The sequence below is a fragment of the Nyctereutes procyonoides genome, unplaced genomic scaffold (assembly GCF_905146905.1).
Source record: "Nyctereutes procyonoides isolate TBG_1078 unplaced genomic scaffold, NYPRO_anot_genome, whole genome shotgun sequence".
NCBI classification, from domain to species: Eukaryota; Metazoa; Chordata; class Mammalia; order Carnivora; family Canidae; genus Nyctereutes; species Nyctereutes procyonoides.
In genome coordinates, this window is record NW_026575043.1 from 46,012,320 (window position 1) to 46,129,388 (window position 117,069).

The following is a 117,069-nucleotide window of genomic DNA, read 5'->3' on the forward strand; positions in this document are numbered from 1 at the left end:
TTATTTAAAGATTTTATTTATTAATGAGGGACACACGGAGAGAAGCCGAAACATCGGTAGAGGGAGAAGCAGTCTCCCTGCGGGGAGCCTGATGCCAGATTGGATCCCAGGACCCCGGGATCACGACCTGAGCGAAGGCAGACACACTCATTGATCCACCCAGGCATCCCAGCACCATTCATATTAAAGGAGGTTCTCGGGGTGATGAAGTTTTGGAATTAGGTGAGGTTTTGGTGGGGTGAGGTCCAGAGCCGACCACCAAGAAAGAATTTTTTTTTTTGAAGATATCATTTATTTATTCATGAGAGACAGAGAGAGGGAGGCAGAGACACAGGCAGAGGGAGAAGCAGGCTCCATGCAGGGACCCGGACGTGGGACTCGATCCCAGCTCCGCGGGATCACACCCTGGGCTGAAGTCAGGTGCTCAACACTGAGCCACCCGGGTGTCCTTTTTTCCTTTCTTTTTTTTTTTTTTTTTAAAAAGACTTTATTTATTCATGAGAGACACAGAGAGAAAGAGGCAGAAACACAGGCAGAGAAAGACCCAAGAAAGAATTCTTGAGACATCTTTGGGTGGAAGATGGTGGTTTTATTAAAGCCCGGGGACAGAACCCCTGGGCAGGAAGAGCCCCTGCCTTTGGCCTGTGATGGTGGCTAATGATCTACCTGGGAGTCAGGAGGGGTTTGAGGATAGCGTACTCTCTTAGGAATTTTGGAAGCAAGGTTTCCAGGACCTTGAAGAGGCTAGCTGTAGTTGGGAAAAGGTCACTTAGTACTGTGTAATAAAACCTTAGTCATGAGACCCTTCAGATGTGTATCCGTGGGCCATGTGCTTGGGCGATGATTGCCAGCACGTATCTTAAGGGTTTGGAGGGTTTAGAGATAAAGGAAATTTCTAAAGGAATTTTTTTTAATTTTTATTTATTTATGCTAGTCACAGAGAGAGAGAGAGAGAGGCAGAGGGAGAAGCAGGCTCCATGCACCGGGAGCCCAACATGGGATTTGATCCACGTCTCCAGGATCGCGCCCTGGGCCAAAGGCAGGCGCCAAACCGCTGCGCCACCCAGGGATCCCCTCTAAAGGAATTTTTTATGTTAAAGTAGACTTACAGGATCCTGGAGGTGGGACTAAGATTGCCTTCTGCCCTTAGCAAAGTATGAACATTGAGGCAGTTGAGTCTGTAGAGGAGTGACTCTTTGCCTGTTTCAAGGACTTGTCACTGTGCTGCCCTGGGCTCGTGCTTTGTCCTCAGCTACTCCTCTGTTCGCCCATCAGCAGCATTTCAGCCTCTTTGGAGCTGCTGCTGCTGCTAGTGCTGCTTCTTGTTTTTAATCGTAGGAATATTTTTGCTTGTCTTGCTGATGGGGACTGGAGGAGCCAGGAATAGTAAATGTCCTGCAATGCACTGGACAGTCTACCCAAAGAATTGTTCCATTCCCACAGATACTTGTGTAGGTGAGAAACCCATTCTTAATTCTCTGTTTTAGATATCAACACAGTCTCTTTCACTGAATTTTCAGAAATGCAACTATGTTTTTTTTTTTTTTTTGCAACTATGTTTAAGTAGAGGGAAAAGTATACTGTGAGAGCTCTGTACCAAGTTGATTACCAATTTGGGAAAAATTTATGGTTGCCAACACCACTCCTAATATTAGCATAGTTGACTCAGCACATTTACATTTGTAGCAGTGATCTTGGCTGAGAGACAGTCATACTTATTTAGTACTTATTTTAAAATAACAAATATAAGACAAATTTGGGGGCAAAATTCAGTTGAATGTTGAATATCTTACTCTCAAATCCAAACATACTCCTTAAAAACAGCTTCCAAAACTTTACCTGTGTCCTCCAGGGAAATTGTGCCCAAGTATTCGCGTACTGAAATGCATGTTTTGTTATGATTTATTTTTATTTGATGTCTACATTACAGTTGGTGCATTATGGATTTGGGGTTTTTAGACCTCCCCCACATGCCTTTATTATGTATAAATTTTGTTCCCAATTAGTAACCATTACAAACTATTTGTAAAAGGGATGTGGGACTTTAGGGTTGAGAGCCTGAGGCCAATGTTTCTCAAATTCAAGTGTTTGAAAATCCCCTGGAGTAAAGAGACTTCTAGGCCCTGCCCTCTTGAGTTTCTGATGCACTGTTTGTTTGTTTTAAGATTTTATTTATTTATTCATGAGAGACACAGAGAGAGTGAGAGGCAGAGACACAAGCAGAGGGAGAAGCAGGCTCCATGCAGGGAGACGGACATGGGATTCGATCCTGGATCTCCAGGATCACTCCCTGGGCTGAAGTCGGTGCCAAACCGCTGAGCCACCTGGGCTGCCCTGATGCACTGTTTTCTAAGTGAGATGGGAAATTTTGCATTTTAACAATCCCCTGAGAATGCTGAAGATCCTGGTTTGGGGACTACAGTTTGAGAACCACTGCCTACAAAAATGCCAAGTCATCCCTCTGCTCTTCGCTGTATTTTCTCCCACTCCAATTTATCAAGAAATCTGTTTCTCGGATGGCACTAAGCCCACCACTTTTCGGGAGATCACCTCTACCCTTTCTCACTTCCTCCTCAAACTGAGAGGTCCTCTTCCCTCCCACAACTAACTGCTGCCAGATACTAATGGGGGAACAGAGGAGTAGCTGAGGACAAAGCACGAGCCCAGGGCAGCACAGTGACAAGTCCTTGAAACAGGCAAAGAGACACTCCTCTACAGACTCAACTGCCTCAATGTTCATACTTTGCTAAGGGCAGAAGGCAATCTTAGTCCCACCTCCAGGATCCTGTAAGTCTACTTTAACATAAAAAATTCCTTTAGAAATTTCCTTTATCTCAAAAAATAAAAAATAAAAATAAAAGAAATTTCCTTTGTCTCTAAACCCCCCAAGCCCCCAAGATACGTGCTGGCAATCATCGCCAAAGCACATGGCCCACGGATACACATCTGAAGGGTCTCATGACTAAGGTTTTATTACACAGTACTAAGTGACCTTTTCCCAACTACAGCTAGCCTCTTCAAGGTCCTGGAAACCTTGCTTCCAAAATTCCTAAGAGAGTACGCTATCCTCAAACCCCTCCTGACTCCCAGGTAGATCATTAGCCACCATCACAGGCCAAAGGCAGGGGCTCTTCCTGCCCAGGGGTTCTGTCCCCGGGCTTTAATAAAACCACCATCTTCCACCCAAAGATGTCTCAAGAATTCTTTCTTAGTGGTCGGCTCTAGACCTTACCCCCCCACCCCACTTCACCTATTCAAAAACTTCATCCATACCACCTCCCAAAAAGCCCCTGGTCTGGGTTCAGGGTCCTTCCCAGGATCCCATAACCCCCATTCCACCTCCAATGACACTGTAAGTGTCACTGGGCATTGTTGTGTCTCTGTCTTGTCACAGGGTCCCTAAAAAAATCTCAGGGGCTGGGCTGGGACCAGAGTGAGGACACAAAATTTAAGGAGGTACCAAAAAAAACCCCACAAAATAAAAACCCCACCTCAGTAACCAGAGGAAAAAAAATTTAATATTTTATTTATTTGTTCATGAGGGACACAGAGAGAGAGAGAGGCAGAGACATAGGCAGAGGGAGAACAAGGTTCCCTGCAGGGAGCCCGATGTGGGACTCCGTCCTGGGTCTCCAGGATCACACCCTGGGCTGAAGGCTGATGTTTAACCGCTGAGCCACTCAGGCATCCCCAGAGAAATATTTTCATGCAACATTTTAGGGAATCAAATTTAGTGCCAAAATCCATGATGAACAAAATATCATTTTTTTTTCAAAATATCAACATTTTAAATAAAGACAGGATCAGTACTGTATTTCTGATCTTTCCTATTACCTCCAGACTCCAATAAGGCACAGGAAGACACTTTTACTGATCTTGTCCTGCTTTCATTCTAGCTTTCAAATTCTGGTCACTCTAACCTCTTGTGCAAACTGGGCTTGACTCAGCCTTGGTGATAAGAAGGGTGAGGTGGTGAAAGAAGTGAAAGCTATTTTCAAGTATTTAAAACAACAGGTTATTGAGTTCTTTGCTGTCTGCTAGGTGTCATGCAAAATGCTTTGGGAGTGTGCTGGAGACACAGTTTATTAACATGTGATGGCCCCACTCAGGATCCAGGCTCACCTCCTTCAGAAAGCCTTCCATGATTGAGGCTGGATTAGGTACCCCTTCTCTGTGCTCAAGATGGGAAACAGAGGGCTAGCTGAGGACAAAGCACAAGCTGACACCTCACAAATGACTGCCCCCCCTATGGGTGGGACATGTATGACATTCCTCAGGAAGTTTCCAATTGTCTTAATGTCTTGCTAGAGGGAAAAACAATCTTTAACTTGACAATGGCAAGGCCTCCAGTATCTTGTAGGTGCTCCTTAGCATATGAAAATCCCTTTCAAATCTCCTTCCCTCCCCCAACTCTGCAGGTATATAATCAGCCACCCCTCACAGGCCCCGAACAGCAGCTCTTCCTGCCCACAGGTCTTGTCCCTGTGCTTTAATAAAATCCCCTAATTCTATCCATTGGAACACAGTTTATTAACATGTGAATGCCCCCACTCTAGCTCCGGGCTCCCCTCCTCTGGGAAGCCTTCCCTGAATGGAAGCTGGATTAGGTCCCTCTTCTCTATGCTCCTATGGCCCCAGTGTTTCTTCTTGGGTTGAGCTACTTCTTGTATTTCTTGTCACCACTGTTGTGATCCTTATTTCACAGATGAGGAAATTGTTGCAGAGTTGTTAAGTCATGCCGGAGGTCACAGAACTAGGGAGTGGTGAAGCTGGTATCCAAGATCTTGTTTTCTGCTTTAGACTTCAAGACCAAGGGACACCCGAGTGGCTCAGCAGTTAAGCGCCAGCCTTCAGCCCAAGGTGTGATTCTGAAGTCCCAGGATCCAGTCCCACATCAGGCTTCCTGCATGGAGCCTGTTTCTCTCTCTGCCTGTGTCTCTCTGGGTCTCTCATGAATAAATAAATAAAATCTTAAAAAAAAAATCAAGACACAGTTCTTCCAGAACTCTACCTTTCTTATTTATTTTTGTATATTTTTTAAAAGATTGTTTAATTATTTATTTATTCATGAGTGAGTGAGTGAGTGACAGAGAGGCAGAGACATAGGCAGAGGGAGAAGCAGGCTTCCTGCAAGGAGCCCAATGCGGGACTTGATCCTAGGACGCCGAACCACGACCCGAGCCAAAGGCATACACTCAACTATTGAGGCCCATAGGTGCCCCTATTTTTATTTTTATTTTTTTAAATATTTTATTTATGTGAAAGAGAGAGCATGACGGGGCGGGGGTGGGGGTGCAGAGGGAGATAGAGAAGCAGACTCCCCGCTGAGCAGGGTGGGTCCCAGGACCCTGAGATCATGACCTGAGCCCAAGATGGACAGATGCTTAACTGAGTCACCCAGGTATCCTGTTAGTTACCTTTTTAGAGCAAACTAATTTGCAATTCCTTTGTAACTATTCAGAATTGAAATTCAGAGGTAATAAAGCTTTGGTAGGCTAAATAATGGCCCTCCAAAGATACCTGTATCCCAATCCCTGGAACTCGTGAATATTACCTGACATGATAAGAGGGATTTTGCAGGCCTGATTAAATTAAGGCTGTTAAAATGGGGAGAGTATCCTGGATTATGCAGGTGGGCCCAATTTAATCCCAAGGGCCTTTATAAGAAGGAGATAGTAGGATCAGAGTGAGCAGAAAGAGATGTAACAACAAAACCAAGAGGTTGGAATGATACAAGCAAGACCCTGACTTAGGGTGTTCTAGAAGCCTCTATAAACAGAAAAAGGCGAGCAAATAAATTCTCCACTCATTGCTCTGAAAGATCTCAGCCCTACTTGATTTTATTTATTTTTTAAAAAAAATTTTTTTTAGGGATCCCTGGGTGGCGCAGCGGTTTAGCGCCTGCCTTTGGCCCAGGGCGCGATCCTGGAGACCCGGGATCGAATCCCACGTCGGGCTCCCGGTGCATGGAGCCTGCTTCTCTCTCTGCCTGTGTCTCTGCCTCTCTCTCTCTCTCTCTCTCTCTGTGTGTGTGACTATCATAAATAAAAAAAAATTTTTATTTATTTATGATAGTCACACAGAGAGAGAGAGGCAGAGACACATGCAGAGGGAGAAGCAGGCTCCATGCACCGGGAGCCCGACGTGGGATTCGATCCCGGGTCTCCAGGATCGCGCCCTGGGCCAAAGGCAGGCGCTAAACCGCTGCGCCACCCAGGGATCCCCCTACTTGATTTTAGACATCTGGCTTCTAGAACTACAAGAGAGAAAAATCCTGTTTTAAGCCACTATGCTTGTGGTAATTTATAGCAGCCATAGCAAATGAATATAAGGGACGCCTGGGTGGCTCAGTGGTTGAGCCTCTGCCTTCAGCTCAGGGCGTGATCCCGGAGTTCCAGGATTGTTTTTCTTTAAAAAAGAATGAGACAAACACATATAAGGATCAAGTAAATGAAATAAGATGTCAAGTAGTAAAAAGGATTTGAGAGAAAAGCAAAGCAGACCAAGGAGAGAAGGGTGATGGGGAGGGCTGTTTAGACAAATGGTCAGGGAAAGCCCTGGACAAGGTGACATTTGGGCAGAAGAAATACACGACAACCCCACCAGGGAGGTATAGAGCCCCTGGGATCCGCCTCATTCAACCTGGGAGCTGTGGAGCTTGAGATCAGACACTTGGTTTTTCTGAGGCTCACCGTTCTCCTCTGTAAAATGGGAATTAGAATGAGAGCACTTATTTATTTCATGGGTTGGTTGTGAGGATTTTTTTTAAGGTTTTATTTATTCATGAGAGACGCAGGGAGAGAGAGACAGAGACATAGGCAGAGAGAGAAGCAGGCTCCTCGCAGGGGCCTGAGCTGAAGGCAGACACTTAATTGACTGAGCCCAATGTAGGGCTCGATCCTGGATCCTGGGATCACACCCTGAGCCAAAGGCAGATCCTCAAGCGCTGAACCACCCAGGCGTCCCTGGTTGTGAGGACTGAGTGAACCATGTGCATCAAAGGAAGAGCCAGCTCTTCTGTTCATTCATGAATGAGCTCTTCTGCTCATTCTTCTGCTCCTGCAATGTCCCCCCAGAAGACATCAAAGTCCTCACTCCCAGGACCTGTGTATGTGACCTGATTTAGAAACAGAGTCTGTGCCGATGGTCAAATTAAGAGGAGGTCCTTAGGGTGGGGCCTCGTCTGATGTGACTGTCCTTACAAGAAGGGGAAATTCGGACACAGAGGGAGACACGCAAGGAAATTGCCATGTTGGAGTTACACTGCCACAAGCCAAGGAACCCCTGAGGTCACCAGCAAACCACTAGAAACTAGAAGAGGAACAAGAAACAGATTCCCATAGCCCTCAGAAGGAGTCAACCCTGGCAACAGCCTAATTTCAGACTTCTGGCATCTAGAACCACGAGGTGACAGATTTCTGCTGCTTAAACCATGTAGTTTATGGTACTTTGTTACAGCAGCTCTAGGAAACGAATATACCTAATTATCATTTCCTTGGGTGCAGAAACTGAAGCACAGAGCAGAGCTAGTATTTGAACCCAGGCCAACCAGCCCCCAGCGTCCATGTGCAGGCTGTCAGGTTCTCTAGCCCAAGAGGCAATGGCCTGGATGTGCCCCCAGTGCAGGGAGTGGTGTTCTGAGAATGAAAGCCTCAGTCACTGGGCATGGAGTCCAGAGATGGATCTGGCAACTGTTGGTACCCAGGACTCCTATCAAGGACATCTCTCTGGGCTTATTAATGGGCACCAGCAGCTGGGCCAACTCAGAGATCCATGTTCCTGTATATTGGCTAAAGGCTCCCTTCCTCTACCCCCTACTTTAACCAGGATTTGTGGGTTTTCCTTGCTAGATGCCTCCAGGCATCCCCTCAGCGCTCCACCTATGGGTTACTACAGGCAACACACTGACTCTCACTAGAATCTTGGGATCTCAGCCTGTGAGATAGAGTGATTGAATGCCCCACCAAGGGGTGCCTGGGTGGCTCAGTCAGTTAAGTGTCTGCCTTTGGCTCAGGTCATGATCCCAGGGTCCTGGGATCCAGCCCCACATCAGGCTCCCTGCACAGCAGAGAATCTGCTTCTCTCTTTGCCTCTCCCCACCTTGTGCTCTCTCTCTCAAATAAATAAAATCTTAAAAAAGCAAATGTTCCATGAGAGGAAATGGTTAAGTAATTGTGGTTATATGCATATGACGGCCTTCCTAGATGAGCCTCCACATCCCCATCTCCTGATACATCTGCCTTTATGGAGCACTCTCCACAATGAATAGGGTTGACCTGTGTAACGACTGTGTAATCACAGATGTGACAGTGTGTGACTTCTGAGGCAAGGTTATACAAGACACTGTGGCTTCCATTTTGCTATCTCGTGGATCACTCCCTCTCAGGGAAGCCAGCTGCTGTGTCATGAAGACACACTCCACTCCAGTGACCCTATGGAGAGGGGTCTTCATGGCAAAGAACTGAGGCTTCCCACCAACAGCCAGCACCAACCTACCAGCCGTGTGACTAAACTACCTTGAAAGTGGTTCCTCTGGTCCCATTCAAGCCCTCCGTGAGACCAGAGCCATGGCCTACATCCTGACTGGTACTTGAGAGAGAGAGAGAAGCAGCCAGAACCATCCAGCTAAGCTGCTCCCAGATTCCAGACCCACAGAAAAGGTATGATAACATGCTTATTATTTTAAGCTGCTAGATTTTTTTTTTAAGATTTTATTTATTTATTCATGAGAGACACAGAGGGAGAGAGAGGCAGAGACACAGGCAGAGGGAGAAGCAGGCTCCATGCAGGGAGCCCAATGTGGGACTTGATCCCGTACTCCAGGATCACGCCCTGAGCTAAAGGCAGATGCTCAACCACTGAGCTATTCAGGCGTCCCAAGCTGCTAGATTTTGAGGTAATTTGTTACATAGTAATAGAAAACAAGTACACTAGTCATATAAAAACTATATTACAAAACAATGCACTACTGCAGAAAGATTTTCATAAAATATTAAGTAGTGGGAGGAAGTAGGTCACCATATAGCATATGACAGGATCCCAGTTTTGGAAGAAAAGTATGAACAGTTAGAAAGCTACCACAGAACAAAAGAGAAGACATAGATGGAGAGATGGAAAAGCTTTTTTTTAAAAAAATAGATTTTTTTTTTTAATTCATGAGAGACAAAATGAGAGGCAGAGACATAGGCAGAAGGAGAAGCAGACTCCTCTTGGGGAACTCGATGTGGGATTCGGTCTCAAGACTCCAGGATCATGCCTGAGCTGAAGGCAGACACTCAACTGCTGAGCCACCCAGGAGTCACCTACAGATTGTATTTTTTAAAAAATATTTTATCTATTTATTTGTGGGAATCAGAGAGAGGCAGAGACACAGGCAGAGGGAAGAGAAGCAGGCTCCATGCAGGGAGCCCGATCTTAGACTCGATTCCAGGACTCCAGGATCACAACCTGAACCAAAGGCAGACACTCAATCGCTGAGCCACCCAGGCATCCCAATATTATACTCTTAAGTCATCTCTACACCCAACATAGGGCTTGAACACACAACCCAGACACCAGGAGTCGCACACTCCACTGAATGAGCCAGCCAGCCATCCTGGAAAAACTTTGTTTTTGTTGGAAAGACTCATTATAGTAGGATCATCAATCTCTATATTAAATTAAATGCAATTCCAGTGAAAATCCCAAGCTGATTTTTTGGGGTTAAGGGGTCCTGGTGAGAGATGACTGAAACAGCTAATGTTTGTGGGACCCATACTTGCATCCTCTGACAATCACTATTTCATTTTAATTCCACAGTAGGGGGACACCTGGATGGCTCAGAGGTTGAGTGTCTGCCTTTGGCTCAGGTCCTGATCCTGGAATCCGGGATCAAGTCCCACGTCGGGCTCCTTGCATGGAGCCTGCTTCTCTCTCTGCCTATGTCTCTGCCTCTGTCTCTGTGTCTCTCATGAATAAATAAATAAAATGTTTAAAAAAAAATTCCACAGTAGGAAAAAGTCTCTAGTTACTTAATTTTTCCAATAGTGAGGAACTGTTATGAGGCCCCTCCCCTGTTCTACATGAGGCATTGGGGGAAACTTGTCTGAGATCTTGAGGACCCCAAGGGATGGAGCTGGGTGTTGACATGTGTGATACTAAAACATATGCACATGGCCTCCCAATTGTGCTCTAGTTTAATTTTTCCTTTCTTTTGAATCATTTTGTAGCTGGCATTTATTATGATGATTTTTTTTTAAGTAAGCTCTAGACCCAACTTGAGGCTTGAACTCATGACCCTGAGATCAAGAGTCACATGCTGTATCTACTGTGCTCTGGTTTCCTTCAATACTAGTGCAAAGCACACAGGTAGAGGGATGCCTGGGTGGCTCAGTAGTTTAGCCCCTGCCTTTATCCTAGGGTGTCCCAGGATGGAGTCCCACATCAGGTTCCGAGCCTGCTTCTCCCTATGCCTATGTCTCGGCCTCTCTCTGTGTGTCTCTCATGAATAAATAAATAAAATATTAAAAAAAAAAAACCCCACACAGGTAGAGAGGGCAAAGCTAGGGTGCCAATCGAGTCCCCTGTCAGACTCCAGAGTTCATGGCCTAATCACTACCCTCACCCCCATCGCCAGAAAGGTAACTGTGGGAAAAGAGGGAGGTATAACTCTGAGAGGGTAAGTAAAGAGGAGGGAGGGGTCTGTTCTATTAGATATTAAAACATATGATGAAGCTGCAGAAAGTGAAACAAAACGGGCACTGGCTTAGAAAGCCACATCCAGATCAATGGAGAGTTCAGGAATAGACCCAAACATTCAGGAAAGTTTAGTGAATGATATAATCAGGTAGGTAACAGTGGAGAAAATCTAAGTCACTTCACCAATGGTTTGGTGCCATCAGCTAGCCAGTAGAGCCAGATCCATATCCTGCTTCTAGTCTCCAAAATTAATTCCAAATGAATCTAATATCAAAATGTAAAAAAAAATCCCCCCAAAACAAAAAAGCCAACAACCCTCAACAGTTCTTTAAAAGTCTGTGCAAGTAGCTCAGTGATTGAGTGTCTGCCTTCGGCTCAGGTCATGATCCTGGGGTCCTTGGATCGAGTCCCACATCAGGCTCCCTGCATGGAGCCTGCTTCTCCCTCTGCCTCTCTGTGTGTGTCTCTCATGAATGAATGAATAAAAATCTTTTTTAAAAAAGTCTGTGCAAGTAATTTATAATAAGGGGCAGGCAGGGCTGGCGGGGCAGGGAGGCAAGGCTTCTAAATATGACATTAATGGCAGAAACCATTAAGGGAAACAAAGAGATGAATAGATTTGATGGCAGAAAAGTTTTGAAATCTGACAAATTGGGGAAAATATTTGCAGCAGGAGAAAACCAATATATATGTGTATATATATATATATATATAAATTATTACAAATCAATAAGAAAAATATCCAGCTCAATTCAAGAGAAAAATGAGCTAAATGCATACATACATGCATGCATACATACATAGGCATTTTGTAAAGAAATCCAGAAGGGCCCATCACAGTCTGAGATTTGCGATGTTATCAGTGGGACCCGGAACCAGGCTGAGGCCAGCGGTGGGTGGGGGCTGGGCAAAAAACAGAAGGAGGTTTTCATTCTTGGGATGCTGCAAGTACAGAGTGGCAACCCCTTAAATTTGTCAACTGATAAAGCCCTTCTGGAGGGCCGTCCGGCGAAATGGATCAACATTTTAAACATGCAAACTCTTTGGCACAATGAGTTCATTTTTGGGAATCGAGTCAAAGGAAATAATCAGACGAGCCTGCCAAGGAACACATCCAGGATATTTCTTAGTAACATAAAAAAAAAAAAAACAACAAAAAACCAACACACAGAATATGGACACCCCTCTTCCCCCCCAGTAGGGACTGGCTTGAAAGATTATTATAGCCAGAGACAGTAGTACCCTGTGTGAGATGGCTGCTGTTGTACAGCGGTATGGAAAGAGATTCAGGACCTACAATACTGATAAGGAGACATAGTACATAGAGCATGATCACATTTTTGTCACCGGGGTGTTCATCCAACATTAACAGGTCCTATTTCCTGGTGGGGGGCTGCAGGTGATGAGTAATTTCTTTGTGACTCCTCCTGTGTTGTACGTATTTACAGAGGTTCTGATGACCTTAATACTTGAAAAAGTTAAAATAAAACTTGAGTTTATATGAGGCAAAGTTTATATGAGGAAAATTACATAAAAAGTAATTTTATACATTAACTTGTTTACTCTGGAACTTCACTTGCCCCACCTAGAATTCCACCTCCTGCGGGGAATGATTCTTTCACCCAAACCAAGAGTATTTCAGAGCTGCTTAACATGGAATAACAGGAAAAGTGTAAAAATTCAAAAGTTAAATAAAAAATTTTAGCAGTTGCCTGTGGGGAAAAAAGGTGGGGGGGGGGAGTCACCTGGGTGGCTCAGTTGGTGAAGTTTCTGCCTTCGGCTCAGGTCATGGTCCTGTGATAGAGCCCCACGTTGGACTCCCTGCTCAGTGGAGAGCTTGCTTCTCCTCCCTCTGCCTCTTCCCCAACTTGAGCTTGCTCTCTCTCTGTCTTTCTCCCCCTTGCTCAGTCTAAATCAAATAAATAAATACAAATCTTTAAAACAAACAAAAAAGAGAGGCAGCAAACCAGCAACACTCTTCTAGGAACTTAACATCTGAACAAGAATAGGTATGTCCAAATTAAATTGCAAAGTTACCCCCATCATAACATCTGCCCCTCCTTTAAAAAAAAACATCTGCCCCTCCTTTAAAAAAAAAAAAATCCTTGGGACGCCTGGGTGGCTCAGTGGTTTGGCACCTGCCTTCTGCCCAGGGCACGATCCTGGAGTCCTGGTATCGAGTCCCCCATTCGGCTCCCTGCAGGGAGCCTGCTTCTTCCGCTGCCTGTGTCTCTGCCTCTCTCTCTCTCTGGGTGTCTCATGAATAAATAAATAAAATCTTTGAAATAAAAAAATAAAACAAACAAACAAAAATCCAGACCAAACCAAAACAAAAAAACAGGGTCATGCTGGGTGTCAACCAGCTACCAGAACAGAAGGATCTTTGACTCCTACAGCTCTACCCAAATACACAGAAATTGCTTCCAGAAGTCCTACTAGGGGCTTTTTGGGGAACTTCTATCATTATGATCAGTGAACTTTGGGGATTCAGATTAGTTTCTGAAGGGCCTTATGATCACCAAGACCACGTGAGCCCTATACTGAATCTGTGGGACTTCCTTCCATCTTTCCTTCTCCCCTCTTTCTCTCTCTCTCTTCCCCACCCTTCTACTTGTGTCAAAGACATCCATCTTGACTTTAAATGTGCAGCTGAAAAAAAATGTGCAGCTGGATGAATTTTTACGTATATATATACATTCCTGTAACCACTGCCCTATTAAGGAGTATGTTTCAAGCCTCTCAGAAGATATCCTTGTGCCTTATCCTTGTCAGTGCCTCTTCCAGAGGGCATCAATCTTCCCACATCCTCTAGCACCATTAGTTTGTTTTGCCTTTTTCTTGAATTTCATATATATGGAACCATGCCATAAGGGTTTCTTCCTGTATGGTTTCATCCACTCAACATAGAGATTGTGTGATTCCTCTGAGTTCTTGTGTGTGGCAGCATTTGACTTTTTCATTGCTGTATAATATTTCATGGTGGGAATTGTCTGAAAACTCCAGCATTGGTTCCATTCATTCTCCAGCTGATAGATACTTGAGTCATTTCTGCTTTGGGACCATGAATGTTCTTGTACAACCTTTTGGTTGATGTGTGTTTTTATTTCTATTGGGTATGTGTATGAGATTTGGGTTCCTGGGTTTGGGGATAAGGGTGTGTTTAGTGTTAGTGGGTATGGGGAACAAGTTTTTGAACTGAAAGGAGGTATGAGGGATCCCTGGGTGGCGCAGCAGTTTGGCGCCTGCCTTTGGCCCAGGGCGCGATCCTGGAGACCCAGGATCGAATCCCACATCAGGCTCCCGGTGCATGGAGCCTGCTTCTCCCTCTGCCTGTGTCTCTGCCTCTCTCTCTCTCTCTCTCTGTGTGTGTGTGACTATCATAAATTAAAATTAAAAAAAAATGAAAGGAGGTATGATCATAATAGCACCTACTGTATAAGGCTGTTGAGAGATTAAAATGAAATAAACCAGATAAGGTATTTAAAAGTAGCACATCGTGGGATGCCTGGCAGGCTCAGTCAGGGGAGCACAGGACTCTTGATCTCAGGGTTGTGAGTTTGAGGCTGTGTTGGATATAGATATTGCTTAAAAAGAAACTCTTTAAAAAATAATAATAAATAGGAGTGCCTGGGTGGCTCAGTGGTTGAGCCTCTGTCTTCGGCTCAGGGTGTGATCCTGGGGTCCTGGGATCGAGTCCCAGATCAGGTTCCCTGAGGGAGCCTGCTTCTCCCTCTGCCTGTCTCTCTGCCTCTCTCTGTGTGTCTCTCGTAAATAAATAAAATCTTTTTTAAAAATTGTAAAAACTTAATAAATAAAACTGGCACACTGAAATTTACAAGACATACATCATTGCTGGGACAGAACTGGGGGCCACGTGAATTTCTGTTAGCTTTAAATATTCCCATAATGAACCAGAGGCACAAGGTCATGTGATATAAAAGTGGATACATGACTATTATTTTAAAATTTAAAAAAATTCAAATGAAGAGGAAGTACATAGAATAAAAGGTGGAGGTCACTCCTTTTAAAAATTATTATTACTTTTTAAAGATTTTATTTATTTATTCATGAGAGACACAGAGAGGCAGGGACATAGGCAGAAGGAGAAGCAGACTCCCTGCGGGGAGCCTGATGCGGACTCTATCCCAGGACCCCGGGATCACGACCTGAGCCAAAGGCAGACGCTCAACCACTAGGCCACCCAGGCATCCCTAAAAATCATTATTAAAAGAATACCATGCACTAAATGTTTTGTATGCATTTTCTTAATTTATCTTCACTTTTTTATTCCACGATGCTGAACTGAAGATAGGGACGCCAAGGCTGGTTCTTTAAAGCTGACCCAAGGGATACCTTACTCAGGGCTGGTTAGTCTCTGTCTTTGGGCCTCAGTCTCCCCATCCACACAGTGAGGCGCCTGATAATCCTTCGGCTCTAATAATCGCAACTCCACGTCTAGCCCTGGCAGAGGAGGGACCTGGAGTCCTGCCGCCCGTGTCTCTGGGATACGGGAGCAAAGAGCCACGCATCCTTATGGCCCAAATAGGCGTCGCCTTGAGTCTCTCCCTGGCCTCATGCACCCAGCATCCAAGAATGGCATTAGGCTGGCCGCTGGCTGCTAGAGGCCCTGTCCTGTATCTCTGGCCTCCGCACAGGGCTGCCCGGCTGGCCAGGCCCACAGTGGCTCAGGGGAACAACTCTCCCCTCCGCCGGGCATGGGGGTGGGCAGCAGGAAGAGGGAGGAAAGAGGATCGTCTCCAGCTGGCCCCGGAGACAGACCTCCTTGTCCCCATCAGCCCTCCGGCCCTCCCTCCCCCCGAGGGCTGTCCACAGGGGCTTGAGATCAGCCAGAAAAGTCAGGCAACTTTTCAGGGACCAGAAGGAGGAGAGGGGAGGTCTCCCAGCCTGAGAGCCGCTCAGCGCCAAGCCCCGCCCCTTGCTGTGCCCTGTCCGTAACTCCAGACTTTGACCCTGAGTTCCAGCCCCGGTTGGCGGGCAGACGGCTGAGGACCGGACACCCCAGAATCAGGAGACTCCTCTGCAGGAGATAAGACCCTGCGTCCACAGCAGCTGCCTCTTCAGAAGTTTGGCAATCCAGGTGAGTGGGGGTGGCGGTGCACCAGGTCTCAAGGTCCTCCCAGTGTTAAGGAGAAGGTTCTACATTAGAGCCTAAAGCAGGTGACAGCCCTGGAGCCAGGCAGGAACACAGGCAGGTGCCTTCACCTCTCCAGACCTCCTTCTCCTCCCTGGGAGACAGGGATCATAATCACCTCTTACTAGGTTATTTTGAGAATCAAAAGAGGTGATGAACAGAAAGAGCTTAGCACAGAACTGGGCACATAGCAAGTACTCAGTAAATGGTGATTATTATTTGGGGGCAGCGAGCTGATAGCCTGGTTGTCAAACATTTGTAGAAGCTGTTCCATTAAAAATTTTTTAAAATATTTTTTTAAATATTTTTTTTATTTATTCATGAGAGACACACAGAGAGGCAGAAACACAGGCAGAGGGAGAAGCAGGCTCCTTGCAGGGAGCACGAAGTGGGACTCGATCCCAGGACTCCAGGATCATGCCCTGAGCTGAAGGCAGATGCTCAACCGCTGAGCCACTCAGGCGTCCCTCATTTAAATTTTTTAAAAACCTGTTATTTATTTATTCATGAGAGACACAGAGAGGTAGAGACATAGCCAGAGGGAGAAGCAGTTTCCTTGTGGGGAACCCTATGTGGGACTTGATCCCAGGACTCTGGGATCATGCCCTGAGCCAAAGGCAGATGCTCAAACAGCCCCCCAGGTGCCCCAGAAGCTATTCCATTGTAAAGGCAAATTGTGAAAATATCAACTGCAGAAGAAGTGGCCATATGGCACAACCTGATTATGTTCGTTCCAATACCTTGCCCCTGATTTGTTGATTTTTTTTTAAACAAGTCTCCTATTTTTTTTTTTTTTGCTACACACAAATAGTAATCAAAGCCACAAGCTGCCCCAAATTCATTTTGAGGGACAAGGGAGGTTATGAGCAAGCAAACACGCGACTGAAAAGCAAGCAGAGAGCAGCAGGTGCCAAGTTACTGCTTGCTGACTAATAGCTCTGCAGCGGGGTACAGAAAGCTCAGATAGAACAGAGTCCAGATCCCAGCACTGTCCCATACTGGCTGCGTGACCCTGGGAGAGTGAGCTCCTGGCCCTGAGCCTCAGACCCACACCTGGAGACCCACCTGTAGTGGTCGCGGAGATGAAGCAAGAGGACATCTGTACTGAATCTATGTGTGTGTGGTGAGGGGCAGATACCCCAAATTCCCTCCCCGCTCCACACTTCTGGAGACTTTATAATCACACACACACACACACACACACACACACACACACACACAGATAAGTGTGAGAACCTCAGCATCTTCTTGGATGCACACTCCAAGCATGCTCCGTTGAAGTGACGGCGTAACACACAGGAGAAGGGCACCTCCACCAGGAATCCAGCAACCACAAAAAAATGACTGACCTAGTAATGGAGCCGTGTGCATGCAAGTCCGCAGGTTCGTTATCCGTGTCATGAGATCCTACGGGCTGGCTCCTGCTTCTCAAAAGAACCTCATGCGTTTATACTGTACTATTTTTTTATTTTTTTTTAAATGATAGTCACACACAGAGAGAGAGAGGCAGAGACATAGGCAGAGGGAGAAGCAGGCCCCATGCACCGGGAGCCCGACGTGGGATTCGATCTCGGGTCTCCAGGATCGTGCCCTGGGCCAAAGGCAGGCGCTAAACCGCTGCACCACCCAGGGATCCCTATACTGTACTTTAATACCACACAGTTGCTACGATCAGTATCAGATAGTCCTGTAGTTTAAGATGATTGGTTTAGGAACCACCTTTTTCCTTCCTAATTCTTTGCCTACCAGCCACACACTAAAAATTCGTACAGATGTTGCATTTCATGGGTCCTTTTTTCAACACAGGACCCTGAAATATTGGCTGTTCATTTTCACCTGCTTAGTCCTCAGATTTTCCAAATAGTGTCATTTGCCAGCCCGGCGTGGTGTTGTTTAGGGCCACGGGCTTCTGTAAGTCAGGTTGAGCTGGGCTCTGCTTCTCGCCAGCTGGGAGTCTGAGACTCACTTGCTTCATCTGTAAAATGGGTGTAATGATAACCCAGAGAGCTGTCAGAAGATGAAAACAGATGAAGCATGTAACATTCTTAGCGCAGCGACTGGCACACGCTGGCAGTGCTATTGTTGTGATCTCTGAGTTGCCGGGTCTTTCCCTGACTCGACCAGTCTTGCCTTTTACGGAGACTTTGTCACCCCAAGACATCACAAACCCTTTCATCGCAGACGCGTTGTTGTGGTTGAGTCTCTCCTCTTTGCTGGGCTCAGTTTCCCCAGCAATCTAGAATTTTACACTCTGGAGAAACTGAGTCCCACACTATTACTTTTCCCCTCTCTATCTCGGCCATTTGATTCCAGATGTTGTTCTGGGCGTCCCTCCTGCTCTTCTTTTGGGCGTGTGCCCCTGCTCCTAACCAGAGGCTCTGACACACCTGACTAGCCTGGTTATCGTAGACATGCTGGGTGCCAGCTCTGCTTCGGTCCAGGCCTCCTTCTTCCTGCCCAGAAGCCTCCAGGGGGTTTTCACACTCTCCTTCTCCTCCCTCGCAGCCTCTATTATAGAAGCAGCTTCTCTTTTTCTCCATCTTATGCTGGTTTTCTAGGTGGCAGGCGAATGGAAAAAAACCTCGGGCCCTGGAAAAGGCAGAGCTGGATTCACATCCATTGCTTCCTCCAACCCTTCTCATGACCTCGGATAACTTAACTTTCTCTGAACCTCGACTCCCTCACCTGTTAACTGGGACGGTTAGCTCCTCAGCATTTAACCAATATTTTCTCTTTTGATCCTCATAAGAACTTCATTCATTCATGAGTCCCTGCTATAAGCAAGGCACTATTCTAGGCCGTGGGGATAGAGCAGGATAAAAGTCCATGTCTGGAGCCCCTGGGTGGCTCAGTTGGTTGTGTCTGGCATTTGGTTTAGGCCCAGGTCATGATCTCATGCATTGTAAGATTGAGCCCTGCATTGGGCCCCATGCTCCACAGGGAGTCTGCTTGAGATTCTCTTCCTCTGCTCCCCCCACCTTGGGCACACACACTCTCTCTCTCTCAAATAAATAAATAGTGGTGCCTGGGTGACTCAGTTGGTTAAGCATCTGCCTTCGGCTCAGGTCGTGATCCCAGGGTCCTGGGATGGAGCCCTGTATCGGGCTCCCTGCTCAGCAAGGGGTCTGTTTCTCCCTCTTCCTCTTCCTCTCCTCCTGCTTGTGCTCTCTCCCTCTCTGTCAAATAAATAAATAAATAAATAAATAAATAAATAAATAAATAAATCTTAAAAAAAAAAAAAAGGAGTCCCTGCCCTCCTGGAGCTGATATTTTGGTGAGGAGGCAAAGGTCAGGGAGCTTTGTTAGCCCTTAAAAGTTCACAGAGAGGGGGATCTCTGGGTGGCTCAGTGGTTGAGCATCTGCCTTTGGCCCCGGGTGTGATCCTAGAGTCCCGGGATCAAGTCCCACTTTGGGCTCCCTGCATGGAGCGTGCTTCTCCCTCTGCCTGTGTCTCTGCCTCTCTGTGTCTCTCATGAATAAATAAATAAAATATTTTTAAAAAAAAGTTCACAGAGAGGAAATGGTGGCTCCTTCAGGATGGCCAACTTAACCCATGTTTGCCCCAGGACTCTCCTGGTTTTAGCCTCTCAAAGTCCGCATCCTGGTAACATCTTCAGTCCTGGGAAGCTGAAGAGGTTGGTCACCCACCCTCCATCAGGTTAAGTGACTTGCTCAGGGTCACACAGCTGGTGTGTGCTGGAGCCAAACTAAACTCTGAACCTAGGTATGTCTGACCCCCAGCCTGGGCTGGTACTGCCACTTCCCCATGCCCTGCTACCTCCTGGATTCATTTCGGGAATTTGGAAAATTCCTCAGTTCTTGCTGTCTTGTTGTTGAGGCACAAAAGTGATCCACTCTCCCGAGTTATAGAGAGAGAGTCAGAAGGCCCAGAGAGAGGAGGTAACTTGGCCAAGGCCACAGAGAATGAGAAGTGAAGCCAGGTCTGACTCTCCCTGCTTCCTCTTCTCCTTCCCCCCGTGTGGTTTCCATTGTTATTTTCAAGGGGCTGGGGGACAGGAGGGGTTACTACGTATTGTTGGGCCTACTCTGTGCTGGGTGCTGTGCCAGAAACATCCACCCAACTAGTGGGTTAATTTTCAGGGTGCCCCTGTGAGGTCAGAGTTGCTCTTATTTTACAGATGAGGATGTGGAATCTCCTGAGGCGAAGTATGGGGGACAAGGGATGGCAGGAGGCTAGGGTCCCTGAGAGGGCCTGCCCCTGCAACCAAGCCTCACAGCGGGAAGGAGAATGGTCCTGAGCAACAATTCCTTTCCGTTTTGTGGCTTTATCTCCAACTTGGCTGCTGAAATCCCGACAGAGTCCAATTCTTGTGGGCTGAACCCATTTTCCCCTTTTAAAAAACTAGGCCCTATTGAGAATGTCCTGCCGTTTGGCCAAGGGTTGCCAGGAGGCTTGGTCTGTGGGAGGAGTTGCTGTGAGTGTAGAGGAGGGAAAGTTGAATTTGGCCCTTCCGCACAAAAAGTCCCCTTGTTCTGCCTCAGCAGGAGCCCACAGAATATTTCCCTGCTGTGTGCGTTGTGGGGGTGGGGGGGCAGGAGGGATCCAAGCAGCTTCGAGGTTAAAAGCTTTTAAACTTCTAAATATCTTTTTTTTTTTTTTAGATTTTATTTACTTATTCATGAGAGACACAGAGAGAGGAAGAGAGACACAGGCAGAGAAGCAGGCTCCCTGCGGGGAGCACGATGTGGGACTCCATCCCAGATCCCGGGATCACGCCCTGAGTCAAAGGCAGATGCTCAGCCACTGAGCCACCCAGGGGTCCCTTAAAGCTTTTAAACTTCTGAGGACCCAGCCAGCCCAGCCCCCAAGGCCCACCCTTGGGGGCTGTGCAGGAAAACCTGAGTTCTGAACTTAGACATTGCATCCACTAGCTCCCAGCTTGGCACGCAGATGTGCCGTCAGTGTATGTTGAGTTTACTTGAATTAAAAGTAAATCCCAGCAGCACCACTTAAGTGACTGTAGGACCTCAGGTAACTTACTTCACTTCTCTGAGCCTCTGTCTCCTCATCTGTACAATGGGACCAACGACACCAGCCCTGGCCTCCTAAGAACGTGGGGTGACTTAGAAGGACTTAGCACTGGGGTTGGCACGTGGTAGTGCTCCGTAAGTGTCAGCAAATGACGTCTTTTGCACTTGACCTTATGTTGAGGTTTGTGCACTGGCCATCTTGCTAAACCTCCCATCTGTTCTCCAAGGTAGGAGTTATTTTTCCCCATTTACCAGCATCTTGCCCAAGGTCAGTGGCCAGTAGGTGGCAGAGTTGAGGCACGAGATCTGAAGCTAGAGCCCATGGTCCTGACTGCTAGACTCCCAGGCTGCAGCTGGCTGGGCCCTGTGCCCTGCTCTGTTTATGTTCCTGGCTTGGGGCAGGGTATTTGGGGGAAGCTCCCCAACCAAAGCTGCATCACTTACTAGCTGTGAGACCTTGGCCAAGTCGCTTTGCCTCCCTCTGTGTCCATTTTTCCTCTTGTGAGGGTCCTTAAGAGGATCAGTTATCTGGACTAGCCAGATAGAAAGGCTTGGCGGTATCGGGCACTTTCTAAGCTTTCAGGAGACAATGGTGATGGTGGTGATGGCACACTTCAACCTTTCCTTCCTGCAGGCTGGCACGATGCGTGTGGTAGTGATCGGAGCGGGCGTCATTGGGCTGTCCACCGCCCTCTGCATCCACGAGCACTACCAGTCAGTCCTGCCATCGCTGGATGTGAGGGTCTACGCAGACCGCTTCACCCCGCTCACCACCACTGACGTGGCTGCTGGCCTCTGTCAAGCCTACCTCTCGGACCCCAGCAACCCACAGGAGGCGTGAGTGAGGGTCCTAGACGGTGGCCCCAGGAACCGGAGGTTCTGAGAGTGAAGAGGGGATGCTCCCTCTCAGGGTTCCCATCACCAAGAGCAAGCCCCTTGTCAAGGCTTAGAAGAAAATCCTAATAAATATGAAGCCCTACTATGTGCCAGACAAATGGAGGCTTCCCTCTATGCCTCCCCTAAACTGGGTGGCTGTGGATGCCCTGTGCATTGATGGATCAGGAATATTTGGGTTTCTTTCCCCTAGTTTATTTATTTAAAGGTCATTTTCATCTGATCCCTACCTAGTGGCTGACAGAAAACAGAGCCCTTCAAATCCCAGCAATAATTACAACGAAGGATAAAATGCACTAAAGTCCTTGATGCTGGGTACTGTAGGGAGGAATTATGTCCCCAAAGACCAATTTTCTTCCATATATAAACTCATAAAAAGATCTTTCGCTTCATTTGAAGTCATTCCAATTGCCGTTTTTAACAGTCTCTCAGGTATATTTAACGGTTTAGAAATCTATTTCCCCTGAATTTGCCCATTGTGACGATTCATCATTTTTATGTAACAATTTCTTTTTTTTAGTGTTTTTATTTTAATTCCAGTTGGTTAGCAGTGTTACATTAGTTTCAGGTGTGCCATATAGTGATGGAACACTTCCATACAGCACCTGGTGCTCGTCACAACAGGTGCACTCCTTCATCGCCATCACCTATTTCCCCCAACCTGCACCCCCATCCTCTCCGGTGACTATCAGCTTGCTCTCTACAGTTAAGAGTCTGGTTTGAGTTTCTTTTTCTCTCTCTCTCTTTTTTCCCCTTTGCTCATCAATTTTCTTTCTTCATTTCCACATATGAGTGAAATCATATGGTATTTGTCGTTTTCTGACTTATTTCACTTAGCATGATACCCTCTAGTTCATCCACGTTGTTGCAAATGGCAAGATTTCATTCCCTTGTATGGCTGAGTAATATTCCATTGTATATATGGAAAACCGCATCTTTATCCATTCATCAATTGATGGACACTTGGACTGCCTCCGTATCTTGGCTATTGTAAATCATGCAGCTATAAACATCGGGATGCACGTATCTGTTTGAATTGGTGTTTTTGTATTCTTTGGGTAAATAACCAGTAGTGTGCTTTCTCTCTAGATCACAGGTTAATTATGTTTTTAACTTTTTGAGGAACCTCCAGATCAAGAATACTTGTAAGTGGGTGGATGGATGATCAGGTTTAGCAAAGAAGTTGCAAAAGTTATTTTGTCTGTTTAGAAACCACAAACTGCCAGCTGCTTCAGCAAAAGAATCCCCAACTGTGTAAGGACTCAAACAGAAGTTACATTCTCCCGTAAACTCTAAAACTAGTGTTCCTGATCAGTGGATGGCAATTCAGGGGCCCGGGCTCCTTGCATCTCATGCCTCTGCTGTCCTCCTCTGTGGCTTCTGACACGGCCACTGTGCCCGTGTCACTGTGCCTTCTGATGTCACTCTTCTGTGCTTTTGGAAGGAGTACAGCATGAGGACCATGTGTGCAGTCTTAGGGTCCATTGGGCAGAAGGCAGTCACATGGCCACACCTGGCTGCTTGGGAGTCTAGGAGATGTAACCAGGTTCTGTGCCAGGAAGAAGAGGAGGAAAGTGTTTGGGAGCAGCAAATCAAGGTCTACTGTTGGCATTTATACGGGGGGTATTTGAGTAAGCCTCAAGTGTGGGGCTTGCAGCTCTCAAAGTGGGCCAGAGCTTTCATTTAAACTCACAGCTACACAATCTTGAGCCCCAGGTGGGCTCCAAATGGTTGCAATGGACCATCCCTTGTTTCCCCTCTTCTCTTTTTCTATTAATGGGGAAATTCTAGAAAATCATGGGATAGGGAAGGCCCACAGGCATTTGGGATGCTGCAGAAGGGAAAGTGGTGGATTTCTGGATTTTGACATATCCCCATCTGCCTGGTCACAACCCCATGCAAGCCAATCCTCAGAGTTTTCTTGTCCAGCTCAAGGTATTAGGTGACCGAGACTCTGCGGGATCCTTCCAGGCATTGGAACCAGCAGACCTTCGACTATCTTCTGAGCCACATCCATTCTCCCAACGCTGCGAGCATGGGCCTGGCCCTAATCTCAGGCTACAACCTCTCGCATGAAACTATTCCGGTGAGTGAGGAGTCAGACCCTCGGGCAGAACCTTGATCACAGACCAGGGCTGGGAGTCTGAGTCTGGGAGTACTTTGAGCCTGGTAGATGATAGCTATTTGCATTCAAATCAAGTTTACTTTAAGTTTTATTTTTGCTTTAAAATTATTTTGGTTTCCAATTTTGTCATTAAATTGGTGGAGACCAAAGAGCTTGCCTTCTTTCTTTCTTTCTTTCTTTCTTTCTTTCTTTCTTTCTTTCTTTCTTTCTTTCTTTCTTTCTTTCTTTTTTTTCCCAAAGAGCTTTCTGATGAACCAGGGGAACTAGCTTTGGTTGAGTCAAACCCAGACACATCCTGTAGTGGATTTCATGCTGAAGCTACAAGGTTTCCTGTGTTTCTGGAGGTGCCAGGGATTTTCATCAAGATATACTAAAATATTCACCATGGCACGAACTTCTAAAGTGCTTACTATATACCAGGCCCTGTCCCAACTACTTTGTCAGCTAGTGACTTGTTTAATTCTTATAACAACCAACAAGTAAGTGCCTCTTTTTATAGATGAAGAAATAGAGGCTCAGAGAAATGGTGTAACTTGCTCAAGTTACAAATCTCTAAATGGTGGAACTGAGATTTGAACCCAGGCTGTCTGTGACCCCATGGTGCCCAATGTGCGAAGAAGGGCACAGCCTTGGGGGATGTTCTTAGGTTGCTTGGAGAGAGGGGTCTGAGTGTCCAGAATCCCAGGCCAACTCTTTCAGGGTTATTCGATGTTTAGCACTGGGCTACGGGCATTGCCCATACTGTCTGTTCTCTTTCATGGGACCAAGAATGAGTATTAACTCCATTATACAGACCAGAAAATGGGAGTCTTGGAGAATTCAACGTGGTCTGTGGGGAGGCCCAAACCTCTACCAGGTTTTCTGACCCTAAGCTCTGCTGCCTCCCACTCTCACCCCTTGGTAATCCTCACTGTCACCAGTTTCTCTCCTATTTCTGACTCCTACCCTATCACTCATCCTCAGCCTCATTCTCACCCTTCCTTCATATAGCATCACAGTTAAGACTATGGACTTTGAAGCCAAACTGTGTTGGTTCAAATCTCGGCTTCATTGTTTATTAGCTGTGTGACTTTAGACTAGTTACTTAACCTCTTTAAACCTCAAGGGGCCCATCTGTGAAAATGGAGCTAAGAATAATATGTATCTCAATAGATGGTTGGGGGTAGTAAATGGAGTGGTATAAGTAAGATACTTGAAATGGAGCCTTACATGCAGTACACACTGTACAACATTTTATTGACTTTCACCCATCCCTGTGCCTCCTCTTCCTCCTTGGCAGGATCCTTCCTGGAAGGACACAGTTCTGGGATTTCGGAGGCTGACCCGTAGAGAGCTGGACATGTTCCCCAATTACAGGTGAGGTTATTGTGATGGACAAAGGGGCTGAGGTCTCACCATTCAGACAGATCTGTCCAGAGGGCAGCAGAAAATAGAGGTCCCAAGTTTCCTGTCCTATCCCAGGCCAAGAGCCACTGGTCCCTTAGACTTCTGCTACTCTGTCCATCTCCCTTGGAGAAGTCACCCACCCAATGCGTCCCTGGGCTAGGGTGGTGGGGGATACAGAGACACAGATCTGAAGCCCAGGAACTCCATGTCACTACCATCTTTTGTAGATGAGGAGACTGAGCTTTAGAGAGGCTAAGTTACTTCTGAAGGTCACATAGCCAAGGGACCAAAATGGGATTTCTTTTTTTTTTTTAAGATTTTATTAATTTATTTGTGAGAGACACACAGAGAGAGGGAGAGACACAGGCAGAGAGAGAAGCAGGCTCCATGCAGAGAGCCCGATATGGAACTCAATCCCGGGATTCCAGGACCATGCCCTGTGCTGATGGCAGGCACTAAACCACTGAGCCATCCAGGGATCCCCCCAAAATGGGATTTCAACCCAATCTGTGTGACTCCAAACACATCTATTCTTTTCCTTGCAGCCTGATGTCTCTTTGGTCCTCCCTTCACCCCACCCTGTGCCTGAATCCTCTCTAAGAATGCACGTCCAATCTCCACGTGTGCACCCCAATGTCAGGGATGGATTTTCTGATAGAAAAAATTTTTCTGCACTGAAAACCAATCCCTACTTGACTCAGCCCACTTCACTCAGTGGTCCTGGTTCTACCCTTGGGGGTCCTCCAAAATGAGACTGCTCCCACCTCCATTTGAAAGCCTTTGAATAGAGCTCTGATTCTGATTCTTTATTCTCACTCTTGCCTGTTGCAACTTTAGCTATGGCTGGTTCAACACAAGCCTGGTTGTGGAGGGGAGGAGGTATCTCGAGTGGCTGACTAAAAGGTGAGAACTTCAACTTTAGTTTTAGGAAAGCACCTCTCAGGGACCATTATCAGTTGTTCATGAGATTTGTTTTTGTATTGACCAACCCAAAATGTTAAAGAAAACTCTTAGGCTTGGTGGGAGTTATCCTCAGTTCTAACCACTTCTGTGCACTGAAACCCAGCTTCCCATACCTGATTGGGCATCAGAACCACCTGGGCAGCTCTTTACATGTGATATTGATTATTGAATTCACCAAAATCTATAATGTTTGTGTAATAGTTTTAAATTAATTCTTTTAAGTTTGCCACATGTATTTACATCATCTCTAAAATACAAGTTGCCTTTTTTCTGTATACTTCATTTTTTCTTCTTGTTTAACTGCTGTGGCCAGTACTTCTAGAACAATGTTAACTAATACAGGGAATGTCTTTTTGCTGAGTTTTTTTTTTAAGTTTAAATATTTTTTTAAATTTTTATTTATTTATGATAGTCACACACACACACAGAGAGAGAGAGAGAGAGAGAGAGAGAGGCAGAGACACAGGCAGAGGGAAAAGCAGGCTCCATGCTCCAGGAGCCCGTGGGATTCAATCCCAGGTCTCCAGGATTGTGCCCTGGGCCAAAGGCAGGGGCCAAACCGCTGCGCCACCCAGGGATCCCCTTTGCTGAGAAGGCAGGCGCCAAACCACTGCGTCACCCAGGGATCCCCTTTGCTGAGGTTAATAGGAATCTTGTAAGTGTGCCTGGGTGGTTCAGTGAGTTAAGCATCTGCCTTCAGCTCAGGTTATGATTCCAGGGTCCTGGGATTGAGCCCCATGTTGGGCTCCCTGCTCAGTAGGGAGTCTGCTTCTCCCTCTCCCTCTGCCCCTCTGCACTGCCCACCCCCACTCATGCTTTCTTTCTCATTCTTTTTATCTAAAATAAATAAATAAAATCTTTTAAAAAAATAGGAATCTTGTAGTGTTCTAAATTAGCAAATTGAGAGGCATATTTATATTTATATTCATATATAAGAAGATTCCATGTATTTCCTATATTTTACTATTTTATTAAGATTTAAAAAAAATCTAGAATGGATCATAGCTTTTATCAAATGACCTGAGGAGCTTTTTAGAAATACAGATTTTAGGACTCCACTTTATATCTACTGAATCAGATCCTCTGGAGTGGGGCTTAGAAATTTGTGTTTTAAGAAGTTTCCTGAGTGATTTTAATTATCAGCCAGGTTTGGAAATCATTGCACTATAGTTATTTCTCCTAACCTTAAGATACTTATGACTCCTGTCTAGCCTCTTCCTAGGCAGAAAACCCCCACTTCTATCTTTTGGAAGCTATGTATATAAAATAGTCCTGAGTTTCACTTTTCATAGGGTTTACTTTTCTGTAAAAAAAGATGTTTGATGTTTCTACTACATCTCTAATAAAACAGATATTTTTATTCTGAGACATGTTGAGAGATGTCCTCAGCCCACCTTCCTCCTTGTACCTTGCTTCTGACAAAGGGGCATTTAACATTGGTCCAACTCTGCCCTCCTCCACCTTGCAACTCATTCCCTTTGATGGTACAAAGCAATGTGGTAGGAAAACTTTTGAACTAAGAAGCCTAGGTCTGAGTCCCAGTCCCATCATTAACTCACTGTATGACCTTCACCAAGGCCCTTCTCTCATCTCCATCTGGCTGACAAGGGGCTTGGGCCATCTCAGGTTTCCCATGGGAGATTTCATGGACCACTAGTCCATCAAGGTACTTAAGAACTGATCTGATCTGACTACACAGCCATTTTCTCAAGGAGCATCCTGTGGGACTAACATCCACAGAAGGTTCTTTGGGGAACATATCTCACGCCATTTTCTTGGAGAGATGGGACAAAGAACTGAATACTGGGCTTTTTGATGTGTTTGATCACCCTAGGTTAACTGAGAGGGGAGTGAAATTCTTCCGGCAGAAGGTGGAGTCTTTCGAGGAGGTGAGTTGCAGGGCTGGAAGCGGCTGGATGTGGGAGAAGGGTGAGGAGGAGAGGCCTTTGGTTCCTTTTGCTGGGTTGGGGGCCCCTTGTCAGCTCCCAGGGTCCCCATGAGGCCTGTCCCAGTCTCCAGGCCTTTCTTCAATCCCAGAGGGACTCAAGCATTCTGTCTTGATGTTGGTGGCTAGAACAAAGGGATAGCAGGATGATGGTGGACATTAGGGGCTAATCTACTTCTGACCCTCTGAATCTTAGGGCCAGAGAGTTGGCTGCCTCTTACCAGTATCAGCTGCACTTCACTCTTGAGACACTTGGTTGCCTCCTATCTAAATCAGGGTTAATGTTTCTGCAAAGTCAAGGCTCTCAGCTGACTCAGCTCCAGAGTAATGCCATCATCAGTAACAATGACAGTTAGCAGCTATCATCACCAGGCACTGGCTAAGTACCATGAACTTTGCTGTATGACCTCACTCAATCCTAGCACCTAGAATTGTGCTTGGCATGTGAAGATACTTGGTAAATGCAGCTACTGGCATTATATACTGAGTATCTGCTCTGAGTTGAGCCCTAATGGGCACTTGGGATGTACGGTTTACTCAGACATAACCTTAGTCCCAAGGAGCTCACACTTCAATGTAGCAAACACTGGCTCTGGAATGATAACAATGCCTTGCAATGTGTGTGCCCCATGACTGACCTGTGAGGGGAGTCCCTGGTGCTGGACTGAGGGTTTAGGTGCCCATCATACTATACTGTTGAGCCGTCAAGTATCCCATACATGCACAGAGCCAGGGGTTCCAACATGCCTTCTGAAAATGCCTTGGCAGAGCAAAAGGCAAGAGAATGAAGTAAGGAGTCAGAAGGAGGAAGAGAACTATCTCTGCATCTGACTTCTTCTGGGAGGTCCCAAGAAGTTTCTCCCCTTCCACAGTACTCCTTCCTGAGCACTCTCCTATCCAGGGTCACATTGGATCTTCACACAGCCCAAGAATAGATATTACCAGCCCTACTTTATAGTGAAAGCGGCTGAGCCTTGAGGAGGTGATGGAACATTTCTGAGGTCATGTAGCAGGTAAATGGCAGAGCAGAAATTTGGAGTCAGTTCTGTGGAAATTTGGAGTCCTCATTGAGGCTCCTCCCTGCTGTTCCACAGGGAGCAGAGAGCTGCAAGGTGGAGGGCAGAGGGGAGGAGCGGGTGGAGGATACCAAGGCCCTTACCTCCTCCCATGCCACCTGCTCTGTTCATTGCTGCCAGATGGCAAGAGGAGGTGCCGACGTGATTATCAACTGCACCGGGGTGTGGGCTGGGGCATTGCAACCAGATCCCTTGCTGAAGCCAGGTCGGGGACAGATCATTAAGGTGAGTGTGAAGGCGAAGGATGGAACCTCCTGCTTTTCTTCTTTTAAAGATTTATTTATTCATGAGAGAGAGAGAGAGAGAGAGAGAGAGAGAGAGAGAGGCAAAGACATAGGCAAAGAGAGAGGCAGAGACATAGGCTTGCAGGGAGCCTGATGTGGGACTGGATCCCAGAATCTGGGATCGTGCCCTGAGCCAAAGGCAGACACTTAACCGCTGAGCCCCCCAGGTATCCCTCTTGCTTTTTTCTTAATAGAGAGATTGTAGCTGCCTCCTTATTTCCTCTCTGAAGATAGAGGATGCACTGGGGACATCTGTTAGAAGAGCTCGCAGATTTCAGGCAACTGACATGTTAAAGAAACAAGAAGGATCAACACGACCCCTCCAAACATTCTCTTTTGGGATTTTTTCTTAATATAGCAAAGCATGCATATATATGTTTGTACATATGTAGGGGTTGTATATCCCTGCATTATAATAAAAAGAGCAAAAATTTGTGGAGTATTTATTTAGTGCCATGTACAGGCCTGAGCATTTTATTGTGTTATTAATTTCATCCTTACCAGAACCCTTTGAGAGGGTCTATCATATTGCCATTGCTATTTTACTAATGGGGAAACCGAGGCACAGAGGAATTTAGGTGATATGCACAAGTTCACATGGTGGTGAGTTGTGGAATTGGGGTTAGAACCCAGGATCCCTGGGTGGCTCAGTGGTTTAGCACCTGCCTTCAGTCCAGGACGTGATCCTGGAGTCCCGGGATCGAGGCCCACATTGGGCTCCCTGCATGGAGCCTGCTTCTCCCCTCTGCCTGTGTCTCTGCCTCTCTCTCTCTCTCTGTCTATCATGAATAAATAAATAAAAAATCTTCAAAAAAAAAAAAAACCCAGGCAACCTGATTTAAGAGGCTGTGTCTTGTAAACATCATCCCACACTGCCTCTCACTGTGTACGTGTGCCTGTGTGAAGGATGTCCATTTGTAGACATGTGTGCGTACTTGGGCCTATGTGAGTGTCAGTGTGTTCCTGATGTGGGCTGATGCGTATGTGTCTTTATACGTGTGTGCTGAGCTTTTCTGTGGTCATGTAGGTGAGAATGTGTGATATTTCAGGGAGCGGGGGTTGACTCTTCCTGCAAGAGCAAGCAGTCAGTGCAGACTTGGAGCAGAGGAGTCAGAGGAGGGCTTAGGAGCTGTCTTTGCCACACTTGTCAGAACATCTGGGTAGAGAGGGGAGCAAGGCAGGGAAGCCTAGTGATCCAACGCTCCTGAAGAGACTTGTCTGCCCTCAATCAACAGGTGGATGCCCCTTGGATGAAGCACTTCATTATCACCCATGACCTAGCGAAAGGCATCTACCAGACCCCATACATCATCCCAGGGTAAGAATCTGACATCTTAGAGCAGAAGAAGGAGCACCTTCATGCCCTCTCTATGCTGGCCACCCCAGCCCCTTTGCTTAGTCCCTGCAGGTTTTTTCTTCTAGTGTTTTCTAAGTAGTAGGGTTGAGCTATTAAATCCCTGGAAAGTCAGGACGCAGCATTAATTGGGCTCCATCTTGAACAAGCTTTTGGAGGATAGTTGTGGTGATCCTAAAGACAAAGGTAGTGGGTGTGAGGGCAGTGACACTGGAAGGTGTGAACAGAAATAACAGGATTGTGGTGAGAATAGGGATTTGGTTGATGGTGATGATGATATTAACGAGAGAGGTGATGATGTTAGTGAAGATGGTGATTGTGTTGATAGGATGACAATGTCACTGAGAGTGGAGTGGTGGTAGTGGAGATATTACTGTAATTGGTGAGGAAGTTCACAGGGGTGGTGATTGGGCCAAGGAGGGTAGAATGTTAACATTAATGGAGATGGTGTGGTGTTGATGATGATGGCAGTGATTGGGAGTAGAGGCAGCATCTGGTGCTGATGGAGATGACGCTATGAATGATGATGTTAATAGTATAGTGGGGATGACAGTCTCAAAGGCAACGTTAATCCATGTTGATTGCAACATTAATGTTAGGTGGGGCTGTGCTATCTTCATGGTGATGTTAGTGGTGTGGCAGAGATGACAATATCAATGGTAACAAGAATTCTGGTAGTGAAAATGATGAATGGAGTTGATGGTGATGACATATTCATGGTAGCAAAAAAGGCAGTTGTGAAGATGATGTTGTTGATGGAGATATTTTTCCAGTTTCATTAAGATATAATTGACAAATGGTGCACATTTATAATGTACCTGACAATTTGATATATGTATATATTGCAATATGATTACCACAAAAAGGCTAGTTAACTCATCCACCATGTCACATAATTACAATTTCTCTGTGTGTAGTGAGAACATTTAAGATTCACTCCCTTAGCAATTTTCAAGTATGTAATATAATACTGCTAACTACAGTCACCGTGCTGTGCATTAGAAGAGATGACAATGTTGGCAGTGACATTAATGGTGATGGTAGAGATGGTGGGGGGTGGTGATGACAGTGGCAATTGCAGTGGCGTTGATGGTGGTGTTAGCAGGGATGACAATCTGGGTGGTCATGGGGATTTAGGTAGAGATGGTTGTAAGGGTGAGCATGGCGATGGCCCCACCCCCCATTCATCTCAAAGGCTTTTTGTTTCCCTTCATCATTGACACTCCTTACTTTTACCTAGGATCCAGACAGTGACTCTGGGAGGCATCTTCCAGCTGGGGAACTGGAGTGAGGTAAACAACATCCAGGACCACAACACCATCTGGGAAAGCTGCTGTAGCCTGGAGCCCACACTGAAGGTAAGGTGGGAGGGGTATCAGTACCCTAGACCAGGGTCTTGGCAGCTTGATCATGAGGCCCCTTGAGGATGGGAAGATGCTACCACTGGGATAATTGGGCAAATTTATTCCAGCAAGGGACTGTGGAATACACCAGAATTTGATAATGCATAGGGAGGTTCTGCTGCAAGCCAGTGATACCTATCTGTCCATGGCTAAGAGTTGCTGTCTTTTGCGGTGACAGCCCTAAAAACACCTTAGTCTGTCTTCAAAAAGAGCAGATACATTTGTTGTAGGAATCTCAGTGCGTTTTTGTTTGTTTTGAAATATCAGTTTTTTCATTTGCCTGTTGGTGACGATGACAGTCATGATATTAATGAGGGTAGGGTAGAAGTAGTGGTGGTGTTGATGATGATGAATATGCTCAGGATGAGGATAATAATGATGGTGAGGAGGCGAGGACTGTTGACATCATGGTGGTGGCTGGTCGTGGTTGATGGAGACCGGGTCATCGATAGAACTGGTAGTGATGTGGTGGTAGTGACAATAATGATGTTGGCAGCTGATGAAGGTGTGATGGTAGAGGGGGTTAATGAAAGTGATGGTGGTGGTGGGTGGTGAAATTGAGACTCCAAAGCTAACTCTATAACCTAAAAATAGGAGCGGCAAAAAAAAATCCAGAGATGAATTATTATTATTTTTTAATATTTTACTTATTTGAGAGAGAGAGAGAGAGAGAGAGAGAGAGAGAGAGAGAGAACAAGCTGGAGGAACAGCAGGCAGAGGGAAAGGGAGAAACCAGCTCCCTGCTGAGAAGGGAGACCAATGACATGGGGCTTAATCCTAGGACCCTGGGATCATGACCTGAGCTGAAGGCAGACACTTAACAACTGAGCCACCCAGGGGCCCCCAGAGATGCACTAGTAACACTTTTTTTCCAGGATGCAAAAATTGTTGCTGAGTTTACTGGTCTCCGGCCAGTTCGCCCCCAGATTCGGCTAGAAAGGGAACGGCTTCGCTTTGGATCTTCAAATACAGAGGTATGCTCTCTTGGCGAGGAAAGCAGGGCTTCCCGTACCTCTAAGAGGCTCTGGCATTTCCAGTCTTACCTGACATTGGCTTCACACAGCCTACTGGCAGGCCAGGACAACACTGGCTAACATCCCCCCCTCTGTAGAGAAACTGAGGCTCAGTGATGGTACAGGACCTGCTCAAGGTTACGTAGAGGGCAGTGCACCTCAGTCTGTCAAAACCTGTGGTTGAGCAGAAGGAAAATGGGTACTTACTTGTGTCCATGACACGAACGACCTTACTGGATCTCCCCTCCAGCTCTTTGGGATAGGGACTGTTTCCCCCATGCTTCAGATGGATACTGGGGGTCTAAGATGTGAAAGCATTTGCCTAAATCAGACAACTGGTGAGTTGAATTTGACTCCAAATCCATTTTGCAGATGTCCATTTTGTGGCTGCTCCATCGCATCTCTGGGGTCGCTCTTTCATGCTCCCTCTTATGGGGTGGGAACTCAATAGAGAAGCTGGAAGCTGTCCTGGCTGAAGGACCTGATCTAACTAGGTGGTAGCTGGAGTTCCCCAAGGAAAAGCAATCCTCCTTATATCGGTCATCCTTCTTCCCTTATGAAGGAGGGCATATAGGAGGTGTGTGTGTGTGTGTGTGTGTCTGTGTGTGTGTGTAACAGCTTTGTGTGTATATGTGTATATGGGGTGTGTGTGTGTGTGCTCGCAGGTACCTGAACACACATACAGAGGAAAGAGTCACACATGGAGTCAAACTCCCTGCTGATGGCTTTGGCTTTAAAAAAGACCCCGGGGATCTTGCCTCTGTCCCTGGGTCAAATTAGCCTGCTAACCAGGGTCCACCCAATACAGTTTCCTGGCTTTTCTTTCCTCCCGAGGTGGGTAGAAGAGTCTACCACAAGAGGTTTGGTGTTCTGGAGCGGGATGGGAATAAGAAAGGTGATTTAAGGAACTTCAGATAATTTGACTGAGGAGGGGGATCCCTGACCTCAAGTTCTAAATATTCTACTTTTCCTGTGCTGAGTGCATAAACCAGGTCCATCTCCTAAGCAAAAGAGAGTCTGGGATGTCGACCTTCAGCTCCCCAAAAGATCACCTTACTGGTGTTGCTGGGATGCCACCATCGTGCCAGGGAACGGAGAGGGCCTCTGGTGCCCGCTGGCTTTGCCCAGAACTCTTCAGGAAGCTCCTGAGTCTTCCAGGGCACACGTGCTACCTTCTCTCTTGCCTCTCCCAGGTCATCCACAACTATGGCCATGGAGGCTACGGGCTCACCATCCACTGGGGCTGTGCTATGGAGGCAGCCAAGCTATTTGGGAAAGTCCTAGAAGAAAGGAAGTTGCTCAGGATGCCGCCGCCCCACCTCTGAAAACACCACCTCCCCAAGAACTCCCCATTCCCCCAGCCAAGCAATCAATATACCCTCTAAGCTATCACTTACCCTTCACATCGGCCCTGGCTCCTTTCTGCAAGAAGCACAAGATGAGAGGGAAATGACAAGATCCATTCCCAGAGGCGAGTCTGGCCCTACCTGGGGCTCACTTTGATCACTGGGGTCTCTCCACCCACTCTGGGCCTGACTGTATGAAGAACAGATGTAGGCTGTTATATTCTAAGTCCTCAGAAAGGAAAGCTCAGAAAATCAAAGGAGCAAGGAGAAAATTGGGGATAACTGAGGTTAGGTAACTTGAGGACAAATTACACTAATATATTAAAGGTTCTGAAAAGGTGATTCCCGGGTGGCTCAGCAGTTTAGCACTTGCCTTCGGCCCAGGGGCATGTTCCTGGAGTCCTGGGATCAAGTCCCACATCAGGCTCCCTGCATGGAGCCTGCTTCTCCCTCTGCCCCTCTCTCATCATGAATAAAGAAATTAAAAAAAAAAATAAAATCTTTAAAAAAAATAAATGTTCTGAAAAGTCCTGCAGCAAAGACATCTATCTGATGTTCTTTCATCCAATCCTAAACTTATTTGGTTTGGAAACCTTTTTGCCCTGAGCACTGATGCCACAGAGTGTACTTGAGGGAAGGCTGTAGTAGATTTTGTTGCAGGAAGTCACATGCAGAGCTGGAGTGTGGCGAGGCAGAAGAGGTAAGGCACTGAACTAACACCATGATACCCATTCCACATCCAGAATTTCCAACAGTGTCAGTGACCTGCTGAGTGGGTAGAGGGGGCATGGGGAAAATCCTGCAACCCACATGGCACTGGAGAAATTAGGCAATGCTTAATTTCTTCACTTTCCCTTCGCCTAACCTTCTTGCTTCCTCCTTCCCTGAAGATGATCTGTAACCATATTTTTCAATGACTTACTGGCAGCTTGATGAGTTTAGAGAGTATTGTATTTCCTTGTTGAATTGTCTCAGCACTTCTGTCAAAAGTCAGTTGAGCCTTAAATATATGGGTGTATTTTTGGAATTTCAATTCCATTCCATTGATCTATAGGTCTATCCATATACTCGTATACTCGTGCTACACTGTCTTGATTACTGAAACTTTGTAAAAAGTTTTACAGTTAGGAAATGTGAGTTTTCCATGTTTGTTCTCTTTTAAGTGGTTTTTTTTTGTTTTGTTTTGTTTTTTTTTTTGCTCTTCTGGGTCCTTTGTAGTTTCCTACAAATTCTACAACCAGCTTGCCAGTTTTTGAAGAAAAAAAAAAAGCCAACCAGGGATTTTGATAGGGATTGGGTTGAGTTTATAGATCAATTTGGGGGTTATTGATCGACACATTGATTTTAAGTCTTGTGATCCATGAATATAGGATGTTTCTCCATTTATTCAGATCTTCAATTTCTTTAAGCAGTGTTTTGCAGTTTGTAAAAGTCTTGTACTCCTTTTGTTAAATTTATTCCTATTCTTTTTTTTATTCCTATTCTTTTTAACGGTATTGAGTGGAATTGGTTTCTTACTGATAAATTTAGAAATTTTCTCTGGCATGAGGGTAGGGGGATTTGAAGTGGTTCATCATCGAGTATTCTTGATTAATCATGAATGATTATATGTGACGCGTCTGTATGTTTAAATGTCAAAGAATCAGAATACAGCAAAGTACCATCAATGACTAAAATCTGATCAAAACTACTGAATCTCGGGGATCCCTGGGTGGCTCAGCGGTTTAGCGCCTGCCTTTGGCCCAGGGTGTGATCCTGGAGTCCTGGGATCGAGTCCCGCGTCAGGCTCCCGGTGCATGGAGCCTGCTTCTCCCTCCTCCTGTGTCTCTGCCTCTCTCTCTGTCTATCATAAATAAATAAATCTTAAAAAAAAAAACACAAAAAAAAAACCCTACTGAATCTCTGAAGCATGAGAAGGGGCCTCTGGATGTTCTCGGGCTTCAGGATCGGCATTCTATGTGCCTCCCACAACACTCTGCATCTGTCTATTAGAGCTCACATCACATTGTATCACAGTGGTCTGTTTATGCCTGTTTCCTCCACTGCACCAAGAATGCATGAAGATGTGGACCATATCTAATTCTTTTTTGTATCCTCAGTATTGAGTATCACGCGTGATAGATACATGGTAGATACTCCATGCACACAGACTGCGTGCCATGACGTGATCCCTAATAGAGTTATAATGAACAGGCTCTAGTGATTCCCTGGTTCTGGTTCCATTTGTGAAGCCGGGCTGCACTTTATTTCTGAGATTTTTCTAATCGCTCAGAGGTGCAAACTGGCAGCCCATCAATGAAACCTGGTCAGCAGGTCAATTGTATGGGCTCACACATCATGTAAAGGTTTTTGTTACAACATACTAAAATTGGGAGATTTCCTGTAACACTCTAGATTCTGATTTTAAAGATCGGAAGCTCCCACTGTGCAACAAAATCAGGTAGAGCTGAGCAATGCTGCTCCCTGGGGTCTATGCTTCTCACTCTGCCACACTTCTTCCCTCTTCCTGTTGTTCCTTATACCTTTGTTCCACTCACTTCTGTTCCCAGGCTGTCCTCTGGAGGAAATTAACAACCCATCCCAGCCTTATAATAAAGCTGTGCTTCTTAATTTGAATTAACCTGAGTCCAATTTCTTTTCCTTGTAATTAAAACAGCCTTGATGAGAGTTCTGTGGCAAGGCCCCTCTCAACCATCCCCCATCACCAGCCTTTTTTCTTCATGCTAACAGAATCCCAACTTAGTGTTCAAGAAGCTGTGGGGTATCGCTTGATCCAATGGGACAGAGCCCCTTCCTTCTCCAGCTCTGGGGGAAGACTTATGCTTTTAGACTCAGACTGTACAGCAAGAAAACTTTAATAGTAACCATCGCTCTGACAATAAAGCTGGGCCTATCTCCATTCCACTTCTGAGTCCCTGAAGTAACACAAGGAATTTCACTCACATCAGGCATAATTCTACTAACATGACAAAAGATTGCACCCATATCCGTTCTCTACCAAATCTCACCATCGATTAACACCGACCTCCTAACATTAATAGCCCTCACGTCAATCCTAGTTGGAGGCTCTTGTGATTGTTCCTTCTGCATTCTACCTCCTTTGAAAAAATCAGATGCCCAGTACTGTAGCAGCCATCTTGTGATCATGAAATTTCATGCATAGGGTCAAATGGCCAACACACAGAGGATAGGAGAGAAGAAAAACAAAAAAGAAGCTGTGTTTTTTTATGTTGAGTTGCTAAAACTTTATTAGAACTGCCTGACTTGGGAGGCCTGCATGGCTCGGTGGTTGAGTGTCTCCCTTCTGCTCAGGGTATGATCCAGGGGTCCTGGGATTGAACCCTGCATGGGCTTCCCACAGGGAGCCTGCTTCTCCCTCTGCCTGTGTCTCTGCCTCTCTCTGTGTGTCTCTCATGAATAAATAAACAAAATCTTAAAAAAAAAAAAAAGAATTGTCTGACTCTGGGCTTGTTGTTAAATGAGGAATTAATATTCAAATAGATAAGATATTCTTGACTGATTTTGCTGTTGCTTGCAGCTCACTGTTATCCCAGACTGGTTTACTAGTAGTAACCAAGGGGGACTCTTGATCTCACCCTTTCAGGCTCTCTGTTAGCTAACATTTGCCCAAAATAGTGAATATCTATATTCAAAGTCTATCACTAAGATGCTCTTATGTTATTGCCAACTCAACTCAATTCTGCATTCTAAGAATACTTGGGAATAGGGACGCTTGGGTGGCTCAGTGGTTGAGCGTCTGCCTTTGGCTTAGGGCGTGATCCTGGGGTCCTGGGATCGAGTCCTGCATTGGGCTCCCTGTGGGGGGCCTGCTTCTCTCTCTGCCTATGTCTCTGCCTCCCTCTCTGTGTCTCTCGTGAATAAATAAATGAAATCTTTTTAAAAAAATACAGAATATTCAGAGTAAGGGAGGGAAAGAAACCACACAACTTTAGCTACCTTGACCATCTTTTACCATTTTCTGAAATCTTTCCTAACACTGAGAGAAACAATGACATTTCCATTAATAGAAATAGGAGCGTTTGGACAGTTCAAATTTAGATACAAATCTCTTCAGCTAAAGGCCTTGAATATTTCAGAGCTTGGACAACTTTGGTGGCATTTCTTGAATCATTCAATAATACTGATTATTTTTTAAGGGTAGGCAATATAGAAGGCAAAGAGTTTTAAACATTCATTTTCTCAAGAAGAGAAAACCCTCAACCGCAAGCCTCTTTATCCCAGGGCCTGGAAAACATTTCTGCCCACCAAGCATTCCTACCCCACCCCAGCCCCCAGCTCTTCCAGGTTATTTGAGGGTGAAGAGAGTGAACATGTTCATCTGGCAGTGTCTGACCAGCTGGAAGGCAAAAAATAAAAATAAAAAAAGACAGGCTAATGTTTCATGTTACCCAGAAGAGCTCAGCAGACCAGAAAGAATTAGAGCCATAGTCACCCATAGCTCAAGGAAATGTGGGTGTCCAAGAGAGATAAATCTACCAAACCACTTCCTCTCTGACTGCGTGGGCTGAGGGGGCTACAGTCTATATTTCAGGAACACGGAATTGTTTGCCATCGATCCAGGACCTGAGGCTACAATAGTCACCCACTGTGGCCTCCACTCCACACCATCAGAAGAACGTGTTGTCTCCAACAGACTCAAAGTCACAACATATGGCGGCCAATGGTACAACTTGTCCGCCTTATTGGAAAGATTATCATATTAAAGCATTGAGATTACCCTGGATGGACAAAGTTGGCAAGATCCTTAAGTTGAACTGTCACTAGGACATCATGACACATGGACAAACTTCAACCCTTACAATGTCCATCACCAACATGTTTTAATAAGAGATGAACGTACACAATTGGCTTCCTCAAAATGTTTACTTCAAGCAGGCATCTCCACGCAGAAGGTCAGTCTTCTCTGGCCTTTGATGGGATCCAGCAGCTTCCTCCTCCTCCTCTAGCTCCCTGCCTTCACGATGGGGAAAGGGCTCATGGAAACCAAATCCTGGAGGTGGATGTTGTCTGCTGGCGTCAGCCCTTCCTCCCGAGGCCAACCAAAACCCAACTGACTGTCCTCTCTTCCTTTGAAAATGTACACATGTCACAAATCTGGGCCCTCCCGTAACTCCCCACCAGTGACAGAGAATATCGCTGGACCCCAGGAGCTGCCTCTATGTAAAGACCAAGCCAGCCCTTCACAGCAGGGGTAAGCAAGAACCAGGGGGGTGGGGGGGAGGACTCCTGGTTCCCTGACCCTGGTGGGAGTGGGTGGTTGGTGTAGCATCTTTTCAATTCCTCTGCCCATGTAGCCAGTTACCCACCCTCAATATCCAAAGCACTGAAACCTGAGTTAACTATTTTCTTTCTCCAAGAGTCACCAACCAGCCTGACCACAAAGGGGTCAGAAAAGAAGCCCCTGGTGTGGCCTTCATTGCTTCTGAAGGGAAGGACCCCCTTTGGCTTTGGGCTTTATCCTCACTTCTCTGGTCTCAGTCCAAATCCTGGGGGAGGCAGAGGATGACAGCTTTCTGAGGTTGCAGTCTGGTAGAAGTCCAGCTGTCCCCACGGACTCATGGATTCCCCTGGAGCCAGGAAGAGCAACTCCAGAGGGGGCCAGAAGGAGACACATGGTTCAAGTTCAAAAACTTGACATCAAAAGTTCAGATGTCAAGAGACATCTGCCAGAGTTTCTCCACTAGTCAGGCCCTGGGGAGGGAGGCAGACCAAGGGGCCCCTTCCAAAAGAGCATCTCTCAGACCCAGGAGAAAGCTGTTCAGGCCATAGCCGGGTCACCTGCAATTTCAAAGAAGAAAACCTGGGGCCGGGTGTGTAGGAGAAACCTACTGAATGGGTCCTGCTGGTGGGCAGCAGGTGTTGACTCCCTGGGTGGCAGGTCTTACCGGGCTCTGGGCCAGGACTGTATCTACAGAGATTTGTGGGTTGTTGTTCACCAAGGCTGTGACTGGCTGACTCTGGATGGCATCTGATTGGCTACTGGGAGCACTGGCCACTCCTAAGGTGACAGTTTTCCCATGCAGGTCCACAGGTAATTAACAAACCTCCCACACACAGACAGAGACCCCCCCAGAACAAATGCCTCCCCATCCCCAGGTGGATCTCAATGAATATGAGCAAACAGAGTCAAGACACAAAACCCTGTTGGTCCAGGTTGTCCTCCTGGGTGAGTTCTTGATGTCGGCAGTGACGGCCGGTGCCCCAGGTGGCTCCACCAGCTCCCTGCATCCCACAGCCTCAAAGACCAGCTCAGCCCCGCATCGGTCACTACTCCTGAGAGCCAGAGTTCGACCTGGTGACGCCTGTGCCATGCGTCCCTCGGCCGACCATCTCTTGGCCCCACTCCCGGTGGCTGGACTCTTGCAGTCCGCGGCCTTTGGTCTCGATGGGCAGGAAGCAGGAGGCCAGGGCAGCCAGGAGGCAGCAGCCACTGTAAACCGCCAGCGTCAGGTACACGGAGGATTCCAGCATGACCTGGGGGAGGGAGACATGCTGGTGAGAGTGGCCCTCCTGAAGCACGGATACCGTCAACCATTCAGGAAGTATTGATGATGGGAGGCCCTCTTGTAAACGCTCTGTGCCATTATCCCATCTTCAGTCCTCACAACGAAGAGCCAGGTAATTGTCCCCATTTTACAGAGGGAAAACCTGAGCCTCAAAGACGGTTAGATAGCATACTCTAGGCCACACAGATACTAAGGATGGGGCTGGGATTTGAGCTCAGGCCCCGTCAGGCCCAAGTGTCTGTATCCCTTGAATCTACACTCTCTCTCACAGCAGTACGTCTGCTGACTTTCTAGCTTAACAGCAGAGCTAAAGCCCTTTGTCTTGTCTGCCAAATCGGTAGGGGCACCATCTACCTCTTAATAACAGGATACCTCGAGAGGACTCAGCACCGTGCAGGCACACGGGCAGCTCTCAACAGCAGGAAGTAGTGACACACAATGGCCAAACACAGAAGCCCAGAACTGAGGTACTTGGCTGAAACGTGGCGAAATTCTGTTTATGTGAAATATCCAGAACAGATAGATTCATGCAGATGGAATGCATGGGGGGTGCTTGGCTGGCTCAGTGGGTTGCATTTGCAATTCTTGATCTCAGGGTTGTGAGTTCTAGCCCCACATTGGGTAGAGAGCTTACTTTTTAAAAAACTCACATTGGTGGTGGGCTGGGGAAGAAAAGAAATGGGGAGTGGCTGCCTAGTGGATATGGAGTTTTATTTGATGAAAATACCTGGTTTGGGAACTAGATAGAGTTGGAGGTGCACAATGCTGTAAATGTGCTAAATGCCACTGAATAGTTCACTTTAAAATGGTTAATTTTATGTTATGTGACTTTTACCTCAGTAGAAAAAGTGATAAAGACAGGGAAAAAAATGAATTGGATATCAAAAAACCAAAACGACTTCAAAATAAGATCCCTTGAAATGTATAAAAATGCTTCAAGACACACTAGGGGGCTGCAAAATTGGGCAAATATGCCCAATCATCCAACTCAGAAACCAGGGTCTGAGACATCTGTTTCCCACTACATCACGCTGTTTTCAACAATTTGTTTTCATCTCACTTGTTTTCATCCAATTAGGATTTGGCCAAATAATATGGCACCCCCAGGCTCTTCTGCATAGGAAAGACTTGGGTTTGGGTCCCAGTTTCTCTCCCTCCCAGCTGTGTGGCCTTGGACAAGTCCCTTTACCTTTCTAAGCCTGTTTTCTCATTTATTAGCAATACTACTCCTTTCATAGGATGGGTTGTTAAGGTAAAATAAGATAATGCACACCTCAAGAGCTCTGCAGAAGGCTCAGCATGGAGTAACTGGTTGCCATGCTTGGGCTTGTGTCATGCCCACCCCCTCTGTATTTGGAGGTGACACTTACCTGAGCAATGAACGGAGTAATGAGAGCACCCACTCTTGCCATGCCACTGCAGGTGCCCAGGCCCAGTGCTCGAGTTGCCGTGGGGTAGACCTGAAACACAGCCATCAATGTGGGCTTGAGAAAATGCAGGATCCTTCCTCCTCTTGAGCTCAGGACTGATGGGACTGACCCCCACGGGCAAGCCTGAAGTTAGCATGAATTACTGGGGTAGTTGGTGACCACATCAAGAGGTGGGAGACCAGGTGGGGATTCTCATCTCAAAGGGGATAGAAGTTCAACTGAGAAAGAAGGCAAGAAGCCAAGCTGTGGGTGGGAACCCAGTAAGGGGGGGTCCTCCCTGCCCCGGGAGGCCCCCAAAGACTCCACCAGGAACTGCAGCCCATTCAGGATTCAGATACTGTTCTTCCTGCCACTTTTCATTCATTTACCTTGAAGCACTGGTCACGGCTCTTCAAAGCATTTCATAAAGACCGTAATGGAAATATTTCCACAGTTTCTCAGTGTGTACCCAGGAGTGGCCCTGTGCCTAGCTCTCTCTTAGGCAAAGTGACTGTGCACCTTCCAGGCCAAGGTAATTTAGAAGTAGGCACGTCTTCTCCACTCCCTTCCCCAGTCTGCTTGCTGGACTCCAAAGCACTGGGGCAAGATTTCTCAACTTTGACACCATGGACATTTGGGGATGGGTCCTTCTTCATGATGAGGGGCTGTCCTGTGCATTGTAGGACGTTTAGCAACATCTCTGGCTTCTACCCACTAGGTGCCAATAGCACCTTCTACACAGCTCTCCCCGAGTTGTGACAGTCTGAAATATCTGCAGGCCTTGTAAATGTCCTCTGGGGGGCAAAATCACCCTTTGTTAATGGTGGTTGAGGAATTTGCAAGATGCAAGGAACTTGAGTCCCTGAATCACTGTGGAAGTGAAAGCATACCCATATTGGACTGTTTCATTTATGAGAAACTTCTGATGTGTCAGTTCTATCCACTTGGGGAGTTGTTATAGCAGCGAGCACACCTCTAATAGCTACAGTGCTCGGTGCAGAAGCTTGGGAAGAATGAAGCATGTAAAGGGAAAAACAAAGCTCGTGCATGATCCCGACACTCAGAGATGACCATTGTCACATTTCCATGTATATCCTTCTAGAATTTTCTATGACTGTATACACACCTGCATTAATTTATTTATTCAATCAACAAATATTTTCTAACTACCTACCATATACATTTACATATGATATTTTAAGCCACCCAATGACACAGGCAATATATACATATATTCTCCTTATCAGAAATCAAAACACATGAACTCCCTTTGATCTACAACTTCTCCCAGAGGTCCTCACTATTATGAAGATTGGAATGGATCCACCCAGATGTGTTAAGTCGTATCATTTCATACTTACCAGTCTGCAATTTGCTTTATCCATTCAGCACTATGTCTTAAAATCCTATGGACATCAGTATATAGATATATACCCCATTCTATTTAACTGCTGTAATTGTATTCTGCAATGGGTATTCCACAGTTTACAATTTCAAACAGATTGATAGACAGTGTATTAATAGAAGGTCACAGACACTGTCCAGCAAAAGGAAGTCAGGGGAGGGGGAGAGCTGGGAGGGCTTCTTGGAGGAGGCAGGACTGGTGCTAAACCTATGATGCAGTGAAGGGAGCAGGCAGGGTTCAGGATGCTGACTCAAATTGAGAGCTCTGGAGTGCTGTGGGAATGAGGGATAACCTAGACACCCTCCTTCCCCTGGCACAGCATCTGGTACATAATATTCTCCTCCTCCCTTTGCTCCTATCTGAAATAAGATGAAATAAAATACAATAGATATAAAATGAAGAAACCATAAACCCTGAGTGTGGGAAATTGGACATGCTCCAATGCTATCGTGTGGGGTGTATTCATGCAACATTTTAGAGGGCAAGTTTTCAATTCCTCTCAATGTTTGTAATGTTTATAGGCTTTAACTTAGCAATTCCACATCTTGACATTTATTCTACAGGAAGCACACACGTGCACAAGAGTATATAAAGCTGTTTACCTTGGCATTATTTGTAATAGTAAAAAGCTGGAAAACAGTCCAAATATCCATTAGTAGAATTGTTATAAAATTATGATTTGTCTCATTACTATACTATATAGTAAAGTATATTAATATTTATGTGTATATATACCACATAGTATAATATAATATCTAATATAAAGTATATATATTATATGGTATAGTATATAATACATATAGTATATATAGTATGTAGTATAACAGAATAGTATATATAATATATAGTAGAGTTAAAGGGATGGTATATAATACATATAGTATATATACACTATATGGTATAGTATAGTATATATTAGGATATTATAGGATACATTATATATAGAACATACTGTATATCATATAGTGCAGTGGAGTAGAGCAGCTATTGAAAAGAACAAAGTAGATCCACATGTCCTGTGCTCATTGTCTTCAACCTTCCCCTCCAGAATTCCCCACCTCATTCTCTGCCCTGGGGTTGGCCTACCTGGACCACAAAGGGCTTGTTCCTTGGCCCTCTGGCTTCTGGTTGGGCTCAGCCAATGGGAAGCCCCAGTGGAAGATGGGAAGGAGGTAGAAGAGAGAGGTCTGGGTCTTTATTCTCCTGCTCTTTCCCTGCCAGGTTGATTCAGGCCACATGTACCTTTCAACTAAAGGCCACAATTTCTCTCTATACAGGTCTCTCAGGGACGCTGGAACTCTCCTCTCTCCTCACCCCACTGGCCTTGGACGGCAGAAGTGTCCCCAGCTACCTCCACCCCAGTGCAAGCTCTGGGGCACTGCTTTACTGCTTTCACACCATTGTAATTAGTTTCTTTATTAAATTTCTTCCCAGGGCAGCCCGGGTGGCTCAGTGGTTTAGCGCCACCTTCGGCCCAGGGCGTGATCCTGGAGACCTGGGATCAAGTCCCACGTTAGGCTCCCTGCATGGAGCCTGCTTCTCCCTCTGCCTGTGTCTTTGCCTCTCTCTCTCTCTCTCTCTCTCTCTCTCTCTCTCTGTCTCCCATGAATAATAATAAAATCTTTTAAAAAAATAAATTTCTTCCCAGTTGCTCACTTTCCCAATTTGGTACATGCACTAACATAAATTAGTATATGCCTAGAAGAAAACTGAACTATCCAAAAAGCTTGTATCTACGAAGGGGGAATGTGGGGCCCTTTAATTTTTGGTTTTATGCAAATCAATACCATTTGGAACTTTTATGTTGAACATCAGCTTTCATAAGCAGAAAAAAATGATTGAAAGATAGCCTGAAATAATGAAGAGCTTCACAGTAACTACTCAGACAGACCCACAGACAAATTTCATGCTGAGAAAAAAAAAAAGAAAAAAAATAAAAAAATAAAAAAAATAAAAAAAAATTTCATGCTGAGGATCCCAGGCTGGGTGTTGCTGGAGGCAGAGCTCCCTCCCTCCCCTTCCCAGCTGCTCCCAGACACTTGTCCTACCTCAGGTGTGTAAACATAGGCTGCCTGGAAGCCTCCAGAAATAAATGCTCTTGCAATGAAGAGTAACAGAGTAAGCATATTTCTAGGGAGAGAGAGAGAGAAAAAAAAAAGGTGAGCAGGTATTTTTTTCTGTTGGCTTGTTTCAGCAAAGTCTTATCTGTCCCAGCAGAATTTATACCCTAGGAATTGGCACAGCCCACCTCCACACTGGCACACCATGTCGGTGCCTTCTCTAAAGGCCTGCCTTTATAAGTCTATCATTCTCCAAAGTTCCAGATCAAGAGCTGCAAACATCTGTGGTGCCCAGGTTGGGGGCAAGGTCAGAGGGGAGTGATATAAATCATTGAAAACCCAGACAGGACTTTCTAGAGTCAGGAACCAGCTGAACCAGTGAAAGTAAACTTCTGTGCAGTATTTTTAGGATAATCCTGGTCCCTGACCCTCTGATCCATTGTTCCCATAAATGTCTAAGAACAGCAACACGTCAGGGTGTAAACTACCTCTCCAGGCTTTCCACAAAGTCCTCATCAGCTTTGGTCTGGTACCTCTCTGAGATCAAGAGAGGCACAAGCCACTTCTATCTTGATAGATGGGAAAATGGAGAAATGCCAAAAAGGGATTATACAACAGGAAGTATTTCCGTTGAACAAAGGAATACTTTTAACCCATATATAAACAGTTGTATGCATAATTTCACCAGGAGACAGTGTCAAAAGTCTAAATGTGAGCATGTTGGAGCAAAACCTGGACCAAAGCGCCCTCCTAGTCCTACCCCCATCGAGTACCCAGGCCCAAATTCGAGTCTGATCTTGTGGTCCAGAGCCCCAGTCCTAGTGAGGGGCTGGGGAGGGGGTGTCTCTCAGATGACCACCATGAGTGTAGTCCACAGCTTATAGTCCCAAAGAGCCAGTGACCATGACCTAAGATGTGAGTCTGCTGGCCGGGGAGAGCTGGTTTCACAACCCACCTTCCAACACAGATGAACAGCAGGAGGCTGCAGAGGGAGAAGATGACGAAGCAAAGGGCCATGGTCTTCTTGCGGCCCAGGCGGTCAATAATCCATAGAGTCACAAGGACACCTGGGAGAGAGCAGAGGCACCATGGCAGGTGGCTTCCAATATGGCTCCCAATGCCCCCCATCTCCTGGTATTCACACCCTTTATAATTCCCTGCCCCTGAGAGTGAGCTGGACCTAGCGAGTCTCTTCTAATGACTAGAATACAAAAAAGCATTGGGATGTCACTTCTGGGTTGAAGTTATAAAAGAATGTGTGGCTTCCATTTTGCTGGCATTCTCTCTCCCTCTGACTCTTCTTAGGTGCTGGCCTAAAAGTGGCCTCTGGCCAACAGTCAGTGGAACTGAGTTTCTCAGTCCAACAACCCTGGAGGCATTGAATCCTGCCAATGACCATGTGAGTGAGCGTGGACCCAGACCCTGCCCAAGTTGAGCTTTCATATGTGACTGCAGACTCTGAGCAAACACCTCTGTTGCAGTCTTATCGGATACACTGAAGCAGAGGACCCAGGTAGGCCACTCCCAGCTTCCTGACCCACAGAAACTGTGAGGAATAAATACGTTGTTTGAAGCCACTAAAATATAGAAGAATTTGTTACACAGCAACAGATAACTAATATAGGCACCAAGGGATGTGGCACTCATTGAATCCAGGTAATGGACACCTAAGATGGGAGTCAGAATCACCTGGGTTCTAAGGCCTACTCTTGCCTCTGACTTGCTATGTGGTCTTGGGTTTGTCCCTTGTCTTCTTTGAGCCTCAGTTACTTCATTTGTAAATGGGACTCAATAAAAATAAGACTCCCTACTTCAGTAGAGGCAGTATAGCATAATGCTTATTATGAATAATTTTAATAATAATTATTAAATCTGGGCTCAGCACTTTTGGATCTATTATCTTGCTTAATCACCAAAACAAACCCCTAAAATAAATGCTATCAATAGCCCCATTCCCCATACATATTCCATCAAAAAATTAAGTGCCTACTGTGTGTCAGGAACTGTTCTAAGAGCCTTGGGATGTGCCAGTGAACAGAAACAACAAATCATAAATGTAATAAATAAGAATCATCTGAGTTTCTGAAAAGTAAAATCATGGAAATCATTGAAAAGTCATGGTGCTTTAAGGCACAGAAATGGTTATTGGCCATGTGGTCTAACTCTAAGCCCCTAGTCTTACCCACAGGGCTATATGGGGGAAGGGTTGTAGATGAAAGACAGGGTAGTATAGGAGTGAAGACTCTGGTCTCTGTGGTGGGACCTCAGTTTTTAGCTCTGCCAGGTGTAGGACACTTAATATTGTAGTTGAGCTCTTCTAGAAGCAGACTCTGGGACAAGGGCCCACGTACAAGTGTTTGCTTGAGAGGTAACCCAAAGAAGCACCAGTGGGAGGATGAGAAAGTAAGATAGAGAAGGGAAGGCAAGAGTGTCCATTAAGCAAGTTACCACTGTGGGCAATTGCTATAGAATTCCACTGGGGGGCTCTGGAAGCCAGTGTGGAACATGCATCTTAGAATTTTTACATATCACCAACTCCTGCAGTTATTATTTGAAAGCAGTTCCCAGGTGTTAACTCCCTGGCACTTCTAGCCACCTTGCTTGCTTTTAGATCTTGAGCCTTTCCATTCCTCCTGAGATAGCACTCAGACACAACGATGCAGACACTGGCAGCTGCAAGTTGCAGGAACAGTTTTTGCTACACCTCTCTGGGCCTTAGTTTCTTCAGTTGTAAAATGGGGATAATTTTGCTACTTCAGAAGACTAAATGGGACATACCTATAAAAAATTTAGTATAGAGCCAAATATACATACAGCAAACACTCAATATATACCAGATACTATTATTGTTGTAATCCTTACTGGTTGGTTGGTTATTTATTTATTTATTTATTTTTCCTTACTGCTTTTTTAAAGGAAAAAACATAGATCACCTTCACTTTATGTGCAGGTTTGGATTTTTTCTTGACATTCCACTGATCCTGGGTGAGTGCTGGTAGAAGACAATTATGCATCTCTTGTGTTTCTTAAGTGCAAAGACACCAGCTTCCCTTTGTCCCAAGCTATCATTTCATTTGGAGAGCCAACAGCCTTGAAAGATGGAGATACTCTTTTCTTCCAGAGCAAGGGGCAGGTCTGTTTATTGTCCAGTACAATAAAGATGATGTGTCTCTCTCTGGAGCAAAAGCTGGGCAGGTTTCCGGCAGCCCATTATAAGAGATTTGAGTTCCCTAAGCCTGGGATTCCTCAGGTAAGCAAAGTGAAAAAGGGACTGAAGAAAAATATTGGGAAGTCAAGGTAAACTGTGGAATATAAGGGTCAAGAATATAGGGAGCAGTAGGTCAATCAGGCCCATGGAAGAGAACACTCAGGGAATTCCTCAAGTAGCAACCATCATCTATTATCAGCTTTTGTATGCATTTTGGTGAGCTGGTTCTGACCAAAGGACCAGAGTTAGAGCACAACAGCTATACCCGCTTACACCTGCACGTGTAGCATCTACCTGGACCCTCTCTCATCATCCTCGTGAGACTTGGGAGCGAGGGGTGCTGACACTTATAGACTAGTCGTTGCTTGCTAGTCTCTGTTTCTGACCCAGGAATCTCTTGTCTTCTGTCAGTGAGTGTGACAATGGGCAGCCTAATTTGTTAGCCTTCAAATAGAGTAGCCTTCACAGTTTTTGTCACCTTGTAGCTAAGGGTTGAAAAAATAATATCCAGCTCCCCTAGAAAGGGAATTTGCTTCCAGGCAGCACCAGATGAACAGCTGCCACGTTCACAGGCTTCCTTGCCCCAGCCCCACCTCACACAGGTTCCTCACCTGGGAACTCAGAGAGAGTAGTCCACAGCAGATCCATGTAGTCCTCCTCACTGAGGTACTCACAGGCCAGGCTGCATTTCGCTTCTACTGCCTTCTTCTGGCTAGAGACTGGGGAGGTGGGAGACAGGAGAAAGAAGAGCCATGCATAGAACCTTGAACCACACCCTCCTGCTCCCCCTCCTCGTTCCCTGGGTATGATTCAGCTGGGATACCGTGGAAAGAGCCCAGGCTCTGGAGCGAGACAGACTCAGATGTGAATCCCAACCAGCGGAGCTATGGCTTTATCTCTCTGAGCCTCAGTTTCTTCGTTAAACTGGAGCTAATAAAACCACTGTGCAAGGTAGTTGGGAGAATGAAATCAGGCTGTGCTTATGAAGGTGCTTAGCCCAGAATTGGCACATACTATGTGTTTTCATGGCAGACAGACTCCAGGGTGGCCTTTATGTTCCCCACCTATATATTTTTTTAAAGATTTTATTTATCTTTAAAAAGAGAGAGAGAGAGAGCATAGAAGGAGAGGGAGAGAATCAGGCTCAGCCGATCGACGTGGGGCTCAATCCCAGGACCCTGAGATCATGACCTGAGCAGAAGACAGACGCTTAACCTTTTGAGCCACCCAGGTGTCCTGGTCCCCACCTATATTATCTGGCCCCCGTTACTTCCTTGATCCTACCTTCAGTCTCTCCCTTGCTCTGCTCACTGTATTCCAACCAACCGATCTCCTTGCTGTTCCTTCAGCACTTCTGCCTCAGAATCTTTGCACTGGCTGCCTCTTCCTGGATTGCTCTTTATATACCCCTGTAACTAATTTCCCCACCCCTTCATGTCTTTCTTTCTTTTTAAAGATTTATTTATTCATGAGAGCCACAGACTAAGAGAGAGAGGGAGAGACACAGGCAGAGAGAGAAGCAGGCCCCATGCAGGGAGCCTGATGCGGGACTCGATCTCAGATCCTGGGATCACAGCCTGAGCCAAAGGCAGGCGCCCAACCGCTGAGCCACCCAGGCATCCCTCATGTCTTTCTTTAAATCTCACCTCATGGAGGCCATCTTGATCATCCCATTCAAAACTTCAACCTACTCACTGCCCCTTACTCTGCCCCTTATTCTTGACCTCCCTTATCCTGCTCAACTATCTTTTTTTCCCATACATTTGTTAAGAAATAGCATGGAATTCTTCAAAATGAGCAAAATGTTTTGTCTAATGCACCCTTACAGGTTGTAGCACCTTTCATTATCTTTGATCTATGCACATTATAAAATACTGATATTAATGCAGGGCACCTGGGTGGCACAGTTAGTTAAGCATTTGCCTTTGGGTCAGGTCATGATCTCAGGGTCTTGGAATCAAGCTCCAAATGGAGGTCCTTGCTCAGCAGGGAGCCTGCTTCTCCCTCTCCTCCCTGCTTGTGCTCTCTCTCTCTCAAATAAATAAAATCTTTTAAAAAGAGAGAATATTGATATTAATGCAATTGATTCTTGTCCATCAAAATGTAAATTGTGTCTAGTGATGCAACTGATTGTCTTATGTGTACTGACAAATCGTACCTCCAACTGAAAAGCCTTTTCAGTATTTCTGATTGCCTCTATACATTTATTTTTTGAATTCTCCTTTGAACCAGTTGTAACCTCTTACTGGCATTAGTAGACAATCCTCCATGGGTTGCTCACATTTCTGCATGTTTCATAAGCAAAGACACCAACTGTCTTTGTTCTGGACTACCTTTTCTTTTTTTTTTTAATAAATTAATTTTTTATTGGTGTTCAATTTACCAACATACAGAATAACACCCAGTGCTCATCCTGTCAAGTGTGGACTACCTTTTCAAGGACCTTTAACCAACAACTTTGACAGGAAGGATCTACCTTTGGAGCAAGGGGCAGGTTTGCTGATAGCCTTTGGAGGCACAGGGTCTCCCCGCAGGGCAAGAGCAGGCTTTACCTGCTTTAACCCTTTACCATCCAGTAGAAGAGAGCTAGATGCCCTAAGCTCAGAGATCTTCACTCTTAACATAACCCATTGCTTTTGCAGCTTTTACCTCCCTCTTCACATTGCCCTGTGGGAATGGGAGCTCCTTACTGGTGTAAGGAAATGCTGATACTTATCTCCTGCTATTATTGTGAGTAATAAAGTCTTTTGTCTCTGATCCAGGAATGTTGTGTCTTTTTGTGAGCAACTGTGGAAGCTGTGGGAGACTAACTTGTTAGCTTACAAATAGGTAAATCCTCAGACTTTTCACAGTTCTTACCTGGTTCTTTCATTACTTGATGGGTTAAATAAAATAAAATCTTTGACATGTTTCATTGTATATTTGTATGAGAGGCATGATTTTACCTTTTCTTTAAACATTTTTCTTTAGCACACCTATCTCCTTCCAACATGCAAGTTTTGTTTACTTATTATGCTATTCTCTCGCTTTTTCTCTTTCTTCACCAAAATATGAGCTCAAAGGGTAGGGATATTTGTCTTTTGTATTCACTGATGTATCCTAACACCTAGATCAGTACCTGGCAGATAGAAAATATTGAATGAATGACTTGTCGAAGGTCACACAACCACTTGGTGCTAGAACTCAGGCTCCCTGATTTCCAGCTATGGGCTTGTTCCACAATATCACTTTTCCACTCAGGTATAAGAAAGAGCTTTAAACAGGAGTTGGTAAACTATCACCTGAAGGTCAAATCTGGTTTCCTGCCTATTTCTGCCCGGCCTGCATACTAAAAATGGTTTTTACATTTTAAAATTATTTTTAAAGATCAAAAAAGAATAACACTTGACATAAAATGATATGCAATCCAAATTTGCAGTCATGAATAAGGTTTTATCAGAACACAAACAATGTTTGTTCGTTAACCTATTGACCACAGCTACTTTCCTGCTCCACAGCAGAGGTGTATGGCCCACAAAGCCTAAAGTATTGACTCTCCGGCACTTTTTTAAAAAGATTTTATTTATTTATTCATGAGAGATGGAGAGACAGAGAGAGAGAGAGAGGCAGAATGGCAGAGACACAGGCAGAGGGAGAAGCAGGCTCCATGCAGGGAGCCTGATGTGGGACTCATCCCTGGTCTCCGGATCACACCCTGGGCTAAAGGCAATGCTAAACCACGGAGTCCCCCGGGGTGCCCTCTCTGGCCCTTTATAGATAAAGTCTACCAACTTGTGCTTTGTAACATTCCTCTGGATCCTCTGCTTTGCTTAAGTGGATCCACTGTTAGGAGCATGTGATTTATACTCAATCTACACTAAACCCCAGATCTGCAACTGAACCACCAACTCATTAAATCCTTGTACCAATAAACCAAACTATTAGCTAATATTCTAGAGGCTTAATATGAAAAAGGTAACTAGGCAAATCCTGCAGACAAGCAAGAACTTGATCCCTTTATCCTCTACCCTGGGTTCAATGTTAGGAACTTAAAAAAAAAAAAAAATAGAATGGTTTGAAAGCCCAGGATTTGCATAGACTTTGCTGTCTTTTTTAAGAGTTTATTTATTTGAGAGAGAGAGAGAAAGAGTGGTGGGGAGGGGCAAAGGGAGAGGGAGGGAGAGAAGCAAGCTCCCCGCTGAGCAGGAAGCTCCACTAAAGGCAGGGCTCCATCCCAGGACCTGGAGATCATGACCTGAGTAAAAGGCTGATATTCAACTGCCTGAGCCACTCAGGTGCCTAGACTATGCTTTCTATTTGTTCCTTTTGTCCAGTGGTTCCACCTCTAGCTGCACAATAGAATCACCTGGGGAGCTTTTAAAAGCCACTAATCTCTGGGTCCAGAGATGCTGATTAAATTGGTCTGGGCTTTGTTTAACCTGGTGCTGGTGTTGTTTAAAAGCTCCCCCCAGGTGATTCTGTTGTGTGGCCAGAGTTGAGATACAACCTGGTTCTCAGATTTCACATGCACGTGAAATTGCTGCATAGGGTCATGGCCACCAGACTCAGGGCTGTACATCACTGAGCTCTTTAAGTGACATGAGATATGACTGCTGTAATGTCACTTCTATCATGACAAGATTGTTCAGCTTTCTACAGAGTATCTTGGAGACCACAGTCCAGGTCTTCTATGCTCAGATTTGGCAGAGACTTTCTCCTAGAAGTCTGCAGGGTAATGCCACTGGCATTTGTGCATGGCCCAGGTCAGGACAGGTGGAACCTGGGGTGAGCATGCACGTACGACTGTGTATGGTGGGAGTATGGTAGTTTGATACTCACTGCTGCAGACATCTCCTGCCTGAAAGAGCTCAGTGGTGAGTAGAACTAATCCATAGTAAGAAAACGCATTGGAAAACCTGTCAGAAAGGAAACAAGAAGAGGTAAAGAAATGATGAGAGATATGCAAGTCCCCTTTCCCCATCCCCTCAGGAAGGACTTGCATCTATAGCAGTGAGGACCAGTCTTTGGATATGGGTGACACAGGGATGTTGGGGGGCTTTCCTGGAGCCCTTGAACAGACAAATGGTGTACAAAGCATAGTGATATGATTAAGGGACGTGATCTTGGGTCATTTAAAAGACCAAGAACAGCATTATATCACAGAGAACACTCAAAGCTGGTTATTCAACTGGCAATAGGGAAAACAAGTATAAGGGACCAAAATTTGGAGGAACACAGTTGTGGCTGACATCTCTCAGGGCTTCTGGGCCAAGCTGGTCAACATGGAGAGAGGAGGAGAAAGCTTTGATAATACAGAACACTGGGCTCCAGCTCTGCCCTTGAACTCCTGAGAGCTGGATCAACTCACCAAGCATTTATTAAACACCTGCTGTGTGCCCTGTACAAGTATGGATTCTACAGACTTACCTAAAATTTCAGATCAGAATGAAACAGTTAATTAATTTCCGATGGTCCCAGGAACTATAACACTCAAGCCTGTAGGATCAGAACATTCTTATCCTGTGATAGTCACGTGGAAACTGCCATAATCAGACCACAGTAATGAATTTCCTTGGGTTACAATATGTGCTAGCAAATTTAGCGATTTCTGTAGCATGCAAAAATTAGTCTTTGTATTAATTGCTTTTGTATTTGGGTAGTGTTGGCCCAACTGAATCTCATGCATGCAAAGATAGATACCCTCAACCTGGTCTCCCACCACCACTCCCTTTTTAAAAATCCTACAGATTCTACACTTGGGCACAGAATAGGTATCTAATAAATGCCTGGTTCAGCTCTCAGGAATGCAGGGGCAGAACTGGAGCCCAGTTCTGTGTATTATCAAAGCTTTCCCCTCCCCTTCCTTGCAACTGAACACTTTTCAGGGCAATCTCCTGCTAATTAGCACCTCTACTCAAAGGTGCATGGGAAAAGTGAGAACTGGTTAAAGTAGAATGCAGAGTGTTAGCAAGGTCCCTTCTGCACACTGTTCATGCTGTATACATGATTTGGTAGAAAGAAAGTTCAAGGAATAGCTGAGATTTAACTAGTTGTGGATTTTCAGGTTATTACTCTGTACAAATCCCTCCCTCCCATCCTGCCCACATCCAGACATCAGAATGGCTGTTGTTTTTTTTTTTTTTTTTAAGGAAAATACATACCACCACTGGTGGTATCCAAGGCCATATGAGCCAAGAACGCAACTTAATGGAGTGGGTATATTAAATATCATTGTGACAAAAATTCCTATTTTACATTTCCTTTCAATTACAGTTGACCCTTGGACAACATGGGTTTGAACTGCTCAGGGCCCCCTTGTAAAGAGATTTTTTTCAATAAACACAGTACACTACTGCAAGTACATTTTCTCTCCACATGATCTTAATAGCATTTTCTTTCCTCTAAGCTTACTTTAACATATAGTATATAATAGATATAACATACAAAACATGTGCTTATTGTTTATGTTATCAGTATGTCTTCTGGTCAATAGGAGGCTATTAGTTAAGTTTTGAGGAGTCAAAAAATTTTTTTGACTGCTCAGGGGTCTGTGCCTTTAACCCCCTTTCTGCATTGTTCTTCAACTGTATTTTGGTGGTTTCCTAGTCTCATTTACTTGCTAATGAGTCCTTAACACCTACCCTCTCTCTGTGTCTCTTTATTAAATACAGCAGTTCACTGTCTTGGCAAATCATCAATCTAGCTACTGTTTACTGTATTTCTCTTGAAAATCTATGGCCTGCAATTAAGATTTGTTTCTTTAAAGCAGACGTAAAATTCCCTCTTAGAAGACATCTATCTGAACCCTTGTGCCCTATTGGTGGGAATGCAAACTGGGGTAGCCACTCTGGAAGAGTTTGGAAATTCCTCAAAGAATTAAAAATAGAACTACCCTATGATCCAGTAACTGTATTACTGGGTATTTACCCAAAGAATAGAAAAACACTAATTTAAAAGGATATATGCACCTGTATGTTTATTGCAGCATTATTAAACATAGCCACGTGGGAGCAGCCCATGTCCATAATTAGATGAATGGATAAAGAAACTGTATGTATATGTATGTATATAACATACATAATATACACACATACAGATACACACAATGGAATATTATTCTGCTATAAAAAAAGAATGAAATCTTGCCATTTGTAATGATAGGGATGGAGCTAGAGAGTGTAAGGCTAAGTGAAATAAGTCAGAGAAAGACAAATACTATATGATTTCACTCATGTGGAATTCAAGAGACAAAATAAATAATGGAAAAGAAAAAGAGACAAACCAAAAAACAAACTCTTAACCATAGAAAACAAACTGATGGTGACCAGAGGGAAGGTAGGAAGGTGTTTTGATGAAATAGATGATGAGGATTAAGAGTACATTTATCATGATGAGCACTGAGTGATGTATAAACTTGCTGAGTCACTACATTGTATACCTGAAACTAAAATAACACTGCATGTTATCTATATTGGAAATAAAATTTAAAACTTAATTTAAAAAAGATATTTATACATTTATCTGAGTAAGAAGTGAGTCCAATTAAAGAAAAAGACTAAGAAAATAATAGTACAGGTGATACCTGGATAAGGCAGAGATCAGGAAAGTGATGCTTAAACCACTGAATTTTGTAACTGTTGCCTCAGATCAAAGAGTTCTTTGTGCATCACATAAAACAGAACCCAAAACAGAGCATAGGCAGAAGGGAATCAAAGTGTCAAGAAACAAGTCTTACCATATAAACCAGAGCAACAAAGTTGTCCATCTAAAATGGGGCGTGAAAAGATCCTTCATTCTGCCTCGGTCTTCCTGTTTCAAGACAAGGACATGCTGTTTGCTCTCCTTTTCTCCAGCTGGCACTAGCCAGAGACTGGTGGACACCCACGACTGGGAGGGAGGTTGCTGGTGGGCTAATGCTCAGGATCCGAGAACCCAGGACTCAATCCCCCAGCACAAAGTCCCCCAGCCCGGTGAGGCCCTCCAGCTAGGATCTAGCAATGTCTGCAGGCTTGATTCCCCAAGGATTGAGACATTCTGCAATCCCCAACCCCAGCCTGAAATCCTGGAGCCAGGAAGCCAACTCCATGGGCTTGGCTCCCAAAGACTCTCTGGTAGTCCCATGGACCCAGGGAGCAGACAGTCAGTCCAAGAGAGTCTAACCATTTCATGCTCTGCCTAAGCCAGCTCTAGGTCAAGATCACAAAAATTAATGTGCTGAAAATCAATTCACCAAAAGCCAATGTGTCAAAAGATTGATTAAAATGACTCACTTGCTAATTTCATATAATTTGCTAATATATCAAATATTTGCCCTACAATGTTCTTTTTTTTCCTAGATTTTATTTATTTATTTGAGAGAGAGAGAAAAAGCATGAGCAGGGGGAGGGGCAGTGGGAGAGGGAGAAGCAACCTCCCCACTGAGCAGGGAGCCTGACTCCGGGCTCCAACCCTCATGATCTGAGCTGAAGGCAGATACTTAACAGACTGAGACACTATACAGAGCTCTTTTTAAGAGTATATTTTATGACTGTGATTATATTTTTCTTAGATATATTTAATCAATATATTTTTCTTAGTTTGAGAAATGCTTATTTAAACATTCTAAATGCTTAAAAAAAAGATTATGGATTATAGGTGGTTTAGTCTACCTATGACTATTATCTTTGTGAATAAAAATGTATTTTTTTTAGTACCTGAAAGTACAATATTCATTAAATATGTTTCTTGAATATATTTGAGAATGTATTTGTTGAATATATTTTGGAATAGATTCATTAATATATTTGTAGAGAGAACATTTTGAGGAATAAATGTATCGATATATACATAGGAAAAATATATTTCCATTTACTACATATATTCAAAAAGAATGATCCTTGAAACATGTTTTTTTGTAAAAAGATACATTCCCAAGTTAATTCAGGAAAATTGGCTTTTGGAGAATTGGTCTGTTTCTGCTCTTTTTGCTGGTCTCAGGATTTACCATGTCCCATGATGCACACATTCCCATGCAGGTGCACAGACACACATAGGATGCAGACAATGGGCCAGGCACTGACCTGTCTGGAGATGATGAGTTTCCCCAGCGGCATGGGCGCTCCATTTTCCGTAGCTATCCTCTTTAAGGTGGCAATGGCCTTTTCCTGATTCCCAGACAGCACATCATACCTTGCGCTCTCTGGCAGCCACTGTGGGGATAGGTGTGGCAGGTTAGGATGGAACAGGACACTGGGTGTCAGCCACATATTCCATCTAGTTGTGGTGTCTTTTAGGATGAGGGCTCTGGAATGGGTTCATGTAGTTATGATTGCTATTATTATTATTAATGGGTGTTGCTGTCATAGTCCCCCCCCCAATATCTTAAAAATAATCCTTACAGGACAGTGTCCTCCTTCACCCCCTCCCCACTGAATATAGTGAGTAGCAGGAGGCCAAGAGACAAAGACTGAGATGTCTTAAAGGATACCTACAAAACACAGGACCGCAAAGAGGAGCAGCGGGACAGCCGAGAGGATGAGTAGCCAGCGCCAGCCCAGGCTGGGCATCACAAACACAGCCAGGATGACCTCGAACACTGTCCCAATGGCCCAGAAGACCTGGCACAGGAAAATAAGATCAATGATGGGAGCAGCATGTTAGCACATGAGCAAAGTCAGCATCATTGTAGACAATGCTACCCATATGGGAAAGGGGTCGTTGGGGTCAGTAAAGTCAGAATGGCCACCACTTTTCCGGTGGTCCATATGGTTGGGCCAGGGCCACCATGTTGTCCATCTCCTGTGGGTGCCATCCACATGGTGTAATATTTGCAAGGTACCCATTGGAGTGTACAATGTGGCAGCTCAAGTTAAGGAGATCAGTGCTCCCTCCTGTGAGGTCAGTATGGTAATTGGCACATTGGTTTTTATCTACTGACATCCATACCTCTTGACCAATAGGGCCCTAGTATCCTTTGTCACAACTGCCTCTTCCCTACAGGGCTGAATATCTTCTGTGTGCCTCTTGGAGTCACTCCCCCTCCTTTCCCATCTTGCCCTTTGTATGTGCTGCACACCAGCTCCCTGTCTTGGCTTCCCACTGAGGGCAGCCAATAAGAAGCCCCACAGGAAATGGGAGGGAAGGGGGAAGGTAAGAGAGATTGGGGCATTTATTCCTCTGGCTCCCTCTCCACCAGGTAGTCATGGGCTGGCTGCATCTCTCAGCAAAAGATCACAGCTCCTGTCCAACAGCTCTTGACATACAACTCTCTCTCTGGACTGCTAATTACTTCCTGCCTTTGCCTGGCAACTGGAACTTCAAGCCGGGGGTTACTTAGAAATAGTCCCTTTATCCAACCCTCTTCAAATTATCCTAATTTGAGTATACTGTCTCCTGCCAGAACCCTGCAACTATTGTCCATTGCCAAACATGGTCCTTTAGCTTCCCCATCAGTTCTGGGAGTCTGCGAGAGGCTTCCTAAATCCCGGTTTGCTTAAACATAGTTTATTTTTGTTGCTGACAACCAGGGGTGATAGTCAAAATGTCTAAGAAACTGGTACAGTACTGACCAATCAGAATGGATACCAGACACCAGTCATATACTCCCAACACACGCACACCATGACTGAGCCAGGAGTTAACTTGGGGTTCTAAGGGGTTCTATGAGAGGATAGGGTGTCAGGTGATGAGGAGAAATCAGAGACCAGGATCTGCTGGCACAGATGCATCTCAATATTTGAACAGTTGGTTGATCCATACCAATGTGGACCAGCTAACTACCATCCTTACTGGTTAGGGGTAGATGTAGCCAGGGTGGTAAACTGGGCTGTGGGGTTAATGTAATTAATACTGTCAATGTGGTCATGTTGATCAAAGAGGTCAGAATGGCATCATCATCATCACTGTAGACATCAGTGTCCAGAAAGGACAAATAAACCCTACTGCCATTGCATGGAGAGGGGACACTGGGCAGCTACATATTTGCCCTGAGAGCTTCCAGATCATGAGTGGAAAATGGTCACAAGATCTTGGCAGAAAGAAGGATTGAGAGGGACTAGCTGGACCAAGAGCATTTTAAGGCCGCCTTTAGGCTGCAGAGGTGGCCACCAACACAAGATACAGGTGAGTCTGGATGCAAACAGGGGTAAAGGGTGATATGGATGAGGGCAGGGAGTTTTGATCTCCTTAGGCTGTCCTCTTCGGCAGCAACTCTCAGATAAAGACCATTTCCAGGGATGCCTGGATGACTCATAGATTGAGCCTTTGCCTTTGGCTCAGGGTGTGAACCCAGAATTTCAGGATCAAGTCCCACACCGGGCTCCCTGCATGGAGCCTGCTTCTCCCTCTGCCTATATCTCTGCCTTCTCTCTGTATCTCTCATGAATAAATAAATAAAATCTTTAAAAAAACCCCACAACATTTCCAGAACAAGAATGACATACCACTTGCCTTCCACCATTTTCTTTTTAAGAAATTGAATTTTTGTTGTCAATCAAAGCACTTATCTGTATAGTAGGGAAAAAAACCAAACCAACCATGTCCTAATTGACATAACTGACAAACTCCCATTTCCTTATCCTGTGGCTCAGGACACCTGAGAATCTCCTGCTCAGGGACTGAGCACTCTTGGGGAACACAGACCCCCCTCCTTACCTCAATCAGCAAAATACACTTAGCTCTGGCCTTCATGGGAAGGAACTCAGCATATAGCGTCACCCTGAAAGCAGAGAGACAGGAAAGGAGTTAAGGTTAGGACTGCCACAGCTTTCTGAATTTCTTTTTTTTTAAGTATTTATTTATTTATTTATTTATGTATGTATGTATTTATTTGTTTGTTTGTTTATTTGAGAGAGAGAGAGAGAGAGAGAGCAAGAGAGCAGGGAGAGGAGCAGAGGGAGAGGGACAAGCAGACTCTGTGCTGAGCAGGGGGCCTGACATGGGACTCGATCTCATGACTCTGAGATCATGACCTGAGCAGAAATCAAGAATCTGACACATTCTGAGGGTGGTCTGTGGACCACTTAACTTCAGAATTTTCTGGGAGGATGGCTAAGTACATTGATCCCCAAGCCCTTCCCTAGACCACTGGGAACAGACTCTCAGGGGTGGGGTTCTGGCATCTGCATACTTAACTAACTCCCCACATGGTTCTCAAATTTAATAACTGCTGCCATGGAGCCCTGCCCACAACCTAGGAAATCTAGGGGAAAATAGGGTGTGAGATAATGGGCACTTCAATCTAGAATTGAAAAAAAGTATTCAGGTTATCCCTAATGCTCATGTCCTGAATAGTCTTAAAGAGTATGGGTCTTTCATTCTGTAGGATGCCCCTCATCCTAAGTCCATCTGAAGTCTCCCTGAGACCAGACTCAGGCCACATTTGCTTGGCAAGAACCCCACAGAAATGATACTAAGCTCTCCCCAATGCCTTACATCAGGGCCACATGATGTCAACTCATCTCATTGCTGCTGACATTAACCTTCGTCATTGGATCAAGTTGGTGTCTGACAGATTTCTCCATCCTAAAGTTATCATTTTTTCATTTGTGATCACTAAATACTTTGTAGGGAAGAATTCAGAGATTATGCCAATGTCCTGTTCCCCGTAGAACCTGCACTCACCAGCTTTAGTATTCCATCCATTGACAATTTCTTTTTTTTTTAAGGTTTTATTTATTTATTCATGAGAGACAGAGAGAGAGGCACAGAGACACAGGCAGAGGGAGAAGCAGGCCCCATGCAGGGAGCCCGATGTGGGACTCGATCCTGGGTCTCCAGGATCACACCCTGGGCTGAAGGCGGTGCTAAACCGCTGAGCCACCGGGGCTGCCCCCTCATTGACAATTTCTGCCTGAATCAATGCTACTATGGTGGTAACAGGTGGTATTTTTTATTCCCATTATTCTTTCTACATTTAGGATTGATATTATACATAAGGAAGAGTTTCCCTTCTCCCCTTTATCTAGCTATCATCTATCATCTATCTATTCATTCATTTAATCACTATGGACCTGTGGATTCCTATTTTATTCAGTGGGTTGTAAGCCACTAACCATTATTCTTTTGATGCTCAGACTGTCCCATCTGGCCATTGGAAGACTTTTCAATCCAATCCCTATATCTTTTTTACATGCCTCCATCATTTCTTGAGCACTTCTTTACTTTCTGGCACAAAAAGATGTCCAGGCTCCTGATATAATTTCCTTGCCTCAACCAAGGTATCAGCCATTTTTCTAAGAAGTCCTGGTTCCTTTTGCTAGAGGACAGTATTTAGAAACCAAGATCTGAGTGTGGAGTGTGCTCATTGCTACTGGTCTGTCATTGCTCCTAGGTCTTCTCAGTGGACAAAGCTAAGAGATCTATCTATCTATCTATCAACTATCTATCATCTCTCTTGGTTTATTTATTTATTTATTTATTTATTTATTTATTTATTTATTTATTTATTTATTTATGAATGATAGTCACACACAGAGAGAGAGAGAGAGAGAGGGGCAGAGACACAGGCAGAGGGAGAAGCAGGCTCCACGCACCGGGAACCCGACGTGGGATTCGATCCCAGGTCTCCAGGATCGTGCCCTGGGCCAAAGGCAGGCGCCAAACCACTGCGCCACCCAGGGATCCCCTCTCTTGGTCTCTTCATTTCTCTTCTCCACATGCACACTATACATCTATGTCTATTTCTATATCTGTGTGTATGTATTTAAAAAAAAAACAACGAGTTCACACTGATACTTTCAATTTCAGTCCAACCAGAAGGTTAGGGTTCTTTCTTTCCTTCTTCTTTTTTTTTTTTTAATTTTTTTAATTTTTATTTATTTATGATAGTCACAGAGAGAGAGGGAGAGAGGCAGAGACATAGGCAGAGGGAGAAGCAGGCTCCATGCACCAGGAGCCTGACGTGGGACTCGATCCTGAATCTCCAGGATCACGCCCTGGGCCAAAGGCAGGCGCTAAACCACTGCGCCACCCAGGGATCCCTTCTTTTTTTTAAGTAATCTCTATACTCAACGTGGGGCTTGAACTCGCATATTCCACTGACTGAGCCAGCCAGGCACCCCAAGGTTACGGTTCTTTCTAGCCCTTCCAGTTTCCATGTTTATAATTCCTTTCTCCAACATTGAGACACCCAGGCCTCATTATCCTCAATATATTTCTTATTTGCTTTATCAATTTATTTGTTTGTTGAATGTAACCAATGCCCTAACTATACTAGCTGCCTCCTTCATCTACTACTTTCATGCCCCCTTCTCCTGTCTTTTACTTCTTCAGCCATTGGCCATGCTGGAAAGAGAAGGAAACCTCTACACTACTTCTCTGCACTGCCTTTCTTTTTGCTAGGAAGAGGCCTTCTCTCTTCCCACATCTCCCACCTAAGTCAAGCATCTGAGCAACTAGATGGCTTCATATTACTGTCCTCGCTCCTCATAAGGGAGATGGGGTAGAGAGAGGCTAATTTCCATGGACTCCATTTTTTAAAAATATATTATTTATTCATTCATAAGAGACACATATAGAGAGGCAGAGACATAGGCAGAGGGAAAAACAAGCCCCCTGCAGTGACCCTGTTGTGGGACTCGATCCCAGGACCCCAGGATCACTACCTCAACCACTGAGCCACCCAAAAGTCCCTCCATGGACCCTTTTGATACAGATGGGGTTTGTAGACCCATCTAGATCTCCTAGGATCCCTTTACTAGTTCAGTTTGCCCAACTCAAAGAAGGAAAAATTCTTAGGGGCCTCAGAGGAAAGGCTAGGACTTTAGTATTTCAGATATACTCTATTTAGAGAAAAGTATGAAGAGAAAGTCAATGCCATTTAGTTTACTTCATAATATAAGTATTTTAGTATATTCTTTCTTCCTGTCTTGATCTTTTGTCTTTATCTCTCTTTTTCTTTCTCGATCTCTCTCTCTAGCTAAGATCATACTCAAGAATTTTGAACCCTACTTTTTATTCGATTTATAAATAGCATCTCCATGCCATTTAAAACCCTCTTACACATATATATTCCATCATATGCATGAACCATACTTTTCTTAATAATAGCTACCTTTTATTGAGCACCTGCTATGTGCCAAACATTCTTCTAGATGTTTTACATGCATTATCTCACTCAATAAACATTTCAAATCAATGGGGTAGATAATTATAATCTTCTGTGTGTGTATATATCTTTAATTCTCATTTTCTCCTCTAGATCTATGTCAGATAAATTGTTACTTGACCAGGATCACATAGGTAGTAAGTTAGTAAGTAGAAGAGCCAAAATCAATCCAGATCTGCTAAATTTTGTAGCCTATCAACCATTTCCCTACTTGGATGGTTTCACAATTACAAACAATACTTTAGTAAACATCTTTAGGCTAAAAACATCTTTGTCTTCATGTGGCTCCCTTAGGATAAGTCCCTGTTAAGAGGAATTTGTGTCAAAGGGCATGTATAGATTTAAGGCTTTTGATATATATGACCAAAGCAGTTCCCAAAAAAACTTGTTCCAAGTTATATGCCCAGTGGTACCTCTCTCAACAAAAACCATTAGGAATTTCACTAACTCAGCTCCCAGAATGGGGACCAAGATTATAGTGGTTACGGAGGGTTATAGTTATTACAATGGATGACCTCTTTGAAATTTTTTTTAATATTTTATTTATTCTGAGAGACACACAGAGAGAGGCAGAGACATAGGCAGAGGGAAAAGCAGGCTCCATGGAGGGAGCCTGACGTGGGACTCGATCCCGGTACCCCAGGACCACGACCCCAGCCAAAGGCAGATACTCAACCACTGAGCCACCCAGATACCCTTCTTTGAAATTTTTGTGCTATTCTCCAAATGATGTGCCTATATTATTTTTAAAAATCCATAATAATAATAAGATGAAAGGCACGTTTACCTTTTCTCCACCAAATTAAACTACTAACCATGCAGCAGCATATTCTAAGGGCAAAGCTATTCCTGTCCTTAGATGGCAAGGATTTCCTTTTATAATGAAGCTATAGCATGGAGTTTTTTCTTTCTTTCTTTCTTTTTTTTTTTTTTTTAGTTACAGAAGTAGTACATGAATGCATTTTCATTGTAAAACAATTTAGTGATACACAAATATACAGAGTATATGATGATTCTTCCTCTTTCCCATTGCCCCTACTTCCATCCTGCTCCCCCAGAGCCATATCAACCAGGAGTTTGCTTTGCAAATTTCCAGCCCCTTCTCTACATAAATAAATAAATTTAAACAATATATCTCTCTTTTTTCCTCCCTTCCCTTTTCTTCTCTCCCTCCTGTCTTCCCTCCCTTTCTTCCTTCCTTGCTTTCTTTTTTCCTTCCTTCCTCCCTCCCTTCCTTCCTTAACAGGTATGCAGCATAGTCTTCATGTTTCACCCATACAAATGCTCCAACTCTTGCCACTTCCATGCACGCCCATCTAGTTTCCATCTGTCAGCACCTGCAACTCTCCCCTGGTGCTTTCTCTGGTTGTTAAAACTTGCTCTGCCAACCTCTGTGGCAGACCAAGAGTGCCAAGGAATTTAAACTTCTCAGGAGGAGCTCTCAACAAATGACAGTTCCCTCATGCCTTGAACAGGACAATCTGGAGATACATGCTGCAGGATCTCCCAGACTAAACTACTTGCTCTAGCATCTCTGTATCAGGATCTGCTTTCAGTAAGACTGTTTGGAAATCTTTCCATATTAACATACATATAGATCTACTGCATTATTTTTAAACAGCTACAACCCTGTTGATGAATACTTAGATGTTTTTCAATTTCTTGTTTTTGCCACCTAAGCCACAAGAAACATTTTTTCCTGCAATTGTTGTGCCCCCTACTTGGCCATTATTTATGGCAGTTCATTATGAAAATGAGCTGTTTGATCTTCATCCAAAGTATGATGATTATTACAATCACACTGAAGAATAAAAGAATGAGCAATGAAAGTAGCAATGCCAAGAAACAGTTGATACTGGTGTGAATAAATTCCCACTGAAAATAATCACGTTTATAGCACTTGGCAATTAGAGATTTGCCATTTGGATCACATACTTGGAAAGAAGTGACCTGTGATCTCCATTTGGCATTTCTGCTTGGTCTTGAGGGGAAAGAGCAGTGCCAAGGACAGGTTTGTGAGCAAGCTCTAGACACCAATCTGAAGGATCTTCTAAGGAGGTTTCAAGGTGGAATAGATGGGCAGCTTCCACGAGCATTAATCTTTAAAAGTGCCTAACACACAAGCAGGGTGCCAGTTAAGGCAGGTTTCCATCTCAGTCTCTTAGCTAAGGGGCATTTCTGCTGGAATACACAGCACCCTCTACTGGAAATAATAAACAATCTGTCCTGGTGCCAACAGGTCTCTTACATATATTTTGTGTATATTTTGCAATTAGAGGCAATGATCATTTTTTTTTTAATTTTTATTTATTTATGATAGGCACACAGTGAGAGAGAGAGAGGGAGAGACACAGGCAGAGGGAGAAGCAGGCTCCATGCACCGGGAGCCTGACGTGGGATTCGATCCCGGGTCTCCAGGATCGCGCCCTGGGCCAAAGGCAGGCGCCAAACCGCTGCGCCACCCAGGGATCCCGGCAATGATCATTTTTGATGCTTATTTGCATTTTCTAAATTTTTCTAAAATGAAAAGGTATTACTTGTAATGATAAAAATAAAGTTACTTCTAATTTCTTCGCTTGAGTTAAAGTCTCTTCCTTCTTGCTGCTCCGCCATAGAGAGAAAAGGTAATTATTTGGCATCCCAAATGTGATCTTCTTTCCTGTCTTAATTAAAGGGAATAGAAACCACTCAGAACCTCCAGTTCTACATGCCCAGATTCATCTCCAAATCAGTACCAGGGACCCAGCAGACATTAATGATCTACCAGGACTTTCTGACTATATAAGCTCAGAATCCTTTCATGACATCTGTTCAAATGTAAGAGCTTTGGCATTAGACGGGTGTGGATTTGAACCCAGTTGCTCCATGTGGTAGATGGTTTGTACAAGGTGCCCCACTATTTTCCCTCCCTGTATCTTGCTTCCTTACAAGTCACTCCATGCAAAGTCTACTTCCCCAACCCTTGAAACTGGGCCTTGAGTCTTGCTCTCATTCAACAGAGAAGAGAAGTGAAATAGAAGTAATATTGTGCCCATTTCAAGCTTGGATCTCAAGATACTCTATGGCTTTTGCTTGCAGATTTGAACCCCTGCCCAGGTGCAGGTGACCAGGTGCTGGGGCTAGCCAGTTGGAGTTTGAGAGGCTTGTGGAGCACAAGTGAGTCAGCTGTGGCCATGCTAGCCTAGCCAGCCCCCATCCAATTCACCAGTTGACTGGAGACACATGAGTTGAGCACCGCTGAGCCCAGAACAATCAAACTGCCCAAGTTCAGAATCATGAGTTCAATAAATTGTTAAGCCATAAATGTCGGAGTTGTTACAAAGCAAGAGGTAACTCCACACCACACTTAACAACCATCTGGCCTTAAGCAAGTTTTTTTTTTAACAATCTCTGAGCCTCAGTTTTCTCATCTGCAAACTGGGAGTGATAGGGTTGTCAGTGAACAGCATAGTGCTTAGGACTTGGTAAGCACTCAATGGACATTACAATGATGATCAATATTAATGTTACTATTTTTAGCACCAAGGACCAGTATAAACACCTACTTTGGGAGAAGAAATAATAGAAGAAAAAAAGGAATGAGGCATCTGGCTGGCTTAGTCAGTCATAGTCATGTGACTCTTGATCTTGGGGTTGTGAGTTTAAGCCCCACATTGGGTGTAGAGATTACTTAAAAATAAAATCTTTTTTTTTTTTTTAATTTATGATAGGCACACAGTGAGAGAGAGAGAGAGGCAGAGACACAGGCAGAGGGAGAAGTAGGCGCCATGCACCGGGAGCCCGACGTGGGATTCGATCCAGGGTCTTCAGGATCGCACCCTGGGCCAAAGGCAGGCACTAAACCGCTGCGCCACCCAGGGATCCCTAAAAATAAAATCTTTAAAAAATTATAAAAGTAAAAAGAGGGATAGAAGGAAGTACATAAAAAAGCAAAGATCAGGGCTGAGGGATGGGCTCTTTATTAGTAATACAGTTTACAGATGAGCTAACTAAACTTATTGAGGTCATAATTTTTGCAAGATATGTAAGTCAAGTTATTATGCTATATGCTTTGAATATATAGTGTTAGATGTCAATTACACATCAATAAAACTGAAAGAAAAAATTCAGTTGTTTTTTGCACTTTTAAAAATTATACAGCAAAGTCTTACTCATTTGGTTTTGTGAGATGGTGCAAAGTCTAAATGAATGGAAACTCTTGGTTGCTTTAATTATATAAAAATATCTTCAATTAGGGATGCCTGGGTGGCTCAGCAGTTGAGCGTCTGCCTTCAGCTCAGGGCGTGGTTCCGGAGTTCCAGGATGGAGTCCCACATTGGGCTCCCTGCATGGAACCTGCTTCTCCCTCTGCCTGTGTCTCTGCCTCTCTCTCTCTCTCTCTTTCTCTCTCTCTGTGTGTGTCTCTCATGAATAAATAAATAAAATCTTAAAAAAAAAATCTTCAATTGAAAAAAATCTGCAACTAAATGTTACCAAATAATGAACTCAGGGGAGCCATTTTTATAACTAGCTAAGAACATTGCATAATTAAGACATGATTATTTTTATGTAAATGGCTGGCGTGGAAGTGCTGGGAAGCCAGTGGCTCTCTTGGGTGGCTAAATATTTCTTCTGTAATTTTGTTTCTGGTTTTTTTTTTTAAGGTTTTATTTATTTATTTGAGAGAGAGCACACATGAGTGGAGTGAGGGGCAGAGGGAGACGCAGACTCCCTGCTGAGCAGGGAGCCCAGTTTGGAGCTTGATCCCAGGACCCTGGGACTAGGGCTTGAGCCGAGGGCAGATGCCTAACCCACTGAGCCACTTAGGTGCCCTTTATTCCTAATTTTTATTTGCTCTCCTCAAATAAGCTATACAGTATTTAAGAAAATATGTTTGCAGGGTCAAGTGATGTTTTTTTTTTTAATTTTTTTAATTTATTTATTTATGATAGTCACACACACAGAGAGATAGAAAGAGAGAGAGAGAGAGAGAGGCAGAGACACAGGCAGAGGGAGAAGCAGGCTCCATGCACTGGGAGCCCGATGTGGGATTCGATCCCGGGTCTCCAGGATCGCGCCCTGGGCCAAAGGCAGGCGCCAAACCGCTGCGCCACCCAGGGATCCCTCAAGTGATGTTTAAATCTGAGCTCTGCCCTTTGTTAGCTGTGATGTGGGAACAGAGGACTAGCTGAGGACAAAGCACATTGACAAGTCCTTGAAACAGGCAAAGAGACACTCCTCTACAGACTCAACTACCTCAATGTTCATACTTTGCTAAGGCCAGAAGGCAATCTTAGCCTGACCCCCAGGATCCTGTAAGTCTACTTTAACATATAAAAATTCCTTTAGAAATTTCCCTTTATCTCTAAACCCCCAAGATATGTGTTGGCAATCATCCCCCAAGCACATGGCCCACCAATACACATCTGAAGGGTCTCATGACTAAGGTTTAATTAGACAGTAATAAGTGACCTTTTCCCAACAACAGCTAGCCCCCTCAAGGTCCTGGAAACCTTGCTTCTTTCTCTCATTTCACCATTTCAAACAAGGATCACTGAACATTCTAAATACGTAGTTCCTTTCCCTTCTCCCTTATGGGAAGAAAATTCAAGTAGCCATTTGGAGGCTGGGTTCAGCCATCATCTACCTGAGTATCCCTGGGAAAGGAATTTAATGTGTACTTCTGAGAGTGCTTTCTTTCCAGCCACTAGGGAAAGACTGTCCCTAGTCAATGAATGGCTCATGAATGGGACAGTGGCTGTCTGTAGGAATTCCTGGAGTTGGTCCAGACCTGGAGGACATTGGCCACAAGCCCCTGCCAGCCCAGATTTATAGGCTTGGCTTAATGGCCTTTGCCTTGAGCTCCGGTGGTTTTTAAGCCTATCCTAGGCCCAGGAGTGTATGTCAGATGTCTACTCTGCAGAGCCCTGGAGGGGTCAATAATGAATAGGGAAGGAAGGACTGGAGGGAACTGAGAGCCACTCACTGCCCTTCCAGCCTCTAAGTGGCAGAAATAGTCTGGGGATTTGTTCTCATATTCAATCCATGTGGTTATATCTCCTGTCCCCATTTATTCCTTCCCTAATAACCCACTGAATCCAACATTCATCACACTGACACCTGAGTTTCACAGCCTTTGGCAGACCATGCACATGCTTACATTCACTGAGTGCTCTCTGCCAGACACTGTCCCAGGCATTTCACATGTGCTGTCATGTAATATTCTAACTGACCCCATGATGTAGGTATGCTATTATCCCCATTTTAGAGATGGAGGAACTGAGAAGTAGAAAGGTTTAGTGACTTGCCTAAGGGCACACAGCTGTTAAGGGACAGTCAGAATTTTTTTTTTTTTGACAGTCAGAATTTGAATCTGGTAATCATGACCAAGTCACACTACTGCAGTGTTAGCATTACTCCTCTAGATTCCCTCTCTTACTCTTCCCCAATTGTGATACTCAACAGGCTCAACAGGCTCAAGAAGTCAACCAGTGAACTGTTAACCCCCAAGAGGCAATTGGGCCAGATCCTCATGCACATTCTGCCATTCTGCAAGCAACAGAGACCAACGCAGAGCCCCCAGGATGGAGTCGTCCCACGTCACATGGTGGCAAAGTATTGATACTGGGCATCTTCCATTGTGGAAGGAGCAGTAACTCATCTTGATGGAACTGGCACGTATTCTGGGCATGGGTTTGCCTTTCCTGCCTACGGGGTCCCAGCCAGCACCAGCTTTCAAAGTATTCAACTCATTGACACAGAATCCCACATTACAGTGTTTGAGACTGAGGGAGCTGATACATATCAAAGGAGATGCCCTAGTGGTATATGACCATGGAATCCACTCATAGTACCTTGAAGATGCTGGCCTGATGGGGGATGGAACTGACTCTTGAAGATGCCACGGAGGCATTGGCTTGGAGATGATGCTCTGTGAGGATGGGATACTGTCTTCTAGGACAAAATATACCCTTAAGTCAATGTCCATCATATGGTGCAATGTAGAAGGAATACATCCTCTGAAATCAAAGGGTTGAAGGAGGAATTTGTAAATGCCCCACCTGTGGAGTTAGAGGTCCTGGTTCCAGAGAGGGCACGCTTCCCCCAGGGCATGCTTCCCCAACAAGAATCCCATTAGACCCTATGTAACATCTGCCACTTGGTAAATTTGGGTTCCTTGTGTCAAGAAAGAGAGTCAGCATTCTGTCTTAGGAATTGATCCTGAGCATCAGGAGGCAATAGGGCTACTGTTATCTAATGGGGTACCCAGGTGATATCCTGGACATCTCTTGGTAATTGCCCAATTTTGGTGTTAAATGGACAAGCAGCAGCTATGGCCTGGGAAGGGCACAGTGACTCAGGCATGTGGTCTGGAACACCTCACCAGGTAAACCATCTTGATCAGCAGAAGTGCTGGCCAAAGGCAATAGGAACCTACACAAGCAGCTGGAGAGGGAGATATTAGGCATCAGTGGCAGCCGTGAGACCAGCAGCAATAACAGGGACTTTAGTTTACCCCACTAGCCAGCCTCTTTTAAGTATTTTCAGGGAAAAGACCAATCAGAGTGCTGGAAAAGCTGTTCCCTGATGGGGTAGACTTATTATATGAAGCAAGGAGATCCAAGAGGTACAAAGGGTAGACTGTCCTGGGTTCTGTGATGTACCACCTGGACTCACTCTTCAGGACTGAGGGACATACTCCCTCTGGAACGACCAGGAATGTTACCTGCCAAGAGCTCAGAATTGGGGCCCTGCCAGAAATTGCCTTGCCCCAAAGTAGCTGCTTTGCCCAAGGTCACGCTCCCTTTTTGAGGGCACCTCATGTCCAATATGGCTGATGTGAAGGTATAAAGGTCCAGTCCCCATGACTCATTTTGGAACAATTCTAAGGAGCCATTCCAGTTCTGGAACTCCTATAGGGTCAGCTCTGCTCAGCTCCTCCCTCTGCCCATTCAAGCTTTACTCACTCCCTTACAGGTGCTGATCTCAATAATTGCTTGCACACTAATCTCCATCTCACATTCTGTTTTCTGAGATCCCCACCTGTAATAGGGACCATATTTGTCTTGCTCACACTGTATCCCCAGCGTGTAGTACAGGCCAGTGCCATAGTAGGTGCTCAAGAAATATTAAATAAGTGAACAAACTGGGCCTTGTGGGAAATTTCCCTAAATTATTGTAACAAGAATTATTATTCCTTATCTTCAACCCATCCTACCCACTATTGCCAGATTAATACTTCTAAAGTACCTCCCCTGCTCAAGAAGTCTCAGTGGCTCCACATTGCCTGTAGGCAATTCCTTTGGCCTGGCATTCAAGACCTTTAGGAAGCTTGCCCTGGTCTACCTGTCCAACTTTAGCTTTCAATTCTCACATATCTCACCCCAACGAGCTAACCCAAATGGACTATTATCCTTCCTTGGACTCAACTCTGGCTTCTTCTTTTCATTCAGATCCCTTCATATGAAATATTCTACATCATCCTCAATCTGCCTCTAGGTCTTTCCAAATCCTTTGCATCTTTAATAGAGAGACAGTACAATGCAATGGTTAGTGCCTAGACTCTGGACTTAGAGGGCCTGAGATTCTCACTATGCCTCTTTCTGACTGTGTCACCTAGGGTAAGTCACTTCACTTCTTTGTGCATCAGTTTCTATATCTGTGAAATGGGATGAATAATTGAATTTACCTAGGATTTTGCAGGGATTACATGAGACAATCTGGTAAACTGTTTAGAAAAGCACATGCCTCCTAGTAAACACTAAATATTGGCCATTATCATCCTATAGGATGGCCCCTTTTCTATGGGGGGCCAGATAGGAAATAATGTCTCTGCTGAGACTACTCAGCTCTGTTGCTGTATATGAAAATGGGTATAGTTAATATGTAAATGATGGATGTGGCTGTGTTCCAATAAAACTTTATTTATAAAACCAGTCTGCAGGTCAGATACACCCCACATGCCATTGTCTGCCCATCTCCCAGAACAGAGTGGCTTCTTCTAACAACTGTGACTATTCTCAGTACCTTACAACGGCACCAACAAATACTCAGTTTGCATCTAATTAGGCCCACCACACCTCATGCTTAGGTTAGAAGAGGAAGAGGGCCCTCATGTGCCTTGTGAAGGTTAAGAGCATGGATGCTGTAGGCAGACAGACTTGGGTTCTTAGTTCCACTCCACACCATATGTCTTGGGCAAATGATTTCACCCATTGAGTCTTGGTTTCAACTATAAAAGGGAGATTGCAATCATTTGATAACACATACCTCCTGGGGCTGCTGCGATGTGCCTAGAAATATGTCCAATCAATGCTAGATCTATAGTTTTATTTTTTATTTTATTATTTTTTATTTATTTATTTATTTTTAGATTTTATTTATTTATTCATGAGAGACACACAGAGAGAGGCAGAGACATAGGCAGAGGGAGAAGCCGGCTCCACGCAGGAAGCCTGATGTGGGACTTGATCCGGGGACCCCAGGATCACACCCTGGGCCTAAGGCAGGTGCTAAACCACTGAGCCACCCAGGGATCCCCCCTTTTTTTAGATGATCTATATTTTTATTATTATTTCACATTTATGACTTTCCAGCTATTGTGTTGTGTTTTTCTAAGATTTTATTTTATTTTTTAAAGATTGATTGAGGGCAGCCCGGGTGGCTCAGCGGTTTAGTGCCACCTTCAGGGCATGATCTGGAGACCCAGGATCAAGTCCCATGTCAGGCTTCCTGCATGGAGCCTGCTTCTCCCTCTGCCTGTGTCTCTGCCTCTCTCTTTCTGTGTCTCTCATGAATAAATAAATAAAATCTTTAAAAAAAATAAAGATTGATTGATTGATTTGAGAGACAGAAAAGAGAGAAAGCAGGAGCAGGAGGAGCAGAAGGAGAATCACAAGTAGACTCTATACTGAGTGCAGACCCTGATGTGGGGCTCGATCCCAGGACCCTGAAATCATGACCCTAGCTAAAACCAAGAGTCAGATGCCTAATTGACTGGATCACCCAGGTGCCCCTTAAGATTTTATTTTTAAGTCATCTCTATGCCCAATATGGGGCTCGAATTTACAATCCCAAGATCAAGAGTTACACACTTCACTGACTGAGCCATCCAGGTGCCCCTATTATGTTGCTTTTGTTTTGCCAATCATTACAATACTGATAATGGTACTATTCTCTGGCTACATCATACCTCCTTGATGCCAGAAGCCCTAGTGTACCGTCTCTGCGTCCCCTCCCCCCCAGTCTATGAACATAGTTGACTGGCTGTCTTGCTGGATGGCCAGAGCTGGGCATTTACTTACGACTGGGGGACCCCTCCGATCCCGAAGCCCACCAGGCCCCGGAGCACCAGGATCCAGCTGTACACGGGCGCGAAAGCACTGAGGATGCCATAGTACAGAGTCCAGAGCACACTGATCTTCAGCCCCTGTGGAGAAGGAAGACACCAAGTCACAGGGCTTCTCAGTACCTCCAGGCCATGTGGCCCCCAAACCTGTTGAAAGCCATCAATGGGGTCAGGCTAAACAGCAATCCACACAGATTCTCTGTGGGATGTGCCAACCCCCAGGGGGAAGGGTTGTGGGAAAATTCTGCAGCATTCTTGGTTGCCCCAATGATTGGCATTTAATATATAGGGGCCTGAGATGTTAGATGCAGTGCATGAGACTCAATAAAGACTTGTCTTGTATCCTGCACCATCTCAAATTGAACTTTCTACTTGCCTATCATCCAGGTGAAAACTCCATGACTATCTGTACCTTGACCTTCACTCTATTTTATATAGAAATAGGATTTGAATATACACTTACTTTTGCAGGAACCCAACTTCTAGGTAAATCAAAGGAAGTTTGCGTGTGGTTTTTCTGGAACTTTACAAAATTGTTCTTCATTTCAGAAAGCCATGTTGTCAATGGCAACACTGCATATGGTATTTGAGTCATTGAGGGAACACTCCAGTATCTGTCTGCATTCATAGGGTTTCTATGTGTATCTATGAATAGACTGATCTAAATCTATTTCAAAATGTCAAATATAAAGAAAAAAAGCATCAACAAAATTAAGTTAAATACAAGCTTATTTATAATCAGAGACAAATATTAACTTCTTCCTTTTATCTGGACACTTGTGCATGCACATTTGCATATTGAAAATACATTTAACTAACTGCCTCCTTTAAAAAGTCCTCCATTATATCATACTTGGGGCATTATACCTGATTTATTTTATTATTTTATTTTTTTTATAACTGGTTTCTTTTAAAGATTATGTGGGTGGCTATTTTATTTTTGAAATTATTTCTGGATAATTAAGGGCATTATTAAAAGTTTTCATAACAGTTTCTAAGTAAAGGGAACATTGTATTTCACGGGGTTGAGAACCACCTAGAGATACAATGCTGCAAAACAAACATGCTGCGTATTCCTGGAGTGTTAATTACTCTTAGAGACTGAGAAAAAAATCAAGGGTGAATGCAATTTAAGGTGTTATTTTTTTTTTTTAAGATTTTATGTATTTGACAGAGAAAGAGCACAGGCAGCAGCAGAGGGAACGGCAGGCAGAGGGAGAGGGAGAAGCAGGGAGCCGGATGTAGGGCTCAAGCCCAGGACCCTGGGTTCACGATAACCAACACCAAACATATTATGGAATAGAACACAAATTCTATGTGGATTTTAGACCTGCAACATGGTGTCTGGGCAGGTATCTCTCTGTAGTACTTCCCCCAGATCCAGCCTTGAGTGCACCCTCTTGTCTCCCTGGGGACACTTCAGGTGGGAAGTCTGAAGCACACTGACTTTAGCTTTCCAGTTAAAATGAACGAGGGTGCCTTGGCTGGCTCAATCAGAAGAACATGGGAGTCTTGATCTTGGATGTAGAGATTACTTAAACAAATAAACTTACAAGAAATTAAAATGAATTAAAAGGGACTAGAGAGGAAATTTGGAGGTCTGACAGATGATTTCCAGTTTCTTGGAAAATGATTTTAAGTGGGAGAGAGAATACTTCAAATAACTTTCATTAGCTTGCAAGAAAGTGATTTTTCATTCCAATCATTATTCTGATTATGTCCAAGAGAAAAGATCTATGTGGTGCTAGTCTGTCTTTAACACCTTTTTTTTTTTTTGGTCTTTAACCCCTTTTTAAACACCCGTTAATCGTTAATCTCTCTTTTTAACAGATTGGACAGGAGGCAACTGTAACCAACTAGAATTTAGTAACATTGTTTTATTTTCATTGTATTTATTTTTGCAGATATTTCCTATTTAGGACAATTGCTACTGATTTCCTATTTAGGACTTTCTATAAAGTTTCCCTTTCCAAAAACATGCATTTAAGGGTTTTTAAAAAAGATTTTAATTTATTTATTTGAGAGAGAGAGAGAGAGAGAGCAAGTGGGGGGAGTAGCAGAAGGAGAGGGAAAATCTCGACTCTGATGAACATGGACCCTGAGATCATGATCTGAGCTGAAATCAAGAGTTGGACACCTAGCCAACCGAGTTAGCCAGGTGTCCCAGTTTGTTTGTTTGTTTTTAAAAAACGAAGTTGTGGGCACCTGTGTGGCTCAGTGGTTGAGTGTCTGCCTTTGGCTCAGGGCATGATCCCAGGGTCCTGGGATCAAGTCCCGCATCAGGCTCCCTGCAGGGAGTCTGCTTCTTCCTCTACCTGTGTCTCTGCCTCTCTCAATGTCTCTCATGAATAAATAAATAAAATCTTTTTTAAAAAGTAAAATTGATATAAAGAAAGATATTAAGTATATAGCAAAACAGATGGGATAGGAATTATCAAAGCCTAGGGAGCTATGGATCTATTGCAACAATAATAAAGCAACATTTCTGCACTCCGAAACACACGACTACGAAATTAGTATTTGCCACATATTTACTTACTTCCTTTCTTGTGGCTTAAGCTATCTTAAGAGGGATTTGCTTTCTTGGAACCCAAGGAGTCTTGAATCAGAGATAGGACATCATTAGCAGCAAAGAAAATGAAAAGAGGGAAAACAGAGGAGGAGAAGAGGAGCGGGTAGAAAAGAGGGCACCCCGACTGGCACCTGAGAGCTAAGCCTCTCTCCAGCGACCGCCTGGGAGCTTCACTACCCTACTGGGGTCACCACATGACCCCATGCCAGGCAGCAAAGACCTGCATGTGACCTGTCCTGCAGGGTCACAGCAGACTGCAGCTAGCTCTGCATTTGCCCACTGATGTCAGGGCTTTCTAGCTGGCCAGGAAATGAGGACTCAGCAACCATTTGTCAGTATTGTCATGGGTACTGCAAAGGCACGGGCACTGCCAGCTGCCTCATCCAAGCACTGCTCGGGACTCTGCAGAAATGTCTCCTGGGCTTTTGAGCTTCTCATTAACTACACTTGTCATTCTGGCCTAACATTTGTTCTGCCTTTTAGATTGTTGGCCCCGTCTCCCCACTCCCCTCTCTCCCCCTCTCCTTTTCTTCCTTCAGTATTCATTTACTGAGCATCCCCTGTATGCCAGGTTCTAGAGAGAGAAGTATAGACATTATGTATTCATTAGATTGTTCATTCAATTATTCACTTAACAATAAGCATATATCAAGTGCCTGCTCTATGCCAGATGCTAGAAAAAATGCTATATATTATTTGTTCATTCATTCATTCATTCATTCATTCAATATACGTGTATTAGACACCTGCTGTGTGCCCAGCACTAAAGGTACTGATATGCATCATCCATTCAATCATTTGTTCAATATGCATATATTAAGCATCTGTCGCATGCCTGGCAGTCAAGATACCACGATTCATTCATTTATCCCTTCACCATGCATGCACTGAGTGCCTCCTGAGGTACAGCAGGGAATGTGACAGCCAGAGTCTCTAACTTTATGGAACTTTCATTCCCATTTTTTTTAAATTTTTTTAAAAATTTTTATTTACTTATGACAGTCACAGAGAGAGAGAGGCAGAGACACAGACAGAGGGAGAAGCAGGCTCCATGCACCAGGAGCCCGATGTGGGATTCGATCCAGGGTCTCCAGGATCTTGCCCTGGGCCAAAGGCAGGCGCCAAACCGCTGCGCCACCCAGGGATCCCTCATTCCCATTTTGTAAATCACTGTCACATCTTTACACTGGGTCCTCACAGCAGCCTGTGGAAAGAGGCTGTTATTTCCACTCCCACTTTACAAATCAGCACAGTGAGGGTCAAAGTAGTTGAGTGATTTGTCCAGGATCAGCAGTCAAACCTGGAGTCAGGACTTTCAACTCCGAATGCCATACTTGAATGAGCACTCCCCTCCTCCTGGGCCTTTGATGGCTCCCATTGCCTCTGACAGAGAGCATGCATGAGGGTGTCATGCAGCAAGGATAGGTGGGTCCAGGTGAATGCAAGAGAGCTTGGCCTGTCTTGTCAGCCTCTACTGAGCTCTAGCCAAAAGTTGCCATCACAGAATGTGGATCCTGGGCTGCCAGATAGCCCAATTAAAACAAAACAAAACAAAACAAAACAAAACAAAACAAAAAACAGAGCTCTTCATTTTTATGCAAAATACATTATTTTTTGAAGCAGAGGCAACTGATTCAAAATCCTATACAGCATTGTATGGGTTAAATAAAACACATCTATAGGACATGTTCAGTTCATAGCTCCCTGGTATACAACCTGTAGCCTGGAAAGGCTTCAAGCTTCTGCTCTAAGAAGCTGAGGGTCTTGCTACCACTTGGGTGCCAAGTCTGCAGCCTCCAAAAGGAGCATGCTGATGTCATCATCATGAGCATTACTCAGTCCTGGAAGGCTGTTGACTCAGTGCCCTTGGTGTCCTCCGGTCATGTGCAGGACAAGGAAAATTGTCAGGGGACAAGGAGGCTGGGGATCTTCAAAATATTGAGATGAGGGGATCCCTGGGTGGCTCAGTGGTTTAACACCTACCTGCCTTTGGCCCAGGGCTTGATCCTGGAGACCCGGGATCAAATCCCACGTCAGGCTCCCTGAATGGAGCCTGCTTCTCCCTCTGCCTGTGTCTCTGCCTTTCTCTCTGTCTCTCATGAATAAATCAATAAATAAATATTTTTAAAAAATATTGAGATGAGAGGCTTGTTGCCTGCCAGCTACCTCTTTTTCGTCCTTACAGATAACATGAACTAGCTAGTGACCTGATCATATTCTGATTTTTTTTTTTTTGCGACGCAGCCAATAGTAGTTTCCATTGGTCACCAGCTAACCATGCATCAGTAAAATACTGTTCTAAGTGCATTAACTACATTTCTCATATAACCCTTCCAGCAGCCCTCTGAACTCCTGCTCTTGACAACCTAGTTTTACAAATGGGGAAACTGAGACTCAGAGGGGTGAAAAAATTTGCTTAAGTTCCCTCACTCAATAGAGAGGGTGGAGCACCTTCACCCCGGCAAGGCCACACACCCACAGCTGCCCTTCCTTTGTGTGGCTTTGCCATAAGCCCCCAGGGTGTAGGAACTTCTATAGGAATCAAAGTGGCCCACTGAGTCCTAACCCCTTACGTGAGTCCCTTGCAAAGTCATGCAGCAGACACCCTCCCAGAAGCCTCCCAGCTGGGCGGAGGCAGATCAAGGAGCTAGGAGGAGATTTTTGGCACTAGCTAAAGCTTTGCCAGCTGCCCGGCTCACCCTCTGTTTCTGGAGGAGTTCTACAGAAGCTTTATAATTAGAACCTGATCCATCCTCCCTGCAGTGGGGCCAGAATTCCCTGCAGGAAGGAGGGGGCCCTGCAGTCTGGGGGTGATTTCTCTCCTCTCTGGTCAGGAGAGCTAGAGGACCACTCTATAGGCACCCTCTCAGGCTTTGTTTGGAATGGTTGAATGTCCAACTGCTCAACTGAATTCTGGGGGAATAATTCAGTTATGTCTCCCAGCAGCCAACGTTGTGGACTCTGGAGCCAGACATACCTGCATTTGAACATTGGCATTGCTGTTTATTGTCATGAGCTTGCCAAATGATAGGAACAATACTGGACATTTATGAATTGCTTCCTCTGTGCCAAGAGCTTTCTGTGCACAGGCCCGTTTACTCCTAGGACACCCCTATGGAAGAAAGACTATTATGATCCCACTAACAAATGAGGAAACTTGAGGCACAGGGAGGTTGAGTAACTTGTTGAGGGTCATGCAGCCTGTCTGTGGAGGAGCTGGGATTTGCACCTTGGCAGTCTGACCTCAGAGCTCATGCTTTCACAAAAATGTCACATTAGCATCTCATTTGTCCAAATGAGCACTGGAGGTAAATATGAAATTAGGGTGGAATAGTCCCAGCTGATACAATAAGATGATACAGAATGAACTCTTCACAATAGTGCAACTTGGCATCATCTGTGCATTCACTCTAGTGCCTCATTTCTCAACCCTCGCACCCTTCACACTTAGGACTTGGTAGTTCTTTGTGGTGTGGACTGTCCCATGGACTTTGGGATAGCAAACAGAATCTGACTCACTAGATGCCAGTAGCACCCCTCCCCTCAGTGGTGACAACCAAAAAACGTCCCCAGACATTGCTGAATGTACCCCGGGAGGAAGGGGGAGATAAAACCTGCCCACTCCCTCCCCCGTTGAGAACTGCTATTCTAGAAGTTGCCAAAATGTGTTCAGAACTCACAAGATTCAGTAAATGGCATTACTGAAAACCCATCTACGAGTCTTTTAAAAACCTGAGCTATAGTTTTCTCCTTCCCACCATAAAATGAAGGTATCTATAGGTATTCTATAGGGCTACTTCCTGGGAACGCCATAGGCATGACCCACGTTAGTGGCAGAATGAACATACTCTGCCGAGGGATGTCAGGATCATAAGCTAACGATCTTTTTGGACTTCTCTGTAAAACAGAGAACAGTCATCCAGGAAATCACTTGCTGGTCTGGAGAGGATGAGAGAGTGGCAGAAAGTGGCAACAAGGGGATCTGATTTTCATCCATCCAACTCAGCCACTCGAGAAGAATTTATGGAGGGTCTGCTATAAAAGGCAGGTGCTGTGCCAGGTGCTGGGGCCACCTCAGGACGCAAAACAGGCATAGCCACCTTCCTCATGAGCTTTACTGCACTCACCAGGCTGCCCTCCTGCCCCTGGCAGACATCACTAATTGATCACAGAGCTGTCCCACTGAGCCTTCCACTCCTCAAATCCATGTGTCTGGAGTCCTCTACTGAATGATTAGAACAGGCACAAGGGAGGACAAACCCATTTGCCCTTCAGTTTCAGGAACTCAATAAATGGTAGCTGTTACTATCAGCTATTATCTGATCCAATCTCCTCTGACATAAATAAGGAAACTGAGGCCCCTTTACTGTACCTCAGTAAAGTTCCTTTCCATGGGTTCCTGCATTTGTGTGTGTATATGCATGCTTGCCTCAAGAACAAGTAAATAAAAAGTGTTTTAGCAGGAAACAGAGGGACAAGTCATCCACCCCATGCCCAGTGTGCACAGGAAGAAGCCACGTGAAGAATTTAGAAGAGCTTTCTCCTTTGATTATTTTAAAACTGCGAAGGCTAATGTTAGGTCCAGCCTCAGCCACACATTTGCAGTTCCCTTCACCGCGGCGGCGCCACCCAAGAACGGCTCTGCTTTATTATAAGAGGTGCTTCTCCTCCCTCCCTTCCATCCATCCATCCATCCTTCCTCCTTCCCTTACTTCCATCCTTTCTCCCTCTCTCCCTCTTCCCAGCTCTGGTTCTGCTCTTTTCCAATCAGAAAATTGCTGAAGCAATGACTTACACCCTCCAGAAAAAGGAAGTGCGTGGGAGGGTGTGTATGGGCAGAGTTTAGAGAGCTACGGCCTGAAAATCAGAGTAATCCAGGTTTTATTCTCTTTGGAAGACCTGGAGAGATCTTCCCAACTGACCTCCCCAGCTTCTAAAACCATCCAAAATCCCTGTGCTACAATGGCTAGAGTTGGTTTCCCAGCTTGGTCACTTCTGGTCCTGCCCCAGCCACTCCTTAGTGGTTTCGTAAGTCAATGGTTCCCAGGTGCCTACTGGCCTATGTATTTCCTGTCCAGTCACAGTGGGAGGGCCTGCAGCTGGACTGCACTGTTCAACCATCCATCCATCCATCCATCCATCCATCCATCCATCCATCGAGTCAACATACATTGATTGAGCATCTATGGATTCAAGCCACTAGCCACGTGTTAAAGCAAGAGTCTAGACCTTAAAAGAGTGAGATCTGGCTCTGTGATATATAAGCTGTGTAGCTTGGGCAAGTTGCCCATGCTCTGTGCCTCACTTTTCCCTTCTGTAAAATCAGATTGAGAATAGTACCAGGGTTTGGGCGAGCGAATGCATGTATCAGGCCTGGTACAGGGCCTGCCATACAAGGTACTGTGTTATTTCCAGTCCCTGGTGTGCTGGTTATAGTGGACCCCAACTGTTACCTCTTCAGCATCCATGTCTCCATTCTTTCCTAACAGAATTCTAAGTTTTTTTTAGCTATCTACATTAGTCTAAGTCAATAGTTCTCAAAGTATGGGCTCCGGACCAGCAGCATCGGCATCACCTGGGAACTTGTCAGAAATGCTTTCATTGCAATGCCAGCTCACGTATGTCCTGTGCCTATGATGTGCCTGGCATGGTATAAAGCCATTCACGCCTAAGATCTCAACCCTCAAATGTAGAATCTGTTATTTTTTTTCTTTAGACATATGAAGAAATTGATCCTCAGAGAGGTCAATTCACTTGCCCAAGGTCACACAGCCAGGAGTGGCAGGGTCGCAACTGAACCCAGATCCACCTGATTCCAGAGCCCAAGCATGTAACCACTATACCACCCTGCCTCCCAAGAAGCTGCAGACTGAAGAGAAGAGTCCAGAAAAAAGAACAATAAAGCAGTCAGCAGGTGCAATCACTCAGAATGCACTACCGGAGTGGCAGCTATTCCTGAGCAGGGCCCTTAACCAAGGAAAGCTTCTAGATCTACAAAGCTCTTTTCTCCCATCAGGCCCAAGTTTATAGTTTGGAGAACTGTAACTTCACATGCCGAAGGAATCAAAGCACCCAAGTGCAGCCTAGCAAAACCAGAGCAGTGTAAAATACAAAGGGGACCATGCAGTAACAAGTGAATCAAACAGTACGAGCTCAATGCAATGCCAGACCTGTAAGTTCCCTTCTTCCTTGTTTGCAAATCCATTTCATGTCATATCTGAGGCTGGGCTTCCCCCAAAGCAGACCCTGACACAAGAATTCTAGTACAAACAGTTTATTTAGGTGGTGATCCCAGGAGGAGTGGGGAAAGCAGACAATTCAAGGTACCTTCATGAGCAAGTTCCCACGGATCCCGGAGCTCAGTGCTGCTGGGATTAGGAGATGATTCATTTAGGGCAAGAAAGTTGACAACTTCATCTACCAGCCCTTGACTTCCCCCAGCCTTGTGTAAGGAAATAGTGGGTGCCAAGGGGACCCGGGTGGGCACCAGTGGCATCTTCTGCATTCTGAAATGTACATGCTTGGGCCTCACTAGGCATGTGTGTTTTCGAGAGTCCATGGCCTCAGAGCCAATGTCTTCTCATTGCATTTTGACAGAGCTCATCGGGCCTCCCAAATGCTAAGTAGCACTGTTTTGCTGCTTGTCAACACCACCATGGAGATAACCCAGAGGACATGCACTTAGGAGAGGTTGCCTTACTGTTTTCCTGCCATACTGGTCTGAGATGTTTCCCCAGAGCGTAGAGCTGGACATCATGCCAACAAAGACTACCTGTGGATGGAAAGACAGGGTCTGTTAGTGACACGGAGCATCGCAGAGAAGAGGAACAATGACTTGAACCTGTGATATCACGTCCTGGTCTGAGTGATGAGCCAACACTGGCTGAGATCCTGTTAAGGTACAAACACTGTTTGGGCTCTTCGTGTTACTATTTAAGCCCCACAACAATCTTGTGGGGTGGGTAATATCATTATCCCTGTTTTACAGATGAGGAAACTGAGACTCAGAGAGGGGACATCCCTTGGCCAGGGTCACACAGGTGTAAGCAGCACTACCTGAGCTGGGATTGGGCAGTATAGGTGCAGAACTAGCATCTGAACAATTTCTCACCTACCAAAGAAATGTCTCACCCTGTTGCTAAGAAAATTTCAAAGGTAGAGCTTGGAGAGTGAGAAAAACAGAAGACAGAAGGTTGGGATCCCTGGCTCAGCGGTTTAGCGCCTGCTATTGGCCCAGGGCCTGATTGAGTCCGGCATCAGTCTCCCTGCATGGAGCCTGCTTCTCCCTCTGCCTGTGTCTCTGCCTCTCTCTCTCTCTCTCTCTCTCTCTGTCTCTCATGAATAAATAAAACCTTAAAAAAAAAAAAAGAACTGTAAGCTATTTGTAAGCCGAAGCACTCATGGAGAGCTCTTGGTGTGCCCCACAAAGTCACTGTTACATTGTTAATTTTTGAACAGAGCTGATGCAGTTTAAATTATTATACCCATTTTATAGTTGGGAAGCCTGAGGCTCAGAGAGCTAAGAAACCTACTCCATATCCCAGGAACAGAGGGTAGAGCCAGATCTTAAACCCAGGAAGGCTGACTGGAGCCTTCATACCTGTGCCTATCCTTGTCCTCTCCGAGTATAGGACAGCACACTAAATGCTTTGTACTCACATCTTACCCAAAGTTCATGGTGGCCCTTCGAGGTGGGTGCCATTATCATCCCCATTTTGCAAATAAGGCAACTGAGGCTCAAAGAGGTGAAGGCACTGCCCCAAAACCACAGGCATGTCCTTGGGCAGTGGGCTGCAAATGGAGGCTACACAGAGCCAGGTGCTCCAAGCAGACATGGCTAGTTTTAAAAGAATTAATTTCCAGGTCCTCAACTTCCATACAGACTCTTTCCTGAGAACAAGCTATGGCTCTTGTCTGTTTCCTGCCCCACCTTTTTCAACCACCCCCTCCCACTTCTCATTACCCCACCCTCCCATCTCCGCAGTGCATCTCACAGGGCAATGCTTCGAGGCTAAACCTTTCAGAACACCTCAAAAAGGACACCAATGACAAGATACAAATCCTTTTGCGACTCATCTAGTTTCCAATTCCTTTTTATTATTTTAAACCAAATTGAAAGAGAACCTAATGAAGCCATCAGTAAATCAGATCACTGAAAATAATCTTTCATAAGCAGTTGCTGTATGCTCTTTACCATATAACTTGGAAGTCGCTGAAAAAAAAAACAAGTGGCATTAGTTTATTGAGTTGTTACAAAACTCCTTCAGTCCCCCCTCAATTTTGATATGTAAATAAGCTAAAAATGAAAAATAGGAAGGGAATTGCTGCTAAACCCCATCTTACTTTAGTAGAAAGTAATCATCTAAGAATACATGATGTAATTGAGAGACACTCCATACCACTCATTAAGAGGTATGTTCCTGATAAAAATTCACTTGTGTTCAACAGCTATTTATCAAAATTCATTTTTTCTTGTTTTGGTCTATTGCATATAACTAAAAACTATCATGATAACTCAGTGCAGGAGAAAAATGTCAACACTTAAGAGCTTTATGAGCTCAGAAAATTAAAAACAATAATTTAGAATTTATATATTTTGGCCTGGGAAATTCTGACAGGTGACAAATGACATGCTTTCGAGCAGAGTAAAACATTGCTAGGATAAAACATGGAGAAATGGGGACACCTGGGTAGCTCAGTGGTTGACTGTCTGCCTTTGGCTCAGGGCCTGATCCCAGGGTCCTGGAATTGAGTCCCACATTGGGTTCCCCACAGGGAACCTGCTTTTCCTCTGCCTGTGTCTCTGCCTCTCTCTGTGTCTCTCATGAATGAATAAATAAAATCTTTTTTTAAAAGATAATCTTTTTTTTAAAGGTATTATTTATTTATTCATGAGAGACACAGAGAGAGGCAGAGACACAGACAGAGGGAGAAGCAGGTTCCATGCAGGGAGCTCGATGTGGGACTCCATCCTGGGTCTCCAGGATCACGCCCTGGGCTGAAGGCGGTGCTAAACCGCTGAGCCACCCAGGCTGCCCGAATAAATAAAATCTTAAAAAAAAAAAAAAATGAAGACATGGAATGAAAATAACAGTCCAAGAAGAACACAAAATAATGCAAAATTTCCAAGTAATTCTGATGACCTTATTCATGTTATTTTAAAACAGAGGACATTGGTATCAGACATGTATTTCAATTCCATTGGACATATTTCAAAAAGTGGATATGAAATTTTACTTAATTTTTTAAATATCTCTACACCAGAAGTCATAGAATCTGCAACCTACAATTTAAAAACATTTAATGTTGGGGTGCCTGGCTGGCTCAGTCGGAGGAGCGTGCAACTCTTGATTTTAGGGTCGTGAGTTTGAGCCCCACATTGGGTGTAAAGTTTACTTAAATAAATAAAACTTTAAAAAATTTAATGTCAAAAAAGTTAAAAAAAATAAAATAAAGATATTTAATGTCAACTTAAAACCCTTTGAGGGTCGTGGGGTCTGCATAATTTTTAGAAAATTCTTTTCTAGATAACCTACAGCAAAAATGTTTGAAAATTGGGATTCCTGGGTGGCTCAGTGGTTGAGCCTGAGCCTTTGGCTCAGGTCATGATCCCGGGGTCCTGGGATGGAGTCCCACATCCGGCTCCCCACTGGGAGTCTCCTTCTCCCTCTGCCTGTGTCTCTGCCATTCTCTCTGTGTCTCTCATGAATAAATAAATAAAATCTAAAAAAAAAATGTTTGGAGATTGCTGTGTAGGGATGAAGCGTTGCCTTAATTATGTGCTAAGGGATATCCTTGCACCAAGGAAGAATTAAGCATTCCCCACAAACAACATAATTCTGCCACATTTCCTCTCCCGAAGGAGAGATCTAGGCCCTGCAGAGCACTGGTCTATACCACACTAATTACGGTAACTTGCACCATATTTCTTATGACAATAATGTAGTCCCCATTATCCTCTTTATGTATGTTATGCAAGTAAAGCAACTCCTGCGGCGCTCTAAATTTTCCGCAGAAACTTGGCCATGAAACTTTGAAACTTCACAACATCGCCAAGCCCATGAGTCCAAATTTTCTACCATAAGGAAGTAGTCCAGGGCTATAGCTGGGAGTTGAGACTCTGAGTCTTACAGACCTGGATTTCAGCTCTGCCTCTTATAGGCTGTGTGAGCTTGGGAAGTCATCACACCTCTCTGAGCCTTAGTTTCCATATCTGTGAGAATGGGAGTGATAAGAGCACCTCTTTCACAAGGTTAAGAAGGTTAAAAAGACAATGTATGCCAAACCCGCAGCACAGTGTTTGGGACACAGTAAGGGCTCAGTAAATGGTGATTGTTACAGCTGAGAAAGGCTCCTCAGTGCAAAAACATGGCCCTGTTGGGTATGCTTCAGGGGGTATCAGTGAGAATCAGAAATCCGAGAGAGAAGTATCAGTTACTCAACCCCTACCATACACTAGGCACTGTGTGTATTTTGCTGCTCTTTTGCAGGGAAACAGGCATTATCACCCCCATTTTGGAAGAGATGTAGAAGAGCTGTAAAGTGCCTCATTCAAGGTCACACATCTAAGTGACTAAACCACTAAAGGCTCCTGTATGTGTCTCTACACCTCCTCCCATGGGGCTGCACAAGTTTACTTCTAATATCAGACCAGGCCTGGTTGCTGAAGGTGCTCAAGCCATTCCAGAACAGTTACAGCATTCTGGGAGGTGCTCCTGCTTAGCAATTACTGTACCTGCCGGTAGCCAGGCTGTGTGACCTTTTGTGAGTGATTTAACCTTCCTGTGCCTCATTTTCCTAAGCTAATAATAGTATCTACCTCCTAGGGTTGTGAGAATTAAAGAGCACAATATATATTGAGCATAGATTGCATGTAATCTCTGTAAAGCCCTTTGCACAGTGAGAACTCAAATATTAGCTTTTGTACCATCATTATTACTCTCTTATCCAGCCTGGCCATTCCCCTCCCTTTTAGAGGGTTGCTGCTGAACTCCCCTAATACTCCGGATTCTCCCTCACTCTCCTTCAAGTGTTAATTCAGGGAGCTGTGCTCCCTACCATTTATTGAGCATCTACTATGTGTCAGGCACTGTGTTGTTTCAATCCCCAGATCACCCTCGTGAAAGAGGAATTGGTATCTCCTTTTTGCTGTCAAGTGAGGCTTATGAGGTTTACGTCCAGGTGGGTTCCAACTACCCGGTAATTGAGTAGAATGTCTGGGACTCCAAGTCATTGGCCCCCTGGGTGCGGCAGTGCTGGCTGCAAACCTGCCGGGATATGTGAGGTACACGGCGGGGTAAAGGAAGCTGGGGTCACGTTGTTTCTAACCAGGGCTTAATTCTTTGCTGCTGAGCCCTGGGCAGCAGCAAGAGAGGGAGACACCCCCACATAATGCCCTACGGGTGTCCTGAATGCGATAGAAGAGAGCTGCGGGGCTGCCTACCGAGGTCAGCAATGCAACTTGCCAGCTGGGGAGTCTCCACTCGCAGTGCAGCTGTGGAGCAAGGATGCTCAGAATCATCATCTCCATAGCATCGGCCATCTGCAGGGAGGAAGGGAACATCATAAGGCCAGGATGCGCCCAGGGCTGGGGGTGGCTGCGCCCCAGTCCGTGACCCCTGAGCATGCGGAGCCCTCCTCCTCCACTGGCTGCTGTGCGCCCTACCACACATCAAAACACACCCGGAGGTCCGGTAGCTCAGACGGTAGGTACCATGCAGGAATTGACGAAGAGGCATCTAACATTCTGTGTGTGTGTTTCTGTGTTTAAAAAAATAGGGGTGCTCCTCAAATGAAGTGGGGAAGCATTATATTTCTAAAACCTGAGAAAAACTTTTTACAGAGGTAGAGAGACAATGATCTTTTCTCTTTAGCTCAATTAAAGACTAGTTTATCTTTGGTGCATAGGTCATTGTTCATGTAGAATTGTCAGTATATTTAACAAGTACAAGCTTTTAATATATTAACACACACTAGAAAACCCTGGTAATTACACATCATGGTACCTTCTTGAGAGTAGACAGAAACGAGAGTCCAGAAGCAGACCTCCTTGGCCATGGAAATGCGATAGATAAAAGACGGCTTTTTAAATTGGGGGGGGGGGGGCGGACAGTGATGCGGGGAATTTGGAGATCCATTTGAAAAAATAGGTTAGCTCACCATCTTGCAACATTCACCAAAAATCAGTTTCAGTTGCATTAAAGGTCTAGATGTGTTCTTCTCTGGAGGTAGGTTAGATTTATAACAAGGGGTCATGAACCTCTTAAAGCAGAAGGCACATTTTCGTTTGTGCATGTTTATCTAGGGTAAGCTCCACAGAAGACATCATAATCTTATGGCAGCCCTGAGCCCCCAAAGGGTTGAGAACCACTTAATTAGCTAGTAACTTCAAATCTACCTTGAGGGCAATGACCAACCACACCTAAACTCCGGCCAAGGCCAGATCTTCATGATCACCAGCATCACTCAACATAAACTTTTGGTGATTCAAGCAAAGGTTCCATGTGGATAGAATTATGTCCTTCCTCACAGCCCCTGCCCTGGAACCCAGCTGAATAGCATGAAGGTTTCCTGGAGACTGAATGTAAGGTCACCGCTCCCAGAAATACTTGCCCAAGCCAAGCCTGTGAGAACAGACAGCTTCCATTGAAATTTTCCAAACCCAATGGCTTCCACCGCATCTTCCACCATGAAAGTATCTGGAAAGGAGAAAGGGAGACGGGAGGAAGGAATGAGTGCATCCTGCAATTATCCTCATGTGGGAGTGCAGGGTGGGGGAAGGCGTTTCAGTCAAACTTAGTAAAGGCAGCACACCACTCCTAGCAGTGTTATCCTAGAAAAACATTCCAGCTACAAAGTCCACTGCAACATTGTTTGTAAAAGGGAAAACTGGAAAACCCAGCATGTCTCTCAACAAGGGTTGGTTAGATAAATTACTATACATATCATAATTATATATAAATTTTTATATATCCACATTATAAAATGTGACCTGCCTGTTAAAAAGAATGTGCAGATATAGAAAGATGCACACAACATATTGCTAATTAATTTTTTAAAACAAAGCAAAATGGGCAGCATATTTACTACGCTTTTCTTCTCGGAAATGTACATGCCTGTGTGTACGTGTATGCATATGGATGCATGTATGTGTCAATGCATGGAATGCATACCTAACTTGAATTGTGGTTTCATTTCTGTTGTCTTTGGAGAGAGCAAGAGAGAAATCCTATGAGATTTTAGCTGTCTTCAACAATGCATCGCTTCCATAGTTGAGAAAGCAAGAAAGACTTTTTAAAAGCAAAGTGCTGCTGCACTCCGATGATGCTGTCCACATTATACTGTGAAGTTAAAAATTTAACTGGGGAGAGGTATGCATCATTAAAAGGGGCCTTTGTGATAGAATTAGAAACGTACGTGTGCGCCATGCAGGGGAAGAAAGACAAGGGTTCAAAAATCGTTAACAGAATCATCTTTGAGGATAGCATTCACTTTTTAACTTTTCCAAACAAATATGTTATTTGTGCGCTCAGAAAAAGTAGGAGGTAATTGATATGCTAGTAAGTATTTTCAAAAAAATATAATGACTAAACATAATCTACTAGGCTGGTCTACGTCCTGCAACAGCACTGCTGCAAAAACTGGTGAAGTCTGAATAAACTGGGGTTTAGTAAATAGGACGACACAGTGTTGGTTTCTTAGTTTTAGCAAATGCACCATGACCAGGTAAGATGTTAGCGTCGGGGGAAGCTGCATGAAGGGTATGTGGGAGCTCTCAGAACTATGTTTGCAGCTTTTCTGTAACCCTAAAATGGTTTCCAAAAAACTTAATTAAAAAAATAAAAATACTAAAGGGAGCGTGCTGGGTGGCCCTTCTGTGGGCTGCCTCTGAGGATCTCATCAGCTCCCCACTGGGAGTTTTCATCTTTTTAGAATTTCAACCATGGATCTCTTACATCAATCATGATTTTCTCCAGAAGTGTGAGCCGGTGTTTATCACATCAGCAGGGGCTGGTTTCCTCCAGCAAAAAATATGGAGAAAGCAGAGTGAGTCCTACAGAGTCCTCAATAATAAGAATAATAATACGTAGAGTAATGGTGTGTGTGTCTGATTGCTCACTGTGGGCCAGGCACTGCAGAAAGACATTGATGTACACTACCCCACTTAGTCCTGCTCAACTATTAGTTCAGACCCAGTCCCAGCTCCATTTTGCAGAGGAGGACATGGACTTGCCCAGTGTCACACAGTTGCCACACTGTAGCTCTGGGAGCTGAGCCCAGATCAGTTGGGAGTAGACACTGCTCCCAACCACTACCTGCCCCCTCCTGGTCATTGCCTCCTTAGATCTCCCAACCCAACTAGGCTTTGGGTTTAAGACATTAACCCTCTCTCATGTTGGGAATCTGGGGCCTTGCAGGAATGCATGGAATGCTTTCATCCATCAGCATCATATATGAGGGGAGACGAGGTCCCATGGTACCACCTCAGGTGTCTTGTTTGACCAGTTCTACTCAGAGGAGCACAAGGTCATGGGTTGGAATATGGGCTTTGAGGCCACATTGCCCAGCTGTAGACCCAGCTTTGCTAATTTTTAGCTGTGTGACCCTCGGCAAGATACTTAGTCTTTCTGTGCTTCAGTTTTCTCTTCTACAAAATGGGGAAGATAAGTATAATAGTTCCAGTTGGAACTGGTGTGAAGATTAAATGGGTAATATGTGTAAAGTGCTTAGCAGAGTGCCTGGCCCAGAGTAAATCCTCAGGCAGTGTCAGCTGCTCCTGTCACTATGGTCATCATCACCCTCATCACCAACACCTTCATCATCACCACCATCATCATTACACTATCATCACCACCACCACCACCACCATGGTCATCATCACTATCCTCCTTCTCCTCCTCATCTTCATAATCATCATCATCACCATCACCACCACCATCATCACCATCACCACCAACACCATCATTGTTGCTGCTGTCCTCTGCTGGGTGTTATGCAATGAAGCTGACTGGCAGGGATTATGATGTAACCTTATCTGCTGGAGGAAGCCATGTAGGCCCAGCCCACACTTCTAGTGTCACCTCTGGGCCCTCCAGGCCCTCCTACCTGCCCCTTCACTAGATGCCTCTGAGAGCACGATCTGGGGAGGTAACACTGGCACGTCAGAGCCCCTGACTGTGGTCCAGGCTGATGTCCCAACTGCAGAGCCCTCTCTCTCACCGTCAGTGGGATTGGCAAACTCCTTGGGCACAGCTGCCCCATCGTCCAGCTCGACAGCCTCTAGGCCCGCGCGGACCCCTTCAATCTGGACCTCATGCTCTCCCGAAGCCGTGTCATCCTCTGACCTTGCACTCTCGCCCGTGCGACGGAATTTCACCACCCTAGAGGACAGAGCAAATCTGGTCATGAGAGCTAGAACTTCCCTTCGATGGCCTTGCTGCACAGCCCTTGTGCCCAAGACAGGTAAAAGGCTTTTTCTTGTGGTTCAGAGAATTGATGTGGGGGGAGGGGGTTGGCATTTCTATTGAGTTGGACTGATGGGGATCTGACAGCTTCAAGAGTTACTTATCAGGGCTGCCACATACATTCGTACAGGTTGGGCACTGCACAACTCCAGGGGGACCCTACTTACAGGTTAAGCTATGTGAAAGAGGTTATCTGTGTTCTAGATGTAAATACTGTTTGGAATCACATGTGTTTCAGAATTTAGATTTGTCTTTCTGTATCTAACAGAGGTAACAACTTGGTCACCTAGGGGTTACATTATGCCCACAAAAGGCTGCCCAGACTACTTTTTAACTTAAAGTGGATGACCAAGCTTTTAAATTGGGAGAATTAGTGTAAAAAGCCAGGTATCTCATGTCTCTTCAAAACATAGAGTATCTGGGGCACCTGGCTGGCTCAGTTGGTAGAGAGAGCATGTGACTCTTGATCTCAGCTGTAGGTTTGAGCCCTACATTGGGTGGAGGGATTACTTTTTTTTTTTTAAAGATTTTATTTATTTATTCATGAGAGACACAGAGAAAGAGAGAGGGGCAGAGACATAAGCAGAGGGAGAAGCAGGTTCTATGCAGGGAGCCCGACGTGGGACTCGATCCTGGGTCTCCAGGATCAGGCCCTGGGCTGAAGGTGGCACTAAACCGCTGAGCCACCCAGGCTCCCTGAGGGATTACCTTTTGAAAAAAGAGTAGAGTATTTGGTCATCTGGGGCCCACGTTCCTATAAGGGAGCTGTGTGGCTAGATCTGGGTAGTGTGCTCCCTGTAGACAGGACACACCAAACTTGATGGCAATTTCCTCCTCTCCCAATTACTTCCAGCCCTGAGGGTCCTTTGCCACTTATCCTCATGTGTTCTGTGTTCCTCTTACGTGGCACTTACCCCCTTTGTCTGGCCCTGTAGGCCTTTGAGTTTGAGACCCATGGACTCCACTTTGCAATACATTCCCTCAAATTATGCTCTTGTTACTCTGGAAAAGCCTTGATTTTTCTGAGCAGCAATCACGTCATCTGGGGTTCAGCAGCAAAATTACCTGTGTCCTTCCAACTCCTCCATTCCCAAATACAAAACTCCTGTCTGCCAGCCCTGTGGTGGGTTTTGGGGTCATAGCAGAGATAGGATAGAGGTGTCCCTCTTGTCATAAGAGTGATATTGAGTGAGTAATGCCTGTTCCCATCAAGGCTTTGAAAAAAGAACTCTGGGATGTCACAGACATGAATAGCTAGAGGGTAAATTTGGGCAATGTTTTAACAAGGTAAAACAGGAGAAATAGGCAAGTAAAATATACTATCATTATTATTAATTTATTTATTAACTTGCATTATTCCATGTGTTTCACCAAGCAATAACTGGTACTCTGACATAGAAAGGGTAAAGTTTCAAATTGCAGAAGCATGGGGAACATGTCCTGCTTGTGAAGTTGGAGAAAAGAAAAAAAAAACCAGATGAAATCACAGTAATTTTGCAAATACCTGAACCCCCATTCGCTGACAAGGCTGGGCCCAGAAAGCTTGAGTGGTCAAGCTCGCCTTGGACTAGAACTGTAGGGCTGAGCACAGAGCACGGGGTTTGCAGGCCATTCTGGTCTGACAGAAAAGCCTGGAGCTAACTCTCCATCCTGTCTTAGCACCACCACCACAGTCCAGCAGCATCGAGCTTATGTTCTGTGCCCCGGGCTACCTGTTGTTTTCAGCATTCGATCTGCACGACTGCTGAGGTTGGGAGGTGATCACCCCTTTCTAGAAAAGAAAACGGAGGCCCTAGAAGTCACGTGACTCACCCACAGCCACACAGCTAAAGAGACACAAAGCCTGATGCCTGTTAGATCATAAACCTTATATTCCCAGCCAAAGACAGGATGCTATAGCTCCAAAACCTTCTATTTCTCCCTACCCACTCTAATTTTTATTCCATAAAAACATTTTATTTTGAGATATTTAAAGCATTTACAATTATATAGAATCTGCCGTCCAGCTTAAGGACCAAACACTTCTATTAGGTTGAACCATGTAAAATTGCCAATATTCGACCATAATTCAGTCAAAGCTACCATGACTCCTTTCTGCTTTCCTTCTTTCACATCCTGATAGGTAATGCTCTTCTTTGATCAGAAATCTTTACATACATCATTATTTGATCTAATCCTCACAGAAACCTGAGTGGTGGTGACTATTGTCATCCCCACTGGCTAAGATATATCTATAGTCACTCTGAGCCTCAGTTTACCTCCTCTCTAAATGGGGTGTGATAATTGTGTGATAAATTAGATTCCTGGGCAACCCCGGTGGCGCAGCAGTTTAGCACCACCTGCAGTCCAGGGCATGATCCTGGAGACCCTGGATCGAGTCCCACGTTGGGCTCTCTGCATGGTGCCTGCTTCTGTCTCTGCCTCTCTCTCTCTCTCTCTCTCTCTGCGTCTCTATGAATAAATAAATAAAATCTTAAAAAAAATAAATAAATTGGATTCCTTAGAAGCAGAGCTGTATAGTGGGATTCTCTTTTTTTTTCCAATGGTGGTAAAATATACATAAAATAAAATTTGCCATTTCAACCATTTTTAAGTGTCAATTCTGTGGCTTTAAGCATGTTCACACGGTTGCACAACCATCACCATCATCCAAATCCAGAATTCTTTATCTTCCCAACCCGAAATTCTACCTGTGAAACACTGACTCCCCATTCCCCTCTCCCTCCAACCCCCACTAACCACAATTCTACTTTCTGTCTCTCAATTCGACTACTCTAGTTACCTCATATAAGTAGAATCATACAGTATTTGTGCTTTTGTGACTGGCTCATTTCACTTTGAATAACATCCTCAAGACTCATTCATGTTGCAGCATGTGTCAGAATGTCCTTCCTTTTTGAGGCTAAATACTATTCCATTGTATGGATATACCACAATTTTAATCCATTAATACATCAGTGGACACCTGGGTTATTTCTGCCTTTTGGCTGTTGTGAATAATGCTGCTTATGAACATGGGTGTGCAAATATCTGTTTGAGTCCCTGCTTTCAATTCTTTTGGTTCTATACACAGAAGTGGAATTGCTGGATCATATGATAATTCTATGTTTAATTTTGTGAGGAGCCTGCATATTGTTTCCCAGGGCATCTATACCAGTTTACATTCCCATGATCAATGAAGGGAACAGTTCCAATGTTTCTATATCCTTGCCAATAATACTGTGTTTCATTTTTTGGGTAAAGGCCATTCTAATGGGTGTGAAATAGTATCTCATTGTGGTTTTGATGTGAATTTCCCTAAAACTGAGCATCTTTTAATGTGTTTATTGGCCATTTGTATATCTTCTTTGAAATAAATGTTTGTTCAAGTCTTTTATCCATTTTAAAATCAGATTGTTTGGGGTTTTTGTTGTTGATATATTCTGGATATCAATCCCTTATCCAAGATGTAATTTGCAAATATTTTCTCCCATTCCACAGGTTGCCTTTTCACCCTGTTGACTATGTCCTTTGATGCATACAAGTTTTTATTTTATTATTTTTTTAAGATTTTATTTATTTATTCATGAGAGACACAGATTGAGAGAGAGAGAGGCAGAGACACAGGCAGAGGAAGAAGCAGGCTCCCCGCAGGGACTCCATCCCGGGTCTCCAGGATCACGCCCTAGGCCGAAGGTGGGCACTAAACTGCTAAGCCACCCAGGGATTCCCTGCATACAAGTTTTTAATTGTGACATAGTCCTGCCAAATCCAATGCCATGAGTCTTTTTCGTTATATTTTCTTCTAAGAGATTTTTGTAGGATTAAGTCTTTGATCCATTTGAGTTGATTTTTGTGTATGGTGTAAGGCGAGGGTCCAGCTTCATTATTTTGCATGTGGAAATTCAGTTTTCCCAGCATTATTTGTTGAAAAGACTGTCCTTCAACTCCCATTGAATGGTCTTGGCACACTTGTCAAAAATCACTTGGCTGGGGCATCCCCGGTGGCCCAGCGGTTTGGCACTGCCTTCGGCCCGGGGTGTGATCCTGGGGACCCAGAATCGAGTCCCATGTTGGGCTCCCTGCGTGGAGCCTGCTTCTCCCTCTGCCTGTGTCTCTTCCTCTCTCTCTCTCGCTCTCTCTCTCTCTCTGTCTCTCATGAATAAATAAATAAAATCTTAAAAAAAATCACTTGGCTGTATATCTGAGGGTTTATATCTGAGCTCTCTATTCTATTCCATGGTCTATATGTCTTTCCTTAGGCCAGTACCACTGTAGTTTTGTAGTCAGGATTGAAATCAGGAAGTATGAGGCCTCCAATTTTGTTCTTATTTTGATTTTAATGCATTGGCTATTCTGGGTCTCTTGAGATTTCATTTTTTTTCTCTTGAGATTTCAAATGAATTTTATGATAAATTCTATTTCTGCAAACAATGAGTTGGGGATTCTTGTGCAATTATTTGTTAAGGAAGTACTTCCATTGTGAAGTGAGGGTGGCAGGACAAGGCAGGGGGACAAGCTGAACAGGGATGTGGTTTCTGCTGGAATCTGATCCGATGGGGAGCTCTGGAATGTGAATTATGCCATTTAGATCGTCCCACCCAGAATCCTGGGGGCGCTGGGCTCACATAGGTTATTGGCACATCACCCCAGTGGTGAAGGGCATAACCTCCCAGGTGTCCCCAGGTGAGGCAGCTCCTCTCAAACAAGGGCAATCTTCTAGAGCAGACTGCAGCTGTGAGCTGTAAGCAGCCAATCCTGGGGCACCTGGGAGATGCACCAGTCTGGTAAAGGGGATATGCAACAGGAACCAATGGTATTTGCTACAAATAAGCCCCTCCAGAGTTATGCAGACAAATTTAAAGCACTGTACAAACATTGAATTCCCCTCCCTCAAACTTCTTAGAAAATAGTTCTCAAACCGCATAGCTATTTTTATTGAGTGCTTGTTATATGCTAAGAGCTATGCTATAAGCCTTTCACATTTTCTTCCATTACCCTGACAATTAACCTATGAATTAGGTACTACTGTTGTCTCCATTTTACAGATGAGGAAATATGCTCAGGGAGGTAAAGGCATTCATCCAAGGTCACACAGCTTGAGGGAGTTGAGGATCAACCTGGTTGGCTTTTGTATTTGAGCCCGAGGTCCTAATCACCAGGCATCAGTTTCTCTCCCCAGAATTCACATGTGTCTGGGGAATGAATGTGAGGCCTGAACTGAACTGGCCTATGTGGGAAAGATTTGCCAGACAGTGGGAAATGGTGTGTTTTGGAGCAGGAATCAAAAGGCACAGCTTCATTCTACACTGACTGACAACTCTGCAGGTCATCACACTGGTGCAAGGGTTTTGATCTGGATGGAGCCTTAGAACCCCAACAAGGCTGGTCACAACACTAATGGCTGGGCCCCACTCCCAGAGGGTCCGATTCAGTAGGTCTTAGCCAGGAACTGAGATCTTGCATTTCTGACACGTTCCCAGGTGGTGCTGTTGTTGCTGATCTGGGGACTGATTTAGTGCATTGGAGCCAGATGAATGATTCTGATGTATGCCTGCCCCATGCCAATCATGAAACAGGCTGAGGAATGGAGCCTCTATTCTGTTGCCTGAGGTGGGTACCTGCTGCTCGTCTGCCTTTTTTTTTTTTATTTTTTTTATTATTTATTTATGATAGTCAGAGAGAGAGAGAGAGAGAGAGAGAGAGAGAGAGAGAGAGAGAGGCAGAGACGCAGGCAGAGGGAGAAGCAGGCTCCATGCACCGGGAGCCCGACGTGGGATTCGATCCTGGGTCTCCAGGATCGCGCCCTGGGCCAAAGGCAGGCGCAAAACCGCTGCGCCACCCAGGGATCCCTCGTCTGCCTTATCTGAGAGGCACAGAACCCCTGTGATACAGGGCTCAGGCAAATGTCCCTGCCATCTGGAGCTGGAGTCTCCCTTGGAGCTGGCAGGCAGATGTCACCTAAGAGCAAAGGCCAGGAGACAGACTGTCTTAGGCCCAGAAATCTGGATAGAAGGTGGGGTCTGGGCCTTCACTTAAGCAGTACTTGCCAGCAAGAGCAGTTTTATTCTGAGTATGCATTATTGGGAGTAGCTTTAGGGGGCATGCTGATTGAGATTGTGGGAGTGTTCCCAAGCCAGTGGTGTGCCTATAAACTGAATTTCAACTAAAACCCCCAAACCATAAGGGTGTATAGCATATGACAATATGTGACCAATTTCAACCTGTCAGTGTTTAACAGGGTCCCCAAATTTCTAAACACTTCACTATCAATCTGCTCTTAGAACTAATATGAATAGTCTGTAGCACACCACTGTATAAAAGTCCTCAAACCACTGACACCTGCTATAACACGGATGGGTGAAGTATTATGCTGAGTGAAAGAAGCCAGACACAAAAGGTCACATGTTGCAGGATTCCATTGAGGTGAAGTTATCCAGAATAGGCAAATGCACAGAGACAGGAAGCAGATTAGTGTCTGCCAGGGACTAGGGAGGAGGGGAAATGTGGAATGACTCTCTAATGGTACAGGGTTTCCTTCTGGGGTGATGAAAATTCTCTGGAACCAGATAGAGGTAATGGTTATGCACTATTGTGAATGTATGCCCATGTTCACTGCAGCGTTATTCATGATAGCCCCAAAGGTGGGAGCAATCCAAGTGTTTATCAGTTGATGAATGGATGGATAATCAAAATGTGGTCCATTCACAAAATGGAGTACTATTCAGTCCTACACAGGAAGAAATGTTAATGCATGCTACAATGTGGATAAACCTTGAAAATGTCATGCTAAGTGAAATATGCCTGTCACAAAACAACAAATATTATGATTCCACTTTTGAGATACTTGGAGTAGTCAGTATCATAGAGACAAAGCAGAGTAGCAATGGTCAGTGGCTGGGGGAGAAGGAATGGGGGGTTAGTGTTTAATGGGTTCACAGTTTCTGTTTGAGAAGATGAAACAGTCCTGGAGATGGATGGTGGTGCTGGTTGAGCAACAGGGTGAACATATTTAATGCCACAGAACTATACACCTACGAATGATTACAATGATAAATTTTGTTATGTGTGTTTCACCATCCAAAAAAAGATCCTCAACCCTTAATAGTGCCACAGATGTTACTGGAATCCATTTGTTCATTTTTTCAACAAATATTTATTGAGCACCTGCCTTGTAGCACGTCCAAAGGTACTTGCTGGGATTTCCAAGGGATTTCCTACAGACTTAGGCTCCTTCCTGTGGTGCTCATAGTCAGCTGGGGAGGGGAGGAGGCATTTAAAAAGGTGCGTAGGGGGGCACCTGGGTGGCTTAGTGGGTTAAGTGTCTGCCTTCGGCTCAGGTCATGATCCCAGGGTCCTGGGATCAAGCCCTGTGTCGGGCTCTCTGTTGAGCAGGGAGCCTGCTTCTCCCTCTCCCTTTGCCTGCTGCTCCCCCTGCTTGTGTGCTCTCTCTCTCTCTCTCTCTGTCAAATAAATAAATAAAATCTTAAAAAAATAAATAAAAAGATGTGTACGTGTGTGTGTATCACTACATAGCTCTCTTGTACATTGTAAGAAATGCTACAAATAACAAACACCATGGAAGGCTAGCTGGGTGTGTGTGTGACGTTTCAACTCTGCAGCCCCCTGAGTAAGGGGCGGTATTAAATGGGAAAGAATTGCAAACAGGTGGGACTCCTTGTCCCCCAAGAAGTAACCTCCCAATCAGAAGCATAAACAGCCCCTAAGATACTTGTAGGAGACGGAAATATAGAGAAGTATCAGATGAGTGAAGGAAGTGGACATTTCCATGCATTATCACCTCATTTTCAGGGATAAAGGGAACATCGATGGATCACCCTTGACTCTGAGGGTAATATCACGGAAGGAAATGACTATGTGGCCTGATAATCTTCCCTGAATCCTGCTTGTATCACACTCTCCTCAAGGACTGTCCAGAGCTCCACACCTCTTTTTGTGGCAAATAGTGACCACTGCAGCTTGAAGGAAGGTAATCTGTGACAGCTTTCAAAATTTTAAGCGCTCTGTGCTCCCACTCAGAATCGTGCTGCTGGCGATTCAATGCAGGGACAGACACGAGCAGGTGATGAGTTACTGTATGAACAACTGCTGATAAGGATTGTTAGCTTACCATGCCAGGTACCAGGTTTGTGCTCTGCATTGATTACCGTACGTAATCTCGCAGATTAGTGTTTGCTAATGGGGTGTCCTTAACCCCATTTTACAGATGAGGATAGTCAAGCACAGAGGGGCCAGGAGCTTACCTAAGGTCAGATAGTAGGTGTCTAAGCTGGACTTTGGCAAAGCCATCTGATTTCAGAATCCCCACTCTCAGCCACTCTGCTATAGTCTCTTCTGGTGCTGGCAAGCTTTTGCAGCAAAACCAGAAACAATCATCATGAGGGGAATAATTACACAGATTATGGCACAGCCACTTAGGAAAATGTTTTAAAAAATTGTTGATCAGTATCACAATATCACAACAGTCCAGGTGTCCACCAATGGATGAATGGATAAACAAAGTGTGGTGTGTATATACAATGAAATATGAAGCAGCCTTGAAAAAAGAAGAAATTCTCACACATGCCGCAATGTGGATGAACTTTGAAGATACCCTGCTAAATGAAATAAGTCTGACATGAAAGAGTTCACCTATATAAGGAAGCCTAAAATAGTCAAATTCACAGGAACAGAAAATAGAATAGCAGTTGCCAGGGGCTCAGGAGAAAGGGAGTCAGTTTATCTTTTTATTTTGTCATTTTTTAAGATTTTATTTATTTATTCATGAGAGACACAGAGACAGACGCAGAGACATAGGCAGAGGGAGAAGCAGGTTCCCCATGGAGAGCCTGATGCAGGACTTGATCCCAGAACCCCGGGATCACGACCTGAACTCAACCTTTGAGCTTTGAGCCACCAGGTGTCCTAGGAGTTAGTGTTTAATGGGGACAGAGTTTCAGCTGGAGAAGATGAAAAGTTCTGGAGATGGATGGTGGTGGTGGTTGTACAATAATGTGAATGTACTCAAGGCTGCTAACGGTATGTACACAATTGTCGAAATGGCGATTTTTATTTTTTGTATATTTTATCACAATAAACACACACACACACACACACACACACACAAGTTAATCCATAAGAGCCAACAGGAAAAGACTGGGGCTTATTATTTTATTTTTTAGAGAGAGAGAGAGTGCAAGTAGGGTGGGAAGAGAGGCCAAGGGAGAAGGAGAAAGAGAACCTTAGCCGGCTCCACACCCAGCTCAGAGCCCAGCTCAGGGCTCTATCTCATGACCCTGAGATCATGACCTGACCTGAAATCAATAGTCAGACATTTAACCAACTGAGCCACCTGGGTGTCCTGGGGTTTATTATTAAATACACTAGAATATGGCCTTGTAATCTAGGTCCTTTGTTGCTAAGATTTAAATGTGATCTTGAACCAGCGGCCCCAGTATCCCCTACAAGCTTGTTGGAAATTCAGAGTTACAGGCCCTAACCCAGACCTACTGAGTCAGCATCTGCATTTTAACCAGGTCCCCAGATAATTTGTGTGCGTGTTCAAGTCTGAGAAGTCCTGCTGCGTTTATGTTTCCACAGTTCTAGGTATTCTAGAAGGATCCCTAATAAATGAAAGACTGGTTGCTTCTGGGGGAAGAACTGCATGGAAGGGGGACTTTTTGCATGGGAAGGGCATTTTTTTTCTTGGACCTTCCTGTAATATTGACAATTTTAAACCTGCACATCTATTACTTTAATAATACATATAAATAATAATAGCAACTATTTACAGAGCTCTTATTGATCATGTGGCATCTGGTAAGCCTGTTGCAGATGCTTTCATCTGTGGAATGGGAATGACAATGGGCTTGCAGGACCACTGAGAAGGTTAATGGGAAAATCGGGAAAAAATGAATGCTAGCTTCCCTCAACCCGGCTCCATTCAAGTCACCTTTCTGCCTGAGCTTAGAGTACACTGACTTTGTGAAATGTGACTCTGAGAAAGTGGCTTACCCCCCTGCAGTTGTAAACCAGGATCTGTTCAAACTCCTTCTCTGGCACACCACTAGAAGCCAGGGCACCTTTATTTAGGAAAACTTGTTTTAAGACAGACATACAGAGACCTTTGACACTAAATGATACTCAGAAAGCCAGGCTACATCTTGAATCAGTCAGGTTCCTAAAAGTATTTATCAGCCATCGGAGCCAAGATATCCCAAGCTGGGGGGTGGAAAAATGTGATATGAAAGATAAAATCGCAGTGACATACGTTAAGTGTGTGAGGGCTTTGAAACAGGTTGGCTCACAATTTCTTGGCATTTGTTGTGTATATACAGCATGTAATTTACCAAAATAGCAGAGAACATTTATTTCACATAATTTTGCTATTTAAAGAAGAGAAGAGCTCGAGGAGATGGCTGTCAACTTAAAGGTCTTGTTTGCACCATCATGTAATTTGCTCCAGTAGCTTAAATTAGGGTCTGAGACTTGGTTAGGGTATATTAGATAAGATACTTCTTTTTTCATCTGAGCTTCTGGACTTGTATCCTCTGAGTTGATGAATCTACCAGACCAAAAAGGAAGCTTAGAGCTAACTGTGATTTTCACAGGGCGGCAGTTAGTGTCCTGTCATGGAGAGAGTTGGTCTGCCCCAGGGGAGTAGAGAGCCCAACTGTGGCAAACAGACTGATCTAGGTTTGGATCCCTTGTCCACGAGAGTTGCTGTGCGACCCTGGGTAGGTTACTTTACCTCTCTGAGTCTTTGTTTCCTCCCTGATGGGATGGAGATGGTAATTCCCACCTCACAGGGTTGCCATGGAGATGAAAGGAGTCAATATAAACAGAACGTGGCACAAAGCCTGGCACAATCGTTCAGTGTTTCGTGTTTGCTGAGTGCTGACTGTTCTCTGAGTGCTGGGATAGATACCAAAGGGACAGAATAATAGATGCAGCCCCTGCCCTCATGGGGTGCAGTGCTCTAGTTGGGGAGATGGTAAACAAAGAAATACTAATACATTTGCACATGAATGGATCTTGAGAAGGAAACTGAAGGGGTGCCAAGAAAAAGAATTACTGGAGGAAGGAGGAGTCAGAGTACACCTCCCTAAGGAGGCTGAGATCAAGAGGGCTAGGAGAGTGGCGCACAGATTGGGGAGGAGAGTGTTGGGAAGAGCAAGGAAGATGGATAGTGCAAAGGCCCAGAGGTGGGATCCAAGTGTGGAGGTCAGAGAGACGGTCCAGATCATGCAGGGCTCTGGATACCACTGTGAGGATTTTCCATGTTATCCTGAGGCGAAGAGGACACCACTGAAAGTTTTCAAGTGGGCAGGAGAGGGTAGAAGATGATCAGAGTTGAGTTTTGAGAAATGAGTACACTCATCTGGTACAGGTTTCCACAAGAGGAGGAACAGATTGTGGAGAGTGTTTTAAAATATAGATTTTATTATTATTTAGGTATAGCAAGGCCAACAGATTAAGAGACGACTGCCAAGAAAAAATACACCTTGTTATACTCCCACATCATAAGAGGAGTAGCCCACCACACCCCAGGTGCCATATGGGGAAGCCCCTGGAGTCAGTAAAAAGGCAGAGGGAGTGGAGGGGAAAAGGTGGACAAGAGCCCTTATCCTGGTTTCCACAGGAAGGAACAGGTGAGGCAGGAGTTAACTCGTGGAGGGACAGTCCCTCCAGGGTCAGCAAGAGGTCAAAACACTAGAATATAGAAAATATAAGGCATGGTTGACACAGAAGGACAGCAAGAAAGGAGGCAGGGAGACCAGGGAGGAGGCTGTGTGATCAGCTGTGTGAGAGGTGATGGTGGGGTGGTAGGGGGACTATAGCAGAAGGATGGAGCTGAAGCTTTTGTCATTTGCCCTCCCCACCACCCACCAATCAGTAGAGGAGACATCTTTCCTGGGAGACCTGTCTGCAAGGCATAACAAGTGCTCACTTGTTTGGGGGACTCAGTTGGCAACGGTGATGACCAGCACCCCTCAGTTTTGTCCAAATGTTTAGCTGTGTTGTCACACTGGGGCTTCTTTGGAATCTAAGACCTATTGGCAAATGGGATTAGATGCTGTGGATCTGAAGCAGCAGAAATTGCCAAGATCCCTTAAAATAGGATTTGCTTTTTGTTTCCTTTGAGATAAGACCTGAGCACCAAATCACACATTGATCTGAGTGACTTGGGAAGAGTCTTTGCAGGGGCTGGACCTCTGTCTTCAAATATTTGAAGTTTGGGCATGTGAAAGATGATGTTTGTTAACTTGGACCCCAAGACCAGAGCTTGAACATCAGGGTATGGAGAAGAGGGAAGCAGATTTCAACACTGTCTGGGGAGCTGCCTTAGGTAGAGAAGTCCAGAGATGAAAAAGGTTGTTGTTGGAGGTAGTGGGCTCACCTTTGTGACAAATGGTCTAGGAGAGATGGGTATCCACCTGTGTGGACCAGGGATGATGATGATATTTAATATGTACCACTCCATCACGCCTAAATGCTATATATACTTACTATCTTATATGATGATATAAATTCAACAGCCCTGGGAAGGAAGTGTTATTCATACCCCCAATATATAGATAAGTAAATAGAAGCTCAGAGACATTACACCAATTGGCCCAGGTTCCCTGGATAGTATATAGTGTACTAGTGTCACTGGCCTGAGTAGTTTCACAGCCCATGATCTCAACTAATTAGCTGATGCTCCTCTGAGGCCAAGAACACCCCTAGGGAACTGATTAAAATGCCAATTCCTAGATCACTGTCCTGACCTGATGCTTGTGCATCTCTGCACAGTAAAGCCCAGAGATCTGAATTGTAATAAGCTATGGATGGTGGCCACAGATGTTTGAAAGCCACCACTTGATTCCCTCCTGCCCTGGATTGGGGAGACAAGGTATGAGGGAGTGTTTGGATACAATGGATTTTAAGGTCCTTTCCATTCCTGAATGTCTAGAAGTCTGTAATTAAAGGAAATTTTAGTTTTCTGTGGATTTTATTTGTTTATACTTTCCTGCCACCCCCATCGATCTGAATAGCATTGATTGTGCTCCCTGGATAATGGACCATTAGCTTATATTCTGGACAAAAGGTAACAATCACAAATAAATAATAGTTAACATTTATTAAGACCTTATCATGTGCTGATAGCTTCACTAAGCACTTGAAACTGAGGCCTGAAGAAGAAAAAATTACCTTCCCATTTGGCAGGAAAGGCAGAATTTGAATCCAGGTCTGCTTGAGTAGAGAGCCCTTGCACTTGATTTTTCTGTGCTATGGTTGCAGTGGAAGGAGGGTGGGGGACAGAAGTCTGTGCTACAATTCTCCAGGTAGTTTGTCTTTTTAATTTATTAATTCATTCAACAACGCATGCCATGAGGACTTTCTCTGTGTCAGACTCAGCTCTTGTCCTCATAGATCTTACAGTCTTTTACTAAAGGTATACTGAGGATGGAGGAAGGTGCACAACTTGCTGGTAGAAGATTTACTAGGGTCCTGACATGACTAAGGTCAGAGAAATGAAGTTGAAAGAGAGATCCAAAGATGCTCTGGAAATGGAGAGACTGAATAATTTATTGACTACACTAAAATACTTTAGTGTCATGGTTCTCAATGGGGCACAATTTCTTCTCCTAGGGGACATTAGCAACGTCAGAGATATTTTTGATTGTCACAGCTTGGAGTGACAGGCTGTGACATCTAGTGGGTAGAGGCTAGGGATGCTGCTAAACATCCTATAATGCATAGCACAGTCCCCCCACCACAAAGTATTATCTAGTCCAAAATGTGAATAGGGTCAAAATCGAGAAACCATGTACTACAGAGTAAAAGATAATAACTATAACAATAATTTCCATAAGCCAGGATGATACCAGGCACACCCATCTAAAGAGCTTAGAATCCTAAAACTGAAAATGCCTTCAAAGGTGACCCAGGGACCCCTTAGGTCTCAGGAAAGTGAATACATTGCCAAAGATCACACAGTGATTTACATACAGATCTGCATAATTCTTTTAGATAGCCAGAGAAGTGTTTGATTGGGGCTATAAAGCTATTCTCTGGGCCAGCAGACTGTGAGACGATACTCCCTATAACCTAAGGTCACCCAAGCAATGGCTTCTTTGCAAGAGGACCTTCTTTCTTTGGCTCTCAGATATTTCCCCTTAAGTCACTAAAACACATATCCCCTAGAGGTGAGGCTGGCATGTGTTTGAAATGATGAGGTGTGAACATCTTTGAGCTTAAGGTTTTAAAAGGTTTTGGTGGGTTGACCTTGAGGATCCCTAGGTGATTGAAATAACTCTTTGCATGAATGGATAAAGAAGATGTGGTTTATGTATACAATGGAATATTACTCAGCCATTAGAAACAACAAATACCCACCATTTGCTTCAACGTGGATGGAACTGGAGGGTATTATGCTGAGTGAAGTAAGTCAATCGGAGAAGGACAAACAGTGTATGTTCTCACTCATTTGGGGAATATGAATAATAGTGAAGGGGAATATAAGGGAAGGGAGAAGAAATGTGTGGGAGATATCAGAAAGGGACACAGAACATAAAGACTTCTAACTCTGGGAAATGAACTAGGGGTGGTGGAAGGGGAGGAGGGCGGGGGGTGGGGGTGAATGGGTGACGGGCACGGAGGGGGACACTTGACGGGATGAGCACTGGGTGTTATTCTGTATGTTGGTAAATTGAACACCAATAAAAATTAATTTATAAAAAAAAAATAACTCTTTGCTTTTTGCCTTAAGTAAAAATGATAGTGAACCCCTATCTCTTCTCCTAGGCCAGGATTCTCCCCCTTTGGGGAACATTTTCTTAGTGTTCTGAAAAGGAGGCCTTGGCTTCCAGGTGATGTTGGAGGTTAAGGGAAACAAATCTAGAATGGAGGGAGACAAATAACACCAGCACTTTTCATCGAACCCTTACTTGGAGCCAGGTGTTGTCCTAAGAACTTCCCAATAATGACTATCTTGATCCTCGCAACTGCCCTGCTGTGTAGATACTGCCATTATCATGACTTTATGGAGGAACACCCAGCCCATGGGAGATGAAGTCACTAGTCTAAGGCCACCCAGATTTTTAAACCCAGGTTTACCTGCCTCAGAGCCCACATTTTGACCCTTGCTGCCAGTTATGCCCCGCAGAAGTCAGTGGGAGATTCATTGAGGTAGTGGACTTAAGTTTAATCTTGAAAACAAAGCTTATGAGAAGGGAGGGAGATAGAGAATGGATTGGGCAAACACAGGATAAAGTTCAAGCTCATTGTCACATACTATGGGGCTCCATATGGCCTGGTCCTTGTCATCCTGTGCAGCCTCCCTCAAGCCACTAGTTTATTATGTTCCCTCCACTGACCTGATTTTGAGACACAATACTTTTTTCCACTACAGTGCTTTTGCCTATACTATTTCTTTTGTCCATAATATTCCTCATCCCATCTCTTTCCTTGGATGACCTACACCTACACATCTCTGGGGGCTCAACTGTCAATGTTACTCCCTCATGGAAACCTTCACTGATTCTCCCCTTCCCCCATTGCACCCTGTGCTTGTCCTTTGCAGCCCTTAAAACAATTCTCATAATTATTGTGCAGTGATGTGTTCAATGTCTACCTTTCTCAGCACCAGACCAGTAATGTCTGATAGAATTTTCTGCAGTTACAGAAATCTCTTAGATCTGTGCAGTCCAACATGGTAGCCACTAGCCACATGTAGCCATCGAGCACTTGAAAAGTGATTAGTGCAACTGAGAAAATGATTTTTCACATATTTTATTTCTAAATTATATTTTATATTGTATATTATACTATAGAAATGATTTTATATACAAATTATATAATTTAAGTTGAAATTTAAATAGGCACATATGGCTAGTGACTACCATATTAGACATTGCAGCTCCAACTTGTGACTTCCTTGAAGGCAAGGATTATACCTATCTTATTCAGTTGTAGAATCCCTTGTACCTAGGATGGTGTCCAAATGAACAAAATAAATCAATCAACCAATCAACCAATGTAGTCTACAAAAGTTGCTTTCAAGAAATCATCCTAGAGGGGATCCCTGGGTGGCGCAGCGGTTTGGCGCCTGCCTTTGGCCCAGGGCGCGATCCTGGAGACCCAGGATCGAATCCCACATCGGGCTCCCGGTGCATGGAGCCTGCTTCTCCCTCTGCCTGTGTCTCTGCCTCTCTCTCTCTCTTACTGTGTGCCTATCATAAATAAATAAAAAATTAAAAAAAAAAAAAAAGAAAAAAGAAATCATCCTAGAAAGGAGAGACCTAGAGAAGTCTGACTTGCACAGGATCACACAATAAGGCAGAACTAGATATAAAATCTTAGCCTCTGGAATCTCCTGTACATGTGCCTAAATGGACAGCAGGAGAAAAGCAGAGGTTGTTTGGGGCCTGAAAGGAATCATCCTAGAGCTGTATGAAGGAGCTTCCAAGTGCAAGGAGGGACTGTTTTCTTAGGCACTCTCATCCCTTTTCCCCCTCCTCAAACCCTATAAACTATTTAGTGGCTTATAATCTATTAACACTTGGCTTCCCATAGGACTGAGCCTGTTCCAAAGTCCACTCTTGCCAACCCTCTACAAGGCATTCTGATTTAAAAAAAAAAAAAAACCATATTGCTCTCAGGAAATCTGCTGCCTGCAATCTGTGCACAATATACACAGGGTGTGGTTTAAAAAACATCTAAGTCGTGACTTGTAACCCACTCAAATTCACGTGGCTATTCCTTTTATTTCACTCCTTTTTTATAAATAGAAGTCAACACATTTCAGGGCTAATTTTGACTCCATTCAAATTGCAGATTACAATTCTGAAGATTCCAGAATAGGGAGCCTATATATTTTTATAACAATTTTTAAGATGTAATAATAATATTAGTTAATATATATGTTGAATGCCTTGTTTACCAGGCATTCAGCACACATTATCTCACTTGATCATTAGAGTAACTCTGTGAATCAAGGACTATTGTGAGCCCCATTTTAGGGTGAGGGAAAGTCAGTCTTTTTTTTTTTTAAGGTTTTATTTATTTATCCATGATATACATAGAGTGGGAGAGAGAGAGAGAGAGGGAGGGAGGGAGAAGCAGGCTCCATGCAAGGAGCCTGATGCGGAACTCGATCCCGGGACTCCAGGATGGTGCCCTGGACCAAAGGCAAACGCCAAACCGCTGAGCCACCCAGGGATCCCTGAAACTCAGTCTTAAAAAGGTTAAGGCACTTGCTCAAAGTCAACCAAAAAGTAGCAAAGCCAGGATCTGAACTCAAGTCTGTCTTACTCAAGAGCCGATACTCTTAGCCAGTACACAATTTGGCCTAACAGATAGCATGTGTATTTATGTGTTAAAGTATCAGAGAGAATAATCAAGAAATTTGACCTGCAGTTAAGGAACAGATTACTTTTTATTCTTGTACTTCTTTTTGAACTTTTAAACCCTATGTATAGATTATATTAGTTTATTCTACATTAGTATAAAAAACTAAATTAATTTTTAAATTTAAATAAATAAAAACCTCTTATTATTTTTATCTTCTTTTTAATCCAGAGAGGAATTGTCACAATAGTGTCATATCTATACCTGAATAGATTAAATATACATGAATCTCTGAGTAAATCTGTAAAGTTCACATGCTGTGACATTATTTGAAAATTTATCTCAGTAAACTGCAGTTCCAATATGTACTATATTCTTATTCTAAATACCAGATTTCATATTTCAGTTTCTGCATTATTTTTTATTTTGAGATAATAGGTTGTTTTTTTTTTTTAACATGATATTTATTTTCAACGAAAGTGGCAGGTTTCCCTCGAGAGATTTACACTCAGATATGTATATGTTTATGTATTCATACATCGACCTCTGGATATTGTAACTGAACATCCTTTGGCATTTGTGAAATAATGTTGTATTACATAAGATATGCTATTTGTGGATCAATTAATAAAAACTTAAAAGTAGAATTTAATTAAAATTTTTAAATGAAAATTAATTTTACTCCAATTGAGAAGTAAACATTAACAATACCCTTCAGTATTCACAGCCTCAGAGAGCTGTATCTGTCACACTAAAAGTCACTTGGGAGAATTTCTCCATGGTTCAGAGAGGAAGAAAATATTTTAAGTCAGGAAAATATACATACACTAACAATGATGTATCCTTTCCAACAATCCAGACAGTGCCTACTTTTACCATCCAAGTGGCTACTGCTTCTAAAAATTAAAACAAAAATCCCCATTAGTGCCCATATCTCGTAGTCTGGAGATCGGCTTAACAAATCACTGGCTTGTAGTAGGAGGCATCTGTAAGCCCCTCTACGTGGCCTCTGTCCTTTCCATTGCTTGGTTGTGCTCCCCAAGATTCTGAGAGCAAATTTGATATCCCTTAAAAATTCCTATCCTCTAGCTTTGTATTCCTGATGTTCTCAAGGATAGCCATCGACAGAGTCTCACTCTAGCTAGCTGTTACAAAAACCTTTCATTCAGAAGAAGGCAAGAGGTTTCAGCCCTCTCATTCACACACTTCATAAACAACAATACTTTGCCCAAACCTCCCCTCTAGGAAGGCATTCTGGCTTTTTTAGAAACCACTTTGCAACATCAGTACCGTTCCCTTCCAGGAGACCTTGCAGAAAAATTAGGAATTTCACGGCATGGGAGAAAAGGCTGGGAAAAACCGATGTCACTGCATGGACTCATCAATTCAGTCCACATTTCAAAACAGCAGCTAACGCTTTCTTAAAACACAGACCTCAAAATTTCCCTTTAGGATTGCGAGCAATTAAAAGGGGGAAACATAACCCCTCTCGCTCCCCCTGAAGATTCTGACGGATCTGAAAAATAGAACTGAGTCAGAGATACAGAGGCTGGACTGCTGGAGCAGGAAAATGGCTTGTCTGCTCAGGGCCTAAGTCTTGCCTCTCAAAGAGTTCCTTTTAAATTCAAGAAGCCATGCACGGATGCCCCCCTGCAGGGTCTCGTTTTTTAAAGGAAAGCCTGTCTGCCTCTCCCTCGCCCCCATGAGACTCACGGCAGCTGCCTTAGCTGGAATAAGTCCTCCTCCATGTCCGCGCTGCGCCAGGACGAGCCCTTTTCATGGCCCTTACATGGTGTTGGTGGAGGACGAGCGGCCGGGGCTTCAGCACCGGGGTGCCGGACAGCTCCCGCGCCGCGTCCTCCCGCGGCGGCAGCTGTTCGGGGGAGGGAGCCGCCGCGGACCAGCCCACGAGACAAAGCCGCCGCCGCCGGGAGAGTGGGCGGAGAGGAGGCGGCCGGGGGCAGGGCGAGCCGCGCGGCGAGAGGGGGCGGGGAGAGCCCTTCTGCTTAGAGGAATTTACAGGCTCTCTGTGGTTGGCGACGTTGTCCTGGGTGCCTATAGGGCGCACCAGCCTGTGAAATGGCTGTCGAGGTACCAATGAGCACTCTTTGGTTGACAACGCCTCTCTAAATGTTTATTTGTGGGGATTCATTAATGTTGACATCGGCGTGATATTCTTGACACCCAGGCTGGTGTAGCAAACGAAGGGAATGAAAAATGCAAAGATGTATGCATGCATTTAAAATGTTTATTGAGCGCCTACTGTATGGCAGGCGCTGTGATATGCACTGCGCATATGTGAAGCAAGTTAGACATGTCATTGTCATCACGGAGCTGTCTGGTCTAAGGGAAGTGAATCCAGAAAAAAATATATATATATATAAGTATAAGAAGGCCAAAGATCACTCATTCATTCCTTCAGTGAGCAAGTATTATTGAGTGATTTCTACAGCTCTGACGCTGGGAAATCAAAGATTAATAAAACTAAATCCCTGCCTTCAAAATCCTCCCCTATCTATGGTTTCCCCATCTTCCTCCAGCTAGAATGTCTGCCTTCTTTAGAACTTAAGCTCCATAAAGGTTTGCAAGTTTTGCTGATGTACTCCCAAGGGCCTAGAACTATAAAACTTTATTTATGTACACTGAAATTGGAATTTAATAACCCTCTCTAAACTCAACCCCAGGGCTTAGCATTGTGTAAACTCAATACATGCTTGTTAAACTGGAAGCAAACTGATTTTTCATTCAGGTGAATAGGATTCAGTATCTATTTTAATCCCTGAAGAGCAAGGGTAATGATTTCTATTAGAGATGGCAAGTTGGAGGTCCATTGGTAGTGTGTCCAACTCATCCTAGTTTGCCCAAGACTTTGAGTTTTGCATTGAAAGTTCCAAGTCGTGGGATGCCATGAGTCCCAGGCAAGCTTTGACAATTGGTTAGTCTACAACCAAAAGCGCTATCCACAGAGAGATTTATTTTGAGTAGCCTGAAGGGTTAACAAGAATAAAGTGTAAAGATTCAAAACTACGAAACCCTTAGAAGAAAGCGTAGAAGTAGATCCTTATGACCTTGAGTTAGGCAGTGGTTTCTTAGACATGACATCAAAAGCATAAGTGACAAAAGAAAAAAATTAGATACATAGGACTGGATCAAAGCTAAAAGCTTTTCTGCCTCAAAGGATGCCATCAAGAAAGTGAAAGACAGCCCATGGCATGGGAGAAAATATTTTCAAATCATATACCTGATAAGAGACTTACTTCAAACAGTGTAAAGAACTCTTACAACTCAATAATAAAAAGACAATGTAATTTAAAAATGGAGAGATGGGGACGCCTGGGTAGCTCCGAGGTTGAGCATCTGCCTTGGGCTCATGTCAAGGCATGATCCCAGAGTTCCGGGATCAAGTCCCACATTGGGCTCCTCGCAGGGAGTCTGCTTCTCCCTCTGCCTATGTTTCAGCCTTCTGTGTCTCGCATGAATAAAAAAATAAAATCTTCTAAAAATTATTTTAAAAACCGGACAAATAATATGAATAGATATTTCTGCAAAAATGTGTGACTAGCTGGGGCTCCTCGGTGGCTCAGTCAGCTAAGCATCTGACTCTTTTTTTTTTTTTTAACTCATAAGAGACACAGAGAGAGAGGCAGAGACACAGGCAGAGGGAGAAGCAGGCTCCATGCAAGGAGCCCAACTGGGGACTTGATCCTGGGTCTCCAGGATCACACCCTGGGCTGAAGGCGGCGCTAAAACCCTGAGCCACCTGGGCTGCCTTCGCTCTATCTCTCTTAAATAAATCAATAAATCTTTTTTTAAAAAAATGTGTGACTAGCTAATGAGTACTTGAAAAAATGCTTAACATCATTTAGTCATTAGGGAAACGCAAGTCAAAACAACAATGAGATAGCACTCTCTGGGGGCACTTGGGTGGCTCAGTGGTTGAGCATCTGCCTTCAGCTCAGGTCATGATCCCAGGGTCCTGGGATCAAGTCCCGCATTGGGCTCCCCACAGGGAGTCTGCTTCTCCCTCTGCCTATGTCTCTGCCTCTCTCTGTGTGTCTCTCATGAATAAGTAAATAAAATCTTTTAAAAAATTGCACTCTCTGCCCACTGGAATGCCTAGAATTAAAAAGACAGACAATAACTAGTGTTGGTGAGGATGTGGACTGGATATTCCTCTCATACACAAGTCCTGGGAATGTAAAATGGTGCAACTGCTGTGGTGAACAGTTGGGTAGTTTCTCAAATATTTAACACAGGGTTACCCAGCAATACCACTCACAGGCATATACCCAAAAGAAATGAAAACACAGTGCACACAAAAACTGTACACAAATGTTCATAACATCATCCCTCATAATAGCAAAGAGTGGAAACAGCCAAATATTCATCAAGTGATCATCAAATTATACACTCAGAAGAGTGAATTGGAAGTGCCTGGGTGGCTCAGTCAGTTGAATGTTGGACTCCTGATTTTGGCTCAGGTCATGATCTTGGCTCCACGTGGGGCTCAGGGCTCAGCACTGAGTGTGCTTGAGATTCTTTCCCTCCTATTCCCTCTGCCCCTCCCCCTGCTCATGCTCTCTCTCAAATAAATAAATAAATAAATAAATAAATAAATAAATAAATAAATAAATAAAATCTTAAAAAAACAAAACACAAAATAAAAAAGAGTGAATTGTGTGGTAATTATATTTCAACAGAGCTGTTCTTTTTTTAAAAAAATGATTTTCAATAATTTTTAATAATAAATAAAATTTGGCTTCCAATTTTTCAACATTTCAACAGAGAGATTTCACATAATAGGATTATCAGCTTCTTGGGGAAGAAGGAAGCAGTGTTCCTCTACTGGGTCTGCCTTTCTCTCTGGCCACTAGCAAGTGGAGACTCGAAGCAGCCTGCCTGCCACTATCAAGGCAACAGTCAGCCTACAGCAAGCTTCCCACCTTTAGCTTCCCTCACTCCTCTGGAGACTTCTGAAGTACCCCTGAAAACTGGGAGAACAGTACTTAATACATAATAGATATTTTAAAAATCATAAAGCATTAATGTTTTCTCTTCTTTCTTAGAAATATGGTTATATTTTTCTAAAGCAGTGGTTTCCACCTTTGAGCGTGAGTGAACATCCCCCAGAGGGCTTGTTAACATGCAGATGGTTGTGTGCCACCCCCAGAGTTTCTAATTCAGCAGGTCTTGGTAAGGTCTGAGAGTTTCCATTTCTAACAGGAATGGTACTGATTCATGATACTGATTCTGTTGGTCTGGGGACCACACTGAGAACCCCTGCTCTAAAGTTGTATCTGGATGAGATTATCAGCCAAGAAAAATATGACCCATGTTTGTTTATGTCTCTGATCTTTGAGACATCCTTGAGCAGATATGAATATTATAAAGGCAGTTACTTTCAGCTCAACACATTATCCATCTGTCTGGGAAATGGGGGCATGCCAAAAGCCAGATGGGTTTTATTTCACATCAGAGTAATGCATCATGATCTCTCCTCTCAGATTCTTAAAACAAAACCTATAGGGGCTGGAATAAAGACTGACAAGCTGCCCTGTAGCCTGAAATACTGAATACAATTATATGCTATGAACAAGTGATTCTCCTTTCAACTGTGTTCTGATTCCTATTATTATTAAGACAATATTCCATTAGTTATAAAAATGGCACTTAATTGTTTAAAAGGAAGCCTGTGGATTTAAATTCATAAAGAGATTTGTCCTTTTTTTCCCCCTTTGGAACTGAAATTAGATAAAAAAACAAAAAGGGCAAATAAGCCTTTGGTGGTAGATCCCAGCTCTGCTTGCCATGCTGGTAGGATGGCACTTCCATCTGGAGTCATTCCCAGGTCCCTGGCATTGTGCTGGGGCTGTTAATTACCTACTGACTTTACCCAGAAGCCAGTAGAAAAGGGAGGCTTGGCTAGGAGGGTAAGCCCTTGTTAAAAAATATAAAGGCATACAACTTCAAAGAGGCTCTTGGTTAATACATCTCCTTCTTTTATGAAACACAAGATGTCTAATCTACAATGAAAGAGGCCTGAAGAGGGCAGAGAAAACCTATTTTCCCCTTCAATTCTGTCCTCTTTTTCTTCCTGTATTTTGGGGCAGCTGGCTCAAAGACAAACTTTGAAGCACTCCTAATAAAACCATCTCATCCCTCAGACATTGTGTTTCCAGAGGGACATAAAATAAGCAAGAGGTAAATGTGAATCAGTGCCCAGAACACCTATCCAGACCTAGGAAAGAGATTATCAAGCAGAAGCAGTTCAAGACATCTGCGTCAACATTGAGGAAGTGATGGTATTTTCTCTGCAGTCTTGTATTTTCAATTTCTTTCATTCAAAGTGTTTGGCGCTTGGGTGGATGGGTGGTTGAGCATCTGCCTTCAGCTCAGGGCATGATCCTGGGGTCCTGGGATGAAGTCCCACATTGGGCTCCCCTCAGGGAGTCCGCTGCTCCCTCTGATGTCTCTGCCTCTCTCTCTGGGTCTCTCATGAATAAATAGAATCTTAAAAAAATAAAAAATAAAAAAAACCAAACAACAAAGTATTTCCTATTTTCCCTTGTCAATTCTTTATTTACCTGTTTATTATTTAGAAATGTATTATCTAGTTTCCAGGTATTTATTAGTTTCCCAAATTTCCTTCTGTTACTGATTTCTGACTTCATTGTAGTTGTGTCTTTGAATCTAAAATGAAACTCTCGTAGACAGCATATAGTTGAATCATATTGTCTTGTCCATTCTGCCAATCTCTGGATTTTAGAGAGTTTAATTCATTTACATTTAATATAATTGAGGCGCCTGGGTGGCTCAGTCAGTTAAGCATCTGCCTTCGGCTCAGGTCATGATCCCAGGGTCCTGAGATCGAACCCCGTGTTGGGCTCCCTGCTCAGTGGGGAGCCTACTTCTTTTTCTCCCTCTACCTGCCACTCCCCCTGATTGTGCTTTCTCTCCCTCTATAAAATAAATAAAATCTTTTAAAAAATAAAGTTAATGTAATCATGGATCATGTAGAAAACAAATTACGTTTTATGTCTGTTTTGTTCCTTGGTTCCTCCACCACTGCCTTGTTTTGTGATATATGTATTTTCTAGTGTACCATTTTAA

General features: G+C 44.4%; 2 protein-coding genes across 4 annotated transcripts; one reads left to right on the top strand and one right to left on the bottom strand.

The window, feature by feature from the left end:
• Positions 1-15,665: 15,665 nt before the first annotated feature.
• On the top strand, positions 15,666-35,923 carry DAO (D-amino acid oxidase). Of its 2 annotated transcripts, none has more exons than XM_055322452.1 (11): positions 15,666-15,775; positions 21,456-21,658; positions 23,687-23,801; positions 25,120-25,196; positions 26,064-26,129; positions 28,024-28,078; positions 29,229-29,435; positions 30,730-30,812; positions 32,089-32,206; positions 33,127-33,225; positions 34,458-35,923. In XM_055322452.1, the coding sequence occupies exons 2-11, from the start codon at positions 21,465-21,467 to the stop codon at positions 34,587-34,589; spliced, it is 1,146 nt and encodes a 381-aa protein (XP_055178427.1). In that variant the 5' UTR covers positions 15,666-15,775; positions 21,456-21,464; the 3' UTR covers positions 34,590-35,923. The 2 variants fall into 2 exon arrangements, with proteins under 2 accessions (XP_055178427.1, XP_055178428.1); XM_055322453.1 differs by having other exon boundaries at positions 29,331-29,435; positions 34,458-35,552.
• A 4,917-nt stretch (positions 35,924-40,840) lies between these two features.
• SVOP (SV2 related protein) lies at positions 40,841-111,872 on the bottom strand. 2 transcript variants are annotated; one of them, XM_055322446.1, is made up of 17 exons: positions 111,673-111,694; positions 110,786-110,855; positions 92,402-92,562; positions 89,795-89,880; positions 88,626-88,724; positions 83,883-83,954; positions 74,567-74,691; positions 60,830-60,893; positions 58,669-58,794; positions 58,258-58,386; positions 56,934-57,007; positions 54,038-54,114; positions 49,831-49,938; positions 46,967-47,078; positions 46,000-46,081; positions 42,508-42,597; positions 40,841-41,105 (listed from the first exon to the last, which is right to left on the bottom strand). In XM_055322446.1, exons 2-17 carry the CDS (start codon positions 110,836-110,838, stop codon positions 40,899-40,901), a joined length of 1,665 nt encoding a protein of 554 aa, XP_055178421.1. In that variant the 5' UTR covers positions 110,839-110,855; positions 111,673-111,694; the 3' UTR covers positions 40,841-40,898. The 2 variants fall into 2 exon arrangements, with proteins under 2 accessions (XP_055178421.1, XP_055178422.1); XM_055322447.1 differs by lacking the exon at positions 110,786-110,855 and having other exon boundaries at positions 111,673-111,872.
• Positions 111,873-117,069: the final 5,197 nt, after the last annotated feature.

Coding starts and splice junctions, on each gene's coding strand:
- DAO (XM_055322452.1), top strand. CDS start 21,465: ATGCGTGTGGTAGTGATCGGAGCGGGCGTCATTGGGCTGTCCACCGCC. Junction 28,079..29,228: donor AGGTGGAGTCTTTCGAGGAG/GTGAGTTGCAGG, acceptor GCTGTTCCACAG/GGAGCAGAGAGCTGCAAGGT. Junction 29,436..30,729: donor GTCGGGGACAGATCATTAAG/GTGAGTGTGAAG, acceptor CTCAATCAACAG/GTGGATGCCCCTTGGATGAA.
- SVOP (XM_055322446.1), bottom strand. CDS start 110,838: ATGGTAAAAGTAGGCACTGTCTGGATTGTTGGAAAGGATACATCATTG. Junction 74,692..83,882: donor ACCAGTATGGCAGGAAAACA/GTAAGGCAACCT, acceptor CCTTCTCCACAG/GGGCTGAAGATCAGTGTGCT. Junction 42,598..45,999: donor CCTATGTTTACACACCTGAG/GTAGGACAAGTG, acceptor GCTGTGTTTCAG/GTCTACCCCACGGCAACTCG.